This window comes from Podarcis pityusensis, assembly GCF_964106645.2.
Source record: "Podarcis pityusensis genome assembly, chromosome: 5".
NCBI classification, from domain to species: Eukaryota; Metazoa; Chordata; class Lepidosauria; order Squamata; family Lacertidae; genus Podarcis; species Podarcis pityusensis.
The window spans coordinates 52,049,657-52,193,835 of NC_138032.1; the positions used below are offsets into that span (position 1 = coordinate 52,049,657).

The 144,179-nt window shown below is 44.0% G+C and overlaps 1 protein-coding gene and 1 long non-coding RNA gene across 5 annotated transcripts; one reads left to right on the plus strand and one right to left on the minus strand.

Moving 5' to 3' along the window:
* Nucleotides 1–16,403: 16,403 nt before the first annotated feature.
* Nucleotides 16,404–79,151, minus strand: LOC308477101. 4 transcript variants are annotated; one of them, XR_013986379.1, is made up of 4 exons: nucleotides 79,045–79,151; nucleotides 41,038–41,134; nucleotides 26,639–26,833; nucleotides 16,404–18,552 (listed from the first exon to the last, which is right to left on the minus strand). It is a non-coding gene; the product is annotated as an uncharacterized lncRNA (long non-coding RNA). The 4 variants fall into 4 exon arrangements; XR_013986380.1 differs by lacking the exon at nucleotides 16,404–18,552 and adding an exon at nucleotides 21,365–21,787; XR_013986381.1 differs by lacking the exon at nucleotides 16,404–18,552 and having other exon boundaries at nucleotides 26,566–26,833.
* A 77-nt stretch (nucleotides 79,152–79,228) lies between these two features.
* Nucleotides 79,229–90,462, plus strand: EMX2 (empty spiracles homeobox 2). Its single transcript, XM_081005332.1, has 3 exons — nucleotides 79,229–80,302; nucleotides 83,128–83,312; nucleotides 88,863–90,462. Exons 1-3 carry the CDS (start codon nucleotides 79,906–79,908, stop codon nucleotides 89,028–89,030), a joined length of 750 nt encoding a protein of 249 aa, XP_080861458.1. The 5' UTR covers nucleotides 79,229–79,905; the 3' UTR covers nucleotides 89,031–90,462.
* The last annotated feature ends 53,717 nt before the right edge of the window (nucleotides 90,463–144,179 follow it).

A 144,179-nucleotide genomic window follows, 5' to 3' on the forward strand; every position in this document is an offset into this window, starting at 1 on the left:
GTTTACCACAGTTTCCGGTGTTCCCAAGGAAACCAAACCTGCTCTAAAATGTCCCACCAGTTGAGGGAATGTGGAGTGCAAAAGAACATGTAAAATAGTATCAGGTTTTTATACTTCGCTAATCTAAAAGTATTAATATAAATCTATCTATAACTTGATTTCTCCTGTTGTGCAATGCTTTTGTTTTCTGGAGTTTGTTTATAAGGTTATCAATCCAAAAACAGTTAAAATCTGATTTTGTCACAGCACAGCTCTTGGGTTTTCAAAGGACCAATCCCCCCGAAAGCAATTTTCTTCAGCTTGCAATGCATTACGAATTCTGAACAACCACTGGTGTTGCCAAATTTGCGGGGGGCGGGGGCATGCAAGGTGTCCTTGGTGCCCCTGCATGGTATTTCCTCCCCTGCTGTTGCTGTGCATTATGTTGCTGTGGAAATTTCTCATCCCCTGCCATAACCTTTGAGTCAGACTCCCTGTTCTGCCAAGGACACTTGTTCTTTTGGATTCAGAGGCCTCCAAACATTGCCCATAAGGGAATGCAACCCTCAGGCTGAAAAACATTCCCCACCCCTAACATAATGCTCACATTATTTTCCCAGTTCTGGTCAGAACCATTTACAAAATGGGTGGCAGATAGCTAGTTGTCCAGGTTGCTGCTGCCGCCGCCGCCGAGATCTCAGTAAATCTCATCTGGAGCCATGCAGCTGGATTTTAAAGTGCATCCCCACCCCCATTTGCACTGAGAGATCTAAGCAACAGTTCTGCTAGGAGATCAACTGCAGGAGCAGTCCAGGTGGCTGCCCTCAGCTTCCTTTGGCCCCTCCCTGAGAGCATGGGTTGTGGGTTCTGTATTTGCGTTCAGAGACCCACCCTTGGGGATGTCATTCTTTATTAATGGAATCATCTGGCAACGCACGTCTGGGCAGGAGACAGTTGCACAATAAATACAAAATGCCTTTGCCCATCCTGGGTTGATTATGAGCAAAATAGTGACATAAAGATGAACGCTATTAAAGGAAATGCATTTCCCTCCAGGAGGAGGTGGGGAAACCCACCCTCCACTCTTAAAATAAATGTCTTATTGATTTTGATGATTTGCTCTGTCTTCAGGTTTCTAGTAAGCCTGGGAAAAGGCTCTAAGGCATTGCAAAGTGCCTCCATATTTAACCACATGATAATGCAGCTGCAGCACAAAGTTTCCTGTACGTATAGTGTCAATAACATTAATAACCACAAGCTAACAATTCCAACAGAAGTATATACTGCAATTGACTTTCCCCCCTCTTAGCGGTACACTGAAGTCATCAGGATACTTTTACACGGCCAAAACTGACTGTGCCAGAAATGACAAATTTGACATAAATATAATATGTCGTACAGATTCTATAAGTATGCAGCAAGCATTATATGATGAGTGTAGAAGGCTGCTGGGAAGGTGCTGAAGGTTGATATGCAGAAATTTGGACCAGTTGCTTCCACTGTCTTTTATCTAGTTGCCGTTGTGAGGGGGAAAACCTTTTCCAGATACGTTTTTATGCACCAACTGTTTGCCAGAGGATAGTAATTGCATACGACGCAAAGCTTCCATAGAGCAAACTGAACTATGAAAATTATTGCAAATGAGGCTGTTGCTCTGGGGCAGTTAGTTTGGCTGTTTCTTTGCTAATGATGCTGCACAGAGCAACACATAGTAATGGAACTACAGCAGCATCCTGCATGTAGTCCCACCTGCAACCCCACCCTTATGCTGCAAAGTCACTTGCAACTTGCAATCCCATAGTTAGTATAGGCAAACGCCTTCAGGATGCTGTGTAGTGAAATACCCCTAGATTCATATTCATCTTGCCTATATGGTATGTTGCAAATGGCATGATGTCTTAGTGCAATGATTGTATTCTCTCAGTGCAGTGTTTTAGGGCTGCACTTACAGTCAACCTTGTAGCAGAAAGCTGAGTTATTGAATACCATATAAGAACATAAGAGCCCTGCCCTCTTGGATTAGGCCAAAGGCTGATTGGTTGACTGTCTGAGATTGTGGGGAGTGGTGGTGGTGGTGGTTGTTGTTGTTGTTTTGCAGATGACAGTGTGTACATGATTACACACATTTATTCTCCTTACAGATATACTGTCTCCTTGTAGGAGAAATATCATGTATAAAATGAAGCAGTCCAGAGCCCACAATTCAGTCAGGTAAGAATTTGTAGATTAATGACTAATTCTGCAAAACTAAATGGTCAGAGTGTTCTGCTGAGCCTGTGATAAATCCTTCTTCCATTCTTGGAATTCTAAGCATGCAGAAGCTGAAAGAACACTGGCCTAGGGTAAATAATGCCTCAGCAAAATAATACACACACACAAAAAAAAATCCCAGGGTCAACTGTTCACCTTGTGCAAACTGACATTTAGTTAGAATATGGACAGAATGGAGTCACTCTGCTACTCCAAACAACCCTCCATTTTAAGGTGTGCCCAGGTTTCTTTTACCATAGGCATGTTACAATTTATAGCGAGCCAATATAAATGCTAGTATTTTTGTTGTGGTAAGTTACAACCAAGTCCTATGCACATCTACTTGAAAGTAGGGTCTGTTGAGTTCAGTGCGACCTACTCCTAGGTAAATGTATGTAGGATCGCATCCTAAGAGAATAAACAATTGCAACTTTTTTTGTAGCAAATCTCACTTGTTTCAAAAAGATGTTCACTTCTTATCCAGGAAGCGGGGTGTGTGTGTGTGTGGATTTTTAGCTGAAGAAAAGGAAGTAGCCTTCCCCTCAACTTAGTCCTCCTTTCACAGTTTTAAGCTCCCGTGGCTAATTTTCCTTTAAGACAAAAACAAAAAAACAAGACCTGTTGAAATGAAAAGTCACAGAACTGCAGTGTAGCTTGGCCCCTAACCAAAATGTTAATTCACACTTTCTTTAGAAATTGAAAAGGCTCAGTTGTCCTAATACTATTCCAGTTAAAGGCAGCAGGAGACAGTGAAGACTTGCTGATTAGATCAATTAGGTATCAGCACTACTAATCATTTCCCTTATTTGCCTATGGGCTAGCAGTGAGTGACATCTGAGCTACACACAATTAATTAACGTGGCTCTGCAGCACAGAAGGTTTTGCAGATTTATTCAGCACGCCGGCTGTCTTTAAAAGCTGGCATAGACTTCTTTGGTTGTCTCTCCTTTACCCTTTCTAGAGGCGCTCTGCAGGCAGGCTGCTTGGTAAAATTGCAGAACATAAAAGACACAACCTCAAAACATGTCCACTGAGGGTAAATTCCCAACTTTTAAAAAAAAACAGACCAAAAAAAAAACACCCTCAGGGAAACTATTTATTATTATAGAGAAAGTTTCTTGAGAAGCCGGCAGTAGATATGCTTGTAAGAATCAGATTATCTGGATCCATTTCAATCTGGACTCAGGCCCAGTTTTGGCACTGACAAAGTCTTGGCTACCCTGGTTTATTGATTTTTTCAGGAGTAAGATAGAGGGAGTACAATCCTGTTGATTTGCCTTGATCACCTGAGGGTTTTGATACTATCAGCCATGGTATCTTCCTGGATCAGCTCTGTGGGTTCGGCGTCAGAGGTGGGATGATATGGTGGCTCTGTGCCAATCCGCAGGATCATTTCCAGATAGCAGCATTGAGGAACTTCTGCTCAGCTGCATGGCTTGAAAGGTGTGGGGTTCTGTAAAGCTGCATGTTGTTCCCCTCACTCCTTAACATCTGATGATGCTGGAAGGGGTCATCCACAGATGACATGCAGCTCTGTTTCTCCTTGTCATCAGAATTAGGTGAGAACCATTATCTGAAGGCAGTAATGGGCTGGATGCAGGTCAATAAATTGAGGTTGAATCTGGACAAGGTGGAGGTGCTTTTGGCTGGTAACTTTCAGGTCCAGCAACTGAGTATATGGATGGAGTTATACTCCCCTTGAAAGAACCGGTGAATAGTCTGGGAATACACCATGATTCAGCTTTCTCCATCAAAGTCCAAGTGATGTCAGGGGTCCAGCTCTGTCTGGTCCACAGCTATTGCCATTATTGGATAGAAACATCAGCTATGGTAACCCACATTTTGGTGACCTCATGTTACTGTAATGTACTCTGTGTGGTGCTCTCCTTAGAGACAGTTTGGAAACTGCAGCTAGTGGAGAATGTGGCTGCCAGAGCGTTAGACTAGTTCAACTAGTTGGAATCACATCATGTTGAATCTGAACTGCTTACCTGTATGCTACTGTGCACTGTGCAATGGGCTTTTGTTGGGTGAGGCATACTATGCTGAGACATGGAGCAGGTTGTCTGTGTTGTGGCTCCCCAATTATGGAACACACTCCCCTTGGGGATTTGACTGGCATCTATGTTTTTCACCTTTCTATACCCATGTTATAGCCCATAATAAAGTTACTGAGATTTAGGTACTTTCACCTCCAGTGCGGTCAGTTCTTAGAGATTGCCTTGCTCCTAGCTACGCCAAGCCAGTCATGGCTGTTATCAGGATAGGGCCCAGTGGCGGCACCAGATAAAAAATCGGGGGGGGGGGGGCACAGAAGGAGCAAAATATGTTTCTAGGTGGGAGGACTGTGTCCTATATGATAAGATCTGTGAAAGAAAAATAACAGTATATTTCACACTAGAACTGCCATCTTAGAAAATGTTTTCTCCCTGAAAAAGTTATATATTGGTTAATGTAGGTAATAATTTTTATATAGCATGTATTAACCAAATTCAAATTACAGTAAGGAAAAGGCAAGTTAGAGTCACTTCACAAACATATGGGAATACCTGTATTCACAGGTGAATGTGTGTGTTAATAATCTAAAATCCAAATTGCCCCATTGAAGTTAATGGAAGTTGCATCTTCATAATAGCCAGGATACAGTGACCCTGTTCATGCATGTGCAAGGGCTTCTGTGTAGTCAGGAGGGTTTCTCCTATTACGTCTCTGTTTCCCCCACCCTCGCTGCCCTGCACACACACAATAGGTGCTTCTTTTGCTGTAAGAAAGGATGTTGGTAATCATGGAACTTTGAAGTGTCAGGCATAGCCCTATTGGCTTTAGCCCAAACGTAGCAGAGTTTTCCTGCACAGCGAGGAAGCTAGTTGCGGCGGTAATGACTAGTCAGCTAGACTCAGAATAACTATTTACAGGATTTATTAAAAGGAAAAAATAAAACCAGCGGAGTTTCTGCATACAAATCAAAGCAAAATAAATCCTTTCTTTCTCTCTCTCTCTCATAACCATACACAGCACTTCTACTCCTAACACACCTCACACCAAACTGTGCTAGCAATCCTAGATAACAGAGTTGAGTGCTGGTCGTTAACCAATCAGAGTAAGTAGTTTCTAGGTCAAGCAGACCTGGGCTTTCTGCCAAGAGTAAATTGACACTGCCTTGAGTTAATTGTGTGAAGCCAGAATCTGTAAGTTTCCCATGAGAATCAATTAACAGAAACTGAACACCCCCTCACAGATTCTGCTGGACAATTAACATCAAAAAACACCTATGTAGGAGATTATTTTTCCAGCAAACCTAAACCCTTGCACATTTGCTTGTTCTTTATCTTTGCCAATGGTTTAGTTAATACATCTGCTACATTTTCTTCACTTGATACATAAGTACATGTGATTATATTGTCTTGTACACAGCAACGTACATTTTGGTATTTTACAGAGATATGTTTGGAACGTGATTTGAAACCCTCTGTTTTACTTAAGGTTATACAAGCTTGATTATCAATGTAAACTTGTACTGGTTCTCCACAATTTACATTTAAATCTGTTAACAAATGCTTGAAATAAATCACCTCGTTACACAATTCACTCAATGCGGCGTACTCTGATTCCGTTGATGACACACTTACAACGTCTTGCTTGCGTGACCGCCAGCTGATTAAAGCTCCACCGACCATTATGACTAGTCCTGTGACAGATTTTCTATCTGGCAAATTTCCCCAGTCACTATCACAGTAGCAACTTAACATTTCGTCCTCGGAAGAATTTAATTGTAACATATAGCCAATTGTCTGTTTGAGGTATCTCAGAACTTGTTTTACCCCTTTCCAGGCATTTAGTGTGGGTTTTGAGACCAATCTACTTAATATGCCTACTGCATAGCTAATATCAGGTCTGGACCACTGTGCTAGATACAATAAACTTCCAATTACAGAATGATATACATCAGGATGTTCAAATTCAGGACTCTCATCTATATGAAGTGTTTTTATGAAACCTGGATCCATAGGCACCGCTGCCCCTTTGCAATCCTGCATCCTGTATGTAGTCAGTAGTTGTTTAACTTTGTTCTGCTGACTAATTAGGCAGCTGCCATCTTGGGCCCAGCACACTTCCAACCCTAGATATGTCCTAACCGGGCCTAAGTCTTTCACTTTGAACTTACTGGACAATTGCTTGGCAAACCTTTTAGTTTGTTTATCTGTTTTACAGGCATACAATACATCATCTACATAAATCAGACAAAACTCTTGATCACTGCCTGTACCACGTACATAAACACAATTGTCAGCTGTACTCTGCTTGAAACCAAATGACACTAAGGCCTCATGGAAACATTTGTTCCAAGATCTTGCAGCCTGTTTGAGACCATATAGAGCTTTGTTTAATTTTAACACTCTATTGGAACCTGTCTCATAACCAGGCGGTTCGGCTAGATACAGGTCTTCTGATATTGATGCATGTAAATATGCAGTCTGGATATCAAAATGGTTTAACAGGAGTTTTCTCTTTGCTCCAAGCGTTAGAATCAGCCTTACACTGTCCCCCTTAGCAGTAGGGGAAAAAGTTTCGTCATAATCTTTTCCAGGCCTCTGAGAATATCCTTGAGCCACTAAACGAGCTTTGTATTTGTACTTTCCTGTCACCAGAGGTTTAAGTTTGTACACCCACCTGCAGCCTACAATCTTTGCCCCCTCAGGCGCTGCTACTGGTGTAAAAACCTTGTGCTCATTCAGAGAGGACATCTCTTCCTCCATTGCCTGTTTCCAGAGCTCTGCCTCCTCTTTTGGTAACTTTAACACCTCCTGAAAACTCTTGGGCTCTGCAATTACACTAAACACATTTGCAGTATCTGGAGAAAAACGCACTGGAGGCACTCCTTTGTTTTGTCTTTTAGATCTTCTGGGAGAAAATTTTTCTTCTGACCCACTTTCCTCCTCAGAACTACGACCTCTCTTTTGTTGCTTAGCAACTGGTCTCTGGCTAACTCCACTTTCTTGAGAGCTCTTATCTGAACTTTCCTCCCCCTCAGACTCTGATTCTCTATGTTTACCTTCAGAGTCATGAAGCTCCTGGGAAGGTTCAAACCAAACCTCAGTATTGGCATGTAGTCTCTCCCAGCCACTATGTTCACAAAAACTGGCATTCCTGGAGATCACAATGCCATTTGTCCCTTCAGCAAAGCGGAAACCTTTTCCCAGCTCCTGGTAACCCACAAACACTAACTGTTTGGTCTTAGGATCACCCTTTTTCCTCATTTGTTTCGGAATTAACACCCAGGCTTTTGATCCAAACACATGCAAATGGTCAATTTTAGGTTTTTTCTGAAACAATTTAAAGTACGGGGTTGTACCTATTGTTTGATGAAAGAGCCTATTTTGGAGATAACACGCGGTGAGCATGCTCTCCCCCCAATAAGACATGGGCAAATCAGCATCATCAAGCATGGCAAACATCATATCTTGTAAAGATCTGTTTTTTCGCTCTGCAACGCCATTCTCCTCTGGGGAAAAAACGTTCGTTTTTCTATGCCCAATGCCACGCTTTTGTAACCAATCTCTAAAGGCATTTGACATAAATTCGCCACCTCTGTCTGTCTGAATCCTTCTGAGTTTAATGGACAGAAATCTTTCCACAGATGCCACCCAGCCCTTAAACTTAGTGAATACGTCACCCTTATTTTTCATGGGAAAAACCCAAGAGTAACGCGTGGCGTCATCCACAATTGTTAGTGAAAAGCGCGCTCCACCCCTGCTTACAGCAAATGGACCAATTACGTCCATGTGAACCAGCTGTAGCGGTGACTCACTAACTCTGTCACTTCTGGGGTAAGAGACTCTGTGGGTTTTAACCTTTTTACAAACATTACAATCAAGGTACTTGTTACAACTCTTTAAATTACCCCCATCAGCCAATTCAGACATTTTTAGTACACTCTTCCAGCAAGCATGCCCCATTTTCCTATGCAATAAGTGCACACAGTTGTCATGTATAGCTTTGTTATTCACTGCAGGCTGAGATTTACTGACTACTGCTGCAACTTGAGATCCTGCTTTAAGCCAAAACAAGCCTCCCTCTGACTTAGCAGTGCCTAAAATCTCACCAGCCTTCTTAATAATGCAACTGTCTCCTTCAAAATACACTTTAAACCCAGCTTTTAGCAAACAATCTACAGACATCAGATTGCTCCTTAATGAAGGCACACAAAGTACATTTTGCAGGCATTCACGAAGACAAGGAACAAAAACTGCACCCCCCGAAATCACTTCGGAAGTACTTCTGTCTGCTAGAGCCACCTGGCTGCGCTGTGCTGAGTTCTTGGAAACAAACAATTCATCTGAATTTACGATGTGCCGAGACGCTCCCGAATCGACCACCCAGACAGCTTGTTTCTCATCAGCAATCTTGACCTCGGCGGTCACCAGCTGAGCCGACTGTTTTTGTTTGAAGAATTTCTTTTTACGCTGCTGCTGCTGCTGATCTCGTCTCTGCTCCTGCACCGGCAACTGAGACTTGACCAACTCCGGACATTGTTGTTTTAGATGCGCTGAAGACCCACATCGGAAACAACGCCTAACAGCAAACGCTGACTCCTCACCAGTACGCTGCTTTTGCTTCACCTCTGGCACGGCATGAGAACTCCTTCCAAACCGTCCACCTGTAGAAGCCTCTGCAGCCAACGACCTTTCTTGCCTCTTCTGCCATTCTTCAATCAAACGCCCAGTAACGTAACTGACTGATAAATCACGCTCCTGTATGCCTTCTAGAGACAAAACTAAATTATCCCAGCTTTCCGGGAGAGAACTCAAAATAATAGCCACCTTCTCCTGCTGGTCTAACGCACAGTCTCTTTCCTGTAGCGCAGCGAACTTTAACTGTAAACTGTGTAGGTGTTCCTGCATTGTAACCCCAGGCTGTAACATTGCCTTGTACAATGCCTTGCGAATGAACAGCTTGGAAACCGCTGTCTCACGCACATGGAGTTCTTTAAGTGCTTGCCACACACCTCTAGCTGTCTTGATTCCCCTCACATACGGCAACTGGGAATCTTCCAGCCCCAAGACAATTGTGGCCCTTGCTCTTTGGTCTTTATCGAGGTCTTCATCATCAGGCTTCGCAGGAAACTTACTCACCACTTGCCAGAGACGATCCCTCTGCAGCACTGCCTGCATGCGTTCCGACCACAGCAAGTAATTGGAGTCATTCAGACGCTCAAAAACCATCTGAACTGGTTGTGAGGCCATCTTGAGAGCGATGTCCCTGGAACCCGGAACCAGCTACTCACAACCACCGAGAGAGAAAACAGGAACCACAGCACCCAGCACTCACACGCTGCAGCTGTTGTCCTTGTGTCCACTGCGTCACCAGCTCACCACAGTCAGGAACCAGCCAGTGTCCATCTGCTGCACCAACAGGAACAACAACTTCTGGAACTACTGGAACCAACACCGTTGATGCTGACACCACCACAACTCAGGCTGGCAGCACAATGGCCATAACCTCATGGAACTTTGAAGTGTCAGGCATAGCCCTATTGGCTTTAGCCCAAACATAGCAGAGTTTTCCTGCACAGCGAGGAAGCTAGTTGCGGCGGTAATGACTAGTCAGCTAGACTCAGAATAACTATTTACAGGATTTATTAAAAGGAAAAATAAAACCAGCAGAGTTTCTGCATACAAAACAAAGCAAAATAAATCCTTTCTTTCTCTCTCTCTCTCTCTACCATACACAGCACTTCTAACTCCTAACACACCTAACACCAAACTGTGCTAGCATTCCCAGATAACAGAGTTGAGTGCTGGTCGTTAACCAATCAGAGTAAGTAGTTTCTAGGCCAAGCAGACCTTGGCTTTCTGCCAAGAGTAAATTGACACTGCCTTGAGTTAATTGTGTGAAGCCAGAATCTGTAAGTTTCCCATGAGAATCAATTAACAGAAACTGAACAGGTAAAGCTGGCTCAAATTTCTGGGAGCATTGTTGAATGATGCTGGGGTGTGTGGGGTGGGGTGTGTGTGTGTGTGTGTGTGTGTGTGTGTGTGTGTAAGTGTGGCTGTCAGAGAGGCCTTAAAAGGTCTACTAGGTCAGGCATGGGGAACATTTGGCCCTCTGGATGTTGTTGAACTACAACTCCCATCAACCCAGGCAAACATGGCTGGTGGTCAGGGATAATGGGAGTTGTAGTTCAGCAGCATTTGGTAGGCCACATCTGTGCTAGGCTGCATGATTCTTTGGACGTCAATCAGTTTACATAGAATTTTTCTGTAATGATTTCAAGGGAGAGACTGTAGCTCAGTAGCAGAGCTTCTTTTTCAAGATGGGGAACCTGTGCTGTTCAGATGTTGCTGGACTCCATCTCTCACCATTCTTGCCCATTGAACACACTGGCTGGGAATGATGGGAGTTGGAGTCCAACAACATCAGAAGAGCATCTTGTATTGGAAGGACCAGGTCGCAAGTAATATGAAAGATCCTTGCCAGGGTAGACATGGCTTCCTATGATATCTCCCTGAATATAAGAACGTTGAAATATTTTTAACCCCTCAGTTGACAGTTAGATTCCTTTAATGATAAACTCCTTGGCCATCTGGGAATAAGGGTGTAAGAAGATGGACGATACTGCTTTTATTATTGTGAGTTCGATTGTGGATATTTTACCTTCTAGACCAGCCTTTTCTTCTTTCTTTATTTCAGATGAGTGCAATGTTTTGCCATGTACGGTTACAGAACTTCACTTTCAAGGATTCTGCTCATGTTGAGAGTTTGTCCTTGCGATTCGGGTGAAAGTGACTCTCTTGCATGTATGTTTTTGAATTGCAGTTTTTAGAAGGTGAAGGCAAACTTGTGCTGTTTCCCTTAAAATAACGATACTTCCAGGCAGATCAGATAGATTGCTGCATGCTTTTTATTTTGAAGGGGCTAGTGTCAGTAGCTTTGTTCTAAATGCAGTCATTCAGCAATGCTCCCAGAAATCTGAACCAGGCAGCTTTAACCACATCCTTTATTACAGCAAAAGACGCAGGGTGTGGGTACAGGGCAGAGGGCTGGAGAGGAAATATAAGGAGCTCCAGACCTTTTCTATGTTTCCCATTTTCTATGTTTCCCAGTATAACTAATCAATCAATCTTGATTGGTTAGAGCAGGACGCTGAGTTAATGGTACAAACCATTAGCTACTGCACTAGCTCCATAGAAGGAAAATGAAGACTAGGCAGATCCAGGATTGGAGAAGTAAGCAAAAGAGGAGGATTGGCTTCATCAAAAATCATGTGGCCCAGCCAAAGCACCCTATGCCCCTGCTGACTTGCTTAACAAGTTCAGCGGGTGACTGGCTGTCAGCTTTCTCATCCTTAGTCTCAACTTTGCCCTTGAAGAACTCTGCAGGGAGGGGGAGGGGGGCAAAACTAGAATCAGTGGGCTTTGGCTGTCATTGTTTCTGGCTCCACCTACTGTTGGCCTCCCTGCCTTCCACCCTACCGGTATCAAAGGGCACCAGCTACAACTTTGGGAAACCTTGCAATAGGCAGGGATCTAGGAGAAGGCTCTGCCAATTAGCCTTGGATGTGGCCTGAGGTGTTAATTCGAAGGGTGGACTCATATTTTAATTATCTTTTTGTTTTTTTTGTTTTTATGAAGTTTTCTATTTTATTGTCTATATTTTTATACACCACCATCTGATATTGTATAAACTGGTAGTAAATATTTTATTAAATGAATGAATCAAAATAAATGTACGGTAGAGTCCAGGTACCTTCTTTGTACACTCATAGCCCAATTTCAGAAATCTAATTATGATCATTGTAAAGTTTGGGGAAATTTGTATTTGTGCTCAGATGTAAGTGTTCCAGTTCTTGCATGATAATTTATGGTATTGACTAGAAATGAACATCGGTCCTTTTAAAGGAAGGTATCCTTCTTTGGTAGGCTTGGAACGTTTTAAAAAATTGCTTTTTCAAGGAGCTAGGAAACACAGAAGACCTCCCCTCTATCCATCTCCTCTCCCCCTGGATATGCATGAAAAAACAGCATTGGCCAAAGTTCCCACCAGTTATAAGGGTGGTGGTTGTTTTTGTACACATGGCAGGCATACAAGATACAGGAAAGTCTCTTGTCCTTTAATGTGCATAAAATCTACCCAAAATCAGGTTCTGCTTTTCAGAAGCGTGGTGCTGTGCACTGGTATTAAGAAGGCAGGCAGGTTGTCAGGCAGCAGAAGATCCAACCCCCACAGCAGATTGCCAGGAACGGATAAGGCAAGGAAAAGTTCTTACCAACTGCTTTTCATTCAATAGTCACAGAGAGAGGCTTGGGAATGCAGCCTCTTGGATTAATGAAGTTGCCCCGAGTGAGTCTCCACCCCACTTCTCTCCCTTCATGCATCATCGCTACAGGTGCTGAGAAGTACGCTCTGCCTTTGAGCTCTTTGCTCTCCTACTTTCAATGCTTGCTGGGTTCTGGGAAAGGTGGGTGGTGCTGGTCTGGAATGCTTTCTAAGGACACTGTATCCATCAGCTGTTGCCCTCCTGGTGCTTCCTCTTCCTCTTCTCCCATTATTTCCTAGCTTTCCCCCTCATCTTCCTCTGAGCTGTGACCTCCCTCAAACCCCTGTTGTAATTCTGAACTGTCTTCTTCTTCTCTGGAAGGGTCAGGCTGGGGAGGCAGTCTCCACCATGCCTCCTCTGCCCAGTCCCTGACACAGGTGGGGGCTGGCTGAGGTTGGCGGGGCAGTTCTCTGTTTGCCCTAATAGAACCAGCCTCCACTGGACTGTCTGGCATGGCATACAAAAACCATGTACTTGGGTGTGGTGTGTGTAAGCAACAGTCTATCCAGGTGAGGCTCACTGCCTGTTACATGCAACTGTAAGAATATCTTATTTCAAGAAATAAACTGGATTTGGAGCCCAGTAACTGGGGGAGGGGGAGAGGAGGAGGTTAACTCTTTCCTTGCCTCCACTTGGAGTTAGCTTCAAGTTGTTTTTCCATGTAGGGTTCAAAATATGTGTTTGCGAGAGCAGCCTTTGAACAGATGGTGCTTCCTTGCCCCTAAGCAAAGTGTTGCAATCTGTACAAAGGTTAGGCTTCTTTTGTCAACAGTCTTTGCTGAGAATGAGACACAACAGTGGTGAGGGGGGAAAGTATACAAATTCATATTTCTTAGCTGTGGTCTGAGACAGTGATAGAGATGGGGTTTTTTTTTTATTCAGAGCAGCTGTATTTTTTTTTTATCTGAGGAATTTGATCCCTATAGAATTCTAACTCTCATGGCCACTTAGTTAAATTACTTCAGAGTAGCCTAATTAATACTAGTGGCATGGCTCCTGAGTAAGTTACTTTCCCTGCAGGCCCGCCAAATTATACCATGGCTACCTGCTATTAGAGTGGAGCAAAAAGAGATCTCCAGGCTGTTTTCCTATCTCTTCATTTAGCTAGAGTCAGCTGAGGTGAGTGCTGCAGATCAAGTACAATCACATTCCATGATTCTTATCGGAGCTCTAAACAAGTGAACACTCTGACCTTGAGGGAAGAAAATCTCTATGCACATATTTAGCTTCATTCGGGAGTTGCAGTTACTTAAACCCTGTGCTAACACATGTTGCTGAAGTCCTGTGTGTCTCTGTGCACGAGGAAGGACAAAATAGAAAAAAATGGAGGAAGGGGGCACAAGGGTTATTTATTCTCATGCCTCCTCAAGATTTTCTCTGTATATTGCAAAGGGGCAGTTTCTGGGTGCTTCCAGGTGGGGCTTAATTTGAAAACAGGCCATAGATAGCACAAAATGTGTCATTAGGTTGTTTTTAGTGATTGGATTCCTTCCAGAAAAAGTAAATCTGGATTAAATGGGAGGGTTGTGGATTGGCATTTTGATGCCAATCACACACAGGTGGGCATGCATGATGATGGCCAATCCTGCAATAAACAGCCATCCGTAATCACCATTACTATGGATTATTTATTTTACTTATTGTATTTATATCCCACCTTTTTCTCCAGGGAACTGAGGGCGGCGTACATGGTTCTTCCTGTCCTCATTTAATTAACCCAATAACCCTGTGAGGTAGGTTAGGTCAAAGGGCAGTGACTGGTCCAAGGTCACCCAGTCAGCTTTAGGGCCAAGAGGGATTTGAACCCTGGTCTCCCAGGTCCTTGGCCGATACACTAACCACTGCACCAAACTGGCTCTCAGCTCTCTAGTTTTTTAAAGGTTCCCAGTACAAGTGGCCAAAGCTGCGCTTGTGTAGTGCCTTAATGAGTACTATTGATTTATTTCCATGTGCCCAATTTCAACAGAAGTGTTGTTTTCCGTGAAGTATTTTGTGTTGCATATCCGTTTTCACAGCTGAAAAATACAGGCGCCCTTGTGTACTTATTAACAACTCTCTATAACTCATGCCCATTGCTGAAAGCTTTTCTCTGTCTCCTGCCTTCTGTATTAATTTAGCCTGGTCTGACTTCATAAACAGTTTGTTTCTTCTCTTAGGCTTTGGTTCTACACACTCTTACTTGGGAGCAAGTTCCATTGGACTCAATAGGGCTTACTTCTCAGTAGACATGCCTAGGTTTCCATTGCAACAATACTGCAGTCCCCTGCACATGTGCCCAGAAATGAGTCCCACACTGAACACAACGGAGTTTCCTCCCAGGTAAACATGCATAGAATTGGCCGGAATGTTTGTTCTGAATGTTTCATAGAATAAATGCTTTATTATGCCATGCAAGAGTGTAGTGTTACAGCCCCCGTTTAACTAGTCATGGCTGCAGTTCACACTTACTTTAGAGAAGAGTAAGGGCAAAAACAGATTTGACGTTAAATGTGTGAATGCAGTTTTCAATGCCAATAATATCATGTAGATGCAAACACACACAAACACACACATGCACCCTGGCATGCACGATGCTGATCAATACCACAATAAACACTCATCCCAGTTTTTATTTTCTTAAATAATAGCAATTGGAGTGGGAAATCAGGGGCACTGGACTTAGGGAACATGGATTTGCCCCTTTCCTACTCCTGCAATTCTGATGAACCAACTGTTTGACCATTTCCCACAGGCATCTGGTTGGCCACTGTGAGATGAGGATGCTGGACTAGACAGGCCACTGGCCTGATCCAGCAGGCTTTTATGTTACCCCCCCCCCAAGCTGCTTTCATCTCTAGGAGGCATCCATGGAAGTTTTCCTCCTGGGCTTAACAGCAGCTGTGGGGAGGAGGTGGTGATTTTCACTGGGAGTGGGAATGGACCTGATGCTGTTAACACCTGAGCTGTTATTTAGGGTGGGTGGGGTGGGGAGACAGGACAAAAATGCATCCACACATTTAATGTCCCCTCTAGTTAGGCACATAGCTTCAGGGTGCTTCTAGATGGCAGTTTATTGGTGCTGCTCATACACATGTTTGTCACGGCATTCACATGATAGCACCAGCATCCCAATGGTAGTCTGTACTTTCTGTCTTCTTGCATTCAATCTGGGTTTCTGCTTAATGCAGAAACATAACCTGTGATGCATCCACAGTCACTACTGGTGTGGCAGCTCCTTTGTTTGGTGGAAGACTGGTCACGTGTGGGGGGTGACATTTCTTTCGCCACCCCCTGCTTCCGTTTGCTCCTCATCTGAGCACAAGCTAGCCAATTTGTTTCTGGAGGTGCATGCAGTACAAGTGTGTCTGTTTGCACTGAAAGCGGCATGCTGAAGGCAGATTCAAAATATAAATGACCTCATATGGAGAGGATTACCTTGGAGACTGCAATCACAGAACAGACATAATTTATCATCCTGGTGGAAGTCTTGCACAAGTCATCTTGCCCAAGACTAGGGATGGGGGAGACGCTTGATTCAGGTCTCGTTTGAAGCCAAATCCATCAAATTCGAACTTTCCAAAACAATATGCAAAACAAAACACAGCTATACTTTGAAATTTGCACCTAACAAAATTTTGCTAAAGCAAACAATGTCTTCAAAACTGCATATATTGGGGGGAAATGTTCAGAGTTTTATCTACAGTTTTATTATGTGCACCACTTGGACAGCTCTTTAATTAGGTGGTTTATAAGTCTAAATAAACAAACAAATGAATGAATGAATGAATGAGTAAATAATATACTATTAATTCTGTTTATGTGGTTCTTGTATTCTTTTTACTTTGATTGCAAATCATGTTAGGATTTTATTTTAGTGGGAAACCTAAGCTAGCCTCTATTTAAAACAAAAATTAAAAAACCTATAGCTTCCTTTTGCACAATTAGTTCTAGGAGATTACATTTCCTTTCTATTGCTCATTATTGTAATAATGACAGTTCGATACAATTATTTCATGGTTTCAATTCAAACTCGTTATACAAATGGTACAAAAATATACAACAAAGATGCACCTATAGAAAAGGTTTTTATAAAGCTGATCCTTAGAGGAAATAGCCATTTTATACTTGTTGCCACAAGGTGGCAGTATTGGTCCACGTCGTGCAAGTTAGAAATCTATGAACGAGGAAAAATAAAACATCAAAAAGTTTTCTTACTAATGTTATGTTTCTTTTAAGGTATCTGCAGCGTTTGTCCCAAGCCCTGCCCCACCATCTGTCTCTTACTCTATCTATTGAACCTTATTAACAAATATTTATGCCATGTATCTGTCTGTTTCCCATTTGGAATTATGTCACACAAGATTATATATAAGAACGAGCCTAACCTGTATCTTCAATAAAATGATATTGTTCACTGATTAAAATGAAAAACTGAGAAAATGATGAACTGGCACCTTGAATTAGACTGTGATTTATTTATTTTTTAAGGCAAAGGGAGGAACTCTTGTTGCATGTTGGACCTCTGTCAGTTCTCTGTAGGAATGGGGGGGGGGGGGCGGAGAATTTTGGTTCAGTTTGCATCTTAATGGAAACATAGTGTTATGAGTTTGCGGAGGGTAGGCTGTATGCCAAGACCCTTCTAATTCCTGAATCCAGCAAGTTTTAAAATCTAAGCAAGGATTCAAATTCCTAGAATAGCCAGACTAGCTTCCTGGTGAGGTAATGGCCCTCTAAGTATGGGCCATTAAGGTAACAAAGGAAGTGGCTCTGTGCCAGATGTCAAATGGGTGCTCCTCCCCCTCAACGGGCTGGTGGTTAGAGAGACAACGCCCAGAGCTGAGAGTTGACAGTTGAGTTAGAAGCTGGAAGCAAGGCAGCAGGCTGGGATCAGTAGGTGCCAGGTGGCACAACGCAGGCTCACAGTGACTGCTTTGCCTTACAATGTCAAACTGATTGCATTCTTTTGAGTGACATGTGTTGTTGCTCAGAACAGTTTACGCGCTTCAAGGCCACAATCCTGGACAGATTGCTGGAGGAGAGGGTTCTTAATGGCTATTGGTGGCTATTAGCCATGATGGTTATTCTCTGCTTCAACAGTTGGAGGCGTCAATGCTTTTGAATACCAGTTGCTAGAACCACCAGAGGAGAGAGGGCTCCTGTGCTCATACCCTGCTTGTGCGTTTCCCACAGGGACCTATTTGGCCACTGCGAGAACAGGATGCTGGACTAGATGGGCCACTGGCCTGATCCAGTAGACTCTTCTCATGTTCCTATGTAGGCCCCATTGCAAGTTCTGCTTTTAACTGTTGCTCTTTTTCACACCATTCCCCTGAACTGGCTGCTAGGAGATATTTGACATTCACTTAGATGTTATTCCGAACTCTTTGGTTGAGCTCAAAGCCTGGGTTTCAGAAACATCAAACGAGAACTGTAATGGGGTTTATGTTTGCTGAACGTTCTTCATCAGCACCGTACTCTAATGTATCTTTGCATCTCAGCACCCAGCAGATGAAAGAAAGCTGAAGAAACTTAGTCCTCCTCCCAGTAATGTTAACATGTCATCTATAAACAAACTCCCTCCAGCTCAAGGCTCCCTTACTGTGGCAACTTTTCATTACAGATCTCTCAATAACCCCGCCAACAAAATTATTCTGACTTTAAAGGCTGAGCAGGTTATCCCTTTTTCATGCAGGGGGGACCACAAACCATCTGACAGTTTAGCATTTGGGAAGACTTCAGCCCATAGAGATTCAATTAATTTTTCATATGCCCAGAAACAGATTCAAGATGTTCTCTCTCAACTTGGACCAAAAGATCCCGGCCCCTATCTAAGTTCTAGATCAGCAAGCAGCTGACTTCAAATGTGCCAAAGCTGTAATTGCCATCATGTGTGCTCGCTCACGCAGGCGAATTGGAATCCAGCAAAAATAAGTCCTGGCACTGATTCGGCAGGCGAACTTCACGTCCATGTCGTCCTGCTGCTGGAAAGCATCTTCGAACAAGCCCATGCCCCAATTACAATGCACCTTATAAAATAAACAAGGTTGGAACCTGTCAATTTAAGGGTAGCCTGCCTATGTATGGCAATCTTCAAACTGCAAGCATATGTAAAACGTAAGCTTTGCCCATGGCAGCTTTTTAGTTTTACAGTCATTTTTGGCCGTGATCCACAGGGCTGTGCACATGGGGACTTTTACACCCACAGAAGGGCCACTTCTTACCAAATTACCCCTAAAACTCAGGAGTCATTTCATTGGGAGCAGCCTTCAATGCGGGACTGAGAGAAACCTTGTGCGCACAGGTAGAAAATTGCTAGGCCAAAGGCTCCCAAGGCTTTTTGACACCTAAAGGTAAAGGGACCCCTGACCATTAGGTCCAGTCGTGGCCGACTCTGGGGTTGCGGTGCTCATCTCGCTTTATTGGCCGAGGGAGTCGGCGTACAGCAACCTCCTACCAAATGAAGATCTTTTTCATATATTTTGGTTTTGTCTTTCTATTAAGTTGTATGTATCAAATTCTGTAAAGTGCATAAATAAAAAGGAAAAAAGCATAAGGCAAAAAAGAAAAGAAAAGAAAATGTAATGAAGCCGATTTGCAAGCAAAAAAAAAAGTTTTTCTGGAACAAAGACTTTAGGATTAATTGAAAAAATATTGAAGCTCCCTGGGTGACCTTGGGCCAGTCACTTTTTTTCACCTTAGCCCTACCCCAATCAACAGGGTTGTTGTGATAGTAAAATGAGGGGAGAATCATATATGCTGCCTCGAGGTCCCTGGAAGAAAGGTGGGATGGACTTGTAATAAATACATTTAAAAAAAAACCCAGCTCATCCAAAAGTGGTCCTCTTTTGAGATTTTTTGTTGTTGTCACAGATCATGGTTTGGAATTGATTACTTATTTATTAACAACTGCAAAAAGAGAGAGAGAACAGGATTGCTTCATACTGGAACTCTAATAATACTAATACTAACAACAACAACAACAACAACAACAATAACAATAACAATAACGTTTCCTTTATTATTCCAGTACGTTTCCGAGCACAATTCAAAGTGTTGGTGCTGACCTTTAAAGCCCTAAATGGTCTCAGTCCAGTATACCTGAAGGAGCGTCTCCACCCCCATCGTTCTGCCAGGACACTGAGATCCAGTGCCAAGGGCCTTCTGGTGGTTCCCTCGCTGTGAGAAGTGAAATTACAGGGAACCAGACAGAGGGCCTTCTCAGTAGCGGCACCCGCCCTGTGGAATGCCCTCCCACCAGATGCCAAAGAGAAAAACAACTACCAGAATTTTAGAAGACATCTGAAGGCAGTCCTGTTTAGGGAAGCTTTTAATGTTTAACAGACTACTGTAGTTTAATACTTTGTTGGAAGCTGCCCAGGGTGGCTGGGGAGACCCAGCCAGATGGGCAGGGTATAAATAAAATAATAATAATAATAATAATAATAATAATAATAATAATAACTTTTATTTGTATCCCGCCCTCCCCGACTGAGACCGGGCTCAGGGCAGCTAACATCAAATATAAACATTGATATAAAATCAAACAATAATTAAATCACCTCTTAAAAACAAGTCAGGATAAAATTAAAATCTGAATTAGATGGCTTTCTGCAGGATTTGGCTTGGGACCAGTAAATGCTCATCAGGCCCAACTGTGTATGCTAATCTTACTCTCCAGTAAAGAAGAGACTGAGTGGAGATATGATGGCCATCTTCAAATATCTCAAGGGCTGTCACATGGACAATGGAGAAAGCTTGTTTTCTCCGGCTCTGGAGGGTAAGGACTGAACCAATGGCTTCAAGTTACAAGAGAGTAGATTCCGACTAAACACCAGGAAGAAGTTTCTGAAAGTAAGGAGCTGTTCAGCGATGGAACAGTCTCCCTCAGGAGGTTGTGAACTCTCCGTCCTCGGAGATTTTAAAGCAGAGGTTGGATAGCTGTCTGTTGTGGATGCTTTAGATGAGATTCCTGCATTGCAGGGGGTTGGACTAGATGACCCTTGAGTCCCATCCGACTCTATGATTTTATGAAAACATCTACCATTAATAGATATTTATAAACAATTTAGAACATGGCATATTTAACCTAATGTATGTATTAGAAAGAAGGATTGTTTTCTCTTTTGGAAAAATTATCTACAATTGTACTCTTTTATTTTGACTTCTTTTTAGTGGTCATAATATGAAAGTCTGTAGTTCTCTATCTAGAGGGAAAGGGTGGGGGGTCAATGTTCTCGGGCGGCTCAAACCTGCCTGTCTTCTTACTTACAGCCAATGATGTGCGGCTCTGCCTGTCATCGGCTCCTTGCCTTCCTCCCTACCTGTTCACTGATTGCCATTAGAACTGGTTCTCCCCCCCAAAAAACCCCCACACCTGCAATCAGGAGCAAAGTAAAGAGAGAAGGGGTATTTAACCCCCCCCCCCATGGCTCCCAATAAAACCTAATATTTGGGGCTTGGGGAAAAGGTACTCCCTGACTGGCTATAGAAGGCTAGACTTCTAGAAGGAAAGTTGCTATTCCACTTCCATCTTAAAGCCTCACAAGAATACTAGAGTGCTGTGAAATTGTCTACATCTGGAAGTACCTTCAGTTAGTAGGTGCACAGGGCAGAACCTTTTCTATTAAGGCACCCGAGCGAATGGATTTTCTAGTCCATAAGATCGGGTGAGCCCCATCACTAACGGTATGGTGATAACTTTTTAATAATAATTAATAATAATAATAATAATAATAAATAATTTATTTATACCCCGTCCATCTGGCTGGGTTTCCCCAGCCACTCTGGGCAGCTTCCAACAGAATATTAAAATACAAGAACCTATTAAACATTAAAAGCTTCCCTAAACAGGGAAGAAAGTTTTTTTCCACCACGCCTGAAGAGCCGCCCACAATACCACTTAGACCTCTTACATGCCTCTTACATAACAAAAAGCAGCTGCAAGGGGCCCAATCGATGACAACGGCATTAGCCTACATGCTGTTCTGCTGCCAAAAACTGCCTCTCTGGAGCTGCTATTTGGTGGCCAAAGGTACTCTGCGCAGTAATTGGCCTCAGTTGTGCTGCTATATCTAGCTTTGAAATAGCAGTCTGTGTGATATGCACATTGTTTCATTACTTTGTCTTCTCAATTGTCAGTTTTCATTCTGACAATTCTATTAGTTAATCAATTAAGAATTCTTTTTTTCATTTTTTTTTTACATCTACCTTTTGAAAACTGGTTCATCTCTTCATGCATTTGCAGGATAGCAGACCTTCATACTGAAAGATGGAAAAACTTACAGGTTAAGCAATGAAAGTGAGCTTCTTACTAGATGCACAACAGGCCATCTGTAACATTCTCTTTTTCATTCACTCCTTTGGTCCCCTGCTGATTAACTTTTTTTTTTTTTTGTCTTCTGCAAATTAAACCCATGCAGTCTTGCTGCCCTACTGGAGAGTAGTTTGACCATAGACTGGATGGAAATGTGGTCTGCTACTTAACGAGCAAAAATATGAAAATAAGCAAAATCCGCCAGCTCAGAAGAGGCCGCTCTAAATTTTACTTAATGTCTCTGCACTGTAAAAGTTAATGCAAACCAGTCTCGCTGATAAAATCTGGAACTATAATATTAAAGAGAAGGAATTTGGGGGGTTCTTGTGGTGGGAATAAAGAGTGGCATTTAAATTCTGGGGATTTCCCTCTTTGCTTATGAGCTTTTTGTGTTAGCAGCTACTGCAGAAGGAGGAGGAAAAATCCACATTTCAATGGAGCAGAAAACTGAAGACAAAACAGCATATTGAATTTGGATCAGAAAGGGAAAAGGCACAGAACAAAACCAGAAGGCAAGTGGGACCCACAGAGAGAAAGGCCAAAGCAGCAGGCTTTAGGTTAAACAAAAATCCTCCATGCTACTTGCAGTTGAATACAGAATGGGGGAGGAAGGCAAAAAGAAAAGTTCAAAGCCAGATATAGTAGCCAAGAAGGAAAATAAAATTCAAGGGAGGAAGGAGGGGAAATAGAAGCAAGCCTAATAGGTGTTTGGCTACATTAGCAGCTAAGGGTGATTAATGATGCTGTGTGTTATATCCACTTCCGGGGAACAGCTCCATTAAATTCAATGGAACTTACCGCTGAGCAGACATGTATGGGAGTGTGCCTAAACATGTCTAAGGTTGTGCTGGATTTGACCCATAAGATTTTCAAACAAGCTTTTTTAAATAATCGGTTCCTCCTTCTACAATTGCATATCCCCCTCCCCCTGTGGATTGACTAAAAGCCAACAGAGAAATACAAGCACATATCCAGTAGAAAGAGGCAAGAGAGAGAAGGGTTAGAGTTCTAGGGAACAGCTTTTGCTCACACCAAATCAGTTTAGCTTCAGCGATGTGTGTTCATGTCTTTCTTTGTTAATTTGCCCAATGATGTTGAAGGAAATGCATCCATCTTGCCCTAAATTAAAACCATAGTAAACTCTTTCCTATCCCAACCGCCTGCTGATTCGCTGAGGGTGAGATCATTGGAGATGGTTTAATCTGAAGAGGAAAATCCTCTTAGCTATTTTCCTAAAGACTTGCTGAGTGGGCTAAGTGTAGGCATTCATGCTGGAAGGGTTGGAGGGGAAGAGCCATGAGATTTTCCCAAGCAATAATTTGCCAGAGAACCACATTAAAAAACACAAAAAACCCCTTTTTTATATAATAGAGGAGATGCCTTTTAGGGCAGATCCCAGACATCCTAATAATTTCAATTAGCGTTACTGTAGCCAACAGGCTTCCATGCTACCAAATACCAATCCTAACTTTAAATTTGCTTTGACATGGCAACTTCCATATGTTGGGTGCATGGATCAGGAATACCACACAAGACTGAATCAACTCTTGCTGTAAATGTTCTACAGGTCCAAATAAGCAGGGGGAAGAGACACTTAGTCTGGTTTGCATTTTCATGTGAATCTAATTCCCAATTTCCTTACACAATACGTAAACCAAAGTACAGCTGTCCTTTGAAATTTGCACTTCTCCAGCCAAATCAATGCACAAAAGGGGAGATATTAGGGGAAAGTGTGCATTGAAATGCATGTATTAGTGAAAATGACATACATCTACATGGAGGTGTAATTTGCTTTGCTTTGCATTTTAATGCAAACCTACCGGATTCATACTTCCCCAAACAATGCTTGAACCAAAATGCAGCAGTCCTTTGGAAAACACACTTCTTTGAAATTCTGCGATGCAGATCGCCAACCAAAAACTGTACTAAAATGCACCTACCAATATTTGTTAAATCATTATACAAAAATGTATTATATTAGGGGTGCTGCTTGCAAAAATATGTATTTTTTAGGTAAAGTTGCATGCAAAAATGTTTATTTTAGGAAAACTGCACACTAAGATTCTGATGAATTTTCATGATGATTTTTTTTTTAAATTGCAAATTGATGCAGAAATATGGCAAACTGAACTTAAGACTGGATAGATTAGAAACTGAGACAAACTGAAATTGGCAGTGGAATCCCTTCTGTGGTTAAATTATCTGGTGCTCCCTTCGCCCAATGTGAATAGGGTTTCCATCTTGGCCCTTTCTCTAGTTTTTTCTTCAGCCTTGTGAGGAAGGTTAGGCTGAACGCTGGTGGTTGGCTCAAGATCACCCAAGAAGCTTCATGGCCAAATGGGTACTTGAACCAGTCTCACACTCTAACCCCTACACCACCCTGGCCCTGTGCAGAGCCAGGTTTTCCTAGACCTGAGCCTCCCTCCCTCACCTCCTTTCCTTATGCATTTCGCAGGGTGTGCTGTGGCTCCGAGTAGAATCCTGCTCTTTCTCTCACCCAAGAATGCAAGGTGCCTAATTACGCAGCCTCTGTTCCCTGTAATTCATGTTTCCCCAAGAGCCCATTTCTCATTTTGTGTTATATTCCCCCTTCTGTCTCGCACACTCTTTTATGATGATGTTGTGTAAGGTCTCATCAGATTATCTGCCTAATTTGAATTGGAAGGTTCCTGAGAGTAGCAGCCTTGTGTTTGGCCTAATGCATAATACTCCTCATGCTGTTAGAAGTGTCTCCGGGGACTGTATTAAATAGGAGTGGTATATCATTAAGAGAAAGCATCTGGTGGCTTATGACACCTGAGGTCTGCCCTGTCCTGGCATCAACAAAGTACAGTAGAGTATCATGAGCCAGTTTTGCCTCTTTAATATGTGGCCATTTCCACCCTAACTGTTCACAGCTTCATCCACTTACAGCAGTGGCCTTAAAAAGGAGGAAATGGGTGATACGCACAGTGTTCCACTTTGTATGCATCTGCACAAATATACTGCTTATTGATCACGGCGCTTGTGCTGATCGCTCCCACTTTCCAGGGATTATGCTGATAGGTTTTAAAACAGGGGTTGGGAACCTTTGGCCCAGAGGCCACATGAGGTCCTTCAGGGCTCTCCCCAGGCCACACACCCCCTAAACCACACCCCTCTCTCAAGTCACACCCCTCACCAGCCCTACTTTATTTCCTCCTTGAGTGTTTTCGCCTGTGTTGTTTCCATGGATAATGCCTCTGACTTGCCTGGATGGAGGATGGAGAGGGATGAGAGTGTGTGTAGAAATTAGCCTACTGTACAAAGCTACATATTGCATTTCTTGCTTTGTCCTGCCTCTCACCAGCATGTGGCCCCCGGAAGTATGCCCAGACCAGAATGTGACTGGAAAAGGTTCCCTACCACCCCTGCTTTAAGGCCAACACCAAATGAAGAAACCTATAGCTCCAGTAATGCTACCAAGACAAAGGCCACAATTTCTCTGGTGAGCATATCTTGTCCAATTAAAGCAATAAAGGTAAAGGGACCACTGACCATTAGGTCCAGTTGTGACCGACTCTGGGGTTGCGGCGCTCATCTCGCTTTATTGGCCGAGGGAGCCGGCGTACAGCTTCCGGGTTATGTGGCCAGCATGACTAAGCCGCTTCTGGCAAACCAGAGCAGCGCACAGAAACGCCGTTTACCTTCCCGCCGGAGCGGTACCTATTTATCTACTTGCACTTTGATGTGCTTTCAAACTGCTAGGTTGGCAGGAGCAGGGACCGAGCAACCGGAGCTCACCCCATCACAGGGATTCGAACTGCCGACCTTCTGATTGGCAAGTCCTAGGCTCTGTGGTTTAACCCACAGCGCCACCTGCATCCCAATTAAAGCAATAGTCCTATATATGTGCTTACCTGTGAATTAGTTGGATTGAACTCAGCAGGACTTACTTCTGAGTCGACGTGCAGAGGATTGTGCTGCTACTGTCTAAAACTCTACATGTTCTGCTTCCATGGTGCAAACTTTTCTTCAATGTCTGGAGTTTTATGACATGAAGCTTATAACCAAGCATCACTTCCAGAGGCAACGGATTAAAAATATAGCGAGTTGGTTGTCCTGCCACTCCAGCAGTAAACTCTGTTGACTATGTCAGTGAAGAGCCAGAATGGCTGGTTTTTGTTTTGTTGAGACGAAGGTAACAATAGAAACACAAGTGCTTCCTGCCATCTAAAAGAAGATGAAAGTCAGGAGTTTTGTGGTGGCCTAAGAGTGATTTAAATGTGCAGTGTGGAAGTTCCCAGTGGCGTAGCGTGGGGGGTGCAGGGGGGCCGGCCGCACCGGGCGCAACTTCTGGGGGTTAGAGTTAGGGGGCGCAAATCCACGGGTTAGGGGGCGCAAATTACTTGCCTTGCCCTGGGTGCTGACAACCCACGCTACGCCACTGGAAGTCGCCAAAGGCATCTGTACAATGGGGTAGAGAAGCCCAGCTTGAACTATTCTGAGACATATTTTAATTGTGAATGTGCTCATTTCTTTTAGAGTTTCTGTGGTGGTCCGATTCTGGTCCAAGACATACACTATCTGACTGCTCAGCACCTCTGAAAGTAAAGATTTAAAAGGGACCCTAATACAAGGAAAAGAAGTGCTTAGAAGAGCTCAGCGTCAGAAAACTCTATTTATGCTGGCCTGGCACCTAAAAAGAGAGATACATATAATCAAGGGGGATTTGTGAAAACAAGGTGCCTTGGGAGGATTGGGGGGGGGGGGGAAATGGACCCATTATTTATTTCATATTTCTACCCCTATTCTTTCTCAAAGTATCTCAAGCAGCTTACAGATGATTTCCAGGTGGTCTCCCACCCAGGCAGCTTGTGCAGCCAGTTCTGCTTCTCTTTGGTGGTGGAACTGCTCCACACGGCGTTCCTTGTCTTCCCATCATTCTCTGGCTATGAATCTGCTTGCAACTTCTTCTGCTCACACTAGATGGCAATATATGAACACAGAAGGATCGGCACATTGCTTGTGGGGGACTAGGAAACAAAAAAAGAAAGAAAGAGTCAATTTGGAATATGGAACACATTTGGAGTAGAATAAGCATACTTGGGTCTGACAGGATAAAAGGAGGATGAATAGATAGGCTGATAAAACATATGAAATTACCAAACTACACAGCAACAGCCATATGGGCAAATAAACTAAGTATGCTTTCACAGTGCTGATCACAACCATGGGGAAGAAGACTAAGGAAGCCATAAGCTTATTTCTTTTATTCCTCTAGAGTAAGAGGGCAGGCAGACTTCAGGCTTGTGGGATCTACTTTAAAAGAAAGAGCGAGTGTGTGAGAGATCGATCCTTGGGGTCTTCCGAGCAGGTCAGTTACAAAATGGCAGTGCGGGGTGGACCCAGATACAAAATGGTGGTTTGGAGGGTAAACTCTGTCACCGAACGGCATTGTGGGGTGGCAAAAGCCATATGTTGGGCTTGCCTCCCAGTCCAAATCTGCACACAAGCCATTATAGATCAAGGATTCCAGCATCAGCCCCGCTAAAATGTACTATGGCAGAACCAACCTCCTGCAAAGCTTATCTTAAGCTGCAGAGCCCAACCTTCTGCAGGTTTCCTCATAGGTAAAACCCAGCACAGCTACTTTTTCAGGCATTATCAGAACACCAGATTTGCTTTGCTCTGCTTGTAAATTTTAAACTTTAACTCGTTTTGTACAAAGGCAACCACTTGCAAAGCTTATTCTAAGCTGCAAGTTGGCATAGGACTGTAGCAGGCACAGACATTTTCTTTTCACCGGCCTTTAGCTGGGTTTAATGCCCAGCAGATAACACATTATTTTCATTCAGGCTCAGCCCTGGAACCTATGAATAGTGATCTCAGTGTGTGTGTGTGTTTTCCTGCAAAGGCTTCTGTGCCATTGTTGCAACTCAGAAAGAAATTTAGCTTTTCTCAGAATGCAGATGAAGTGAAGGAGGAAAGTCTCACCTGCTAAATTTCTGTCTGCCCTGCAGCTGCCAATGGTCCCCTTTCACTGGACGTTCCACTGATATCAGTGGGTTGTATCCCCAGAGTAGACTCACTGAAATTAATGGACAAGACAAACTATCAGTTGCTGATCCATTAGGGTGAATAGAACACTGCTTCACCCATCTTAGTCTTTCCTTCAGCCAGTGCCCCCTCCCTCTGTTGTTGTTGTTGTTGTTGTTGTTGTTGTTGTTGTTGTTGTTGTTGTTAACCAGCCCAGCGGGTGGGTCTGGCTATCAGCTTCCTCCCTCTTAATCCCTGTAGAACTCAAAAGGCTTTCTATGGCCTAGTTTGCACATGATCATAGGCTACTGAATTATGGTTTATTAAGCCATGGCTATTTTATTAATATTATTATTATTTTATGATGTTTACATCCCACCTTTTTCTCCAAGGTGCTCAAGACAGTGTACATCATTCTCCCTCTCCTCATTTAATCCCCACAACAACCCTGTGAGGTAGGTTAGATTGAGTCAGTGAGTCAAGGTCACTCAGTGAGCTTCATGGCTGAATGGAGATTGGCACCCTGGTCTTCCAGGTCATAGCCTGATGCTCTGACCGCTACACCACACTGCCTCTCACTGGCTTAGTGTCATGTGTGAACCCTGACACTCTTCCCCAAGGCAGTCAATTATGGTCGGCAGAGAATGACTGAGGAGAGATTTGGGTGTTTGAAATCTTGGCCATTTTTCCTGTGGTTATGTAGTCTTCTCGTGTACCGCTCTTAATGAAACAAAGATTCTATCACAGAAGAAGGACACAGAAAATTTTAAATGTTGTCAACATCCTAAGAGAGAGTATCACGTGTGCACTGTGAGGGATTTGGAGCCCCAGAATATGTGGTAGCATTGAGTTCATCCAGGTGAACCATTATCCTACCACTTATTTGATCACACATCAGGGCCAAACATATGGCCAAATCTTCCTTACCATTTGCCAGGGTGGTACAGAAAACCAACCTAATTCAGGGCAAGACAGCTCAAGCCAGGATAGTGGGGTCATTTGTGCAGGCTCCCTCCCCACCCTACCCCCTCCATCTGCTAGCAGACATTATTTCTCACAATTAATCGTGAAGAATCTTGACAAATAATTAATCCCTAATAGTGCCACAAGGCACAAGTCCTCATTTCCTTTATGTCCTGAGACTAGATTTTCAACTGGCAGATTGTTATCTTCACAAATTTGGCCAGATGCGTAAAGAAACTTATTATGAACTTATTAACTTTGAGAGAGCTGGGTCAGTTTACATTGGCTGAAAGCTGGGTTCCCTGCTTTCTGATAGACTTGATACTCCAACGATAATATTTTAGCTGTTGTATCTATGAAACCAGATGATCCCACAGATCCCAGGCATACTCTGTATGTATAAACAATAATAGACCGAGAGTTTTTTTGCCTTGTAAAAAATACATCATTTGTACATTTCAACTTAATGAGCAAAAAAAGAGTTGCCAAGGTGCAATTATACAAAATATATACTGTGCTGATTAGGAATTCTGGTTCTTTAATGTTCTAAAGAAGGCTTTGAGTTCATACTAAATCTTTCTCTCTCCCTCTCTAATGAGATATGGCTTATCTGACTCAGGGCACTGAAAAGATGCAATTAGCTTGGGGAAAACCACAGTTTCATTGGTAAGGAATGAATTTATGTTCCAAAAAGTGTTAAGATGAAGGCTGGATTCTGTTAAAGCTCCCCCAAGAGAGTTATCTTATGGAGATGATGAACCTTGCAGTGAGCAATGTTAATCATTTGAAGATTCCTCAAGCAGGACTCTGCAGTGTATGGGTATGGCTTGACACTACTCCCTAGTGCTGGGTTGAGAAACCTCTGGCTCTCCTGGTATTATTGGACAGCTATTTTTTAAAAATGTAAACATACACAAATGCACCTCCACACTTAAGATGCTATCAAGAACTGTCCTTTGTGATACCAGAATTGCTTCCCAGGTTAGATGACAAGGTGCCCCATGATATTCTTGTAAAGAAGCTGGTAAAATGTGGTCTTGACTATGCTACCACTCAGTGGATTTGTAACTGGCTGACGGACCGAACCCAAAGGGTGCTCATCAATGGTTCCTCTTCCTCCTGGAGAAGAGTGACTAGTGGGGTGCCACAGGGTTCTGTCTTGGGCCCGGGTCTTATTCAACATCTTTATCAACGACTTGGATGATGGACTCAAGGGCATCCTGATCAAATTTGCAGATGACACCAAACTGGGAGGGGTGGCTAACACCCCAGAGGACAGGATCACACTTCAAAATGACCTTGACAGATTAGAGAACTGGGCCAAAACAAACAAGATGAATTTTAACAGGGAGAAATGTAAAGTATTGCACTTGGGCAAAAAAAAATGAGAGGCACAAATACAAGATGGGTGACACCTGGCTTGAGAGCAGTACATGTGAAAAGGATCTAGGAGTCTTGGTTGACCACAAACTTGACATGAGCCAACAGTGTGACGCGGCAGCTAAAAAAGCCAATGCAATTCTGGGCTGCATCAATAGGAGTATAGCATCTAGATCAAGGGAAGTAATAGTGCCACTGTATTCTGCTCTGGTCAGACCTCACCTGGAGTACTGTGTCCAGTTCTGGGCGCCACAGTTCAAGAATGACACTGACAAACTGGAACGTGTCCAGAGGAGGGCAACCAAAATGGTCAAAGGCCTGGAAACGATGCCTTATGAGGAACGGCTAAGGGAGCTGGGCATGTTTAGCCTGGAGAAGAGGAGGTTAAGGGGTGATATGATAGCCATGTTCAAATATATAAAAGGATGTCACATAGAGGAGGGAGAAAGGTTGTTTTCTGCTGCTCCAGAGAAGCGGACACGGAGCAATGGATCCAAACTACAAGAAAGAAGATTCCACCTAAACATTAGGAAGAACTTCCTGACAGTAAGAGCTGTTCGACAGTGGAATTTGCTGCCAAGGAGTGTGGTGGAGTCTCCTTCTTTGGAGGTCTTTAAGCAGAGGCTTGACAACCATATGTCAGGAGTGCTCTGATGGTGTTTCCTGCTTGGCAGGGGGTTGGACTCGATGGCCCTTGTGGTCTCTTCCAACTCTATGATTCTATGATTCTATGATTCTATGATTCTATGGTTCTATGGTTCTATGATTCTATGATTCTACGATTCTAGATTGGTTTAGGTGAGATCAGGTGTGTCAACTTGGACCCGGGACCATGGGTGCCCAGGGCCGTGGTTGCCATGCATGGCCTTGGCACCAAAATTTGTGGGTACCCAGCCCCTTCATGGGGAATTTTGTGGGTCCCCCAGGGCCCCCGGGAGTTGGCACCTATGGGTGAGATTGATGGTTGGTGTGGTAGAAGCTTCTTCCTGAAAAGAAGCAGAATACATGCATTATGAGATGAGACTAACAACCCACTTTCTGGAATTTCATCAAATTGACTGTTCCAGCTGATGCGACTCTATATTTATTCTATGGAGCACATTCTGTGGTTTGATATGTAAGCTGTTGCATTCTGGCTGCCTCCTAGAGATCTTTTTGGGTTCACAGAGCTCTGCTGCTCTCTAATCAACCCAGATCCGCCTTAATGTTGTTGGTGACATGCTTGGCCTGCTTAGCAAGTGTTCGGATTGGTAGGTTCATCAGCTAACACTAATAAGCAGAAGAGTTGCTTGCTATGGTATGAAAAACTAGAGTTAATAATCAGGGAAGTAGGGCGGGGGGGGGGGGAATTGCAACAGAGCCATTAAATGGAAAGGAAACTATGGATTGAGTCAGTTTTTACAAACACCTAGTGTTCATGGAAAACACTGGCTGGACAGAACTATTTATTTAAGGCCCACCGCTAATGGCTTGATAATTTGGCAAGGAGAGTTCTTTTCTGCATATGACAAACCCCCTGACCTTTTTATGGATCACAGAGTGATTATAATGAAGGATTGTCTTCAAAAGAGATTGAGCAAATGAAACACATTATATATGATGGAGTTGAAGGCAATTATGAACATATCTTAAGAGAACAAACTTTAGTGACCTCTTTTCTCCCTTTCCCATCTTTAGCCCATATACATGTGATGGATAAACCTGACAACTTCAGTTTCTCTGTTTCTCATTTTTTCCAAACTAAAGTTCAGTTGTCTACATTTCTACATCAGTTTTCATACTTTTTTTTTTTTTAAAAAAAGAATGTCCTTGTGAAAATTAGCCAGCAGTTTCACATGCATTTCTCTTAATATACTAATTATTGTATTCACTTTTGCTTAACATACATGTTTTTGCAACCAATTTCAATAATGTATTTTTGCATGCTAACATATGCATTTTCACACACACTTTCCTCTGGTTCATGCATTTCTATACACGGTTTCTATACACATTTCTATATATACTCTATACTTCTATACACATTTCTAGATATGCTCTATTCTGGAGATCTGCATTGCAAAATTCAGAGCAGTGTGACTTTCCCCCCAAAGGATAACTGCGTTTCTGGAAAGTGTGAATTGGGTAGACAAACCAAACACAATTTCTGCTCCATGTAATCTCTCTCTCTCTCTCTCTCTCTCTCTCTCTCTCTCTCTCTCTCTCTCTGTGTGTGTGTGTGTGTATTCCCTTTTACCTGCCAAATTTGACTGGTCATCTGATTGGACACAAAAATCTTCTTCCCTTCTCTCTTCTTGCCAGGAAATCATGGACAATTCCCTTGTAGTAAAGAGATAGTGTTGCTATAAATTTTCTGCTTTCACAGCTCTGAAGTTCCAGGTGCCTTGACAATCTTCATAAAAGTTTATCCCTCCTCTTTATTTGCTTCTTGTACTTAATCTCCTTCACATGATAGGAACTGTAGCCCCAAAACAGCTGGAAACCCAAGTTTGGGATCTAGATGAAGCATGTAATCCTATTTCCATTTACTTGGGAGCAAGTTTCATTGAGATTAGTAAGACTTTTTTCCCATGTAGACATTGACGTTGGATTGAACTTATGTCACATTGAAATCAATATGAACCATTACGTCAAGGGGCTAAGTTTAGCCCCATTTATTTCAATGAGAACTCAGGCTGCAATCCTAACCCCACGTACCCAGGAGTAACTCCCAATGAATTCAATAGAATTCACTTCTGAATAGGAATGGGGGAGAAAATTGATCCACGAACTGGTGTATAAATGTGGAGAGCTGAATTTAAGATTGGAAAAAAGAGAAACTGCAATGAACAAATATGTCTATCCCTACTTCTGAGTAGACATGGTTAGGCTTGCACTGCCCATGCAACTAATTTAGTCCAGGCCCAACCAGTTGTTTCATGTCCTAAGTTAAAATCCTTGGTGTCTTACTCAAGATTGATTCTCCTTTGACCCTTCATTGGTGATGCATCTATTTGCAATGAACAAGTCTTTGCCTCCATCCCATTATACACACTACTGATCGTAGAAAGCACAATGACATTTTTCTTTTCCTACTCGGGGGCGGGGGGGGGGGGATTCTTGCTTTAAAGAAATGCCTCCAAAGAACATAGGAATGGATGTGAATCTGCTAAAGGAAATTGTTTTGGGGATGTAAAGGCTGGAGTGGACAGCATATTTTTACGGTCATTAGAAACAGTAATAAATATTCCAGATTGTATTCAAGAGAAATGCAGAGGGACAAGTTCTCAGAAGCCCAACAGGATGACATTTACAGCCAAAGCCACAGTTGGGGAGGGAAGGAGAGTTGCATGTGAAGACTCCCAAAACCACCCGCAAAATAAATACACAATAGTCAAAGAAGTTTAGTTTAAGGTTTTTGGCATTAATTTGGCCACAACTTTATTGAATTACAGCATGTGAGTGGTTGCCTAGGCATTGGTTCCTGACTACCTGACCCTGCACCGTGGCAGGACAGGATTGACAACTGGACTCCACTAGAGGTCAGTTAGGAAAAACATACTGGGGGAGCACTGAGTTGAGTGCAGGATCCAGTTCACCCCATATGCTCCCAGGGACTCTGGCGTGGCCCTAGCCCCTGAAAGGGGATTGGACAAAAACAAGTCGAGTGTCTGGATTCCTTTAACGGAATTCCCTAGCAGCAACAATAGAGGGGCAGGCACAGCCAACCACTTCCCCTCCGCAAAACATTGAACTAATGCCTAACCGCCAACCTTACAAAGTTGTGACGATTTACTACACAGTAGGCAAAAACCAAATGGCAACAGCCAATCAGCCAAATAGCAAAATTCCTACCAGGCCCCTGCTCCAAGACAGACAACCCCTAGATAGGCATAGCAAGGCCAAAGAACAGCTCTAAATATAGGGAGGAAGGGAGGGTGATCCGATGCACGTCGCAAGAAAGAGAAAGCTCCCAGTGACGTGCAGCAGCTTAAATAGCCCCTTGGTAGCCGATAGACGACCCAACAGGCCAAATTTCTGCCCCAGCAACCAAGGGACAACCAATGGGGTGTTGTGGCTATCCAAATGGTCCCACCAGACAACAGGGAGGCAGTTTAGGTGATCTCACCGCAACACGTGCTCTCCATGATGGAGGACACGATTTATCTGTACTATTCAGTTAGCTGGGGGTGGAACAATTGGGCCTTATTTGCCTGGCTTTGTATCCATCCCAGTTCCAACTCATTACTTTTACATCTCTTACAGGATGATAAAGATCTTCTCATAATATCCTGAATCTCGATCAGAGGTAGTATTTTCCCCCACCAAATAAAACCAGATAGATATTTCTTTCTTATGGCTTTGATCCACAGAGATACTCAGCAAACTTCGTAATCAAATGTCAGATCTGAAGCACCAGGGCTGCTATTTTCTTTCATGTTCTCTGACTATCATTTCTGTCACAATCATTATTGCCTGTTATTAAGTTTGCAGAATACACAGTGCTTTACATTGCAAGGGTGGCCCATCCTGCTTTTCCACCTGAGGCAAAATGAGGTGGCATCCCCCACTCCCTGCCCCCGCCAAAGCCTCACTTACCCAGATTGTGTGGTGGTGGCATCAGCTTTCCAGCAAGATCTCATGAGATTTCATGGAACTCTCGTGAGATCCTGCAGAGAAGGAAGTTACGTGCTCCTAGGGCCTAACTCTGGTCAGCAATTGTGTTGCAGCATTCTGCACTAACTACAGCTTCCGAGGAGAGTGCAAGGGATTGTACTGCAGTAACCTAGTTACTGCGGTACCTATTTATCTACTTGCACTTTGACGTGCTTTCGAACTGCTAGGTTGGCAGGAGCAGGGATCAAGCAACGGGAGCTCACCCCGTCGCGGGGATTCGAACCGCCAACCTTCTGATTGGCAAGCCCTAGGCTCTGTGGTTTAGACCACAGCACCACCCACATCCCTATACTTTCCATTTATTCCCTGATCAATTGAAACTGTAATACTATATACTCATTACTAGGAGTAATTCCTACTGAGCTCAGCTGAATTTACCACTGAGAAGACATACATAGGATTGCACTGTTGATATCTTTAAACATAGCTTTTTACCTATATTGATTTTCTGATTGTCCTACAATTATTCCCTGCCCCTTTACACAGTTTCTGACAGTGGACCCTGCTTGTACATTATACCACACGGGTTACTATTTGTAGCTTTTACTCTGGGAACTAAATGCAGTGTGACTATGTGGTGGGGCGGCGGGTAGAAAGAGGATCTTGGTTGGGTGATTTGCTTCTCCCTTCCTTCCTCTCCATAATTCATGTGCAAACTCAAGGGCATGGAAACATTGCCAATCATCAGAGTCTTAAGGAAAAGCCATAGAGAAGGCTTAACTAGCAGGCAAACCTTTTAAGGGAACAGGGCAAGATCTGATCTATCATCAACAGGAATTAATGTAGGAATAAGCTCCAATTCTTCAGCTCAGTAAACACTAGAACATTTAAAAAGTGGGACTAATTTCTATCATTAACTGTTAGAATTCCTTGCCATGTGAAAAGGTCCCAGCTGCTCCCTCCAATCAGCAGAAGCGGACCAAAGCAAACATCTCCCATTTGTCGGCTCTCCAGTTGTCACTTTCTGCTTTCCAGCTGGAAGGAAAAGAGGCCCTTAATGGTCATTTCATGCCTGCCAAACAATTCTTGGGATCGTAGTTAAGCTTTACTCAGAGTAGACTCATTGAAAGTAATGGACCTATGCTTATTAATTTTGATGGGTCCACTCTAAGTGGGATTAGCATTGGATACAGCCCTTGATCCAGTTTTTCGTTTCTTTCTTTTTTCTTTTTACCTTTACCCCTGGAAAGCATTTCACTTTTATATTATTTGCCCAATTTGGGGCCAAACCACACAGGAATTGCTCCATCTCCATGATCATAGAAATCACATATCTAGAAATCACAAATCAGGAGCCATAGATCAAGAAATCCGTAATGGCCTGCTGAGTTCATAGCTACCACCCACAATGTGGAAACATAGAAAATATTAGATTATTTACTATTTTCATCTGTGAAATAAGATGATGATACCTTTTAGGGACAAATCCTCCTGATAAATTAAAATTAATGCAACAAATACCAAAATAATATGCAAAACAGCACATATTAAAATGTAATGAGCCAACAATAAAATCACTGAAAGCACTGATGGAATAATAAAGAAATTCAGGATCCTAGAACTATGGTTTTCCTTCCTGCTAAGTTATACTCAGAGAAGACCTATCAAAATGAATGCACCTAAGTTAGTTGTGTAACTTACAATGCACCTAAGTTAGTCATTTCAATGGCTCAACCCCGAGAAGAACTAACACTAGATGGGATCCAGTTCTCTCAAACTAGAGAGACTTTTGAACTAGATCAAATATCCAGATTGCTAGGCTCTGTTTTCACAATCAGAATCTCAGGTTGAACTTTCAGGCTCTTGGAGTGCTTTCTCAAAGCCACTTCATATAAATTAGTTAACCTGTAACACACTTTAAACAACTTTATGACACTTTCTCACTCTCTCCCTCCCCTGTGCACACACGTGCGCGCACGTGTGCACACACACACAGAGATCCTCAATTCCATGATGATCTGTGTCTTTTAATCCTGATGAATTAACCGTCAAAGTCATCGTAATCACTATTGGCTGAATCACATCACATCATTACAATGATAATTCGGGGACAGGGGGAATAGGTTACACAGTGTATGGTTAGAAAATGCTTCAACAGACTGGAAGCTTGGCTGTAGAAAATTTAGGAGTAGAAAGGATAAGAAATGGAATATTTGGAATGAGTTGAATACTTAGCAGGAGACTCTGGCATGCTGACTCTTGGTGTGCATTTTTGTTCCATAGACTTTGATAGGTTGGCTTTGTGGAAAAGAGTTCTCCATTTGTACTGTGTCTTTTGGGAAACATTTTACTGTGTTAGCTGAAGTGGAATGTCTAGTATGTGCTTTTTGTCTAATAGCAGTGTAACATGCTGTAGTTTTTGATCAAAAGGGCGATTTTGTGGCCACTGCTGGTCAACGGGATTTCATAACAGTGTCCCTTGCACACATGCTCAGTACAATATGAACCTGTTGTGGAAGGTGGTTAAAGCGGGTGGGGGTTGAATGGAATATTGGATGGAGCTAGAATGACTCGAGCAGAGCAGGATGGTCGGAAATTAAAAGAGTAGCTGTGTAAGGAACAGAAGGAGTGATGGATTGATATAAAAGCACTGACAAACCAGGCCTCAGCCTTAAAGAGTTTATAGTTCAAGTAGGTCAAGTGTGAAAAGATACAGGAAGAAGAGATCACTGGAGATGAATAAACATAATTTGAGAGGCATGGGGTAGAAGAGGGGAAAATATCTGTGAGGTGCGCAACACCTGGATTTCTGATGGGCAACTTTTGAAGGAACAGGGGAGCCTTTAAGAGAAAAGCAGGAGGGAGATTTAGGGAGCAACAGTGTGATGGTAAGTGCTTTTATCTTCTGAATTCCTCTTTTCTTATTTCAACTTTGAAAGGGTTCGCCAGTTGACCTGAAAACTACCAGCTGGACCCACTCTGGTTCCCTTTAAAACCATACAATGTGCAGGATTCAGCTGGGGTGACGGTGGGGCATGGGAATCAATCCGAACCTTTGCTGATGTCACCCAAGGAACCAGCTGTTCCAGGCAAAAAAAGGCAGTGGCATCCAGTAGAAGTTAGCAACCCTGTTAAAGACACAGGAGCCGGATGAAGCAAAAAGCAGTTGTTGGCCTTTATTTCTAATCTTGTTTCACTTAACAACATAGGGTGCACTGGTGGGGCTGTATGGAGCAACAGACCTAGTAGCACACCTGCAGCCTTGCAATGCACAGCAGCCAGGGCAGAAGGTGGGGGAGGCAGATTGGTGTTTACAGCCTGAAATTGGCACAGCAACCAAGCTTGGATGGAGATTGATGAACAATAAACCTTTCAGTTTAATCTGTTGTGCTCAGGGCTTCCCATGTTTACTCAAGCTCTAAAATGTCAGGATATTACAGCTGTTAAGCACCACATCTTCAACAGATGTGTTATTTAGGTAATATGGATATGGAAGGGTATCTTATCTTCTGGATCGTTCCAGCTTCATCACTACCTTTGGAGCTGGATGGTTGTCAGTGGTTAACCGAATGGAATCACCCGTCTGGCTCAGATGGAAGAGCAAACCACAGTTTCCTTCTGTAAAAATAAGCTGCACTGGATTTCAGGCTTGTGCTCCCACTCCTCTCCTCCTTCTCTGCAGTTGTGAGATCAGAACTTAAAAACAACAACAATAAATAGCACCTTGTAGGCAAAGCCACTTACTGTTTTTGCTTACAAGAAATCTCAGTCTAGGGAGTCATAGTGTTTTCAGGAAGGCTGCCGAATGCAGACCAGTGGAAAACAAATTTCATCGGCAACAAAAACCCTTGTAGCCCTCAAATTAGAATTTCGTCGTTCATTGGATCATTTTTGCATGCAGTTTCCCCCCCTCATAAATTGATAAGAGGATGGGTGTGTGTGTAGGGAATGCAGAGTAACTTTTTTGGCACAGCACAAAATTGAGAGCAAACCAGAATCTAAGACCATAGTTTGATCCTGGCTCACTCTGATTATTCCACAGTTTAAACATATTATAGTTTCCAAGTGCAGGTGTCACAGGAAACTGTGGTTAGTTTGCAGTTTCTGCTTCCTATTTTAATCTCCCTCTTGTGGGAGGAGAAGAGTGCTAATCCCTACAGTTTGTTCACCTGAACCAGATGATAAGAGTGGAAGTTATTCTAGGGATTATTTTGTCTAATTTTGTGTGTTGCCAGAATTCCTTGGTGTTCATTATGCTTTCAGCATTTGAACAGAACCTGCTAAATTACATATTAAATCATTTATGCTTGGAAATGCGTTCCTAAAAGGACAGATATATGCAGCTTCAAATTTTTGAATAATCAAATTCCTCAGTCTGCAATCCTGCCTTGCATACTTACCTTGGAGCAAGCTCCATGGAACATAATTAGGCTTACTTCTGAGGAGAGATGTATAGGCTTGTGTATAGGCTGCTACAACCCTCTGCCGGTAATCCACTGTAAACATTACTCACCTAGCATAGTCTAGGTTATTTATTTTGTTGTCTGCCATGCTCAAGTGCAGAATGCAGTCAATGTAAATTTTTGAATGTGTTAATAATAGTAAGAAAGAGAGAGGGAGAGAGAAACTCTGCCACATAAATTGGATGCAGGAGGACAGCTGTAGACTGAACAGGAAGCGCTGGCCCAAGGCTAAATGAAACAGCTGTTGCCATTGTTCTGAATAGAAAGTGCCTTTGCAAATTCCACACAGCCCAGGATCAGAAAGCAGATGTTAGTAATTACAACACATGAAAAGAAGGGCACAGGATCAGGCAAGTGACGAAAAAGCAGCAGGACCAATAGATTTATAACTCACTGCTGCAGACCAGCAACTACCAAGGAGAGTGTAACAAGTGTCAGCATTTAGCTCTCCTTCTTCCTGTAAAGTTCACACTAGGGGTGTCATCACTCATTGTCTCCCCATGTTCAGCTTGCAAACAAATAACCAAATGAGCTGAGCACCGTAAGGTGAAGGTGAAAAAATTCTGTGATTTATCAAAACAAAACCTCCCTAATTCGACTGTGTTTAAACAAGGCTCCTTGGAACGCAGCAAGACCAGTACAAGATACTTTATAGTCAGTTAACTTTCATTTTTTGCTTTGTATTTATGTACATAAGCCTAGATTGGTGTTTTTTCTTCATAATGTTGAATTTATTCTGTGTTTGCTAAATTGTTGGTTTTTGTTGTTTTGAATTTACCGGCATGTCCCGTATATTTGCATTTTCAATGTTCTCTTTTGTAATGTTTTGAATGTTTGCTATAAGCCACACAGCTCATTGTGTAAAAGCAGCTTCTAGGCTTCCGGTCCTGCCTACCTTAATGGAGGCAGCCCCCGCGACAGTGGAAGATTGTCTGTGAACAAAAAACAAGCATGGCGGAGGGTAAATCATCCTTGCAAATTCCCCCCAGGGATGGGGGGGAATGGGCTTCACTCGCAGTTCATCTCGGTACCTGGCTCTCACGCCGGCATGGAATATGGGAGGCAGGAAGGTGTGGAGTGCAAAAGCACTTCACCTGGCGAAAACCCTCCTACACTGCCATTAAGAAACAGAATTTCTCCATTTAATTGGATCTTTAATTGGCTTTAAAGTACTCATGTGTGATGGGAAAGGGATGCAACAACATACTGTGCAATATACCAGCTACATAGATCAAAGGTTTGAATTGAAATAAGATTTTCTTTGGCGTGAAAGTCGGGTGGGGAGAGGGAAGCCCACGGTTTGTTTATTCTAAGCTGTTTTTATATATTTATGATTCAGCAACCCTCTCCAGAATATAAGATAAAAAGATATTTACAAGTGAGGAAGAGACATTGGAGTAATATTGATATTAACTAGCAAAAATGGAAACTGTGTGTGATCTAAAATAAAGAAAGGAGGGGAAGGGGAAGCTCAGGTATGACTATGTTGGAAAGACAGAGTAATTCCCCTCACCTCCGTTTAAAAACAACAGACAAGGAAAAAGAGACTGAGATTTGTGTGTGCTACTGACGGAATGTAATCTAAGATAAAGTTTAATTAAGCCATAAATCTCTACTTGGAAGGAAAAGAATTTGGAGGCTGTGATAAGAATGCTGCAGAGATTCTGGGAATTGGAAAGGAGTATTAAGTCTTCAGCTCATTTGAAAACTTCCCACCTTTTTCTAAGCAGAGGGGTAAATGGCAAAGATCTGCAGTATGTTTTACTAGTGAGACAGAATGGTTTCTAGCAGACGGTCACCTGTTCTGAGACACTGAAGCAAGGGTTGGAGAGATAAGACCTCTGAGAAACTTCAAGATTCAGTTCCTCCACAAGCCACGATGGGAGAAAACAACAGCTGGGAAGTGAAAGAGACAACACCATAAATGGACAGAAGGAATCTCCATAGACATAACAGTTTTCACATACAGGGCAGAATAAAGGTAATAGTTTGAGTTCCTCACTTGAAGCTTTATGCGTTCATATATTGTAACATCACGAATGGAAATCATTAATTATGTAGATTACAGTGGTGCCCCGCAAGACGAATGCCTCGCAAGACGGAAAACTCGCTAGACGAAAGGGTTTTCCGTTTTTTGAGCTGCTTCGCAAGACGAATTTCCCTATGGGCTTGCTTTGCAAGACGAAAAATGAAAACGTCTTGCAAGTTTGTTTCCTTTTTCTTAACACCGTTAATACAGTTGCGACTTGACTTCGAGGAGCAACTCATAGAACGCGGTGTGGTGGCCTTTTTTGAGGTTTTTGAAGACTTTGGTGATTTTTGAAGCTTTTCCAAAACTTCTTTTAAACTTTTAAAACTTTTTTGGGGGGTTTTGGATTTTGGGTTGGGGTGTTTGGAATTCAAGGACTTGGTGTTGGGGAGGGGTTTGCAAGAATCTGGAAGCTTGTGTGTTTTTTTTCCTGCATTTTTATGATTTTTCTGTGACCATTGGGCCACTCTGCTGTTTTTTTAAAAAAATTCTGGATTTGAATTTCTGTGTGGTGGGTGGCTGGGGGAACAGTTGAGGAGGGGGTTCTTCAGCAAGAAGCAAAGAGTGGAAGAGGAACCTTCTTTGAGTTGTCCCCCAGAGTCTTAGAAAATGTACTGTACACTTTGTTGATTTTTAAATGTTTTTCTGTCATGTTTAGAAACTTAATTTATTGTTCCTTCAATTTTTGAAATGCTCTTTACAGTATGTGTGACTTTAAAGAGCACTTAATAAACTCTTGTTGTACCAAATTTGGCTTTGTTTGGACTTTTTTTGACCATAGGAACGCATTAATTGGATTTCAATGCATTCCTATGGGATTTCGTGCTTCGCAAGACGAAAAATTCGCTAGACGAAAAAACTCGCGGAACGAATTAATTTCGTCTTGCGAGGCACCACTGTATTATTAAAACTGAAAAGTAACTGACATTAATTAAGATTATGGAATGTAGTGATAAAAGATTGGAAATGCACCCAAACCACCACGCAGGGAGCCACTTTAACTAAAATGTATTAATTGGAAGTTGATTGACATTTTGATAATTGTACAATTTGGAATTAATTGTTATCGTTACAATTTGGCTATTATTGGGGGTATATTGGAAAAATAGATAGATAGATAGATAGATAGATAGATAGATAGATAGATGATGATAGATAGATGATGATAGATAGATAGATAGATAGATAGATAGATAGATAGATAGATAGCTGATAGATAGATATCTCAGCATATAAGTGAAATCAATCAATCAGAAATAACATGAACACTATTTTGGGGTTCACTTCCCTTGCATAGTGACAATCATATGAGAGGGGGCAAGCCTGTTCCACCCAGCACATTGCATATTTAAGGAATCTCTTCCTCCTCCCAGAACTTCTACTCCAGTTTTTCAGCAATTAATCCCAGGATGCAGCTCCCGAGTATTTTTGGCAAATCTGATCAAAGATGACAAGGTAGGTTGAAATTTGACATAGTCAATGCTGTGGACATTCTGCAGCAGTGGTTAGGAGGAAGTCTGAGCGACGCATCTCCCTTACCCTTCCAACTTACTTCCAGCGACCAGGTGAATGTGCCGATCAGCTGAGATATGCGGTTATCGCCCCTTCTCTGCTAGTCAGATTAGTGGAGTCTTGCAGGGGGTGGGGTGGGGAGCAGAAAAAAAATTGTCTGGGCCTAAATCAAGCCCCTTGGACCAAACAGTGGACCAGTAAGGTGTCAGCATTGCTGCTACAACACCAATGTCAAATATGGCTGCTACGGCTGATAGATTTTTATACCTTTTTCTTTAAAAACAGGGACTGTTTCCTGCACTTTTGGTTTGGGGGTAAATCATACAAACAGCAGTGTAAGAAGCTTCCATCCAGATATATAGCTTAAATTTCAGCCGTGACCCCTCTCAGAATAAGTAGGAAAGAAGGAAGAAGATGTGATGTTGTGAGCCTGATGTTGATTTTGATAAAGAGTTTTTAGCTTAACATCCTTTGGACATCTTCTCCATTATTTAAAACCACGCACACATTTAATCAGAAAAAAGAACACATACCCCCACAGCCCATAGCAAGGAGCACAGACTGTAAGAAAGGTTAGTCAAAAGGTAAGCCATGTGTTTGCCATCTTTGCTCCTGATATGGAAACCATATGCTTAAATACACCAGCAACCATACTTAATATAACACTTTTTTTTATTAAACCTGGTTTTATAAAAAGCTATCCACCATTCTCTCCGTTAGTGACTTCCAGATAGGTCACATATTCCTCACTGCAACTATCATTACATATTTAGAGCAAATTAGACTGCCCGATAGACTGGTTCTGATTATTACTGCATAGGAGCAAGGGGGCATCTTATTTTTCTCCCCTGCCCCTGATAAATTAAAGGAACTGTAATGGGCAATTTCTGTAACCTGCAAAAAGGCAGGCCCATCTGTGACTCATTTAGCACTTAAAAAAAAAAGATTTATTTTATTAATTCGGGCAGAATTTAGAGAGAATATAGATGCTCCCCCGCTCCTTTTTAGTTCTCCTGCTCACGACTGAGAGAAGAAAAGGAAAAACCCAACCTTGCACAGACATTTCAGGAATGAAAAACTGCCAGCATGTTGTTATTATAAGAGCAAAGTTTGCTGCCTTGGTGGTGAGATAGTGGATGGTTGCCTGGCCAACTGGAAGAACTCTGCTCAGGAATGGCTTTAATATCCTATAGGCCCTCTGCCACCATAAAGCACTATACAGAAATGAAGCACTGCAAAGAAAAACGGGCTGGAAGAACTGGCTGCTCAGCCTACCTTGGTAAAGCATCAAAGAGACAATTTGCAAAAGCCCATTATTATTATTTTCAAATTAAGTTCTTTGGAATTATTCCCATGGTATGATTTCAAAATCAGCGACAAGTCATGGAAAAATCTGCCTTCCTGCCATTGGTAAACTGCAAAGTATATACGCTACATCAGTCTTCCCCAACCTGGTGCCCTCCAGATGTTTTGTACTTTGGTTTCCATCAGCCCCAGCCATTTAGTTCAACACATCTGGAAGACACCAGGCTGGGGGAGGGCTGCTCAAGATAATGCAGGTATGTTAACCTTTCATGCCTACATGATTTGCTCTTTTCCTGAATGAGCAAGATGGTTACACTGCGATAAGATTCCTTCTTCCACCATTTTCCCTTGCATGTTGATGGAACCTTTCTCCATGGTTAGTCCATTTTGGATTAATCAACTTGAATTTGTCTTGCAATCATTAGCACAGTGTCACCACCCCACCACTTATATCAAGCATTGGAAATCTGTGGCTCTCGACATGTCAGACTACATCTCCCAACATCCTTGGCCATTGGCCATGTGGACTGAGGATTTTTTATGTTGGAGTGCCACAGATTCTCCATCCCTGTCTTAAATACTCACTTGAAAAAGTGGGAAGTGCTTGCTATTATAATGCTCTTTCATAAATGTTCTATATATTTCTGGACCCAAGAGCCGGCAAATGCTAGTGCTAGTAACTGAAGAAACAGAAGTTTCATAAGCTGGAAAAATAGGGAGTTTGTGAGCCATCATTTGAGCAACAGAGCTACCCACACCCTATTGGCCAGATCGCTTAAAGGAGGAAGCCTTATGTGCCCCTCATCCAGAAGTTTTAAATGGGGAATTTTCTGGGCTAAATATTAGAAACTTGATTTTTTAAATTGCTCATACACAAAAGGAAGCCTAGATTCTTAGGATTTTTCTGAACCTGATGACCACAAGGGTAAAAGTAAAAGGTAAGTAAAGGACCCCTGGATGCTTAAGTCCCGTCAAAGGTGACTATGGGGTGCAGTACTCATCTCGCTTCAGGATGAGGGAGCTGGCGTTTGTCCACAGACAGCTTTCCAGGTCATGTAGCCAGCATGACTAAGCTGTTTCTTGTGCAACGGAACACCGTGATGAGTGCCAGAATGCATGGAAACACTGTTTACCTTCCTGCCACAGTGGTACCTATTTATCTACTTGCACTGGTATTCTTTCGAACTGCTAAGTTGGCAGAAGGTGGGATAGAGCAACAGGAGCTCACCCGTTGCGTGGATTCGAACTCCTGAACTTCTGATCAGCAAGCCCAAGAAGCTCAGTGGTTTAGACCACAGCGTATCCTGACTCCTTGGTAATATGAAGGGTACAAGCAAGGGAGATAGCAGATTAACTGAGAACATGTCTGGTTCGTTCAGACCACATAGCAAGTCTGACTTGAAGCCTTTGATGGTGAAGTGAGGTGGAGTGGTGGTCAGGCCTACCAGTGTTTAAACAGGATCTTATCATAGGTCATATCTGCATCATATATTTAAAACACATGACCTCCTAAAAAAAACCAAAAAAACCCAACAGCTCCTGGGATATATAGTTTAAAGGTGATGGGAATTGTAGCTCTTTGAAGGGTAAACTACGGTTCCCAGTGATCTTTGTGGTTTAATTGCATTGTGTGGATATTATCCTAGATAGCAAAAATAATTAGGGTGGCACATAGCCTGAATTTCTGAAAGCCACCACTTCTGAGAACCCTGTATGGGCGCAGGAAGGCTGGAACTCTCTTCCTGAATGTGTATGGGGAATGGTCTGTATGCCTGGCATGGCAACCCATTGAAGGCCATGCCAGCAATTCTATTAAGGCCTATACAGGTCCTTCTGGTCAACATGCCATTCCTTCCATCAGCCTCTGATCTGTGTGTGGTACACAGGCTGGATCTCTGCTTGATGGCCCCCAGGCTCAGGATAGGCCTGGGTCCTGACACACAGTGTGTTTCCTTATGGAACGGTATGAGGGGAATGGAGGCAACACCCCCTTTACCCCCGCCATTGCTTAAGAAGAGCTTTCCGTGCAGTAGTGTGTGGAGTTAGCCCCAAACTCCAGTCTCTTTATCTTTCCTGACAAGCAGGAAGAATGAAGAAGATCAAAAGCAAATGAAAATCGATAGGATTAAGGTACTGAAATTCTTCTGTTTTGCCACAGGCTGTCACTCTAACTCCACGTCCTTTGCAGCTGGGCAAGATTTCTCTTTAGAGGAAACCAGATGAGAGAGGAAAGGCAGCCAGACAAAGTAGTTCAGAAGTTTGCTCCTCCTTTTTTTGTTGCCTGTTTCTGAAATATAATCTCCCTGAAGATTTGTTTGGCAGTCGAAAGTGTCCCCCCCCCACTCTCTTCAGAAGAAGAGTAAGGAACATTCATCTTGATAACACACATGCTGAGCTATAGGGAAGTAGCTTGGTTGTCGGGTTGAGTATGGCCAAAAAAAATTAGAAGCAAATCTAACGACAGCTTTAATGTTGCTGGGCTTTGCATGTGCGGGCCATTTGTGCACCTGCACAAGTTTGGGGAGAGGGAGGGGAGTCTATTTGCACATTGAGAGTTGCTGAGTCCAGCTGGGCAAAAGCCAAACTCCACAGTGGACAAAGGATGAGGGTGCCTCAATCGAATCTTTCAGATGTTTCCATTGACACCAGCCAGAGATAAAAGCCCAGTACAAACACTCCCCCAGGCTTCAAGCATCTTTGCATAGTCTGTTGATGCCTACGCTCTTCTCCCATGCAGATAATGTCTGTTAAGTTCTTGCCTGTGCGGCAAAAACCTTTGCGTGTTGCAAGGAGTGGAGTCTCCAACCTCTCCTGCCATGTGGAGGTACACCGCATGTGATTCCCACGGCTGTAAATATGTGGTTCACATGGTGGTTCTCTTTCAATAAAGCAGGGAGGTGGTCAGATTGGACACAACGCTATGTTCACATTGGAGAGCGGTACACAGAGCCCTCTCCCATGTGAAAATCCTGGCTGCTACCCGAGTGAGCATTTGAAGCAGCATAACCAACATTTTTGTGCTAGCGAGAGGCTATGGCACGGGTGGGATGGTTGGTCTTCTGCCAGCCTTTGTATAGTCAATGGGGATTGTTTTCTTGCTGTCCTTCCATTTCGAAAGCAGGCCAAGGCATACAGAGGGGGGAAGGAGGTGTGAATGGGAAGGCAAGAGATGAAAAGTGCCTTGTCAAAGGTCAGGGGGACAGATTCAGTGTCCTTGAAAGTGCGCATGCAGATGTCTTGGTCACTGCTGGACAAAGCTGGATTTTCAAAGGCCCAATGGTTGTGGGTCAGACAAACTTAAACTATGATAATCATAAGTATACTTAGTACAAAGTGAAAGCTATACATTCCCCCTATTCTGTTTTTAGGGTTGTCTACTGGTCCACCTGGTAAAGCTGTGGGCCACAGTCTAAGGCAAATAATCTCCAGGTTTTGTGGAGGGACCATCTATATAGAAGAGCTTGTGTCTTGAATATTGAATGCCCCAGGTTCAATCCCTTGCATCTCCAGGTAGGGATGAGAAAGGTTCCTGTCTAGCACCATGGAGAGAAATACCACTCAGTGTAGACCAGGAATGGGGAAACCTGCCACCCTCCAGACGTTGTTGGATTCCAGGCCCCAGCCATCATGGCCAATATTTTTTTTAAAAAAAAAACTATCCTGGAATGTGGCAAACAATTTATAATCTCCTAGAAAGGCACCCTCTGCCCTGCAGAAGCCCACCACCATTTTTATGTACACATACATGCTACTCCTAAATTTATTTGCACCTCCTAAAAAACTCCCAAAAGACTAGCAGGCAATCCTCCTGTAGCAAGGCTGTCTTACGCGATGCATGGGGAGATGTTATTGTGAAATGCCTGGATCAGACTTAGCACTGGGAATAAAATCTGAATTTTAAAAAATCAAAAAAATCTGGAGAGGAGTCTTCATCCAAGCCACATGGTCAGAAACTTATTAAGCTGCCTTTAAGTCTCTCCTCAAAACTCACCTTTTTCTGGGAAGCCTTTGGATCCACTCCCTAATCCCTATTGTAACCAAGCCAAAGTACATCTAATGGAAGTCATCTTCTTGTCTATTCATGACTTCATTCCTCCCTTCCTCTGCTGTTTTCCCATGTCTGTTTGGACTGTAAGCCCCCTGGGGCAGGGAGTTGTCATACCTGTGCTTTGCAAAGTGCAATGTACACAGATCAAGCATGGTGAGCATTTATGAAATGCAGCCTTTGAAGCTCTCCTGAGGCCACAACCCTCCCTTGGCCCTGCTTTCTATCCTACTTCATTTGTCTGGCTGGAATCATGGAATTGTAGAGTAGGAATGTGTCCTTGTCCTCTGCTAATGCCTCTTGCTTGCATGCATGGAGGAAGTGGCAAACTGTACACAGCTGAATTTTGCATTTGTTGCTCCACCCACTTTTGCTTCTGGCCCCTTCCATGCCAGGTGGCCCTAGAGGGTTTCCCAGGAGGGAATGTGGCCCTCTTGCTGAAAATGCTCCCCATTTGTGACATAGATGGTGCTACATAAATAACAGCAATATGATAAAGAGGATGCTGTCAAAACATCCTATCTGTATTTTAATTATTGTTTAATTGGTTACTCATCATTTCCAACAAATCCAAACACTTGTGTGAAAGAAAAGTAGAGGGCAAGGCAAATTTGTCTGCTTTATAAGACACTGTAAATACAGTTTGCAAGGGACACCAATGGGAAGATTTTTAGCAAACGAAATAAACTCACTTGTGTTCTGCAGCAAAAGGCCCATTTAGGTTTTCTTTCCAGATCACCTTAGGGGAGGAAATACATTCACATGGTATGGGAAATGTTTGTTGTTTCTAACCAGCTTCATCTCAACCAATCCACCTCCACAAGCTCCAGTGTTCCCACAGATGTTTCTTGCTGGTCAAGAGGAAGCCACCCTAATTATGATCACAGCATTCTGTCTTTGTAAAAAATAATTACGAATATGAAGTGTGAAATTAATTTGCGTGAAAATGCTCCCGTGTGCCATGCAAAGCAGAATATTTCTTCAAGCAAACCGACTCATGAGCGGGAGGATTAAAAAGGAAAGGAAGAAGGAATAGAAATTCTTGAATTATTAGAATTATTGTGGTGTTGTGAAAGAAAGACTCGGCTTGCGTCCATCCAAAATGCTGGCTAGGAGCAGGCGCAATTATCATTATCTACTGTGGATGCCCGCCAGATGCTGTTGACTCCAACTCCCATCATACCTGCTCATCAGCCATGTTGGCTGAGGGTGATGGCAGCTGGAGTACATCAATACCTGGAGTGCACTACTTTGGTTAATCCTAATCTACCGCAGTGAAAGAAGCTCTGTGTATACGCCTAGCAGAACAGAATGCTCATTACTGAGGTATCAACTGATACAGGACAGAACCAAATGCTGGTTCCCTGCTCTGAGTATCAGTTTGTGTGCTCAGTGTTTCCCAGATCAGAAGCAGCATCTGTTCTTGTGCTGTTTCTGGACCTCAGAGGTGTATCCCAGAACCCCTGTATTGCCACAAAGTAGTCTGAAGAGTGCTTTGTTCTAGTGATGACCAAAGAAGTGCACAAAAAAAGAATGTCCATGCCAGAATCATTTTGAAGAGTTAAGGGGGGTAGGTTGTGTACTCTCAGTTTACGCTAAAGTTGGGACACTGGGCTGAATGCAACAAACTTGTTCCACTAGCAGAAACCATTGCAAGGACTCTCACTAGTGTAATGGGGGGCATGCCTCCCCCAAATATGCCATGGAGGGTCAGAAGAACCCCCAGAACAGTACAGGTGGGAGGGTGATAGGAAAATGTTCTGTTGGGCAATCAGACATGCTTGCGCTGAGGGAACCATCTCCTTAGTTCCACACTGAATTCCACCCTCTGGAAGGCACTTGCAAGAGTCATCCATAGTTCCACCAGAATTGAGCCCCAGTGCAGAAATTCATAATCTGTTGTGGTATTGCAATATTCTTTCCTCCAGGTTTCACCCATGAGGGCCATCTCCTACCTTCCCCTCATGTTGAGAGACAACAAGGGCCACTGCCCTTTTATGAGAAAAGAGCTATAGCTGAGTGGCAGAGCATGTGTTTTCCGTACCTAAGTTTCAGTTTTAAATCCCTGGCATCACTAGTAAGGGATCTTAGGTAGCACACCTGGAGAAGAAATCTGCCTAAGACTTTGAAGAACTCTTACCCATTGGGTACAATAATGGGCTAGAGTTGGGTAGCCAATGCAGTGCCCTCCCGTTGTTGCCAGATCACAGTTCTGAATATCAGCCATGCTGGTTGAAGCTGATGGGAGTTGTAGTCAAACAACATCTGGATAACATGACATATGTGCTCATACGGTACATCTTTGGTTCACTTCAGCTGCAATCCTAGAATGGGGAGAGGAATGCAGGTGGGTCATTCATGTCTAACAACCTGCTGGGCTCTTGCCAGCAGGGTGGAAGTGAGGGTGGAGGAGTGCTTTGTGCTCTTCCATCCTTTTTTCCTGATGGGTTGGTTTGGAAACAACGAAAGGGAAATAAATGAGATTGTCTTCTGCCAGCTCCAGGGTGTATGGGTGTTGGGAAACTGGGAAGTTATTGGATCTGTCAGATCTAAGCTTGCCCTGATCCTCCACAGTATTGCCAACACCCCCCTAACATGCCACCTTCTTGACTCTACTGACTTCAGAGCTTCAACATTGGTAGGGCCAGGGCTCTGGAAGTTGCTGTGGTGGCGGTAAGAGTTTATCTTACTTGATATCTCAATCTAACCTTGGAGAGGGAAAGCTAATGCATGCCATGGCCCCTTAGATGGCTTTCCAGGAACCATAAAATAGGATCAGTTCCCAAGCAAGAAGCAGTGTTCAAGATCTACATGCATGATAGATTCCCTTTCCTTGCAATACACACCCCTTGCTGACTTCTGTCATCAAGCATCAAGGTTTTAATGTATTTTTAATCTCTGTTGGAAGCCTCCCAGAGTGGCTGGGGAAACCCAGCCAGATGGGCAGAGCACAAATAATAAATTATTATTATTATTATTAGGTTATATTTGCTGCTGAGACGTTTAGTTTGCTGGCTGACACTGTAGCTGAATCCCTTTGGGAGACTTTGCAGATTCTTCCCTCATTCCACAAACAGATTGATATCTGAATCATGCAGTTCAAAAAATTGCCAAAACCATTTAATTTAACCTGCTGCAGATTCCAGGGCTGGTTGGCAGGTGTCATTTAGAAAACTTTTCATGCATTGTGACAATCATTGACCACCTACCTGCTCATCCTTGCTTTATTTGACTTGTACATTTTGTAACTTCTGTCTGTGCTTTGTAAACAATAGTATTATATTTCCGGCTGATTTTATTGTAAGGAGCGGCTCATAAAACAGTTTATTTGACTTGTTTAAATGAGATATCAAAGGGCTTCCCAGTTACACATATTGTGATGGAGAAGTATAAATGATCACATGCAGATAGTAGAATTCTGATGTGCTCAAAAGGGTGAATCTCCATGCATTGTTACACTCCCTTGCCAATTTGGATGATCTTTCTTTTGTTTTAAATTTTATTTTATTGAAGTAGGAGTACATACATTGCAAGATGAAAAAAAGCCAAGAACAAAATACAAAGGTGGATTCAAGAGCATATATAAAGCCATAATCCCATAAAACATGAAGCAGATTACAGCTACTATCATAAGGCAAGAAGAGCTGCCTTTCCAAGAGGAAAACTGAGATGAAGGAGGATGAATTCTTGCCTCCCACCTTTGTTGGTGAAAAACAGGGATGAGGAACCTTTTGCCCTGCTGGCGTTGTTGGACTACAATTTCCATCATCCTTGACCATTAGCTATGCTCTCTGGGGTGATGGGAGTTGGAATCCAACAACATCTGTAGGGCCACAGATATAACAACCTCTATGGGAAAGATTAACAGAACCCACATTTCAGAGATGGAATCTTGCCCTCCATACCTCTTGCCAGTTCACTCTGACACATTAACTTTTTAGACAATGCCAGAAACAACATCCTTGTGGATCAATTCTTGGGTTGACTGTACAGATTAACATGGTGAACAGTGTGTGATATTATCTCAGAAACTGGTTCCCAGAATGTCTTAACAAGTCCACCATGTGCATTTCAGAGACCGTCCTCCTTAGTGTCTCCTCAAGCACAAGGAAGACACTCATTGGCTAATGTGATGAAGGCAGATGGTGGTAAGGTGCCATCTATGTATGAAGTTGACTTGAGCAAGTCTTTGGCCCGTATGAATAACCTGTGGAACTCTGAAACAGGGATCCCAATGACCTTTTCACACATAGTTTTATTTTAAATCATCTATTGGAACGAAACCTTTAGTTTTGGGAGCTGAGGCAACAAGTACATTTTCAAACACTGTCAGATATCTTTTCTTAAAGAATGCCTTTTAATGAAAATCCATAAGATGCATCGGTTGGCCCAGGAAATGATCAAGACTAGCAGAAGACTAATGCTGCAGCCCTAGACAAAACAAGTGATCAAGCATTGCACACAACATTGCACAGCAATAGTGAGACCAGACAGTGGGAAAACCTTTTTCCTCTATTTTCATAGTATCTCTCCAGCACAGACCAATTTGGGGTTATTTTATTCTATAGCTATTTAAAGCCAAATCCCACATTTTGAAAGATTCATTCATAAACATCTGTGTGGCACGAAGCCAGCAGAGCTCCTTCATCTGCCTAGGCTCACTGAAACATCCCGCTTGGAATGGTTCTCTTTCCCCCACCCCCTTGCGTATTGCTAGCCAGAACAAATGTGATCATCTTTTAAACCATTCTTGTGCTTTCATGTGGTGTTTTGGCATATTGGTGCCTGAAGTGTCCTTAATTGTTGCTGTAATAACAACATGGGCATCCTTTGGCTTGAAATGGCATTCTCTAGCTTACGCGCCTACAATTCCCATTACTAGCAGGATAACTGAAATTCTTCAGCAATCCCATATTTGCAGCAATTTATTCTAAATCATGTTACTCAAGGGAGAAGTGTGCACAAGACTTTAGAATAATTATTATCTTGCTGGAAATGTGCAAAATTTAATTCCAAAATGGTTCTTAAAATGAAATCCTCAATGAAATATATAGTGTTGACATCCTGGACCATTATAGTTATTATTTTTCAGAACATTCTGAGTCTTTAATCTTGAGGGAATTATTTGGCATATCTCTTCTCTGATGTCCCTGTTCAAGTAGCCAAGAATCTCGCTCTGTTTGATATATAGTGAGTCTTTAAATCTTGTCTTGGATAGGGTTCCAACATTCTAGACTGGTGAATATCAGGAGACAATGGGGATCAATGTAATTGCGATTTCCATCAAAACCCTGTGGGTTTCAATGCAATTTAGCGGTCGAAGCAGTTCTTGGCTCCTGATGTTGGGGAATGCACATGACCTTTCCTCCCTGTGATTTTCTCATCAGTAGAAACTTTAGTAAATAGGAGAATTTGCTTTTACTACACCAACTTAGGAATCTCTTTACATTTTAAATGATGTGTGTTTGTGTGCATTTAAGTGTGAGTGAATGTGGGGACAGGACCTTTTCTGTAGTGGCCCCACAGTTGTGGAACAAACTCCCAGCCCTGAGAGATACAATCAGCCCCCTCCTTGCTGTCATTTAAGCATGCTCTAAAAACATATTTATTCATGACTGCTTTTAGTGACATTGTGTAAGGGGGTAGGGGGCTCTATTTTTGTTGAGATGTCAGACATGGGTTAGAATAAATGAAATGTTGTTTGATCTTTGATATGAGTTTGGGTTGTTTTTATTTGTTTTAAGATACCATGGGAAGATGACATATTTTAAATGTTGGCATGTTAAATAAAACTAAATAAGAGGATTCAGGGCCCTTTTTTCTAGAAAAAGATGCTGGAACTTGTTGACCTTTTTTTAGGGGGAACACCCCCCCCCCAAGTTGTTGAGTGAGTTCCAGCTGGAAAAAAAAAGTCGTGATTGGATTTTGGATTCTTATTCACATGCCAATCTCCCAGCAGTGAGAAGCTTCAGAGGTGCCACCACATACCTTGAATTGGTTTTCTCATAATGAAGATAGCAGAAGATGGTGGTGTCTTTGAGATATGTGACTTTAAAGGTAAAGGTAAAGGTACCCCTGCCCGTACGGGCCAGTCTTGACAGACTCTAGGGTTGTGCGCTCATCTCACTCTAGAGGCTGGGAGCCAGCGCTGTCCGCAGACACCTCCGGGTCACGTGGCCAGCGTGACAAGCTGCATCTGCCGAGCCAGCGCAGCACACAGAACGCCGTTTACCTTCCCGCTATAAAGCGGTCCCTATTTATCTACTTGCACTTAAGGGTGCTTTCGAACTGCTAGGTGGGCAGGAGCTGGGACCGAACGACGGGAGCTCACCCTGCCGCGGGGATTCGAACCGCCGACCATGCGATCGGCAAGTCCTAGGCGCTGACTTTATTTACACATAAAAACAGGCTGAGCATAAAATGGAAGAGCTCACAGTATCAACATGCCAACAGCTCTTCATCCCATACTAGAGCACCCAAAGCATAGATTTGGACACAGCACAGAGAGCAGGTCAAGCTGCTGTGCCTTCTGGTTCCAAACAAGACTGGTCTAAGTTTATTGTTCTCTTACATTTACTGATGCCATCGCCTCCAGCCAAACAAAGAGGAGCCTGCCCCTTTTAGCTACTTCTGAAAGTATCTCCATCTCGTAGTTCCGTGGAAACCAATCACCAATCTCTTCATTCATGCAAAAGGATAACTTAACAGAGTTAGCTAGAGTCATCAACTTAACAAAGGGACTAGTCTGACCACTTTAGCAGCCTCATTTTCTGTAGAATCTTCTGTAGAATCTTATATAAAACCACAGGCTTGGACCAACCCCACCATCCTATGACAATATGCATGCTTTGGCCTTGCCGGTTCCTGGTATGCATACTCTCACTGCTTTCCCGCAAAGGAAGCAGACCACCAGGGAAAAAATATTCCCCACCTATGCTTCAGAATGTTGTGACAATCATCTCTGAATGGTACCACGTGGTATAACCTCAGTTTTATTTACCCATCTTGCTCAACTCCTTAATATATATTGCCAAGGATGCAGCTTATTCGTCCACTCCTGACTCTCTTTATTTAACATACTGGCCTGGATTTGAGAATGTTCCCTTGCCATATAAATTAGCTTCCATTGAGTCATTAATGTGTTTTTCTGTGTATCTATCTCACATGATCACATACTATATTTTTAGCAGGATCCCAGGCTCAGGAAGCTTTCAGGATCATCCAAGCTTAACAAAAGAGGCAGCTGTTCACTATTTATTTTTATTGTCTTTGTTCGATGTATGTCCACATACCCCTTACATTACATACCATCCATCCTCTGTAGTTAATCAGGCAGGGATCTTCAGTAACTATAATTCATTCATCCTGACTGTGTTGTGCTGCTTCTTTCATCAGACACATGTGAGCGCAAAATTAGATCCTGCACTGGACTGTCACCCAAACTTTATTGTTTTTAAACTTCAGTCAGTCCTCCATTTTACCAACATAATGTTTATGTGGAATAATTATTTAGCCTAGAAGCACAGAAGACAACTAGCACTAGCACTGCATGTTGTTCAGACTCAGTTCCCGGACTGCCAAGTCTCTTCTCTTTCACAGACTTATGCAGATTCCTTTATGAGATCACCTCCAGGCAAGAATGGGAACAGTAGAGAAAGACATGTCCCAGGGGCAGACTTTGGTCTTTCACATTTCAACTGCGGCCCAAGCAAGGCCAAAATTTGGTACACACCCCCAACTTTTCACCTTCCCTTCTGCTGAATCCACTACGTCAGAGATTCCTGAAAAAGTTACCTGAAGTTATCATCCCAAATCATATCACAGGTCAGACAAATGGCTACAACCTTGAAAGATTTTGATACGATACGATAATCTTTATTGTCATTGTCCCATACAGAACAACAAAATTGAAAAAAATCTACACCAGACATTCAAAAACCCACAAGCCTGCTATCCCAGCTATCCCAGACCGGTCAGCCCCTAAAAACTCTGATACCCCATAATTGAATACAATATATCCACATAAAGACTACCTTACACTGCTTTTAAAACCAAAATCACATTTGGATAGAAACTGTTTCTCAGGTGGCTAGTCCTAGTCTTTATAACCCTGTACCTTCTTCCAGAAGGCAGAAGCTGAAAGAGATAATTTCCAGGGTGCGCACTATCCTGCACTATCTCTGCAGCTTTCCTATGGCACCTGGAATGAATGGAATTACCATAATCAAATAGAGAAGAGAGGAAAGAAATGCTTTCTCCACCCTGTTTTATTTACTGTCCTTTGTTCTTTACAACTCATACAGGCTGTGTGCATACCATACATTTAAAGCACCTCCCTCCCCTGAATCCTGGGATCTGTAGTTTGCTTCTCATAGAGCTACACACTCAGCACCCTTAACCAACTTGAGAGGAAAAATGTGGCTGAAATATATGGTGTGTACTCAGCCACAGTGGTGATACAGTGCTAGGGATGTGGATGGCGCTGTGGTCTAAACCACTGAGTCTCTTGGGCTTGCCACTCAAAAGGTCAGCGGTTCGAATCCCCATGATGGGATGAGTTCCCGTTGCTCTGTCCCAGCTCCAGCCAACCTAGCAGTTCGAAAGCATGCCAATGCAAGTAGATACGTAAGTACTCCTGCGGCGGGAAGGCAAATGGCGTTTCCATGCGTTCTGGTTTGCATCACAGTGTTCCATTGCACCAGAAGCGGTTTAGTCATGCTGGCCACATGACCTGGAAAGCTGTCTGTGGACAAACGCCAGCTCCCTTGGCCTGAAAGCGAGATGAGCACCACAACCCCATAGTTGCCTTTGACTGGACCTAACTGTCCAGGGGTCCTTTAACTTTACCTTTTAGTGAAATTTGTTCATCCAAAGATTTGGCCTTCAGACTATGAAAGCAAGGGGGGTAGGATTATCATATTAATTCTAACAGGCCTTGAATTATATCTACTTTCTAACTCGGGACTCTAATAAAGTGTAAGCAATCACTGTTGCCATTTTGGAAAGAATAATAACTATGGTGAAAGCCTATATTAAGCTGCTTCGTTTAAGTACCGGTATATGATGTATGCATTATAGGCAACGTAGATGAGATGTGTATACACATTCCAGAGCCTTCAATACTTACTCATGCAATGATTTATCACTTACCATGTGCTATAATGTTGCATAAGATATAGAACATAGGTTGGTTTTTTTTGGTGGGGAGGCAATAAAAATGTTGTCAGCACATGCTAAATGTATACAATTTTCAATTTTAGTTTTTCTGGGAATTGGGATAAAAAGCCAGTATAGTTATTCTATTACATGCAATCTCAGAAGGAGTAGATTAGCAACACAATCCAGTTTATAGCACCATTTGACATGAAACTCTCGCTAGCTGGCCACAAGAATTTAAAGACATTCAAGACAAAGATTTTGGGGAGATTAAAGAGATTTTGGACTACCATGAACACATTAGGACAAATTCCACCCTAACCATGTTATTCTGGGCAAGAGACTACCGCTTGGCTTCTTTGTGTCATGTGTAAAATGGGAACACTGACCGAACTCATAGAGCTGTTGTGAAGAAAATGAGTAAAAAATTGCCCCAACACACTTTGGGCATTAAATGTGCCAAGTTTATGTCTGCTATTAAATATCTAAAAGCCTTTGGTTGGAATTCAGTGTGGCACTATTACAAATGTTTTGGCTGCACAAGTATATCAGTTTGCCAGACAGAACAATCCCCCTTAGCCTCCCCAATGAATTTTGGGTAGCGCAAGGGGAGGAGAGTAGAGAAAGCCCCATTGTGCTAGTGCAAGCCCTTGCATAGGGCTTCCACTGATGGAGTTCATTAGATGAATCCCATCTTTTATGACTATCATAACTGGATAGCTCAGTTTGTTAGCGCATGGTGCTGATAACACCAAGGTTGCAGGTTCGATCCCAGCTGCAGATTCCTGCAGTGGATTGGACTACATGATCCTCAAGGTCCCTTCCAACTCTACGATTCTATGTTCATTAACTCCACATGTATGACCAGTTTCTTTCTTTACGTCAGATAAAAACAGTAAAAACAGTAAAACAAGTAAAATAACAAGTAAAAACAGTAAATGTCAGTGATAACAACAAACGTATGTGCAAATGATATTTCATCATGCTTGCTGTAGTGAAGTCTTTCGTACTAATTCGGTAAATTGTTAGGAAGGCAAGGGATAGTCACACAAAAAACCAAACTGCTAACTAAACAAACATAAGAATGTTTGCAGTTCAGCTTCTGTTAGAGAAGGGGAAATCAAATAGGAAAATAAATATGGCCTTATCACTGCTAGTCTTTGGTTTATGAAGTGGATGATGTCTGTGGATCACTGCTAGTCGTCGTCATCATCATCAAAAACATACTGAAGACATATTTATATAAGTCTTTGTTTGGCTAAATTGTTGCGACTGAATTTTCATATATTTCAGAATCTTGTAAGCTACCTTATGAAGGCAGTGTGCCCTGAAAAGTGGGTTTGAAGTCTTTTAAATAAATAATAAGAGATGGAGCCAATTTTACTATGAATCCACCATGCCTCCAAATACCAGCTTCTGGAGTAAAACAGTGGGAGAGGGCTATTGCCCTCACATCCTGCCTGAGGGCTTCCCATATGCAACTGGTTGGTTGCTGGGAGAAACAGGTTGCTGGACTAGATAGGTTTTTGGTATGATCCAGTTCTTCTTATGACCACTCATGAGTATTGGCTGGTTCAGCAAAATATACTCCTGAACTATGGACAATACCGGTAATCTGTAGAACAGCTTGGTCCCTGAGAATGCTGAATTGGGCTGTCCTGGAACATTCCACTATTCTGATGTAACAGCAGATATATTCCGAACCTAAATTAATTTTTACTTCTTGGATGCCCAGGAGCAGCTCTGAGTTCAAGCACATGATGCTCTTAAAAGTCGTAAATTACAGACTAGAAATGAAGTGTGTTAAAGTGTACTTAGGCATTGCAGAAAGTGATTCATAAACCAACATGAAATGCTTTTAATGAGAAAGGGATTACAATGTGGTCCAGATTTACAAAGCAGGGCATTAGATTGCAGCGTATAACATGGTTACGGATTACTCAAGGCACAATTCACTGAGCTTAACTTCTGCACAAACTTTCATTCACTTCGTCATTAATTACACTGTAATAAACTATTTTAACACCTGCACTTGACATCTGTGCAACCAATATTGTTGTTGGATTTTTTTACTTCATGGGCACATTAGACTCTGGGGAGGCTCGTACAGAAGATCATTTTGTGAGAAACGAAAGCATAACTGAACCCATTTGATTATACAAGAAGGGAGACAGATCCTAGGCTGCACTGCTGTTGCATGGAACTAAGCACAATTTGAGGGGTTGCTTGTTTAGATAGCCTTTTAGATAGCTCACCATCACCAACAATATTGCTGTGTATAATGTGATTGTGTGATTAGCACAGGCACCATTTGGATAGTGACTAAGGTGTCATTCATGACACGATACACCATCCCCACTACAAGTCCTTGTGATTCTAAACTATCATTCACAGCTACTTCTACAGGAATCTTCCTTTGACTGTGGGGGCATATGCCTTGATTTCTCTTATCTTATTTTCTTCTTCTTTTTTTTAAGGGTGGGAGGACTTTTCATGGCATCAATAACCTGCACATAACCCATTACTGTTGGCCTTAATTTTCTTTTCATGGATTCCAGTCTTCAAGAGGCTGCTAATCCTTCATTATGTTACCCAGGGAATTGCATCTACAAAGCTCACCTGTTGACTGAGCCTTATGAAGTCAATGCAGCTATACACTTGTCTAGAGCCTGAGGGTTTTGCTGGACTGGGATGCATGTGAATTGACCAGCATTCCCCCCCCCCCCAATACCAGTGGCACATTTTACAGTCAACTGAGTGCCAAACAGTTTTGAGAGGCAATTGGCATTTGTAGTTGTGGTCTGGCAGAATCGCAACCAGCCAATAGGGTGTGTTTTCTATTCGACTAGCTTGCCAGGAAAGAGAAAATTGAATATTTAGAAAGGGTTCCAAAACCAATTTCATACAAGGAGAATTCTGCAAGCTTAAAATAGTAACAATGATAGTGCTGGTCAGTGAACTTAAGCTTCGGTCTCAATCAGTGCCAACCAAGCCTAGGCTCACTAGGTGGTCTTGGGCAGACCACTTCTTCTCAGCCACAAGAGCACATGAATGTGTTATCACTTGACTCTGAGTGAGTCTCACTCTTGGTTCAGTTTCTATACCAAACTTGTAGCTGCTCAACAAGATTTAAGTGAGGAGAAAACAACGACCACAACCAATTAATAATACTGGATAATTCCATACTCAGTTTATTGTGGTCTAGTGCACTGCTCATTCATGAAAGGTTTTGTTTTGTTTTGTTTTGTTTTCTACAGCATCCACATACCTTCCTCAACAAAATGCCATCCTATCCTCCATCCCCCAATTTAATCTGAATCTACCTTTTGTGGATTTTTTTTGTTTTTCACTTATGGGATTTTCTGCAAAAACTGACTCTGAATTAAATGGGGAAATATGGGTTGACAGTTTGATGAGGATGACATGGTGTGGTAAGCACACAACGCCCGTATGCAAGAGCAGCACACTAGTCCACAATAAACTGCTGTGTAGAAGCACCGATGGCTTTAAATTTTTAGAAAGCCTCAACCATCTGCTGTAAAATTTGGACATTGTCTCTTGTGTCTTCATCCACACTGCTGGGTTCAGGAGTGCAAACTTGAATAAAATATGGGGGGGGGGCAGGTAAGTCCCGCCCTGCATAATTGATCACATGACGTGGTGCGCGCACACCATTTCAATCCCAATGTCCACCAAGTTTGCGGAGGGACTCCTAAAATATGTTATTGGTGGGACGAAGGGACCTTGTTGGCAACAAACCACATAAAAGGCAAAGATGGGAGCCTGAAGGCAGGCTGAGCCCTCCATAGTACAGTACCCCCATTGCAATGAAGATACACACAATTCCTTGGAACTTTTATTTCTCCTTGAGTTAGTTAGGTATAAACAGAAGGAGTACAACAGATTCGCACTACCTCAACCATCCATTGATTGGGAATATAGGGAACTGCCATATACTTGGTCCATCTGGCTCAACATGGTCTACTCTGACTGGCAGCCACTCTTCAGGGCTTCAGACAAGGGACTCTCCCAGCTATATCTGGAGATGCTGGAGATGGAACTTGGAATATTCTGCATGCAAAGAAATGATCTACCACCAAGCTACAATCCTTCCATGTAGATTCCCTAGTCTGTTTAGAAATTGTAAAAAATAAATGAGCTAAACTGTAAACATAATAAATTAAGTAAAAGATCAATTCTCAGACACAAGTTGTCATTCATGTGTAGATGCAATGATGATGACAGTGATGATGCCAAATTTCAGAATGGGAGGAGGGTCAAAAACAGCCTCATCCTAGTAATGACGTATTGAGCTGATTTATGCTCTAAATTGGGCCAATTCTGTGCTCTTTCCCCTTTCCCCCTAAAGGTGCCATCCAGCAGCAGCTAGACGGGAGGCAACAAAGAAAGCTGCTTCTCAGGCACTCTCACCCACATGCAAAACTCCTGGGTACCTGGGGATTGTGGATGAGCCAGAAGCCTTGGCCAAGTAAAACATGCAGTGAACTTTGCACAGGGGACATCCTGCTAGTGAGGCTTTAGGGCCAAGATCCAAGAAGCAGCCCTCTCCTTTGCACACAACCCTGACTGCAACTGGAAGGTAGGCTTTCAGGAAAAGGAAGGAGCAGAGGGGCTCACAACAAGGTGGGGGAGCCCCCCCCCGGTTTCATCAAGGAAAGAGGAGTGGTAGGGGACATTCTTGCTGTTGGTTTCCCTCCCTTGGATTCTTCATGACTGGGGCCTTGCTGAACTTTCAAATAATTTTCTGAAACAGCTCAGAAAGGAAGAGATTGGGCCTTGTTTTGCTTATCTCTGTGGCAGGCCCCCTTACCTTCATTTAATTGCCTCTTTTTTGTACCATGCCTATTTGACTGTGAAGGGACGCAGGTGGCGCTATGGGTTGAACCACAGAGCCTAGGACTTGCTGATCAGAAGGTCGGCAGTTCAAATCCCCATGACGGGGTGAGCTCCTGTTGCTCGGTCTCTGCTCCTGCCAACCTAGCAGTTCGAAAGCATGTCGAAGTGCAAGTAGATAAATAGATACCACTCCAGTGGGAAGGTAAATGGCATTTCCGTGCGCTGCTCTGGTTCGCCAGAAGCGGCTTAGTCATGCTGGCCACATGATCCGGAAGCTGTACGCCAGCTCCCTCAGCCAATAAAGCAAGATGAGCGCCGCAGCCCGCCCCAGAGTCGTCTGTGACTGGACCTAATGGTCAGGGGTCCCTTTACCTTTACCTATTTGACTGTGATATGTATAATGCTTACAGAGGTTAGTATGAAGATGGTGGCTTTGTAGAATAAAATTAAGAAATAAATATTTGGGCCTGGATATGAAAATCAGCTTGCTATGTCAGATAGAGGAAACCCCTTTGCTTACACACCAAAATAAATAAACTCCATTGTATCAAACAAAAAGGAGGCATTAAGGGTTTCGTCAACTTATCAATTATATCATTAAAATCAGTCAGTTGCAGTTTAACATTTTCCGTGCAGAGAACACTTAGATCAGGCAACCAATCTTGGGACATTGTTGACCATGGATCATCCTTTATCCTTTTTAGTGCAGAAAATTATCTTTTACCAGTACAGTTTGTAACCATTAAACACAGGCACAATTTGAAAATTGTTTACACATTTGGAAAAGCTGTCTGAATTTTCTCCTGGAATATTATTTGATCAGCGGCGTAGCTGGCCGCTTGGGTACCCAGGGTTGTTCTTCAGTCTGCTTAGACTGTTCGCGGTAGTATGCTTGATTTTCTTCTGTTTGGAAACAAATGTTCTGTACAGTATCTGGGGGATTCTGTAGGGCTGCTTCTGCCTGCTGTACAAAGCCATATGACATCAAAATTAAATATTATAGTGATTCACAGTCATATAAAAAGAATCCTCACTTGTTCTCAAAATGCACACTGTAATGATACACAGTGATCTGAACACTTATATTGCTTCACAGCTGACTTTACCATTTGATTCGTACTAAGTGGTAAGTAAGCATTTGTATAACTGTTATACAGTCATAGACTCATGCGCCACATGTTTAATGTTACTAAGCAACTGGGCCTAGATAGTAAAAGCTGACTTTAAAAAAAAATGGCAAGAGGCCAAGGTCATCCTAGGACCTAGATGGGTGCCCTAGGCTGTAGCCCACTCATCCTGTATGTATATCTGGCACTACTTGGGCCCCACATACCTGAAGGATGAAGCTGGGTGTTCACTGGTACTGTGCTTTGTAGCACATGCTGTCATTCTGTAAGCAAAGTTTATTTGAAAAGGAGGGGAGGGTCAGGAGGTACAGTGCCTTGCACAAAAGGCCAAACCACCCCCTAACCAGACCCCTAGTCCATGGACTGGGCGAAAGGCAGGGAGTCCAACAGTAGGTGGCACCAGAGACAATGACAGGTGGCACCTATTCATTCTAGTTTTGAACCCACCCTTCTCCCTCTTGAGTTTTACAAGGGCAACACTGAGAAGGAAGAAGCTGACAGTTCCTGGGCTGGCTGCAAGAATGAAGGCAGGCAGGTGGGAGCTGGCTGCGAGCATACTAATGTTGGTGGAGCACTGCTGCATTCACCCTCATGGACCAGTTTCCACTGCCCTGGTGTGCCCCCCTCTTACTCCTGGCAGAACTGCTGTTGTTCTCCACTCCCCCCCCCCCCATTTCATTCTGTGCTACAGTTCCCAAGAGCCACTGCAAAACCACACCACCCTCATGCAGGACAGTTTAGAACTCTTGGGGGTAGGGATTTCCCAACAATGTTCACAATTGGTTGCTAAATTATAATTCAATATGATGAGAGTTCAACCATCACTACGCAGATGCCGGCATCGGAAATGTGTTGCACTCATAGCTTTTTATGGAGGCTTCTGTGAATGGCTTTTGTGAGTAGCAAAAACAGATTTGCATCACCTGTTTATTGCAGACATGTTCCATTTAGGCTGATTGAGAAATAATTCCTTTAAGTGGTCATGCAAAGCAGGCTTGGCTAGCTGGGGAACCCTAGCACATGTGCAGTCAATCAGAGCTCCTTGCAGCTTAATAATTGCTACTGCTATTTGCTTTGCTCTCTGTATGGTAATGAGTTTCAAAACACATTTTTTAAAAAAGTCTGAACAAGTTTCAGCAAGCACTTAGACCATCCTTTTCTTGCAAAAGAAAAAAAAAAAGCATTGTAGTGGCAAACAGATGTTAGTTTGTTGATGCAATTATCCGCAGATCACTTTTCTACAGTTATTGTCCACTTTCCTACAGTTTGTTTAGAAAGAGGAGTGGGGGAGAGAGAAAGGTTGAGCATAGCAAAGGTCTTTGTGCTCTGCAAAGATTTGGTTATTTAGCCTCTGTGATTCTGAGAGACACTAAAACTTCACTAGAAATGTTACAACATTCTCTTACAGAAGACCCTTCCATGCAGCAATTAATGTGAAACCTACATGTGGATTATGACATGCCACAATCATCTCACATGTGGGATCTCATACTGCTTTCCAGCACAAATGCATGGCCTAGCCTTCCTCAGATGTACCATTTGAAATGCTAGCGGTAGTAGGAGGATACCTACATGTTCAGAGGCTTTTCACTCACGTGTGTACCCTACAGTTTTTTTCCAGGTGGCCAGTTAGGTAGAGCTAGATAATTTTAGGCTCTGAATTTAATCACCTTTCAAGGCCTCCCTCTTTAGATGGTAAGGTGTATGACTTTACTTCCTTCAAAGTGGGAACCCTGTTTTGTTAGGGGCTTTCCTGCTCATTCTGCTGAGCCGGGTTGTGGACCCAAAGTCTCCTCTTGGTGGCACCACTGCTGACGGTCCTATCTACATCTTCCCTAATAATTCCATGATTTCAATGAAGCGGTTCCCATGAGCCAGAGATAGCAAAATACAGAATTCTACTGAGCGCTGCTGACCCCTTGCCACCATCAGCTTAGTTGCAACCTAAGAAAGTACGTCCCAGATGAACTTTGAGAAACTGGAGTAATCCTTGAGAAATGGATTCCGATGACTGACCTTTTTGTGATGTGTGTGGGAATTGTTATTTTTGTGTCTGTATGGTTTGTGTACATAATACTGTTGCCATATGATATCATATCCTCACTTATCATTGCATCTATCAAATCTCTGCATAAATCCCCCCTCTGTTTTTAAATTATCTATTGGTTAGATCATTTTGGAATGGCTAAATATGTGTGTGTTGAACATTCTCTCCCAACTTCCCTCTTTGGCTCCCCCTCCCTCTTTCACCCACCCCCAGGAATTTTCTTGGAAGTAAACCCCACTTCTTGTAATGGAGTGTGCACACCTCAGTGGTTTAGCCTTGAGGTGTTACCTATTGTGCAACAGGCTGTTTTATCATACACTGTATCTTCACAAAGATCTTCTTTCGTTTGCATATCCTATTGAACATCTAACCATCTGTGCTGGCTTTAAGATCAATGCCCCACCCCACCCTGCATTCTATAGGAAAAACCTGTCGTTAAAACTTGACCAATTAAATCTCTACAGAACATATTTTTCCTTTCAGGTCTGTTGTCCGCTGTTCTTGCCTGATGTGAAGCCAATATTTCACGTTAATGGTTGTGAGATCATTCTCATTGCTCTCCATGGAAAAGGCTGGTGATTCCCCCCCCCCCCCCCCCAATTTTATTTTGGTCTGGCTAGGGCTGAGAAAGGGATGAAAATGAACTCCCTGCCATGCTACAAGCAATAATGACCTCTGTAAGAATTTCAGATCTGTAATCTGACTACATTTTATGTAACGATAAGGGGGCAAATATAACTCCAAAGTCTTCCGCTGTTGAGTTAACTTAAGTTACTTGAAGGGGAGTGTAACAATGTGTATTTGGGCAACGACTGCTTCTCTTATCATTCCCAGAAATCACAGCATCAGCTCACAGTGGCTCTATGTCCCAGCCATTCGTTTCAAGTTATCTTTTATTTTAAAAGTTTACACACCCCAAAAAGGGGCCCGGAAAGAAATTAGAGTCAGACTTGAATATTTTTATTATCTTTATTAAAATATTTTATTTTCAATTTACTTTTTTCCAAAATGATTTTTAAAATGTGTTTCTAAAATTCTTAACCCACTGAATAAGTCCAACGCACAGTTTAAACGCACTGCATCTTTTCTCCCAATCCTTTCCAAAAGGATAATGATGTGCATCTTTGTAGCTAGAAAGGAGTTTTTGTAATCTTAGGCCAGGGATATCCGATATACACAAACTCACACAGGCTCACAATGTATACCACCCCTTCGCCCAACTGCAAAACTAACCATTTTGAACAAACTTGAAATCGCTCCACTCTCACACACACAACCAAGAAACGCAGTCTGGAGCAGCTGACCAATGAGCCATTGATACCACAGATGGCCGCTCTAAGTTCGCCGTCGCAACGTCGCCTGCTTTCTATTGAGTCTGGTCAGCGAGGCAACCTGCGAAGGGATCGCGGGAGGCGGAGGGCGGTCCACTGCACTCCTGTTTTCCTGTCTGTGGAATGCAACAAGGGAGCAATGTTTCTCCTAGCTTTCAAGGACAGGGGAGTGGATTGAGGACGAGAACTTCCAGCTTGTACCCTGTGAAGCCGAAACATAGCATTCTCCCAGATCTTTACGCACACTTATGCGCAAGCAAATCCCAGCTGGAGCGTGGGGGCAGCCTGCCTATATTTCTCTCCCGCTCCCTTCCTCGGACGTAGGACATCCAGGTTGGCATCCAGTGAGACGGAAGCCTTTCTGTTTGGGGAGGACAGGAGCCCTTTCAAAAGGACGTTTGCTCCGGAGAGGGTCCCATTGCGCTCCAAGGCTTGCTTAGACAGAAAGTACTAGAAGTCAGTTTTAAAACGGTCGGACGTTCTGTCCGAGGAACCTGGCATTTTATCCCGGCTGCGGTGCCAAATACCCTAAACCCCGTTTGTCACTTAAAGAGGTGTCGGTCGGTTGGTTTGCTTGTGTCATTACAAGCAAGGATTTCATCGGAGCCTGTTTTACGAGTGGCTTGTTTCAGGTGCCTTTGGGCAGAGGCATCTTGCAGACAAGAAGAACCAGGCGCCCCGTCGAAAACCAGCCGCAGCGCAGCTTCAGAAACGTGGCTTCGCACAACAGAAAATCCTCCCGCAGCCCCACCGCCTGCTCGCCCCCAATGCTTAAGCTAAAAATGTCTCTGATTCCGTTTCGGAGTCGAGCCAACAAAACAGGTTGCCCTGTGTGACGTTAAATTAAACAACAACCCACGAACCTCCGAGTGCGTAAACTGTCACGAACAAGGCAGTCTGATACACGAGACCCAGTCCGCGCCGTCTATCTTCTCTCGGGTCCGCTGGTTTGGACTTCCCTCGAGTTCTTTTGGTGCCATGTGGGGCCACACAATTTAGGATACCTTTTCAGCTGGATGAAGGAATCCCGCAACCCTTGTGTTCAAATACCAGTTCAATGTCCTCTTATCTAAGCTAGCTCCCGTAGGCTCTCTGGCGTGCATAGGTGTGCAAGACTGGGTGTGTCCACGGGGGAGATAATCGTAGATAAGCTTAGGAGTTCAGACGTTAGGTGCCCGAAGGAATATGAGAAGGTAGGACTTTTATGCTCAAGAAGTTACGATGCTGCGCACATACTGAGCTTGATCCACATTCCAGCGGACAGGGTTAAGCTGATCTTAAGGTCCAACTCAGTCAATGGAACTAGAAGCGTCCAGTCCTAAGCGCACATGGACTCAAGTCCCACGGGCAAATCCTCAAGCGCACAGCTTCTGTACCTTGACTGGAATGAATGTTTATGTAAGACAGGTTTGTTTTAAAAGCCACAACGGGAAGAGGAGAAAAAATGGGAAGGGATTCCCGATACAATTACTCCGGTGCAAAAGCTCTTTGGAGTCAGCAAAAGTGACTGCAAATCTTTAGCAAAGTCGTCGCAGCTTCGGCTGCGCTAGATCCTAAGTCCTCTTACTTGGAGGATTAGCTCCGACGGATTTGCTTACTCTAGAGTCTAAGTAAACGTAACTCAGGGCGTGCCAGGCATTCAAAAAGGGTTACAAAAAAGGAGAATCGTAGCTACGGATCAAAACGGATTAGGCCTAAGGGAACTTTTTGTTCAGTTTTAAAATGTTCCCAACTTCCTTTTCACGCTTCCATGAAAGCTTTACTTTCCTTCTATATCTGTCAAATACTTCACCCCAAACAAACCTATTTCTGTCATTAAAAACTAACAGAATACGGAAACTTATTTTTGTGACCCATCTCATAGATGTCCGCTCTTCAGAATGTTACCTGGCGAATTTAAGATAGTGGGCATTAAGCCGATGAGCTAAATGGACGTGGGAAAACCTGAAGGTTTACTTCTACATAGCTGCATAAAACCTGCTTTTCAAACATATACTGCAACATTATTAAAAATCCACAATAATAAATAGGCTTTAAGGTTTAGATGCCAGACTGGCACCCTGGTTCTGCCCCACTCCACCCTTTTAAAACTTACTAAGAATTTCACTCAAAGAACTTCTCCCTAAAAGGGCTTAGGGAAGAAGTGTGAAGTTAAGGCAGAGACTGGGAACCGCCCGGCCCATTCCTTTTGGGTTGAATTTACTCCCAAAGGCACACAGCTAAGGACCCAATTCTAAAGCCCTGAGCATGCCCTCTTGCACTCCAGAGACAGGAGCCGTTTTCTCATGAGTAACCCTATTCAAAAGAGAAGGAGCAGCTCAAGAGGCTGGGGAATTGTGGATTGCAACTTGGACCTGTTTGTACAACTGCAGATCCCTAACCAAGAAGCCTCCCTTCATTATTGGGCTCCCTCTTTTCAAAAATCCCAATATTGGAGATCTCTTGGGAAAGGAGACAAGGCTCCCAGTTCACCTGCGACCTCATTCTAGCTTGTTCAGAAGACCTTTTTGCGTTGGTCTAAACGTCACATTCGTATTAGGCCCAGCCAAACTCCGCGCACAGAAGGAGAAACGCCAAGTTCTATCTCAGCGCGTCAAGTCTCGGGCGCGAGCGTGGGATTGCCGAGCGTTGCTGTTTGGGAAATGCACAGTTGGGCGAGGGAGGGAGGGAATCAGCAAAGGTTTGTGTGTGTGTGTGTGTGTGAGTCTCAATTCCGCATACTTATGTTCCTAGTCATAAGATGCCACTGCAAGCAAATTACGCTCTTGAAGCCCTTGAAAAAAGCATGATTTAAAACGAAATAAGTATTAATTAGTATCCTAAATGACACTTTAATGTGCTAATATTGAATCTGTGCTTTAGAAGCGGGGCTGACTTATTATTTGAATGTGTTCTGTCTCCTCGGTTAAATTCCTTCTGTCTGTCTCCTCTGTAATTCACGCTCCAGACTGCTGGAAATGGAGAGAGAGAGGGAGAGAGAGAGAGGGAGAGAGAGAGGGAGAGAGAGAGAGGCTGCAACGGAAAAATGAAAGCGGGAGGGAAAGGAGAAGGTGGGTGGAGAACCAAGCTCATCCAGGAAGGCCTAAAGCTCGTCAAAGCCCAGAAGAAGCTGCGATCCGCAAACCGCTTCAACAATTGGGAGTCAAGCCGAATTCGCTCCAGGCCTGGGTGACGCCACTGAGCCGACTCAAGGTGTCTCTTTCTGCCTCCCAGGTGGGAACTGAGGAGGAGAGCAACAAAAAAAGAATAAACTACAAAACTCACCTTGGCCGGTCAGTTTCTTGAATGGGGAAATAAACAAAAAGTATTGGAAACCGACCAGCGGAAAGAAGCCTGGCCGGCCTATCTGGTTGTGGATCAGTGGTGGCAGGAAGCGGCGCTGCCGGGAGCGCATCCGGGAGCGCAGGACTAAATGGGTGTCATTGGATTGTGGATAAACTTCTCCACACACGCATACACGAAATTTCCCGGATGTTTCTTCACTCCAGGGGTCGAAGTATTTCTCGTGCTTTCGTTTGTAGCAACGAAAGTATCCAACGAGTCACAACTGACTTCAAGTACGAGCTCTCCATTTTAGCATGAGCTTGACTTGCGGGCCCCTCGCAGGACCCCGTGGAAACCGACAGAGGCGTTTGCCACTGACTTCAAGCGGGACACATGCGTTGTGTGAAATCCTTGCCCGCGATAAATGGGTGCGCTACCTGGCCACCACTGGTCTAGAGGCTTCAGAGCACTTTGCAGTCCTGTGAACTCAGGAACTATTACAATAATCATATCTCTATCTCTGTCCACACCTACATACACATCCCTAATAACCGGCTATTACGCTTCATGCATCTGGCGATGTGGCCTGTACTATAAGAACGCTGGCTAACCTTTAAGGTCCTACAAGACCCTTCGGGTTGTATCCAGCTAAACTTCGCTTGGAGCAGACCCACTGAAAATAATGCACCCAAGTTAGTCGTGCCCCTTAATTCCAATGGGTCTACTCTGAGTATGACTATAGTTGGAGTCCCACCTTTAGTTGACGTTGCGCAGAGAATTGTTGTAAGGCAGACCAAGAAGACACAGTAATATTTTTCCTCATACAGTATTACAGGAGAGAAAACGAGGAGGACAGTGAGTGAATGAATTTTAGCACGGCAAAGGCACTGGCAGAAGGAATACATTGTGTGAATTAGATAAATGTAATACACATCAACATCTTGTGCACCATCTATTCGAGGACCTATGAAGTTTGAGGCTTCTGGGCAATCGATCAGGGCTTTCCCCCTATTCTTCTCTAAAGGAATCTGGAGAGAAACGGCCGATATTTAGGGCAGTAGATAACCCGCGGGTTAGCCCCCCCGGTATATAGACTCGAAGCCGAGGGGCAACGCGAAAAATGGCATGGATCCTTCGGAAAAACGGAAGTCTTCGACAATGGAAGCTGCGGTACTATCGTTCATCTGATGTGCGAGCCTTTAAATTGACTTGGGGTTTGCGTTGATTCTAATCATTCTGGATTTCACCACTGCTGGTACATCCCCCTCCCCCCCAAGCAGGAGGACTAGAAACTTGTAAATACGGATTTAATCTGAAGTTTCCAAATTCTTAATCCACGCAATCTACGCTTTTAAAGGTTCGAGCCAGACTCTGCTAGAAACCACAAGAAAGTTCCCTAATGATTTTAATTATTATAGCGAATGCCCATTTTAAAGATGCTAAGAGACGGAGGTGGTGGAATAATCACAGCTTAGTGGTGGAGGTTATTGCAGCACCGAAGGTACTGTGCCACGATCCTTGGAATGGTCTTGCTTGGGAATTTCCATGGACGTTATCTGCCTTCTTCCTCGCGCTAGGAAGGACTAGCTTCTCGCGAGGCGGAGTTTGCCTGGGCCAGTTAGCCTGGCGAGGCTCCTGATCCTTGTCGACGCGACGTGGTCCGCCGAAGGCAAAGCGAGAAGGGGCAGCTGGAGAGAGCGGTGGGATTTGGAGAGAGCAAGCGAAGAGGTCGCTGGATCGGGCTTAAGAGTTCCGCATCCGGACATCAGGCATGCATGAGGAAGTGGGGAGGGGGCTCCAGCGACGGGTCACAAGTCCAGCAGTTTGGAAAATTTTCGTGGAAGTCCCTGTCCAAACGGAGATCAAGGGAGCTCTTCCAGGGGGAACTGACTGGCGCACTGCCTGGGGCAACGTGTCCAGGTTGCTGTCGCGCGTAAGAGGCAGCGCAGGACTTCGCGAGCGATCTGGTCCCAGCCAGCGCGGAGCGGGTCAGCGCTTCATAGCCCTTAGTTTATTCTAGTCTAGTGGGTCTTGGGGTGTGTGTGTGAGAGAGAGGTTTATCGCCTCAAATCCCTAGGCTAGGAATCAGGCACGTCCCGAGTACAGTACAGATCAGGTGGAAAGGAAAAGTCGCTTCCTCTCCTTACCTCAGGGTTTTGCCAGATGCAAAGAATGGGTGTTTGATTCCCACATCCAAAGGAGAAAATTGGGAAGATGTTCGCCTGAAAATACAGACTTCAACGGAAGTGATTTGCAAACGAGGGGTCCAAAATCCATTTTCAAATGCACGCAAAGGTCCAAGAAAACGAGCGGGGTGGATTTTGTTGCTGCTGCAGCAGCAAACTGGTGTTTTAATAGAGCCCGGATAAAAACATTTCTGGAATGTAAGAAAAATGTGGAGAGGGGGCGGGGTGGAGCTATATTCCTCTAGTCTGATTTTTTAAAAAATAAAATTGTGGAGAAATCTATATATTCGGCACCTATAATTCGGAAATGCAATAGACAGCAGCACCAAATATGATTTTCGCTAACCAGCATTTTGGCAACTAGCACAGGAAAGATGCGACGTTTCGCTCTGTTTTTTGAGGAGTGCGTTTGCCATCCCAATTCCAAATATACTTTGATTTTTTTTTTTTTGAAATGAAAACGACAGAGAGTCTCGTAGAACCTCTATGGTGGCGTAAGCTTTCCTGACCCACTGCCCACTTTATCAGGTGCAAATTAGTCCCCATTCCATTGCAAATTAGTCACAAGTGCTCTTTAGGATGGGGTACTAAAGCGCATAATAAGATACAGTAGTTGAGCCAGGTGTGTGTGTCTTTAAAGACACTTCCCGTGTAAAAATAAGTTTATAATTTTCTTATGCGTATGATTTTTAAAAATAGCAAAATTATTATATCACGCCTTGGATATAATAACATCTCGAAAGTGTAAAACACCATGCATTTATAGCAGTGTTAATGATGAACGGGTAAATTACAAGAAACGTGTATGTGTGTGTAGAAAAAGATCTCTTCTTCTGCGATAGAAGATCTCTGTGTTCGAGTTTTCCAGACGTCATCCACTAGGCGGCGCTACATGCACATATATTATGTTAAGGGATGTAAGAAGTATTGGTTAGAGAATACTTTTTTCAAAAACGTCTTTGCTGAACACTAGACTCTTAAAAATAAAACATTTGGTAATGAGCACACATTGTGGAAATAGCTTAAAGCCCAAGTTAATTTGCAAAAGCATCTGAATTAGGAAAGGCATAGAAATTATTTTTAAAATTATTCTTAATGTAATAATTTGTTTTATAAAAAATTGGCATTTTCTCTGGCCTGTTAGAACTTGTTTATATTAATATTTAGGCCACGCTCTTTCAAAATAATGAGAACAAACAATTTCCATACAAAATTAGAGAGAGACGTTTCGTGGAAAGTTGCATCTATCCTTAACATGATTTGAACCACATTTTGCTTCTCTCTGAGTAAATGATACCATGAAAAAGAAGAAAGAGAGGGAGAGAACTCGAATTCGGAAAATAGTTTTAAACACATAAAATGTGCTGGGCAGAGTGCCGCCAAATTATGCTCGATGGCTGGAGCTCCAATCCGATTAAGGGTTTCAAAATTGCTAATTAAATCCTTAAAAGTTTCCGGCTTGGCTCGCTCGATTTTCTATTATCATTTAATTTCTGCTTCATATCAGTAATCTGATGCGATATGTAAAATAAGGCCGTTAATGCGAATTAATCAAGACCCTCACATCTTTTCTTTTCTTTTCAACCCTTCATCCTGCACATATATGCCCGAGATCTGGTATATATTTTGATACTGTTTGACTGGTGCTGTTGCTGCTGGATTAAGCAAGACCAAGAGGGTTCAGCCACGCCAGGGCTGCAACCCTGTACACACGCAATTACTTGGAGGTAAATTCCACTCTAACTGGAGGCGGCCTCTTCCAACGAAATGCTCTCTGAACAGGAATCCAACAGTTCATAAACAGAATAGGCAGGAAGATTTGTATCTGACAGAATTTGGTCCACTACAGCCAAAAGGAACAACGATTTCAGTCCAGTATTGGGATCCAGGAATACAACTCCAAAACATCCGGGAATGACCGCCGTCCCACCTACATTTGTTTACTAGTCTGTTCCTCCTGTTTCTCTGCTTTTTGTTTTAATGTTCTTCATTCACAGTTGGGCTACAGGGGGATCAGTCTCTGGTGGTTCGCTCAGATGATTATATTTGGACATCACGAACCACTTTATGACTCACGGAGTTTCATGGGAACCCATCTGACGCGTAAACGCTATCACTCCGGTTTAAGCGCCCACTGAGACATTACAGAGCCTGGGTCCTATCCTGCAGCCTGTACCAAAACTGGACCTCCGATAGTCCAAAATTAGCACAGGGCAGACCTTTCAATCTCTCTGCTGAGCAACCCAAACACGTCCCCAGATGGTCTGCAAGTCGGAAGAATCTCCCCCAGGCTGGCAAGTTGCTATCGCTTTCCCCCTGCTCTGCTGGCTGTTATTGGGAGAGTCGGTGTGTGGGATGTATCTCCCTTTCTAAACTGGTGTGTGTGCAATATATTCGGGGGTGGGCTGAAAAGGGATTTCCCTGTTCCAATAGACCATCCAGACTTTTAATTCTGACTCTGTTAGCATTAATTTTGAACATTAATTGCCCAGTTACCCAATTCTAATTCTCGACGCCGTGTGGTTCTTAGGGGATAGGAAGAGATTTGTGAATGTTAACTTGGATCTGAAAGAGAGAGGAGCAACTTGGGAAGTTTGCAGAGAGATGGGCAACTAGCAGATCGATTATCGCTCTCACGCACAACCCCCCCAATCCCGCGCATCTTCCCCCAGCAATCCCAGAGAGAAGGGCAGTACCAGGAGAAATAAGCCGTTACCCCATCCTAAAGAGGCTCAATGAAAAATGGGGTGGGGACGCTCCATTCTGTTCAAGGAGGCAGGGGGATCCTTCTGGGGATCTGGACCCGAGAGGATCCCAGGCTTCTTGGATTCCTCTGTGCCTGTTGAGGTTTGGGAACAGAGGAAGGTGGGGAATTGCAATTCGCTTTGGCTGGAGGTCTCGCTCTCACCTCGGACAGCTAATCCACCTGCGCGCTGCGCAAAGGAGTTTGCGAGCCTCGGGAGGGGGCCGCCTGGCCTGACCCGCTGCCCACGAGCCTGGTGTCCGGCTTCCAGCCGCTCGCCTCTTTTATCCCGCCGGCCCGGCCCGACCTCGGCTCCCGTCTGATCTGCCTGCGCCAGCCGAGGAACGGCAGAAGGGCAAGGCCCGGGCCATCGCAATCGCTCCGGCTTATGGCGCTAAAGACGCTTTTAAAAGGGGGCTCGCAGCACGCCTAAATCTATTTGCGGAGATTTAGGAGCTGCCTTGTGCATTTAAGCCACGTAATTATCCCTCCAGTTCCCAGCCAACCAGAACCACCACCACCACCCCACCTCAGCCGCCACCCCGGCCCTGCTCAGCATTTTATTGTGGGCGCAATCCTGATCCATTCCAGTCAAGGGCGCCTGGGCCTGGGCAGCGTCTGAGCGACCTCGACGGCTCTGGGTTATTTCGTCAGGCTGGTCGAATTATTATTATTATTAGGCTAAAAAGAAGTGGACAACTGTGCGATGAGAAGAAAGATCACTGGGGTTGTGAGGCAAAGGTGGAAAGACTCAGATCTGGAGCTAAAAGGGATCTCATCTTGGAGGGGGTCCCAGAAGTCTCAGAAAAGACGGGGCGGTAGCCAGAAACGCCAACACTAGGGCAAAGGTTGGGCTTTGGGAAATAATTTCTAACCCCACAGGCAGCAGGGTCAAGTGAGCGCCCTATTTCCCCCTCGCCTTCTCTGGCTCAACTTCCCCCGCTGCTCGTTGTTGTCACAAATAATCCAACCCTCTCGCAAAAGATCCTCTTTCCTTTCTGGAATCCAGAGTTCAGATTCTGCATGGTAATTTTTTGCCGGTGCCTCCAGCAAAGGGCGCGCCAGGCACCGGCCTAGGAGAGAGATGTCGGGTTGCGATTATTAACTTCCACAGAGAAATGTCCTGGCAAGAGTTTCCTAAGGCGGCGAGCGACGCGTTTTCTAAAACCTAATTCTGCCCGAGAAAAACTCGCGCGGTGAAGCGGGATGGTGAGGGCACCGTCCGGCCGCCGCGTTGTCGGGAAACAGCGAGGGGAGATGGTGGGCTTCCCTCCCCACGTCCGAGTTCGGTCTCCGTTTTCCACTCCCCGTTGGTTTAAAAACGGGAGGTGGGGTGAGCTGGATCGAGACTTCCTGCTCCGGATCTTGTTAGAGGACGCGATACCCCTTTTACATAGAATCCCGCGGCAAAGCCAGCTCAGAGGGTATCTATAAAGAGCCACGATTCGGGGACTTTTCAGCCGCGCGCCAGGCGACCTAGGAGGCTTTGGAAAGACCAAAGGCTTCCACTCAGACCGGCCATTCATTCACAACAGGGATCTCTCTATACCTGCGCAGAGAAGCAACTTTTAAGGAACTCGTTTGAAGGCATCTCTCGTGTTCAAAACAGGCAGGCTGAAATCTCCTGGCTGGAGCTATTTAAATAGTCAGGTTTCTTTCTATGGGCAATGCTTGTTTTGGGAGGGTTCTTTTTTCTGTTTTTAAGCTGGTTGCCTTTCTTCCTTTAGCCCCGGGCTAGATTTTCCTCGCCACTACTATACGATCCCTTTTGAACGTTTCAGACAATAGCAGGACTAAGGTTCTAACTTGGCACCTGGGTCATCCGAAGTATATTTATCTGGCATTCCTGGCCCCGCCATCCCGTTGATGGCATTAAAACACACACACACATCCGGGTAAATCATGGTGAGATCTGGGGCCTGCCAATCTCTTTGCATTTGTAAATTCCCCTTATTTCAGCGAAACGCCCTTTCATACTAGTGCACTGAGGATCGCAGATGGGCGCCCTTACCCAAAGGATTTAAGAAACACACAATTCCCCACCCCCTTCCCAATAACCTACACCGAAATTAATGAGCTCATTCCCACTTCCGTGATGTCAGAATGTAACTATGGTGAAATACTTGCTGCGGCTCCCACCAAAGTCACTTGAGTTTCAGTCCAGACATACACGCAGGGATGACCTGAGTTGTGGATTGGGCTATATGACATTTTAACGTTGTCCAATTTTCTCTTGAGATTGCCTGTAACCCCAACACCCATCTCACACACACACTCCCCCCGCTTTGCTGGACTTTTAAAATTCACTTTCCATAACATTTGGGCGTGAAGGAAGGAGTCGAAATTGGTCGCTTTACGACGAGAGCTAATCCTTTAAAAGACGAGCGGGATTTTTTTTTAATTGAAAAAAAAAACTTCAAATGGGTCGGTGGGTGAAGGCAAGGCAAGGCGGCTTTGAAAAGAGTTGTCCATTGTCTTTACGCTGCCCGTTTAGATTTTTTAAAAAACCAATTAAAGGCACAATAAATAAATGACCACTTTATAGTTTAGTAGCCAGAATGTTGTAATGTATTGCAGGATGATGATGATAACCCCAAAACATCAAACGCAGGGAATAAAGGCAGATTAAAGAAAACACACACACACACACTCTTGTCTTCTTGGTTGCATACAGCTGCCAGCGTTCCTAATCTGTCCACACACTTCCACCCACATGGGCTGCAGAGAGAAATAGGTGGGATTTTTGCATAATTAATAGGGCCTAATAATAATTTTAGCCATATGCAAGCTCCATCTACGAGTTTATATTTATACCCAATTTATTTCTAGCTTGTGTGGCATCTGGTCGTAAGCATAAAAGCAACGCACTTTGTACTGTCTCAAGTATGTGTGCGTGCGTGTGCGTGTGTGTGTGTGAAAGAGAGAGAGAAATTGTACACAAAATAGGGGGAAAGTATATGAATTCACCCCCTGAGTTCTTAGTAACTCCAACTGAAGGAGAGAGTCTTCATCTAATTGCTCTAGTGACACAAAGTCTGGGTTTTTTGTTCTTGGTTTTTGTTGCTACCTGGACAATGTGATTCCTACAAGTTACAACGGAAAAGGCAGGATATATTTCGACTTATATTTAAATGAATGTGATAATCAGGGTTTTTTAAAATAAATTTTAAATTTTAAATTTTAAATTTTAAAAAAGTATTCCATCAAATAGCTTTTACTAATAATATTAAAGGGATGCTGGAGAAACCATGAAAGGGAAAACTTAAAAGCTTTTGGAAACAAGCTTTCCCCTTCCGATTTCCATGTAGACTCCACTGTGCATCCTCTGCACCTTTCGAAATAAATCACACCGCAGCGTAATAGATTTAAAATACGCCAGATTTTTTTTAAATCATTAATTGAGAACGTGAAAAATACCTGCTGGTACTTCACTTTAGAAGAGTGTAATTGGTAAAAATAGGAGGTTGATGAATAGATAATAGATCCTTAACTACCAATAAACAGTAAGCAGCAGCCAGCAGTACTAGGATGTGATCATAATTATTCGACCGCAGCAGCCAATGGGAGCGGGAGGACTCGGCCCTAAAAATCGTCCCCAAACGCCGCGGTAATCTCGAAAATGCGGACAAGGCCGGATTCGCCGCCCGTCCCTCTGCCGGAGTCCCAGCTTTGTCTGCAACACCTACCCTCCTCCCTCGTCATCATGCTGCCCTGGAGATCAGCAGAAGGCGGCGAGCCACACCCCCGCTCCCCCCCACCCCCGCCAAAAAGGTGTTTGGGGTTTTGCGTTTGTCTGGGCGCAGAAAACTCCTGGAGGTTTCCTGGGCGAAAACAGCTCCAGTAAGTCGACGGCTTCCTGCTCTGTAGGGCGGTTCTGAGGAAAGGGGGAAGCGAGCCACCCCATGGCTGAAGATCAGCTCGGGGCACCCAAACAGAACCGACAGAGAGGGCGGACTCGAAAGGCGCTGGCAGAAGAAGAGGAGAGCAGGCGGTAGACATCTGCCACCACTTCCAGCACCGAGAGAAAATCCTCGCCACAATTCTTCAGTTGGGCTGTTTGGGGAAAGCCAGATTTCCTCGCCAGCTCCGGCGAGCGAGCTCGGTGTTGAACCCCAAGGAAGAGTCGTCGTCTTCTTCCTCTTCCTCCTCCTCCTCCGCTCCCTCCCCCCGCCCGTCAAAGTTGTGAAACCTTCCACGCTCCTACCTGCATCCTGGAGGGATTTCGACTCCGCTCACACGGGTGGGACCTCTGGCAGGCTGCGTCTGCTACGTCTGCTGCGTCTCTCTCTCTCACTTTCCCCCTCTCTCTTCTCTCTCGTGACTTTCACCCCCCCCCCTTTCCTTCCCGTTCTCGCCCGGCACAGAGCGGTGGAGTCCATTCCAGTCCGGGCCCGGATCCATCCCTCCAGGATCGCGCCGGCCACAAGTTCGCCTCTCCCCTCTGACGCACTTTAAAGAGTCTCCCCCTTCCACCTCCGGGCGAGTAATAGCGACCAATCATCAAGCCATTTACCAGGCTTCAGAGGAAGCTGTTTATGTGATCCTCGGCACTAATTAGGCTCATGAACTAACAAATCGTTTGCACCACTTTGGGCAAAGGGACCCGATCGCAAGCTCGCTCGCTCTCTCGCTCGCGCTCTCGCCTCGTTCTCGCTGGATTGCCGCTGGACCTCGCCGGGGCCGCCTTGGGCGCTGCACAAAAAAGGACAAGACGGAGGTGCGGGAGGGAAGGGAGGAGGAGGCGGAGGAGGAGAAGGGGGCAAAAAGAAGAAAGGCAGAACTTCGCCCAGCAACTTTTTCTCTTCCCCACTTCGCTTTCCCGTCGGGCGGATGAAGTGAGCGCAGAGCTTTGCAGAGCGCTCGCCTCTCCATGTGGCCGCACGGCTTTCTTGCTGCTGCCGCTGCCACCGCGGGCGGCTGCCCGGCTGCCAGACTCTGGATCTAGGCGGGCCCGGCGCCCCGATCGTCTCTGCCGGACCTCGACGCCTCCGAGGAGGAGCCGCGGGCGCAGCGGAGGGCGCGCCCGCCGCCCGGAGGCCCCGGTGCCGGGCGCTTGGCCGCCAGGATGTTTCAACCGGCGCCGAAGCGCTGCTTCACCATCGAGTCTCTGGTGGCCAAAGACAGCCCTGCGTTGCCCGCCTCCCGCGCCGAGGATCCCATCCGGCCGGCGGCGCTGAGCTATGCCAACGCAAGCCCCATGAACCCTTTCCTCAACGGCTTCCACTCGGGCGGCCGCGGCGTCTACTCCAACCCGGACTTGGTCTTCGCAGAGGCCGTCTCGCACCCGCCCAATCCGGCCGCCGTCCCGGTGCACCCGGTGCCTCCGCCTCACGCCCTGGCCGCGCATCCGCTGCCGGCCTCGCACTCCCCGCACCCGCTCTTTGCGTCGCAGCAAAGGGACCCCTCTACTTTCTACCCCTGGCTAATACACCGATATAGATATCTGGGCCATCGGTTCCAAGGTAAGGGCCGGACGGAGGGGGTTGCCTCCCTCTCCACCCCACCCCCCTCAGCTGCTGGATTTCCTATTGCACATATTGGAGGGAGGGGAAGGGGTCGGGAAGACCCGGAAAAGTGCAGAAATCTCTCCGACCAAGGCAGAGAAAACGGGAAAGGAAACGTCTCTTTTTCCAAAGGCCGTTTGTTTAGGCGACGCAACGAAAAGAGAGTTGAGGATGGGCGTGGAGGGGTGTCTGTGTGGGGCTGGGGGAGGGGGCAGAAATTCTGAACCTCTCTTAGTTCCGTTGCAAAGGCGACTATTTGCAGAGGAAGCGAATTCGAGTTTGTGCTCCTTTTTAGAATGTTGTTAACTTGAGCGATTGTCGCTGCAGAATAGGAAGGGTTGGGATCAAGGGGAAGACAGTGTAACCCTCCCTCAGTTTGGTCTAATGGATTCCCTCCGCAGTCTCCCTGATCCCCTTCAGGAGGATCGTTATGGAACGAGGGGCTTCAGGAATGAGTCGGTCTCAGCAGCCCTTTCCTTGAAACTTATTTAAAAAACCAGATCTTCCCTAAAGAGTGAGTTTAAGAGGACAACCCCCCTCCAGTGAATTAGCAACCGAAGGTCTTGCGAGAAAAATAAGAGCTGAAAGGCAGGTAGAGAGACAGTGGGGGCAAAGGGGGTTGATAATACTAAAGGCAGGAGTGGGCGGGGCAGAAGCGATTCTTTCTATGACTTTAAAATGATTTAAAGAAAAACCTCGCAGGTAAATTTATCCTTTTAACCTCCCAACCAAAGTCAATTTCAGCAGAGAAATGTGGAGTCAAGTCAAAGAGCTTTCTTTGAGAGGTTCCCAAGATAGCCCAAAACAAGGCTAAATTGCAGAGTTAATGATGGTTTGATTTTTTTAAAAGAAAAACGGGCTCCCCTTTTATTTCTTGGGAACAAAACCGATAGCCGTTCCAAGGCACTTCCGCAGCTGCCATCTCATTCACGCTCCAGTGAAACTTTACTGGGGAAGAACGCTCAGTTTGAAGTCAATGACTCCTAAATTCTCAGTGGTTTTTGTTTTTAAAAGGGATCGCGCTGGAATATTTCCCCAATATTTTTTTTTGCATCTCCCATAAGACCACCCCGACCATCTTCCAGAAAAAAAGAATAACGAAAACAAGGAAAGAGTTGGAAAAGGATTTCGTACAGAAACAACTTTCTTCCTTTCACTTTTCCAGGGTTTACACGCGCAAACTAACAAGAGAGAGAGCACAAACGGGCAGGGCTAGAATATTGCTTTCGTGTGCCCCCCCCCCCAATTCAGCAGAGAAAGAAAGAGAGAGAGCACAAGCCGTTTGTCTTCGGGAAGCCAAACGTTATAAAAACGAGTTTGAAGGGCGATAAGGAAGTGTGGCCCTCACTCAGTCAAAGGAGACCCTCCTACCTGCCTTTTAACTGTGGGGTATTTGTCCTGCTAAGACCTGGAGCTTCTGGAGACCCAGAAACCGCGTTTGTTTGTATCCTACTAGTCTTATTAACTTCCTTGCTAAGTTCCCCCCAAAATCAATTAATTTTAAAAGTGCAATAAGGAGTAACCAAAGGGGTTGGGAATCCATGCAAACACCTCTTTTGAAATGGAATGGTTTCCAAGATAGGGGACGGAGAGGGGGGAGGGAAGGGAGGGAGTCGATTAGGGTTATTAGTATTATCGTTATAACCTCTCGGTGGGAAATGAGGGGTTTCGTTCACCCAGTCATTTCCCCCGCTGTCGTGAGCAGCTTTCTGAAGGAGGCGCCATCGCAAAGGAGGGATTTGCCTGCCTTGTTATTGTGGCCCCGCGTCGGATGAAACGACCGAGGCGCAAAAATAGGTAGAGCGATTGTGGGGATGGCGGGTGTATCTGCAAAAAGCCTGGCGAGGAAACTATTCCAGCAATTGACAGATGACAAACGCGGCGGCTCTGTGGGCACTGGAAAGAGAGCCCCCGCCCTCCTCTTCTCCCATTTTCGGCCCCCATCCCCATTTAAAAGGATGAGTCTGGTTCTTTTTGCTTTGTCAGATGTTCGCCAAAGTAGCTCTTCCTGCTGGAAGTTTTCAAGGCTGTCGAGAGTGGCGACTTTATACCTGGTGCAGGTCTTCGAAAAGATGGTTCTTGTGCGGATTTTTATTTTATTTTTAAGTAACTACCTGCATGTAAAAGGCGGTGTCAGAATAGGATGGTAGGAAACTCCTTGAAGGAAGAGAGGGGGGTGCCATTTTTCGAAATTGGGGTTTCCTAGAAGATGGTTGCGAATTCTGCTCTTTAGCTCGCTGAATGTTGGCGAGATTAATTTCCTTGTGAAATAATTAGTTGCTTTCTTGTATTGAGGGGGCTCTTTCCCCCTTAATCGGAAGTCAGCTGTCCCCCTCCCCCTTGCACACCTAACCTTTCCCCCCACGCGTTCCTTCAAATACCCGGAGTTTTTGGTTTTTTTAAAGATATATGAAGCAGACCAATTGGCGTTTCCTCTCCGTCGCTTTCTTCCCTGGGAGACATTCTCTGAGTGAATGTTAGTTTCGTTCTGATCTTGCAGGGTCTGCACCTTTTGTCTCTCTCCCTCTCTCCTTCCCTCCCCCCCCCCAAAAAAAAAGTCAGTCTGCTGGGTGAGAATTTAAGCACATGTTAAGTAGGAAAATCACTTCCAAGCAAAGGTGCCAAAGACAGAAAGGTTTAAAATAATGGGAAGACTTTCCGCTTCAAGTTCCCCCCTCCCCTCCCCTCCCCCCTCCACCTTCGATTAGAGATGCAAAATGCTAATAAGTAGGCTTGCTTGGCTCATGAATGTCTTTTTTTTTTTTTTTTGTCTCGCGATCCAGGCAATGAAACCAGCCCGGAGAGTTTCCTCTTGCACAATGCACTAGCCAGGAAGCCCAAACGGATCCGCACCGCCTTTTCCCCTTCCCAGTTACTGAGACTGGAGCACGCTTTTGAGAAAAATCACTACGTCGTAGGGGCAGAGAGGAAGCAACTGGCGCACAGCCTCAGTCTCACGGAAACTCAGGTGAGGTGCAGGAGGAGCGTCTCTACCCGGCAGGCCGCTCCGGCGCGCGCTCAAAGACAAGGCCTGGGCCTCTGAACAAACCCCCACCGCCCTGGGTTGAGTTTGCAAGGGCTGCGGGGGGCGGGAGAAGCCAGGTTCACGTGTAAGAAGATAGAGGTGTAGGCTAACGTGGGAATTCTAAACTCTGTCCTTGTGTGTTGGCTGCCGCGAATCTTTCTTTCCTCCCCATCACAAAAGCATTCTGGATCTTTTTCCAAAGATTTGTTTTGTTTTGTTTCAGAAAGCTCGTGGAGTATCATTGGTATTGTTACTGTATTAGAAAAATGTATGTTATGTCAATTATTATTACTGTAGATCTAGAGGCTACCTGTTTAAGCCAAAGTAACAGGATATTTCGCCCCAGCGGCATGAACAAGATTTTTATCATCTTCTATCAAGGTAGTTCGGTTTAAATAGCTTCCGGATCATACCGTTGGGATTATCCAGGGTCAAATTTGAAGGTGGAGAAATAAATTGCATTTCTAAATTGAACTCCATTTAATTAAAGAAAATCAGGAGTTTTGAAATATTTAATGTGTGTTCATCGCTGAGAACTATCCAATCGATTTTTGGTTTGGTTTGGTTTTATAGTTTGTGAAACTGCGCAGTGCAAAGGGAACGTTTGCTTTGTTATTCGAGGAGCAGACTTGGTTTGGGAAATGGGTTCTGTTCGTTGTGTCTTTTTTCCTGAATGTAGGATTTAAACGATTTCAAACTATACAGAGAGACCTCAAGCGGAAAGTTGGGAGTTCTCTCCCCCCCCCCTTGTTTACTTCTGAAATTGAAAGTAGGTTCCTCCATACAGTTAACTCCGCTATGGTCGGTCCCTCCATATAGTTTAATCCATTCCCCCATTTACACCAAAGTAACAATAATTAAACCCTTTCTCAGTCCCAACCTGAATACATTTCGCTTCCATTTCGGCAGAAGTAGACTCTGAGCGAAAGTGTTTCGAATACTTTCTAGTGACGTTCTATTGACCCAGCCCGACGTTAAATACTACGCATTTTAAATGTGTGATAAATATATATCTACACACACTCACGTGTTCAATTTGATGAAGCGGGCTTGAATCCAGGAGAGCTTATGCCCCAACAACCGTGTTAGCCGCAAGGTTCTTTGCATGTTAACTGGACTCCCAAAAAAACCCCTGCATTTTGCATCAGAGCAACAAAACCGCTTTAAAAATCCCGTCTTTAACTGTGCTGCGGACCGGACGGTTTATTTCCCGGGGGCTGGCAATATTGGTCGTTGTCTCCCCCCCTTTTCTTTTTTGAAGCCCTTCCCTGCCAACGGCGTATGTCCCGCTGACCCTCCAGCAAATTGTGCCAGTGAAATAGAATGATAAGGTTTGGGGAGGGGGGGGGAGACCACATCAAAAAGCTGGTGCGGAGGGCGATCCGCCGATGGGAAGAATGGCGTTGTTTGACAGTCGCCCAGATGAAACTTGCGCTCATTTCTTGGAGAGTGTGCCAGGCAGAAAGATCAATTGTGTGAACCTTGCAGTGTGTGTGCGGGAGATCAGATCAAATTAATCTGTTCGACTGCCCAGCTGCCTTGCTGTATATATGTGTGTACGTTTCAAACCAGATGGTTGGTTTGGCTGCTCGGGTTTTTGTTTAGGATGCATGCCGTCGTTCTTCTTTTCTGTTTGTTTGTTTGCTTGAGGGGCTCCGTCTCTGGCCTCCCCCCCCCCCTTTCAAATATCTCGATTTTCAGAGGCTTTTGTTACTGCTCTCCTCCCTTAACAGAAGTTCGATGGCCTTTTCCAAACGCTTTTCTCTCTTTCCAAGACGCCGGGGCTATTTCGAAAGGAATGTTCTCTCCGGGGCTCTGCATTTCAAGGAAGCGAAGAGGGGGGAGCAAGGCAGAGAAGAAGGAAAAATAGGCGCAGCTTAGTTCAAAGTTCCCAGTAAACAGTAACGTTCTTTGGTCGGATTAAGTTGTAACACTTTCGGTCCCCCCCCCCCCATTCTCTCTCTCTCTCCCCCCCCCGTCCCCTTTTCCTGCCTTTCTTTGGGGGCGCCTTAAAGAGGGCCGGGCCTTTTGTTTTAAAGATGTCTCCCCTAACAAAACCCCCAGTAAATGGGTCGCCCCTTTGATGAGGTTCGCCGAACAAGGGCCTGGTCACAGCCTGATTTCCACTGGCAAAGGCCGTATTTAAGGTGGTCTTTGTCCCGCTTGATTCCGAAGCTGGTCGGGGTCTATTGTGGCGGTGTCAGGCCTCCAGCCCCCGACAAAACGAGCGCCCCTTTGGAGACCAGGCGTGGAGAAATGAACCGTCGTCCCCTTCAATTAGCAAACTGAAAAGCGAATTAAACTCGCCCTTGTATATCCCCCCGCTCAGCTATTTTAAATGGGAGGCTTTTTTTTTTTTAAGAATATGAAAATGCGGCCGAGATGTGGGGAGAGGGAAGGGTGGGGGGCGTCTGGCAGCGAAGGGCTTCTGAAGGGGCAGCGAAGCGGGTTAAAGGAGCTTATTAAAATGGTCCCGTTTTCGGATTTACGTCCTCCCCTCCCTTTACGGGCAGCGTCTTTATCAGGCATTTTCAGGCCGAATCAGAGCAGAAAGTGCTTTAAAAAAAAAAAAAAAAAAGCCGAACCGTGTTTACCTTTGGCAGCAACGAGGATCGTGTGTGTGTGTGTGTCCCCCTCTCTCTTTGGAGATAATTTCGGGATCAATAAGATCTGCAATTAAATGACTGACAGGGTCAGCTGGTTATGTTTAATTCAGATTTAGGCGAGCCAAAGCAAATTCGTAGGGGGCTTCCCTTCTCCCTTCTTCCCACCCCCTTCCCCGAGATACTTGAAGGACTTCCCCATATGGCTTGCAACCCGGGCCGCTGTCACCGAAGCATCACCGGGAAATATGTTCTTCTTGCCCCTTTGATGATGAGGCAGGCAGGCTCGGGGTACAAAAGACACGTCGATTTAGAGCAGGCAAAATTCGAACCTCCTACTTAATTAACGCAGCTCTTCAGCTTCCCCCTTTTATTATATTTAATTAAGGTTGAATAGTTCCCCCCTCCTCCACCTTTAAAACCTGAAGCCGGGTTCAGCTCCCTAGGAAAATCTATCCATACTGTAGGTTTTAAAGACCAGGCTGAAAGAAGAGTTTTACAGCTATGAGTTTATAAATACGGACGTTAGATTTATATAAAACCGGTTATGAGATAAGTGGTGGTGAAGATTTTAAAAATGCAACCATCTCGGTTTGGTTAATTGCTTGATTTCGAATGGCTGCCGATGCGATTAATATTTGAGGGCGGGGAAGGGGGAAATGCCCTTAGAACTCTCAATGTCCTTCTCAATCCCACCGTTTGTAATGCAAAGTGCAGTTGACACGAGTATCAAGAGAGAGCTGCCTGGAGAGGAAATATGTGAGCTTGAGAGGAGAGACCGGGACACGGCATTCACACACGCACCATTCGTAGGTGCACGGAATACACGTGTGAGAGCAAAGCGAGTCGGAGTACGTGCGGTGTTTCTAAAACACATCTGTAGCAGATAGTATGGGCGAATGGGTTCCCATCTGCACAAGTGTACATTGCAATGCATATATGTATAGGAACATCGTGCAGACCTGACTGCCACAGAGTGGCAAATCACACACACATACAGATACGGGAGGGGGGGACGGGACGCCACAAAATATTGTCCTTTCTGCTAGTAGGTCACATGCACAGCGTCTTTCTGAAGCCAGACAGACGGTGTAAATTTGAGGGCTGTATATAGGGACCTGCGTGTATATGGGAATGGGCAAGGACTGCCCAGTGAGGCGATCTCAATTTCTGCTCACAATGGAAGTCAGTCTGGCTGAATCCACGGGGCTCCTTTCCAAGCAAACTTATTTAGGATCGGAATGTAAGGCTATACAGTAAACAAGCGAACTTATTTGGCAGTAAAATCACTTTTTAAGGCTAGCGGACTTGTTTCCGAGTGCAGCCTTTGGGCCTACGGTTCACTGGGGTTATAAGGAAGATCAGACGTGCGCTGCCTATAAGTTGCAGATCCCCCCAGGCATTAGGATGGGTTCTAATGACTACTCTGGAGTAAGTAAGTGGAGGAGCATAGACTCGGTGTTCTCCTGAGTTGAGCGAAAATACATCCACGGCGGAGACGCCGGCAGGATCTTCTGGGGTTCCTGATCGCGTGTAAACCTCTGCACACGAGGGCTGCTTGCACCTGGGGAGGGAAAAGGGAGAGGCTCCTTGTCTGGGCCGTGCCCCGCCTTCGCGTCTCCATAGTTACACTTCCGGCTCTCAGCGCGACGGGGCCACCGCGTGCAAAAAGAGAGGATCGCCGTAGCTGTAGCCTCTGCTTCGGAGTAAAGGCTTGCAGCCAGATCTCCACTGTAGTCACTTGTTTACACTGAAATTCAAAATCCAATTCTCCCAGTGCGATCCACAGCGGAGCTGAAGCGAGATGCATCGGCACGATGATCCTAAACGATTTGTTGTTGTTTTCTTCCTGCGACATGAACCCTTATTGATTTCATATGGAATGTAATGCCACAAATGAGTTCAGAATCGGGGTGAAAAGCTGCAGTCCTAAGTTGAAATCAGTGGGGGCGCATTTCCAAGGGCTGCGCTCAAAGTGGGGGATTAGTCTTAAAACCCCAATTACTGCGGCTTAACTGAGTCCTAGGCGAGGCAGGAGGTGAGCTCCCGTGAAGTCAACGAGATTGCCTTTGATCCGGGCATTGTCTGTCTAAGCAACAGGAAGTCCCATTAATTTATATGGCGTTTACTTCCCAGTAAGCATGCAAAGCAGGCGAGAAACGCCACATCTCCTCCAGTCCCGCTATAGCCAGAGGATTCTCCGAATCTGAACAAAGCTGTGATTAGTCCACGCGATTGCTTAACAGCAAACTGAGCACAGCCCGGCCCCTTCCAAGCAAACAGCCATAGGATCTCACTGCGTGGCCACATAGCATTTCCAAGGAGAAGGTATCGAAGTCAGGGAGGGGAAATTAGGAAGCTTGGAGTGCCTGACCTAAATACTTTTTTTAAAAAAATCGATTTCAAACCCGACCTTGTGCCTAATTACTCAGAAGCTATTAGTTTCTTTTAGCGCTTTGCGTTTTATAATGAAGGTTTTTAACTGTTGTAAGCCGCCTTGAATTGGGGAGAAAAAAGACGGGATGCAAATACATTAAATAATTATCACAATAACCCCTACTTGAGTTGACGCGCACAGGGTCGTTGTTGCCGGGTTAGTGGGTGCTGCTAGGGCGAGAATGTCCCACTGCTCCACTGCTGCTATGCTGTGTTCATTTCACCCGAGACAGACATGTCTACCTGGTGTAAACCATCAGGAGACCTGTTTCCGAAGCGAGGCTTATTCTCTTTCTGCAGTGGACCGGGTAAAGGTGCAGAAACCGCCCAGTGTGTGTGTGTGTGTGTGTGTGTGTGTGTGTGTAAGTGAGTGAGTGAGTGAGAGACCCTTAGGCCCCGCACATCCGCCGCCAGGGAGCTGACAGCCCTGCCTGTGTTGTTTCCCTTTCTGCAGGTAAAAGTTTGGTTTCAGAACCGAAGAACAAAGTTCAAGCGGCAGAAGTTGGAAGAGGAAGGCTCGGACTCCCAACAAAAGAAAAAGGGGACTCATCATATTAACCGGTGGAGGATCGCCACCAAACAAGCCAGCCCGGAGGAGATCGACGTCACGTCGGACGATTAAATCATCTCCCACTTTAAAAAACACACACAATAATAGTAATAATAAAAAGACGACGACGACGAAGCGGCGGCGGCGGCAAAACTCCCGGCTGGCACTTAACAGACTTTCCCACGAACAACTCAAGTGTTAAAGGCTCGCGACAACCGCAGGAAAGTGAGTGGCGCGGCCAGGGCGAGGGACAGCAAACAGGCTGGATCCCACCAGGCGATTCTCGTTTTTCTGTTTTTCTGTTTTTGTTTGTTTTTGTTTCTGTTTTAGAGAAGGGGCAGTTTGAGAGGGGGCGAGAGCCGGCCGGCCAGTTTAAGCCAGCCCAGAAGTCAGTCCATCAAGGGTGGGGGCCTTGGCTGGTCCTGCATTGGTACAATTTTGTTTTAAGCGCAAAAAAGAGAAGGGAGGGGAATCTGTCAATCAAAGCCAAACCACCAAGACGAGGTGATTGACCAATATTCCGTTTCTCGCCATTCGAACTCAGATCGCTCCAAATTTTTGAAAGGGATCGCATACACACGCAACCGTACCGGGACACTTTGCAGTTGACGAGGGATTTTGTTCTTATTGATGATTCTGAGTGTCTCCCAGGCTTTTAGGAGAGAGGATCCCATACCCAGCCAAAATCGACACACCTGTTTCAGAGAAACTTGAACTGCATGCTTTCTTTTTAAAAATTTTAAAAACCTCGAGGGAGGGGGAAGAAGAAGGAGGGGGGTAGGGCCTTTTTTTTTTTTAATGGTCCCTAAAGTCAGACATGAACTGCGCTCCCCCCCTCCCCTCCCCTCCTCAGAGACAGGTTCTGTGTGCTTTTTAAATTTATTTTACGAGAAACTGTGCAGTCTGTAAACCTTTTTATGATAACTTCTGGCGTCAACGTGGTTGTGAAAACTCAATGAAGTAGCGGTAACAAATTCTAATTTTTTATTTTATTTTTTTAATTTTGTTTTTGCTTCCCCTCCCCCCAATGGATATAACCTTTGAAGAAGAAAAAAGGGGATGGGTTGTTGAGGGTGGAGGGGTGGGGAAGGGAACTTTTGCTGCAAAAGAGACAATAATAAAAAGAGAGATTTAAAGAAACTAGTCCCCACATTCTAAAACTTCGATTCCTCCTTTAATCCCCCTTCTCCTTGGATAGGGGTTTGTACTCAAACTCCCGCAGGACTTCAGACGGAGCAAGGGATCTTGCAGATCCCTCTGTAGAAATCATTTCGACCCAGGCCCGTTTTCATTGGGGACAAATTTCAAGCACTGATGTTGATGATCCAAGATTATAGAGCTACTAAAAATGACAAATGTTTCCTCAATGTCTTCTTTACCAGAATGTAAATATTTTTGTGTTTTTTGTGTTTAATTTGTTAGAATTCTAACACACTATATACTTCCAAGAAGTATCTCAATGTCAATATTTTGTCAATAAAGATTTATCAATATGGCCTAACAACTTTAAGCACAGTTTTTCCCTTCGGAAAGGTTAAGTCCCTGCCACTTATCTCTTCTCTGCTGGCCCATAGACCCGATGACCTTGATTTGATGCTAGCAACAGGCAGCCACCCCTCAGGAGACGTTTAAATAACAGGGAAGCCCAATAGAGATCTCCTCATCCTGACCATCAAACGCATTCCTCCCCCAAACCGTTCCCAGAGCAAACGGAGGACTTTTTCTACAGTATGTCAGAACCGGCCCAACTAAATTTCTAAGTGTGCATCTAAAAATGTATTATGGATTTCACGAAAACGTGTGGGTGTGAATTCGTGTGCCATGCACGCGCAGGCACCAGAAAGTCAGAATTAACTGCCTGCCCTGACTGTGCCACCTAGGCGGTGGCAAACTCGGGTTTGTTTGTGTTTATGTGTGTGTGTGTGTGTGTGTGTGTGTGTGTGTGAGAGAGAGAGAGAGAGAGAGAGAGAGAGAGAGAGAAAGGGCCCCTTGATTGTACTCCTATCAAATCACAGTAATCGGAAGTAATCTTTCCTGGAAATAAATGGGCTCTCCTTCGTGGGCGCGTTTGCATAGCTGCTGTTTTAGTTCCGGTAGAAATCCAAATACTCTCTAACACTGGCTTGTTGATCGCTCTGCTGGCGAATCCAGGTACCTATTAGTCAAGGACAGCTTTGTTAAATCGGAGGCTCCACTTGAATCAACGCGAATTTACTTCCGTACATACTTCCGAGTATAGAGCTCATTTGGTCATTTTTCTTTCTTTAAAACCTGGCATCGCGGTTCCGTTCCTTCTTTTTAACCGGGCCTCCAACACACGCAAGTAAACTCCTTTCAATTCCACCCGAACTTCCTGAAGCTTTACACTCACTTAACTTGAGAATGAGTCCCCGGTCTGACTCAGTGGGGCTTACTGTTGAGTAGACGCGGATAGGATTGCGCTGCTTCTGGCATGTTTTTAGGATAAGCGTAGCACGACGCTTTAGAAGCAAGTCTAAAACGAGGCGTTTCACAGCTGTAGCAGGCTGGCAAGTATTCCTTGGGAGCAGGAGAAGCTGGTTGGATTTTTATTTGTTTCCTTGTCGTATTAATGTTTATACTTTCCGAGAGAGAGCGAGGTGGGGACATAGGAAGGGGAAGGGAGGGTTGCCAATTTGAAAAAGAAAAGGGTAAAAAGTTTCCCCTAATCCTTGAGGAAGCTAGCTGGCTTTCTGGGGGTGCCCCAGGTTGTTGGTTTTCCCCCTCCCCCCCAACAAAAAAATTAATTCATGCTTCATTTGCTCCTTAGCCTGATAGGCTGCATTAATCAGTTTTCTTTCCATTGACAGCGCAAACCTCGTCTGCAGTGTTCCAGCTACAAAGACTTTTTTGTCGAAGTGCAAATCAGTTTAGGCAATTATCATACCAGGAATATGAAGGGGAAAGAGGAGCCATTGCCCAGTGGTCTCCTTTAATCTCTTAATCCGTGGATCCAGGGGGGCTAGTTGGACATAATTTAGGACAATCTGACTACCCTTTACACTGTGATAAGGCGAAGTTACAATGCGTCGCGAAAATACCAGCTTTGTTCAGCATCCTGCCTTGAAAGTTCAGATTAGGCATTCCGCGCACGTGCTTGTCCAGTATATGGCGCTATGGAAATTCGGTTTAAAAGGTCCGGGTCGGGTTCTTTTCTTTTTTAGGCCTTTAAAAAACAATGATGGTGATTAATCATAATAATTATAATGACCGTTCTTTGTTTCTCCTTTCGATCCTAATGGGTGACTTTCCACCCAGAGAGCAGTGAGAAAGAGAAGGTGCCCTGGGAGAAATTCCCTCTTCTGTCCCTTCAACCCCGCCGTTTCCCATTCACATCTAGGAGCCAAACTCCTAAGGTAGACTTCTCTTCTCTTTCTCCTCCTTCATCTCTCATTCTTTCCCCTCCCCCAGCCTTTCTTCTTCTCCTCCTCCTCTCTCTGTCTCTCCCTTTTAAAACGCCTCTTCCAATAAAATCGGGCCCCGGGAGTTTGATTTCTTTAGCACCTTAAAAAAAAAAATTCCCTGCTATATAATAAACAATTGTTTCATTTCATTTCATTTCATTTTTTTTTAAAAAAACCTCTCCACACATTACCCATCTTCCTAGGCTTTAGTCCTCGAAATGGTTTCCTATCTTGATTTTTGTTTTAATTTTTTTTTGGAACAGCTTATTTTTTCCCCTCTGCGAGATTCAGGAGCTTCTCGCTTCGGATAAATAAATAAATAAATAAATTTCCCCTCTTTCTTCCCTTAAACCGCAAAAAAGGGGGAGAGAGAGGAGATTGAAGGAAAGGGGAGAAGAAGAAAAAATATATATTAAGCGTCCTATGTAGCGTAACAGCAATAAAATCTTCAGAGAATGCTATTAGCTTTGGGGGGGGGGAGGGAAACCCCTAAAAGCTTTATTACAAACCAAGCTTTGAAAATAGGGGGGATTAGGAGTCTGAAAGAGTCCCACAATGGCTAGAAGAAAAGGTTTCATGCTAATGAGGTTAATGCCCTTTGTATCTGAGGACTCCACAACTTCATTACTCGCTATCTCAGGCTCCACCGAGCGGCTCAGAACACTGCAGCCCACTCCAGCTTCCCCCTTCCCTGCCTAAAGAAGGATTTGATAGCAGCTCTGTTCAAACTAGATAATTATATCTTTTCAAGTCGGAATTAAGATAAAGAAAGTGAAGCAAAAGGCGGCTCGCCTTGATCCACTGCAAACAATTTGGGCGCACTTTTCTCTCTCTCTCTCCCTCCCTCTCCCTCTCTCTCTCCACCCCCCCTCCGCCCCCGTTTCCATAAGAAGCAGGACGCTCGGAATTATTAAGTCCTCATTTGCTTTATTAATTCATCTCTTTTAAAGTGCGCCCGGATTACGCAGGCCGCGCTGCGGCTGCTGCTCCCGGCGCTGGCGTCCGAAGGCGGGGAAGGGACCAACTTTGCGCCCCCCTCCGCAAAAAAAATGCGACCCGATGGGCCGGACCCGGGGGGGGGGCGCGCAAAGCGAGGTCGGGGACGTGACAGTGGCGGAGGTGGAAAGCGGGAAGCGGAGGCGGAGGCTAGGGGAGGCGGTGCGGGGAGGAGGAGGAGGACCGCGACGGGGCTGACCGGGTGCTTTCCCAAAGTAGGTGCTGGAACGGCTTCGGTCGCCTTCACTCATGGTGTCTAGAAAATGCTTTTCGCCCTGGCTCTGCCGTCTCTCGCCCTCTCTTTTTTAGCCCGCTCCAATACTTGGCTGACTAATAAATCCTTTCAATAAGACTTACTCCCAAGGAAGCGCACCTGGCTTTTGTTCCTCTCCGTGACGCACACAGACCTACAAAGGGCGATCCAATGCCCAGTCCAGTTCCAGACGGTTTATACACCCCTTGAGCCAAATGGGGCTTCATTTCCACTAAGCTCACCTCATAGGAGCCAACTCCTAGGGGCCGTGGGGGATTCAGCCCCCACAAGGAAATATTTGTGGTGGCTGGGCCCCTACAAAGTTGATGGGCATTCCCATTCAAATAGTGTTTGTGCACTGCGTCATGTGATCGATTATGCATGGCCTGGTTTACCTGCCCCCCCCCAATTATTTTATTCCAGTTGACACTTCTGGCTCACCTTGTTTTTTCGCCTCTCTCCCATTCCATGCCTCCTCTATTTCCTTACGTCTCCTTTCTCGTCCCACTGATTTTCCTTTAAAAAAAAAAAAAAGTTGAAATGAGTGCGCATGCGTGGTTCTCTTCTGAATGGGGTGGTGGTGCGTGCTTGTGGTACTGTGAGGCTAATTCTCGTCTTACTTCGGATCACCAAGCCACGGTCCCGAATGTGTGTTCTTAAAAACCTGTGTCTTGCGCCGCCGCCGGGTCCGCGCGCCCCCTTTTCAGTCTGCAGGGCAGGTTCAGAGCAGGGCGCCCCGGTCGCAGCTGGAGGCCTTGGTTGCATTTGGGGGCGCGCCTTTGATCTGGTTCGGTTTCGTTCTGGGGCGCAAACGTGCACCAGTCAACTTCCGACCCAGAAGAGGTTGCTCCTGGGACGTCAGACCTAGACTCGGAGGTGGGGCGAGGTTCACCCAGAATTCCACCCCGCCACCTCCACACGCGCTTCTTAGGAAGTCTGGAGTGCTTTAAACAGGCTTCGGGAGAGGTCAGCCAGGAAGCAAACCTCAGTCTCGGAAGACATGTCTAACTGGGGTGAAAAGGAGCCTGAGCAGGTTGTCACTCCAGTTAGACTTGTCTTTTGAGACTGAAGTTCTCCCCAAGTTCTGGCCTAGTTTCCCCAGAGGTGGTAAACCTGTGTACCTTGCGCCTAAATGCTTTTCCAGATAAAGCTAACGCTCCCTGCACGTAGACAACTAGCATGTCAATGAGAAAGCTAGATCAGAACCCTCCGCTTCCCGGCTTGCTTCCCCTAGTCTTCGCGTTAATTCCAGTGGACTGACTTCTAGCAGGGCAAGCGAATACATATTTCTGCAGAAGTCACTCCCAATTTGCAGGGCTTTTTATTATGCATGTTTAGGATTGCGGCTTGATATTAAGTATGTTTAGGATTGCAGCCTAATGGACGGGCGCATGGAGAGAATTATGGAGCGTTTCCCACTTCGATTATTTTCCAACTCGGGTTGGAAGGCTATTGCGAGGCCCCAGTGGCGGGTTTTCTGCAGGGGTCTGTGCGCATGCGCAGATATACACCAACTCCTGCACTGACCATCTCGGATACTGCCTTGATATTTTTCGATCCTCTGGGTACGGAGGCCCCTCCCATCAGTAGCTTTTGCCGTTCTCGCTCTGATCCTAAACCCAGTGGCGCAAACCTTTGCTTACCTGGGAGTAAGACTCGTGGATCTGAGGAAGTATAGAATCGTAGAGTTAGAAGCGGGAATCTTTTCGTCCAACATGGGACTCGAATTCACGAACCCTGAGATTAAAAGTTCCCTGCTCTGACCGCGTCCCCTTGCTTGAGCTTGGAGACGGTCCTGCGATATTGAGGCTTGAGATGGCAACTCTACAACCAAGGCAGAGCCCGGTTTTGTGGCAAAGAATGTGAATGCTTGTGATTATAATAAAAGTAAACTCCAGAAATGAGCGGCAGAGGTTAGGATCGCGATCCCAGACTGATTCCGTTTCATTTGGGTATGCCTTGCTGTGAGGTGAGCACGCCAGAGTGGGATCCGACCGGAAAACCGTATGTGCTTGGAAGTTCAGCTGCCTGCAGACCGACGCATACGCGGGTCTCTGGGACGAAGCCTCACCCAATTCAAAGAGACTTATTCCCTAGTACACATGCCTAGGCTCAGGCGACTGGGGTAGCTCTGTCGGTAGAGCAGGAGACTCTCTCAGGACCGTGAGTTATGTTATGGATGCTTTAGCTGAGATTCCTGCATTGCAGGAGGGTGGACTAGAAGAGCCTTGGATCCCTTCCAAAACCACAATTCTATGATGCTGTGATGACCCTGGAGTCCCTTCCAACAATTCTATGCCTGCACCTAATGGGTACACTCCCAGGAACACGTGTTAAGGTGCCGCCGGTATGGAAACACCTTTGTTCCCTAGTCTTTTGTGGTTTGGGCTCTGGAGAGCCCCTGATGATTTAAGCTTTACTCTGTCGGCCCCAGATTCGTTTGTGTGTGGGGGGGGGGAAGGGGGGGACGACTCCGGATTCTAAAGTGGGGCTTCCTTTCATTTCAGTTCCCCTTCCGCCTGCTTTCTCGGAAGTAAACGAGATGTCCCGTAGCGTGTGCAGAGAGGCTGGGCCGACATCTCCCGAGCGCTCAGTTTCTCTGAGCGCGCTGGCCGGTCACCTCTGGATAATGAATGATCTTCGCCCCCAGCCCCAAAGGCGAACCGCTTAGGCGTGAGGTTAGGAAATGAGACGGGAAGCTCGGCTCGCCTCTTCCCGCGCCCATCCCATTGATCCAGCCCCGCCGCTCTCCCCTCTTTCCCCTCCAGTGTTTCATAACTACTTAGAGCTCATCATATATCAATTGATTTACTTCTCCAAATAGCCCCCGCTGCGCCGTGGAAGTCGGAGTTTAGAGGACCTGGTGACCCCGAGCAATAACCTCGCTCCTTGCCGGAGCTTGTCCTGCTAGGACGCTCTCAGCCATTAAAGCGCAGCGCGGAGGGAAGAGAAGCAGCACTTGAAAGCGAAAGGTCTGATTAATCGGAGGCAATGGGCTTTTAATTGGCCTTTTGTGATTAGCGCTTGAGCCAGGGAAGCGAGATGTCAAACAGCACAGAGCGGATCCCAGGACCCCCTCCAGCTTTGGCCAATATACTAATTCTCCCTTTTAGATTGGCTGGGACTCCAGAGCTTCTTAAACTCGCTGTTAAGTCTCTTACCGCCACCTGAGGAATGACAGCAAAGTTCTTGAACATCCCTGGCGTTTACCTTCAGGTAAACGTGTAAAGGATCTGGGATGTCAATCATTTGCTTATGCCCAATATCTTTGGCGTAAGTGGCTTGAGGAGTGAAGTTTGACACCCTTCAGTCTGAAACAGGAAATTGAACAACGTGCAGCCCTCTTCTATGTACCTTTTACTCAGAGGTAAGTCTCCCTATGATGGGCTTTCCAAGTGGGCCATCTCTCCAAGCTCACTTTCCACGGAATGAAGTTCCACTTACACCAGTGGGGTCCTGCTTCCAAGTAAAAGCTGTTCAAGGAAGCGATAAATGTTCCTAGAAGCTCGATCTGCAAATCACTTAAGCCGATTTCATAAACTGATTGTCACAGCGTGCGCTAATCAAAGGCGCTTGCTTCCTCCTGAGACTTAAACCGGATTCGTACCGTGTTCGCTGGTACGAATGTGGGCTTACAAGGACATAAGTGGGTTAGAAGGATCGGGCAAGCCCCCTTGAAATTAATGGGAGGAAAAGCTGTCGGACTTACTTTGATTTCTGTTGAATAAATCTACCTAGGATCAGAGCATACTTGACAACAAGTTTCCCTGAAAACGACGGGGGGGAGGGGAGGGAGGTTCCCATGTGCTTCGAATCCAAGAATGCACGGAAGTCTTCTGGGAAAGGAATAGGAGCGAAATCAAGGAGCGATGCGTGTAAATAGGTGGGTTTAGGGTCGCCATAGGCCCAGGACGCAACTCTTGGCTTACCTGGGTGCTGTCTGGTACCCTGGAAAATTCTAACCTGAAGTGCAGAGGGGAGAGTGTCAAAGAGGCGGCTGTCATTTGACGCCTCACCTGAATTTAATACGCCGGCAGGTGCCTGGCTGACCCGTGAGCTCACAAAAGCCTTTTCTTTTCCAAATCAACACGGCTCGGACGAGTCTCTGGTCTGGGAGAGGCTCTCGCCACATCAGCACCTGACGCGCATCTGAGCATTGTTTGGGGAGAAATCCACGGACTTCTGCCGCCTTTTTTGGGCATCGTCTGTTTGCGGAGCAGCAGCCTTATTTGAGTGCTGGGACTTGGGCTGTTCTTTAAAGTGCTTTAAAGGCATATTTTTAAAGGAAGGGTTAAAACAGGGTGGGGAAACCGGGCAGGTCCTCATCTTGATATTGTAACTGCAGGATTTTCTCTTCTAACCCGCAAGCAGGCGATCCCCTGAAACCAACGAAACTTCTCCATTAAAAGTTTAGGAATCTCCACTCATCCAGCTGTTTCTCAGTCACAGCAGCCAATCTTTCCATATATAGATAGATAATTTCTTCATTGACACCTTCCCCTTCTTTGGCTGTATGGTTACAATTAATTTTCATTCACTCACTCACTCTGGCCAGTCACTTTCCCTCTGTTCTCATCCCACTCATGCACGCTCCAGCTCGATCAGAGACAGGGTTTCCCAGGCGTCGATTCCTCCTCCATCTTTGCCCCCCCCCCATCCCTAGCGGTTGAAGGAGAATCCGCCACCTAACCAACTCCCCCATCACTTGGGCTGCTCCCTTTCGCCTCTTCCCCTCCGCAACCTTTCTCTCGCGCCGGTGTTGATCAACATTCCGAGTGCAGAGGGGTCTTATCCTTGATGTCCACTGCAACGTATTTGTTGGAGCAGTTTCAGTCGCTGTCAGGATCCCCCGAAGGGCCTTTTTTTTTTTTTTTTTTGAGGGGGTGACCCGCCCCAGCCCCAGGCCTTCCAGCCTTGCCTTCCCTTCCCTGTCTGCGGAAAACCAGCTAATATTTATAGCTCAGCTCTCCATTGCACTTGGCTGGACCTGACGTCAGGAAAAAGGAAACAAACTCTCTCTCTCTCTCTCTCTCTCTCTCTCTCTCTCTCTCTCTCTCTCACACACACACACACTTGATCCGGCCTGCTTCTGAAACTGATCTTGAAATGAGAGAACAGACTCTACACAATTCCCATGGCCTTGACATAAGGTACAGCGATAAATATACACCACTAATGAGCAATTACCATATAATCACCTTCCAATTAGTTCGCATAATGATGAATTAAACATTCTAGCCGGCTGGATTAGGTTTCTTACTTTGTATATTATTTACGAAGGCTAGCTTCTGCCTAGCACCAAATATCAAATGAGATAGGGAATTTTCTGTTGGGGTTATTAGACATTCATATCATGTCCTCCTTTGGGGCTTTAAAGAGGGGGGAAAATGTTATTCGCTGGTTTGTTACCACTAGCCTAGAAGGAAATTCTACCAGAAAGGTACCGGCCACCCCGTCGCTCTGCTTCTCCCATCTCTAATTTAGGAGAGAAAGTGAGAGTCTTCCTGACGGTCAGGCATAACCGTCCAGGAGCTTCTCATTTATGTTACTTGGCTCTCAGAAAGAGAATTTTGCACGTGGTCGGTGCGCTTTAAGGCTCAAACATCTTCCAGGTTTCTCAGTCCGGCCCGCCCGTCCCACCCTGAACTGTTATTTATTTCCTTGCAAAAAGCCTTAATCAACATCAAAGGCTGGAGGTACCAGGCGCCCCCTCCCCGTCGGAATGTTGTGCGTATGTTTCTTTTCTTCTCCTTTCCACCAGGACAATGAAAGATCAGCGAAGCTTCTTTGAAATGGGGAGGCGGACTAAAAGGAGCCTCTCAACGTCCGCCGGCCGCTGAGGGGCGCCTTAAGGGCCATCCTACGGCCCAAAAGAGCGAGGGGGGTGGGAGCCTGGGGGTGTGGGACTTTGAGCAACTGCCGATCCACTAGCTTGCAAAGTTTGGGGGGAAAGTGGGGATTCCAGACTGGTTCTTTTCTCTCTTTGGGTCGTTTGTGAATGCCTTTCTTTTTCCGAGGTCTGCTTTCATCGTCGTCGATGCAGCGGAGCGAAGGAGAAAGGTTTTGGAAATTCAACTTGAAGTCGTGGTGGGAGAGAAGGGAAAGTGGCCACGTCTTGGCTGTTTTTAGTTCTGCGGAACTTGCCTACCCCACATTTTTTAAGCCAGCAACATTCAATTCAGATCAATCGTTCATTGACACGGGGATCTGGGAACGCAAAAGAGCCGTTCTAGGTTTTTTGGGGGGACTGACCCACAGCAAATGCTTTGAGAGGCTGACCCAAGCTGCCACTTATGGGGCGTGTGAGCAGGCTGCCTCTGCTCATTCCCGGTGGACCCAATGGGCTCGATCCAGCCACAATGAAACAGGTCGGGATCCATTCGATTATACCCGGAGAGAATAGTGGCGCAATCCTATAATGCTTCGTGAGAAGTTAAGCCGCTCTGAGTTCAGTGGGGTTTATTCCCAGGTAAGTGAGCGGAGGATTACAGCCTAAACTTGCCTTTCATTCCCCACCCCCCACCCCATGGCATTTCACTTAGGCTGCACCGTATCCCATGAAATTTTCTATCCGCAAAATATTTTGTTGTAGGGTTCCTGGGCCAGGACCCATGTAAATAAGGCGGGAGAAGAGAAATGTTTCGCTCCTAACTCTTGAAGTTCTTGCCGTTTGTTGGTTTTCATTGATGACCTTTAATGTGCTTTAAATTAGTCATTGGCCTGTAAAGGAAGCCCGTGTCACTCGCCCCACCCCTGAACCAAAGGTTTTCAATTCCTGGTTATCAAATGAGCGCAGGCACAGACCTGGCGCTCGAAAACCTCATTCAGTCGCGATTCTCACATCCTTTCGACGCGTTTCTCCACGTAGATCTCAAACTTCCTAGCAAATCGGTGTATGCTCCTCAAACCACATGGTGGGGGAGGGGAGGGGTTTTTCTAACATACCAGAACCTTGAATGCATTTACTCTGGAGTAGTTGCCCTTAGGGTCAAGCCTTGTTTACTATAGGGAAAATGTGCAAAGGATGACAACAAGTTTAAAAGAAGGCTGATTTGAAGGCGACGAGGTTGCATTGAAGAAACTTATTCTTGAAAAGATTTCCATGCCGAGAGATCGTAATCTGCTCTGATCTTAATTATGGAAGAAATATTCAGGAGCAATTCGCACCAAAAGACAGGAAGAAGTTGCGTTGGAAAGTTCTGCCAAGCATACGGGGTGGGAAACAAGAGACCAGAATAAGGTCCCATATAACGGAGATAATTGCATAGGAGCAAGGAAAGACGTTGAAAGGAAAACGGGGGGAAATCTTAACATTTTTTTCTCCAACACGGTCTCCTCCCCTCTCACTTTTGTACTTTTGCTCTAAATAGTCTACCTCCCCCTAGTTCACGTGAATGCTGGGGAATGTAGAGATGAAAGACTTTTTTTTTATTTGGGGCCTTTTAAAAAGAAGATGGTAGAGGAGAGGAAAGACCCCCTCCCCCAAGCATCAGTAAAGTAATACCTTTATTATTTATTATTTATTATTAGGCCTTGCAAAATAGCAAGCAAGCTTTCCGGTTCTTCACTGTTGTTCAGTATGGATAATAAGAAAAAAAGAGGGGGGTTTGGCGGAGGGGACAAAAGAGAAAATCCTAGATATGACTACAGTTGAGGGGGAGCTGCAGGAGATCCGTCATAGTAACTGGTCCAAGTCCGGCAGCCTCCTCAAATACTGCAGCGGCAAGTTCGGTGGGTTTTAATGGGGCTTACACCCAAGTAAGCAGGCCTGATACTATAGAAGTGCCGCCCACCTCCCTTAGATTCCTGTGTGTGGCCGTGGGAACGACTTTTCCGCGCGTAAATGTGCTCTGGAGAAGAAGCCCTAAGCGCACTTTATCGGAAGAAAACCCCGTGGAAATGAACTAAAGACGCAGAGCCGGATCCTATGCACGCTTCCACGGAAGTAGGTTCCGCTTCACTCAACACGACTTCCTCACGAGTGAGTCCTGGTGGCGGGTAGTCGGGTTTTCAGACTCGCTTTCAGGTAAAGATCCGGTTGCGCACCTGGCTTGAGCGCAGGAGGAGGTGGGTTTGGAGAGGTGAAGCCGTGTCCCGGAAGGGGAGAGCTGTCCGTGGGCCCGTTGCCTGCGCTTGCTTGGCTCACCAAGAGAAGGCGGCAGGGCATTTCCAGACGGTCTTGGGAATCTGGATCTCATTCATCTAGCTCGCTCATTATTTGAGCAAACTTTTCAGGGGTGGGGGCTCTGTTTAGAAAGCAAAACCACAGGGCTTGACTTTCTTCCTCGAGAATGAGGGGAAAGAGGGAAAGGAGAGCGTTCTGCTTATTATTCTAGCATTTGATCGCAGTAGGTACTAGAGCCAGAGAAGACACAGCAGTCTCGAGGACTCCAAAGAGAGAGAGATTCCCAGATAAAACTCCCCGGCGAGTTCCATTCATAATCTCGCTAATCGCTGTTATTTTACTTGGCAGGTTGGTGTTCCTTACTCTTGCGGGCGAAATTCAACCCAAACCGTAAACCTCTCTCAGAAAGGTTGTTTTGGTCGTATCCAGTGGGAGGGAAAAACAAAACTCCGTTGGATTTTTTTTTTTTAAACCATTTAAGCTTTGGGATCCTGCTTTCTCCGCCCCCTCTTGCAGCCCAATCTTATGCACGTTTACGTGGAAGTAAGTCCCACTGCGTTTAGTGTGTTGTGCTTTTTCCTAAATTAAGTGCGCGCAGAAGAATGGTGTGTTGTGGTGGGGAGGAGGGAGAAGAAGTTAGATTTGTGCCTCTATTATTTTTTTTAAAACCTGAACTCTCCACCCCTTCCTCGCCCGCCGAGAGCCACAATATTTACCCTTGCTGATGAACGTCAAGAGGCCCCAAACCAGCTGCTGGTTCCAAACGTCTGGAAGAAACACTCTGTTATGGTATGGGAAAAACAGAATCCGAAGATGTACTGCAGAGAATAAAGTGCTGGAGGTCTTAAGGTCGGTGGGGTTCGAGTGAAGTGGGAGTCCACAACCAAATGTATAGTCCCATCCAACTGTATGTTTACTGACTCCGAAAGTTCACTGTGTTCAGTGTAGCAGGAGGTTGCAGTCTCAGCCACAGTTTCTTGGAAATAAGCCCCATTGAACACAATAGAGGTTATTTCTACATGGATTGAGATTTTTCCAACCCTAAATTATAGTCCTACTGAACCTGCATCCCAACAGGCTTGCAAATTAAAAAATAAATAAAAATATTCTTGTTTTTACTCAGTGGATTTCAGTGAGGGTTAATTCTATGGAAGCCCAAGCAGACTTACTTGTGAGTAAGCCACAAAAGTTTACTGAATTTAGTAGGACTTGTTAATAAAGATTGTGCTTTAAGGGTGTTCAGAATGACAACCTGAATGCAGCAGTTGAACTCTGTGAGACTCACACTCTGGGGTTTCTGAGCACAATTCAAAGTGTTGGTGCTGTCCCTTAAAGCCCTAAACGGCCTCGGCCCAGTATACCTGAAGGAGCGTCTCCACTTCCATCGTTCTGCCCGGACACTGAGGTCCAGCGCCAATGGCCTTCTGGTGGCTCCCTCACTGCGAGAAGCCAAGTTACAGGGAACCAGGCAGAGGGCCTTTTCGGTAGTGGCGCCCACCCTGTGGAACACCCTCCCATTGGATGTCAAGGAAATAAACAACTACCTTACATTTAGAAGACACCTGAAGGCAGCCCTGTTTAGGGAAGCTTTTAATGTGTGACATTTTATTGTATTTTTAATCTTTGTTGGAAACTTCCCAGAGTGGCTGGGGAAGCCCAGCCAGATGGGTGGGGTACAAATAATAAATTATTATTATTATTTATTATAGAATTGCCTTCTTGGTGTATTAAGCACTTGATGTGTTAAGCACATTTACAAGTTTCTCCTGGGATTGCACTCTGACTCCAGCCAACCCCTCCATTGGAATTTGCATAAATTGAATGACAGTATTCCTTCTTTTATGCCTCTGGGGGCAAAGTAACTTTAGGCTGCAATCCTATATACTGGGAATAATTTCCTTTGAGTTTTGCTTTGGAGTAGAAATGCATAGGATTGTACTGTTAAAGTCTCTGGCTCACATCATTGGGAGTTTCAATATGATGCTATTCTGTTGATTGTGGGGTGCAAATGGTCCACCTCCTTCGATTTTAGGGAAGTGGGCTGGACTTAACAACTGCAGATTAGATAGCCTGTTGTTGCCCACAAAGCCACTGCAGTTTAAATGTGGATGGAGCTGACCTGTTCCTGAAGTGCCTGGGAGCAACATCAGGCAGGTGAGTGTGTGCAGTACCAAGCAAGAGGCATGCTCCTATCCAGTTCCATACATGGAGGTTGTCTTGGGACATATCCAGAAGACCTTTGTATTATGAGGACTTAGGAGTGGTGCTAGACAACTTCCCCATTGGATGCAGTCAGTGGGGCCCAGGCCCAGGCCTGGAATTGCCACTTGCCTGTAGTTAGACCATTGCAGTTTCATAGATTAGAGCTCTGTAAGAATTAACCACAGTTTACTGGAATCAGCACTTACTATAGAAAGCCGGCTGACTGATGGAGTGGGAGATATGAGGCCATGCATCTCCACCTGAGATCTACGTCACTGACTCAGCACCATGTAAAGTAACATGGGGATATCTAGGACATCACAACTCTTTGGAGTCGGCTTCTTGCCACATGTAAACATTGACAGGTCATGGGGATGTGACCCCAAACACAGATGATCAAGTGTCACCAGCATTTCCGGAGAGTATATAAGGTTGAAGCCTACCTGGGCCACTGGGAGTCTCAATGCAGACCTTGCTGTCAACACTGGGTGCTGCACCAACTGCCTGTGAGGCATTTGACTCATTGTTTTTCCCCCAAAGGGAAAGGATTCTTCACCAGCAGAGGAGACCATAAGATGATCTGTCTGTTTGCTCTTGCTTTGCTCTTTACTCTCCTCATCTTGTAAATAAAACCTGTTAAAGAGAAACATTGGTGGTCTTCATTGACTATCTGAGTCCTAAAGAACCGCTGCCTTTGACAAACAGGTAGCAGCAGAATGCAGGCATGTGAGGGGAGGGAGGAAGAGACCAAGACACCCCACCACTTCTTGGTGCTTGGTCCCTGTTCCTTTGATTTGGAGATGTTTTGGGTGGGTGGGGGCTCTCCCAGTCCTTCCTCACCCTCCAAATTCCTCTCCTACATGGATCCTAATGACCTTGGGGCCATTTTGAGTATAGCATGGCTATTTAGGAGGCATCTCCTTTAAGTCAAGGGAGCAACAACATTCGATACTGCTGACCTTCTGACTGGGAAAATATATGGTCCAGTCCTTGATTTATTAGAAGTCAGCATTATTTGACACTCTGGTGATGGTAGAGAGCATTGTGTCCTCCTCAGGACTATCACAGAGGCTTGGAAAGAAGCCCCATAGAAACAAAGCCCAACCTTTAAGCCTCCCAGTCTCATTGACCCTTTGCTGGAAGTAAGTTCTGCCCATTCATTCTTAAATGCATAAAGATGCTTAGGAATTTCCCATAAAACAGGAAAAAATTGCTGTCTTCAGTGCTATGGGAAAATCCAAAAGTTGTTCAGAGTTAGGATATTGAAAAGACAAAGGCTGTCCACACATCATACATTTAAATCACATACCACACCCAAGAATCATGGGAACTGTAGTTTACCCATCCCAGCACTCAGTTTTCACAGTTCTTTGGGGTAGGGGGATGTGCATTAAATGTATGATGTGAAGTGCTATTGGAGGTGGATGAGGAATAACCTGAAGAAAAATAGGGGAGGATTTGGGCCTCTCACCTGTATGATCAGTTAGTCCACAACTATTTCCACTTGCTGATTCCCAGCTCCCACTCCAAGAGGCAGCTAGGACTGCTGAAGTCTTCAATCCAATCCACACATTCAAAAAATGCTGTTACTGAAAATCCACTGAAATCCACCATGAATCACTCATAATCTGGAGCACATGGTTTGTGGGAGAAGGTGGTTAAAAAGCAACAGCTGTGTAGGTGCTGGTGAGCGATACTCACTTGTATTCAGCTGACCTAGATTGTAAACGTGCCCAATGCAGATAGTATTACCTGTGTTCTGTACAAAGCTGGCATTCTATACACTGTAATTACCATTTCTAGAAAACTGCCACTGCTACTACTACTAAGTTAACACTGGAGTAATTTCTGCTGGGCTAGGATTAAGATCCAGGTGGAAAGGAATGACTCTAATGAAGATGCAGCAGAAATTATCTTCTTGCAGGGCTTTGTGTGTGCTTGGGCTTTGCAAAGCAGAGGCAAACTTGGGAGACTTCTGGGACAATGGCTACCCATTTGGTCAATGGCTTAGATATATGGATCATAAGTGACAAGCTCAGTGGTGATCAAAGCTTGTTTGGAAGGTCTCTCTCTCTTTCTGCTTAGGAGCTTCAGGGTCGCCTTGCTCAAAGGTATCAACAATCTCCCAACCACAGAACCTGACCTTGGAAGTTCCAAATCATCACTGACCTTCTTTCACTTAGCTAACTTTGCCTGATTCAGACACCCTTTTTACCTGGGAGTAAGCCTCACTGAGTTCATTAGGACTTGGTTAGAATGACTCTGTTAGTTTTTAAGGTTATATGTTGGTCTTATTGAGAAGAATGTGACTGGTGGAAGCGGGAACAAGCAATTTTATTTATTTATTTTTTAAAATATTATATTTTCCGTTTTTCCATTTTACAGCATTCAACAATGGATATAAATATACTCAAATCAAATATTTTCTGCAACTTCCCTCCCTCCCTTTCTATGGTTTCTTATTTTTCTATCATTTTCTTACTGCATATCCAAATTTATCCTTTTTCCAAATTTATCAAGTATAATTTCTTTAAATTTCATACTGTTCGTTTTTATATCAATCCTGCTAACGTTTTTAATTGTTTACAATTCATTTTCATATATTGAATAAATTTTCCCCATTCTGTTACAAAAAGTCTATCATCTTGTTCTCTTAATCTTCTGGTAAGTCTCCCCATCTCTGTGTATTCCATCAGTTTTAATTGCCTATTGTTTCTATTTGGGGCCAGTTCCTGGCATATATCATTCAGGCAGTTGTGGTTGCATACATAGTTTTTTTCTGGTCTTTCAGCACCTCTTCTCTGAGTATACCTAGAAGAAAAGCTTCTGGGGTTTTTTTTTAAACAAAGGTTATTTTGGCCTTTTTTCCCAATTCATTATGGATCATTTCCCAGGAAGCTTTTGCAATCTTACAGGACCACCACATCTCTTTACATTTCCAGCAAATATTGGATTCAAACTTATACATTTTAGCCAGCTTACTTGGAGTTAAGTACCATCTATATCTCATCTTCATATAATTGTCTTTTAATGCATAGCACGCTGTAGATTTTTAATCTCCATTCCAGAATCTTTCCCACCCTGTCATAGCAATATTATGACCTATATCCATTGTGCAATGTATCATTGATGATTCGACCATTTAATCCTTTGTTTGCCATTCTAATAATAATTTATACATTTTAGACATTACCTTTTGATTATTCTTTAGCAGGTCTTTTTCTAATTGAGAGGTTTGAGTTGTAAAACCATTTTTCTTATCAATCTTGAATATCTCATTTAGTTGGTGATATTGTAGCCAACTTGTTAATATTCCACTTATTTCTTCAAACTTCTTTAGTTTAACCTCCCCTTTCCCCCTATTAACAACTTCCTGTATGTTACCCAGTCCTCTTCCGTGTTCTTTTCCCCCTACCGCTATCGCTTCTACTGGTGAGAGCCATGGAACAAGCCATTTTAAACCAACTCAGTCAAGCCACCAGCTGAGTTTACAGTGATACAGCATGTCGGCTCAGAAGTAAGTCCCACTGAATTCAAGCGGTATGCTTTCAATATACTTTTTTAGGCCTTTGTCCTTAACTTTCCTTTCTGTTGCTGAGTTAGCTTCCCTTTAAAATCAGGGTCACACATGGTCTCCTTTCCCCTCTAGCCACTGTCTCTTAAGGATGTATATTCAGGAGTAAATCATTTTTGAGTGTAATGACTTGTAGGTATGTTGAGGATTGCAGCTGTAGGTTCTTCCGAATTAGGGATGTGTAACTATGTCAGTTTTGGTTTCTCTCAGTTTCTAATTTTTCAACTTTCTACATTTCTACATCAAAATTGCAATTAAACAAATCTTATGAAAGCTCATCATCATTTGAGTGCAAATTTATCCTAATGTGAACATTTTGGCATGCAGGTTTGCACTCATAGATACATTTGTTTTGCAAAGCTTTTCCCCCTAATATAATGTATATATATATTTTTGTATACTTCACTCATATATGTGTTAAGTTCACATTTTACTTTAGTTATATGCAATTTTGTACACATTACTTGGTTGGAGAGCTGCATTGCAAAATTCAGAGATGTGTGAATTTCAAAGGACAGCTGTGGTTTGATTTGCATCTTGTTTCGGAAAGGGTGTATTAGGTACCGTAAATTTGCCTTTAAGCACGAACTGAATCAAATTTCTACCCATCCCTACCTTGAATTGGCAATCCCATCCCTAATCTGGCTAATCAGAATTTCAAACCAATGGAATGATGTTGGAAAGCGAGGGGGTCCATTGTGGTGGTGGTGGGCTGCAGGACCAAGACAGCATATACAGCTTATTTTCTGCAAAAGGACACTTCCATATCTCCCACCCACCCAAATGATGTTCTGTTGATCACCTTTAGAGGCAATGGAATTATTGGAAGGTGGGAAATAGCTATTTTCCAATGCAGTTTTTAATGGAAAATGCTGCACCTTCCACAAAACAAAATCAAGGCAAATCTAATTCCACAGGAGCCCAAGAAATGCCAGAGCAAAGAAAGGCAGCATTATAGAAGTGTTGGGTGGCTATTTGGACAGAGCGCCAGAAAACTATGCTGTGCATATGTGCTTGTACATGTCTGTGTCAATGCCTGTGTGTCTGTCTACTGAAGCTTCCTTTCCTTCCTCCCCCCTTACAGCCATTCCTGCTCCAGTTTGGTAAATGACTGTAATTATATGTTTCTATGGAGGGGGAAAAACCCCCAACAACACAAAAAGCGGCGTCAAATAATTTAAAGCAGTTCAAGTGGAAGGTCTGTCAATTCTTTAAGTAAATGATCCTGTGTTTATTCAGATGTTTCTCCCCATAATTGTTGTCTGGAGGGAAAAGCTCACAGGCTAAACCCCAGTCAGTCTCCGAGGCTTAGGAGGAGACGTTGATTTGGGACTGATTTATTGAAACAGGGTGAAGATGAGGGAGGGGAGGTGTCTTTCATTTCAGCTGGGCTTCGGCAATACATGGGGCCTTTGCCAAAATAAGAGGTGGGGCGGGGAGGAAGGAGGAGAGCAGCTCTGCAGCTCCATAGAACCAGCTCCAAACGGACTGCCACTGATTCATTGTTTGAACAGGTTGAAAGTCTGATAATGAGGTTTTGATGAATCCTGAACAAATAGTCTTCCTTCAAACCTGATTATACTATGCAGAGAAAGGGGATGGTGCGGGGAAGGAATGGAGAAGGGAAAGGCGTGGGACTCAGTTGGAAGAGGCTACTGCAGAGCTGTTGAGCCCTTGCACCCGAACAACAGCAACATATGGCTGTAAGCATAACATGCATGTAGCTCTGATGCACCTGTTCATCAATCAGGCGTTTTATTGGATTGTTATCACCTAGCATGTGAAGGGGGAAAAATGCAGGTTGGATGATACAAGGGAGGGAGGTGGTATTTTTTGCACAACACATAAACCCCTTCTGCCATTTTATGCCACAGGATGTGGAGACAGTCACTAGCTTATTTGACTTGAAAAGGGCATTGGAACATTTGAGGGATGCTACTTGCTATGTTGGATCAATGGAAGCTCTTGGTGAACCTCCCACCTGACAGGGCAGGGCTTTTAGTGGACTACATTGCACCAAGCAATGACAATGTAAAGGTAAAGGTAAAGGTAAAGGTAAAGGTAAAGGTAAAGGTAAAGGTAAAGGTAAAGGTAAAGGGACCCCTGACCATTAGGTCCAGTCGTGACCGACTCTGGGGTTGCGGCGCTCATCTCACTTTATTGGCTGAGGGAGCCAGCGTACAGCTTCCGGGTCATGTGGCCAGCATGACTAAGCCGCTTCTGGCGAACCAGAGCAGCGCACGGAAACGCCGTTTACCTTCCCGCCAGAGCAGTACCTATTTATCTACTTGCACTTCATGCTTTCAAACTGCTAGGTTGGCAGGAGCAGGGACTGAGCAACAGGAGCTCACCCCGTCATGGGGATTCAAACCACAAGAACTGACTGTTTGTTAGCCTGAGTTGCCAGCATGCAATAGCCAGCTTGTTAACTTGAACAGAAATTCCATTTTTGTGTTGGGAAGTGACACCCCTCCTGATCAGTCAGCTCCATTTATCAAGCTTTAAACTTGGAGCTGTACATGAGTTCGAGTTGAGGCAACCTCTGCACTTTTCTGCTGTGTCACTCTCTAGAAGTGTGCAGTCTGTGCCCCCTCTGTTGTTTCTGGATCACTGCCTTATCTTACATGACCCACAACATACGCTACTACTGCTTAGCCGAGCAGCAAAAAGAAGCCAGGGAAAGGCTCCAGATAATGATATTATTATTATTATTATTATTATTATTATTATTATTATTATTACCATCCCACTATTTCTCCAAAGGCACCTTTTCCCTGCAGTCCAGCCCCACTCAGTCATGATCAGCTGTTCCCACGTCAGCTGAGCAACACAAGATGGATTGCAGGGAGAGGAAAAATTCCTGCTGGACCTTAACAACAACATTGGGTCAGTCAGTAGGGGGAAAAGGGCTATGAGCGAAAGAGTGTGAAGAGACGAGACAAGATGAGAGTTCCTTTGGAGTAAAGGTGGGATGTAAATTTAATAAATAATAACATACATGCCCAGTGATAGAAAAACAAGACCATCTTACTCTTTCATTTGCTATGTGGGTAGCTTGCTTTGAGAAATGCTCATGGTCATTGCTTTTATATTTTCCCTCCAAGGGTCTTTCTCTTTCTTTCTTTCTTTCTTTCTTTCTTTCTTTCTTTCTTTCTTTCTCTCTGCTTCTCAGCAGGCTTCTTTGAATTAAAGGCCAAATTCATGAACAAATTGCACATATGGGTTTCATTGTTTCCATACTTGCTGCATGCAGTTGTATAACTGTATTGTGCTCATTAGGATAGAAAGGGAGGAGTCAGAACAATTCTGAGAAGAACAGCTCGGGATTTCCTCCCAGGAATATGAATGAGAAATCATAGCAGCAATTGCTAGAAATCACCACCTTCAATAATGCAAACAGAAAAGGCCAGAGATGTACAGAAATCAGAGCCTTGCAATTGCAAATTATCAGGCCTCTTTAGAAGAAGCCTTGAAAGTGAGGGTGATCAAGGCAGCATGATGCACTAACACTAAAGTCTGAGTAATGGGTCTACCACTGTGGTGGACTATATCACTTGTTTTCCCTTCTTGACCTCTCACTTTTTCATTTTTGCAGCCTTGAGGAACAGGTGTGTCTCTCCAAAGAAGGCACCTGTGCCTGTTAAAAGTGACATTCAAACCTTTATTTTCTGAAGTCGTATGAAGCTGCCACCTTGGTGAAGCTAAGCAGGTCTGGAACTGGACAGTGCTTGGTTGGGATACCTCCTGGGAACCTTGGATTCCACAATGGAAGAAAGGAGAGATATAAATGCAAGAAAATAAAATTTGATGAAAATTAACTTGATTTCAATTTTTTGGTGCTTGATTAGCTTAGGGAGTGCAGTCTTGCAACATTTCATCGTATTTCATTCTGGTCCTGCTATGTATGGTGCGAATTGCATGTGGCACCAAAGTCCTGTGCCAATCTTGTTCCATCTCAGACCCCTTCTGTATCCAGAGCCTTCACTGGGCATTGGCCACATTTCCATACCCCATGTTAGCCTTCAGGACTGGACAGAAACTTGTTTCCCTAGAAACGAAAGCAAAGATTCTCAAAAGAAATTGTCCTTCCTTTCCTTTCCTTCCCCACTTTCTGCCATTCTACGGCATATGGATAGGGAACTTGTGACCCTCCAGATGTTGTACTACAAACTCATCTTCCCTGCCCATTGACCATGCTGTCTAGGACTGATGGCAGACGGAGTCTAACAACATCTGCAGGGCCAAAGGTTTCCCATCCCTGCCACAGAGTGATAATGGAATTATAAACTACACAGAGATCTTGTTGAAGAAGCAGAGGTGCAGATTAAAGAACGTGGGGTGGGTAACAAAATGGATATCTAATGAGCTGCATTTAGAAGTTCTGTCCTCCTGACTCATTGGTTTCTGAGCCTTGAGCAGTTATTTCCTGAAGGCATTCAGTCTTTTCTCAGCAGCCTGGAAGGCTAGAAACTTGCAATGAAATAATTAAAAGGTACAGGAAGGTTCTTAGGCTCCCGAGTGATTTACACTGCACTGCTGTGTTCTGTACCATGTGGTTCAGTAGGCTTCTAAATGTACACCACTGCATAAATTTCAAATGCTGACAAATCCATCCTTCCATCTATTTTATGTAGGTTTGAACTTAAAGGACAGGGCTTCACCCAGTTGAAGTCAATAGTATGAGATCTTATAAGGATATATTGTTATAGAGCACTGATACACAGTTGGCAAGAGAGTTCTAGTTCTATTATAACTTTGGACCTGGATTCTTAATAGGAGAAGGTGGGAAACACATGTACTTGGTCTCTCTCCTTTTTGTTCACCAAGCATCAGCCTGGTTAGTCCCCATCCCTTCTCCTTGTTTAAATTCTTGTGATTATGATTCTGAGTCCAGAATTTGGACATCAGTTATCACCTGCTTTCCTTGCTTATTGGTGCTCACACCTGGCATGATCCTGCTTGGATTTAGGGACAATTCACATAATTGTGGCATGATGGTGGTCAGATGATTGAGCTACAATTAGCTTGATGTTTTTGGTGTGAAGATCACGCTTATTAATTTTTTTAAAAAGAGATGGGTGACCCCATGGCAATTAGAAGAAGGCACAATTTGCAAGCCTTTGTGAATGAAAGCTCAGGTGAAAGTTTTCCTTAGTTGTTTTTTTTTTCATATTTAAGTTTCTACTTGACTCTTGTTCTCCAACAGAGGTGCTCAAAGTAGCTTGCAGAATCCAGCACTGATAAAAAAAAAAACCCTTATCATTAAAATAAGAGAATACTAAACTGAAAGCTGCCTAAAAAGAACACTCAAACCATGGTCATGTCATTAGTGCATGTGTATTAATTGGGGACACCTTGGCAAGATGGTGTGCTTAATGCATTGCTCCTTCTTCCAGGTGTATCCTGAGGCCACATGTCTCTTGTTTACAAACTGATGGCATTACAAACTGGAACTGCAGGCAGAGACAGTGGCTGTGAGGGAAGAGACACCAGAAGCAGTGTCAAATACATCTGCTCCATCATAACCGCTGTCTTGGATAGATTAACATATCTGGTTCCTCTGTCAAAATTGGGTGTTTCTGGTTTGGATCCAAACTTTTAAATGAATTGATTTAGGAAAGAGTAACAAAAGGGTTGGGACATGGGTGGCGCTGTGGGTAAAACCACAGTGCCTAGGACTTGCTGATCGCATGGTCGGCGGTTCGAATCCCCGCGGCGGAGTGAGCTCCTGTCTTTCGGTCCCAGCTCCTGCCCACCTAGCAGTTCGAAAGCACTCAAGTGAAAGTAGATAAATAGGTACCGCTTTATAGCGGGAAGGTAAACGGCGTTTCCGTGTGCTGCGCTGGTGCTGGCTCGCCAGAGCAGCTTCGTCACGCTGGCCACATGACCCGGAAGTGTCTCCGGACAGCGCTGGCCCCCGGCCTCTTAAGTGAGATGGGCGTACAACCCTAGAGTCGGACACGACTGGCCCGTACGGGCAGGGGTACCTTTACCTTTACCTTTACCTAACAAAAGGGTTAAAGTAAAACCATTCAAAGCAGGTGCCAATGGCAGACAGTGCCATTTCTTTGAGTGACCAAACAGTTAAGTATGTGCACAACATCTGAGCATGTTCCTTGATGGCGGATAATGCCACCTGAAGACAGCTGCTTGGTCATGTCAGCTGTGCAGACACAAAGAAAGAGTCCTTTATTGGTAATGAATCTTGTTTTTAATTATGAACATATTACCATTTTGAGACCTATTGGAATCAGAGCTTGATTTACATACAAGAATTTAGAAAAAGGCTTGATTTGTATTGCAGAACAGGTAATTACATGTCTTGGTAGCATCACCACAATTTCCCTATGTGTCGCTGATGCTTGTCTAGAGGAGCTGGCTCAGTCCCTTGTAGAAAACGTTTGACTTGTGGGCTGAGCCCAACAGGTACTCAGCAGCATTCTTGACACCTGTCAGAAGCAGGTAGTGTTATTCCTTTTGCTTTGTCATCACCATGTCAATGTGATTGTGTGAATTGTCCCTTCTGGATGGCCCTGGACCTACATGAGCTTTCAATGTTTCTAGAATCTATTAATAGCCCACCACCATAAGCATTGCCATAATCTTTTGGTAAGTCACCTCAGATCCCAGAACCCCTGGAACAGCAAAGCAGTGTATTGAGCAAATAGAAATGTTTGATACAGTCATACCTTGGAAGTTGAACGGAATCTGTTCCGGAAGTCTGTTCAACTTCCAAAGAGTTTGAAAACCAAATCACGGCTTTTGATTGGCTACAGGAAGCTCCTGCAGCCAATCAGACACTGTGGTTCCAAACCCGTCAGACATTTGGGTTCCAAAAGAACGTTCGCAAACCAGAACACTCACTTCTGGGTTTGCGGCGTTCAGGAGCCAAAACATCCAAGTTCCAGGGTGTTTGGGATCCAAGGTACGACTGTATATAGATTTGTGGGAAGAATGGTTCAGTTTGCCAGGGTACTCAGTTTAATTAACATACAATTTTTTTGTGGGGAAGGGCAATTTTTTTACCACACTGCTTTCATCCTTAAAGCCACATGTTGTGAGAAAGTTGTGCAATTCCCTTCAACTATTCATTTGGAAATATGTTGGTTGACTTCCACCACCTCTAGGTTATCACCATTATGATGCTTGAGTCTTGCACCCAGCCTTCAGAAACACTACAAAGAAATTGATATGAAGATGAATTCAAACAGTGGATAATCAGGAATAGTACCCTCCCCATGTGATAATTCTTGAGTGGGTTGTGCAAGCAAAGATTCTAGGACAGCCGGTAAGGTGCAGCAAATTACAACCTCTAATGCAGATCAGCATTGCAAATGTGCAGATGTTTGGGGGTCAAGTTACACAACAGGGCAGTGCAGATGAACAACACAACACACACTGTGCGAGCCCCGCGATTGCTGCCAGATAGAATGCTTGGCATTGATCACAATGCTGGCTCCTTTGTGCATCTAAATTACACCGACACAAACTCCCCAAGAGTTAATGTGTAACTCACACTGCTTTACATATCACCTATGCATCTGACCTTTTTGTTGGTTATGTATCTGAATTAAAAGCCCTCTACCACCTGAGCATTCAGGAGAGAATGAGATTCTGAAAAAGGAGAGCCTGGAACTGTTTTTGCTCCTAATGGAAAGGTTATAGGGCCCGGGGCAACAATAGGGGTTTGTAAGGGATTGTGTTCCTCTTGAGTCTGTGAGCAAGAATGGACTGCAGTCTGCCTTCAGGCGAGTCTATCAACAATTCAATGTGCTGTGTGTAGTACTGGATCACAATACTTTTAAAAACATATTTCTAGCATTCCTGAATTCCTCTGGGTTTCTCAGAAACTTCTCAGGGATTCTCACTGTTTTACTGAACTAGCATGACAGGAACATGCATAAGATCCCTTTAGCAGCAGAAAGACATGCTATAAATGGTTCCAGCCATTGTGGCGCAGTGATTAGGCTGTCAGGACCTGGAAGACCAGGGTTCAAATCCTCACTCAAGCATGAGGCTCACTGGGTGACCTGGGCCAGTCACAGACTCTCAGCCTAACCTACCTCAAAAGGTTGTTGTGAGTGGAGAGAGGGAGAATCATGTACATCACCTTGAGCACCTTGGAGGAAAAGTGGGATATAAACGAAACAGCAATGACCTCATCACTGACATTAGAATCCAGTGCTTCATGAGGAAACTTCTGCTCATGCAATGGGACTTCATAATCTTTCCCACTGCAGTCCTCCATGTGCCCTCAAAGTGTGCTCTGGAGGGTTGGAGAAACCCTATGGAGCACACTTTGGGGGTTCTTGGGGGCTGCAGGAGTGACAAGAGGTAGATGAAGTCCTGTTGCACAAGCAGAAGACCACTGATGTTCACTAGGGCCATGGAACTATTCTGGCTGAATTCCAGATCCCAAACTGAGTCAGGCTGATATCGGGGTGACCAAAAATGCAGCCAGGGTGGTTTAAGGCAGCCCCAGATGACCCCGGGTAGGATTGGGTCCCCCTGGAATGGTTGGATAGCGAGGAGGGTGGTGATGAAGGAGACATGGGTGGCTTGCCTGAACTGTCTTCCCTTCTACCAAGCATGTGTTTAATTAGGGTTTAAAATAAGTTTACCAGGTTTCCCCCCCAAAGAATCCAGGGGCACTTTTTTTTGAAAAGAGAAAAAGATTATTTAAAAAGTGTTGTTGTTTTTTTAAATAAGAAGTAATATCTTCTCTTCTGTGGTCTCCTCTGTCGTACGGCCTTCCTCTGGGCCCTGGCCTGCTCTCTTGGAGTGCTAGCCACCATAGAGTAGGCTATGGTCAGGCCTGGGCTCGACCACATGTCCTTGCCCTCCCGGTGTTCTCCTACCTTTCTCCCTCAGTGGCGGCAGCAGCACGGCAAGGCCAGTTCTCCCCTCTTTTTTCTCCTCCCTCTTTCTCTTCCTTATCCTCCCTGCATTGGCTCCTGGGTTTTCCTGGCCCCAGAGTGCCGCTGGGCAGTCTGCTGGGTGCTCTCACTCCCGGCTTGATTTGGGTCTGGGGGGGGCCCCCAGGAGTCCCCCCAGCTGATGTGCCGGGAGTCCCCGGTTCCCCCTTGGCAGTGGCGGTGGCAGCGGCAGTCTCAGCAGCCCGGAGCCAGCCTGGTAGCACGGTTGGCTCTGGCTGGCTTCAGGAGCTGCTTGCTGCCATGGTGCCCGCCATTTTGCTGGAAATCTCCATATGATGCATCTTGTGCCGTTGAACCAATCACGCAGCATTCATTCCTTACTAATAAATCTACAACACTTAAAATATAAATCTGGGGGCGTTAAATGAAATCCGGGGACATTCCGGGAACGGATTTTGTCCGGGTACAGATTTGTAAATCTGGGGACTGTCCCCGGGAAACGGGGACGTCTGGTAACCATAGTAAAAATGTAATTAAATGTGCATGGGTGGGGGGAGAGGAGGAGATGCAGGAAGACTGCCTACGTCTTTTCTACCCACCCTCCCCTTGACAGCATGTTTAATCACAGTTAAACCCCAATTAAACACTGTGTGAGGTTCTATGATTTGATTTGGGGTCCAGGTGTGGGGCAGGTGGGCCCCAGATCATTCCAGGCTTATTTGGGGACACCCCAAAGTACTGATTGAGCCCTGAGTCAGATGGAGGTGGCAGCACCCACAGCCCCAGTAGCTAGCCTTATTTTACTGAGATCACTTATTCCCTACCCTACCATGGCCACAGTAATCTTTTCTGCGCCTTTCTCACGCTAGTATTGTATTATCATTCATTCTAGATTTTCAAAATTTAGTTATGAAGCAGACATAGAACTGTGGAGGGAGAAAGTAATAGAAGGATAAGGGAGAAAGACAGATGCATAATTTCATGTTTCCATTGTGCCTTGGTTGTCTTTTTTTCCTCCGGTTTCATTATCCTAAGAACATTGTTCTTGTTTGTTTGAAGTCACACCCAAATTGTAGGGATCGGCTCAAAGTATTTTATTTTGCTTTGCTATGAAATGCATAAACATTATATTAATAGGGCCCAGAAGGCAAAGAATGGCAGACTTGTGTCTGAGAAGAACACGTTTATTCCAATATGAAGCCCAGATTAAAATTTCTTCATATGCTCATGTGAAAAATATTTTTAAAAAACCTTGTCAAAACATTGAGTCATCATCTTTATGATGTTGTTGTTTATGGCTGTGTGGAATATAGAGCCAGCTTTTCCTACTGTGGAATCTAGCCAGATTTAAGAGTAAATGCCTCCAAGATTTTCTACTAGGAAAACTCTACCCCCAAGTGCCTTTGACTGACATACAAATTTACAAAACAAAAGCCTTGCCTTTACAACTGGGATGCAAATCAGATTTTCTAAATTAAACACCTTGGGCTTTGAGATATGGACTTTTATATACAGTGGTACCTCGGGTTACAGATGCTTCAGGTTACAGACGCTTCAGGTTACAGACTCTGCTAACTCAGAAATAGTACCTTGGGTTAAGAACTTTGCTTCAGGATGAGAACAGAAATCGTGTGGCAGCAGCAGGAGGCCCCATTAGCTAAAGTGGTACCTCAGGTTAAGAGCAGTTTCAGGTTAAGAACAGACCTCCAGAATGAATTAAGTTCTTAACCTGAGGTACTACTGTACTGATTTTTGGAATATAGCAGCCATTAACTTCCCTCTGAGAGCTGACTGGGACTGCAATCCTATACTAACTTTCCTAGGAATAAGTCCTACTGAACTTGATGGGGCTTGCTCCTGAGTAGTCATGAACAGAACTGCATGGCAAGGCTACAATCCTATTCACACTTACCATTTAATTTGGTGGGGCTTACCTTTGAGTAGACATATATAGGATTGCACCATAAAAATAAACTAAAATCCCATCCCAGCACTCAGTCTATCTAAAGTAAACTATTATCACATATATGAGGAAAACACCTGCAAACTGAGAGGCTAAAACTGTTTCATTCAAAGTAATTGTTAACTGCTGAGATTCATATCAGTGTTTTCCCTCAAATACATTTGAGGGGGAAAAACACATTAAAGAACTCTGAAAACATCACCCTCCAAATATACATAGAACTTGAAAGTAACTGAGAGTCAAATGGCATAGATTTTGCCCCACAGAAGAGAAGTTCCCCTTTTGCTGTGGAACCTTGGGAATTGCAGTTTTGCAAGGGAGTGTGGAGAAGCTTGAGATCTCTAATAGTAACTGCTTACCAAACTTCAATACCCAATATTCTTTGGAGGAAGCCATGACTGTTATTATGAGTATGGAAATGCTATAAATCAGAAATGTAGATAGGCCATAACACACCAACCTTTCCAAGGAGAGGATAGCCTATAGTCAAGATTCTCTATTACATTCGTCTACTTTTTTCAAAATTCTTATTATTTTTTAAAGTTATATCGCATCCTCACTCCAAAAAGGGCCCAAGGGTGGCAAACAACAAATTACAAAGCATCATAAAAACCAAGGCATGTTGGAAGAGGAAGGTATTCGGTAGGTGCCAAAACAAAACAAAAAACAAAACAAAACAAAACACAAAACAAAACAAAACAAAACAAAACAAAATAAAACAAAACAGCAGAGACAGTGCTTGTCTAATGTTTAAAGAAAAGATAACGTGTTGGTGAGAGGAGAGACATTGGATCATCCCTGGCGGAGGACCTTGGACCCATCCACTGCTGATTTGCAAAGAGCCCAGAGGAGACAAGAACAAAGTGCTACATTGTTTCAACATATTTCCCCCAAAGCACTGTGATTGGAGACCCCTACTAAAATCATTCTTCCTGATTAGAAGCTAGACTTGTCAGTCACAAAAGAGCCCCACCTCCAATTCTCATGTTACCTTTTATATGGCAGAGGTTTCACTTTTGACAATTGCACTCCCTGTATTTTTTTTTTAAATCTGAATTTCTGAAGCACCTCAAATCGCTTTGGAGGCTCTTGCTTTTGTTCAGGTGTGTCAGACAGATCTTGCTTCAGACAACCCTAAATCTTTCTGAAGGAGCCTCCTATGGTTCACGATTCACCTGAAATAAATGCATGTCCTTACTTTATGACCCAGTCAGAGAGCGACAAATATTTGACAGTCATGTGGGCACTATCCCTATGATGAACTACTTTTCACTTTCATCATAACTGAAAGCAGAATGTGGGAAACTCTACAGCTTTATGCATTTTTATTGTGATACAAATTTGGAGCTGAACCAAACAACCAGCCCAGCCCCCACTTATAATTTGACACAATTCAAAGCCAAGACAGTGCATTTTTAGTTTGATACTGCAATTGCACAACTGAATTCTCAGTGTCTAAATTATAGAGGAAACAGGTAAACTGATCTTCCTAGCATCTCCACCCCTTCACCCTCCAGTGGCAGGAAACCTCATCCACAGCTTACTGCACTACTAGCAAAATAAACGGAAATGCTTGTGCTAATGCTTTTCACACTGTGCACCCTGGCATTGCTTTAGAGTTTTCTTTTCTTTTAGCCCACCCAATGTCAAAGGCTCCAGATGGGCAACAGTGCACAGAAAATATGACTAGGTTCCAAATAGCTGCTTAGGCTGATATAAGAGACTTGGACTGTGGAAGGTTTTTTTTACTCCCCCCCCCCCCATAAATAATAGACCACCATGCCATGTCAGAAACTCTCTTCCCTCAGTTTGAAATGCGGTTTGTCATGTGGCATGAAAGCTGTGGATTTTCATGAACAAATATAAAGCCCCCTGCAGCTCAGAGAACAAGTCTCACAGGGTTCAGGATGAGGTCCACACAGTGCTCGATGCCCTCAGACTCCTCTGAGTCAGTGGAGAATCACAGTTCTGACCTGTGTAGAAAAGGTTCCTGAGCTACCTCAGCTGGTTGAGCATCTGCTTTGTATGCAGAATGTCCCAGGTTCAAACCCTGGCATCTGCAGGTAATGCTAGGAAAGAACCCTAAAATCACGGAAGGCCACTGCTAGGGGACTGTACTGAGCTAGGCAGACCCATGGTCTCACTCAGGCAACTACCTATGTTCCTATGACTCTTGATTGCCTGCTATCAGGGTTGTTCACATATGGCAATTTGCTTTGAAAAAAAATGTGTGGAAATGAGACACATGCCCTTTTGGGGGCAATGGAAAAGTGTGCTTGGTGGCAAATTCCCAGCAAATGTTTATATTGTAAAAGAGGTATTAAAACTCAAGTTTTACAGGCAAAACAGAAGCTATTGCACTACAGTGGTGTTTTGAGATCAAAATACAGGAAGCCTGAAATTTACCTGCATTTACAGCTTGTGCACATTCCGCTTTATGTATGTGGCAAAAAAGAAAAAAAGGAGTGGGGTTCAGGGAAAAATGAGTTTGGCAATCCCACCCACCATGTGTTTTGACTATATATATATTTGGTTTTAGGTGTGATCCGCAAAACATACCCCACATGTAAGTTGTGGACTTACTGTAACCCTTTGACAAGAGTTAGGTTTAGAGATCATTATTTGCTCAGGGCTCCAGTGAGAACTGGGCAAGAAAGGCTTGAACTTGCTTTGTTATTGAAACCAGAAATTCTATCTACTTTGGCACAGTAGCCTGTGTACACATGGATAGGCATTTTTTCCCATGTAAAACTGTTTTTATTTATCATATTTGTATGCAACCTTTCTTTTAAATTGTTCAGGAAGGCATAGATGGAGCTTACTTATACCATGTCAGACTATTTATCTGTCTAGTCTAGTATTGCTTACTTGGACTGGCAGTGGCTCCCTGATGTGTCTGATAGCCTTTCCTACTACTTGCTTCCTCACAGTTAACACCAAGGACTTTAAGCATGCATAGCAGGTGTTCTACTACTAAGGTACAGTATAGTGCTTCCTGGAATGGTTGGAATCAAGAAAGCTGCCTTATACCTGCTCTCACTATTTGTCTATGTAACACTATCATCTGCTCAGAGTAGCAGCTTTTCATGTTTCAGGTAGACGTCTTGCACATCACCTGGTGTCTGATAATTTTCATTGGAGAGGTCAGGGAACTGAACCTGGGACATTCTGCATACAAAGCATGTTTTCCATCACTGATCTGTGATCTGAGAGTCAGTGGCACACCCAAGGTTTCCTAGACTTCCCTGAGCAAGGTTGAAAGGCTACTACTACACCACATCTTTCTCTTTGTACATAGGTAAAAATGCCACGTGTAAGAACACTGTACACCTGGCATAAAGTGGCTCTGCAGCTGAACTACAACTGACCAACTCAACATTTATTTCCATTAAAAAAACAGTAATTTAACAGTAAACTCCAGTTCTGCTAGCTAATGACCATTATATTGAATGTCAGACCCAGAATCTTATCCTCTCATGGTTAGGATGTAAGTTTAAAACTCCTGTGCTTATTATGTCATTTCAAAGGTGGTTAATTTAAATAAACTTTTCATTATCTGTTGATTTATGGCAGCTAAATGAATGCAATAAAGCTTCTCAGATCCTTTTCATGTGTGTTATTGACAAAAACACTCACCAAAAGAAATGTGAAAATCTGTCTTTGTAAACTTTAATCCTTGGCTTTGGCATGTGTTTTGAATTTAGCAACTCAACTGAAATGAACGTAACTACAGAAACTCAAAAAGTCAAATGTGTATATTTCATTACACAAAAATATTCATTTCATCACTCAGTGGTAATCATCCATGATTTATATGACCTGATTTCTGGGGTCTGACTTTATGTTCTTTCAGAGTTCAAGAAGATGTGGACGAGGGTGTCTGTATGAGAAAGCAAGCCAGAAATGGCAACATTTCTGATTTAGGTCATTCTTTCTGCAAAGAAATCCTTTGAAAGCAACCAGATGCAGTGTAAATTAGAGATGCTGTGAAAAATATTTGATTTTTTTCCATTAAATAATGCTTTCCGGCATGCCAAGATATCCACCAGATGAGCACAAATCAAATATTTTCTCTAACATCTGACATACACACAAAAAGAGTGTGGATTTTTTTTAAAAAAAAGATATAAGAAAATTTCCATTTGCTATTTCTACATTCAGAACTTTGTCTATCTCAAAACTACTCACAGTTTATCACAAACATTTTAAGCAGTGCTTGAAACCCTCCCCCCTTTCAATTGTTTTTTAAATGTTTGTGTATTGATTGAAATTGCCCCCCTCTCTCACTTGCCCTCAGTGACTTCATCACAAAGCCAAATCTGATTGGCTATGGAGACAAATCTGGAAGTAGCATTATCCCATTTACTACATTATCCCTGAATGGGTGGAATCATCAATAGGATTAATCCAGAAATAAGGGGGGGGGGCGGCGATGACACGACACAGTGATTATATAGAAACAACTGAGCTAAACAGAGGTGGAAAAATGTGAGCATCTACAAAATCTAAGTATTTGAGGTGGCTGGGGAATAAAAGGTACTTTTGCTATTTTTATTCCAAAAAACAACCTATTCAAATAATGTTTCTATATTGTATAAATATAAAATGATTTAGGTGTGAAACTATCATTTTCCAATCCAGGAAAACAGTGTGTTATATAAATAACAGTTTTCACCTTGATTCTTAAGAAAAAAATTGGATGTAGCTCACTCTGATATTCTGTGAGATTTGTTTATACACAAACACTCTGATTCATAAAACCTTGGGTATCAGATGTATATATTCAGCCAGCATTTCTTTCTGATTCCCATATCAGTAAACAACCCAAATCTCATTTTCAGCGCCTGATCAGATTTTTTTTTTAACCTTGCACTCAGTTTAAAAAAAATGTTTGGTGATTCATATGAAACAAGAAGTACCAACTGCAGCAAGAACAGAAGAAAATATTCATCTGCACATTTACTTTATCTTTCTCATGCATTACGTTCTGGCAACCCAAAAGCCTAATCTACAGTAGGAAAGGTTTGTGCACATCTGCACGATTGCCTCCATCCTTGACAGCAATGCTTCACCATTTAGTTGCTAAACCATTTAGCCATTTTTGAACACGACTTTTTATTTTCCTTTCCAGAGGAATCAGTTTGTATTTAAAGAGCTGAAGGAAGTGTTTTGAATGCAAACCACTTTCTCAGCAGAAGGGAAAATGCACCACTTTGAGGATCATTTTTCTCTCTGCTGGGACTTCAGGGGTGTTCCTGTAATTGTCAATCAGTTTAATCAATGGTTATAGGGAGCTTCTTTGAAGGTGCAGTCCCAGTGCCAATCAGCTGATTGGTGCTGAAAGCAAGTCTCCAAAGGAGGTTGTTTTAACCATTGATCTGCTGGCTAGGAGTTACAGAAACCTCATTTGGACACTGACAGATGTCAATCACCTGATACCATTATGATGCCAGCTGTTTGACAGGTGGGCAGTCCTACTTACATGTCAAAGTTGACCCATGTGGGAGAGTGCCCCCCTCTTGATTTAGCTAATCTGTCTTCCTATTTTAACATGTATCTCTGCCCCCAAAATTTATTTACAACTGTAACAGAAAAAGGAAGAGAAACAAAAATGAACAATAGTAGTAATGAGCAAATCCATTGCCAGCTGACATTGACAATAGTAAAATTCAGTAGGAAGTCCAAGTGTCCAAACAGGTGTCTAAATGAAATGGACGATTATAAGCCATATGTTCACACTCATTACCTGTGGATGATAGATGGTGGATTGATGTCTTTCTAGTGTTGCAGTATAAACTTCTTACACACCACAAGGATTCAGAATCTGGGTTTGTTGTCCATGTGTTAGTCCCAGGAGCACAGAATATAATTTAAGAGCGTGTGAACATCTGCAAATATCATTGATTTCTCCAAGACCATGTTGATATAAGCAATGATTTCTGACCAAAAAGAAAACAACACCGGGTTTGCCTACATCATATGCCCCTAAGAGGCATTTTATTTTAATTTGTTCAGTTTAATAGTTCCGTGTTTTGTATAAACCTGTGTTCTTAGTGATGTGCAGGCTGTTTCTCCGCTGCAGCAATCCTATCTTCCATTCTGTGCTTGTGGAGTGTGTGGAACAAACTGCATATCATGTCTTGCCAGGGGTGTGTGTATCCCATTTCGCTGCTGGAAGCAAGATGGAAAGTGCTGTTTTGCCCTGCTGCAGCCAGCACTCCCACCACCACCTCCCTGCCCCTGCTGCCCCTGCTGCATCAGCTGCCTGTGGAAAAGCAGCACCGTCATCAGCACCAATTTGGGGTAAGTTCGTGCTGAATTGGGGTGAGATCTTGCTCCAAAAGGACACAACCTTGCTAAAAATCAGTGCAGAGGCAGTGGGGCAGGCGGAGCACCCATGGGTATGCTTCCTGTGGGGTTTCTGCTGCCTGAAGCAGTGGCATCACCCTGCCTAATGACTGGGCCGGCTCAGTCAGGTCTAGTTCTGTAATGATGACAGTGGTACCTCAGGTTACAGATGCTTCAGGTTACAGACTCCACTAACCCAGAAATAGTACCTTGGGTTAAGAACTTTGCTTCAGGATGAGAACAGAAATCGCGCAGTGGCGGCAGCGGGAGGCCCCATTAGCTAAAGTGGTGCTTCAGGTTAAGAACAGTTTCAGGTTAAGAACAGACCTCCAGGATGAATTAAGTTCTTAACCAGAGGTACCACTGTATTTCTAAACATTTAAAATGTCAGGGATCCATGAGCAAAGGACTTGGATGAGGATGGATGGGCATGGGAAGGGGCTGTGCTCAAAACTGTTTGCTCAAAACTGCACCCCAGCGTCTTGGCTTTCCTATCCAGAGGGAATAGGATGCAGGTCCTTCAGTATTTTTTTCTCTGCAGACAAAAGCAATTATAACGGGGAAATATTCAGTGGGTGACTGGTCAGTGAGGAGAGAGTTAAGCAGCCCCTTTCTGCCCTTGGTGCCTTCACTCAGCCAAAAGCCACCTGAAACTTATTTGCATTAAAACACACAGAGAGACAAAAGATTCACTATGGAACAATGTAACATGCAGTTGGGATCCGAGAGCTTAATGCTTGCTCCCATGCTCTGTTTCCATATACACACTACGGCTGTGTGTAAACGAGCCCTCAGAAACGTGAACCTGATTTAACCTAACTTTCCAATCTTAGTCAAAGTGTTACTTTACACAGTTTTCAAGTCAAATCCAAACAAAAGCTTTGCACGTGGATTTAGACTTATAAATCACAGGAACGGTACTAGTGTGAAATATATATTACATGCAGGAAAACTATGTGAAAAGAACATTATTAAAGGTTGTTTCTCAAAAGTTAATTTATGGTTTAATTTATGGCTCTTGGGGAGCTCTAATTCTGACTCGTCGTGACTCCATCTAGGGCAGCAAATGAGGCAGACCACTTATATGAAAAAGAACATACATTTTATTTGTTATAAATAAATAAATATACATGAATAAAGGGCTGTCGTAAGGCTGCACCAAAGTATATAAACCTGTAAATTTCCAGGTGATCCCTGACTTTAAAACCTAAGGCAGCAATCTTACAAACATTTGCCTAGGAAGTTAGCCACACTGAATTTTGCAGGGCTTCCTTCTGAGTAGATATGCACAGGATTGTATCCATAGCAGGTGGATAGTAATATTAATAACAACTGGAACAGCAGCAACTACGGTGCATGAATGCATGTGTTGTTCAAGGTTTTGGTCTGAAGAGAAAATAAGAAAAGCAAATTCTGATTTATGTAATTAGCATAATCACTAAGTTTTGAAAAATCATTTGAGGGGCTTCAGGTCTGACTAAATACAGTCTGGCTATGCTTGATGCTGGACTGGGCTGCTCATGAACTTGTACCATTTCAGACTGCAGAGAGGGGGGTGTCATATAACGGAATATTCCCTCCTATTAAGATAAACACACAAAACCTCCTAGCATAGAAAACTGGATGGTGCAGAGAAGTGGCACTAAGTTGAACCGCCCCCCCGCTACCTTTTTTTTTGTAGGGACATTTTCTGTCATGCTTTTCCTCTACCTTCAATCTGAAGCAGAACTTGACGTTTGTCTGTGCAGAGCCAACTCCCCAATGAGAAGCAATATAAGTTCATTTTCCAAAGCAGAGCCCAGGCTTATTTATTTATTTATTTGATCCAAGCTACATGAAATAACATATTCCCTCATATGAGCCCGTTTGGGTTTTGAGATCTTCAGACCAGGCTTTTCTTTTGGTCTTGCCACTCTTACAGGCACGCTTAGGGTGGACACAGGAAAGGGCCTTCTTGGTGGCTGCTCCCAGACTTTGGAATTCTCTCCCTCGATGAGCCAGACTGGCTCCCTCCTTGTTGTCCTTCTGCCAGCAGGTGAATACCTTCTTGCTTTTGGGAATTGGCTGCTTTTAGTGAAAGGGCTGGTGCTGTGCTGTTTTTATTGTAATTACTTCTGTGTTTTAAACAGATTTTATATAGTTTTAACTCTATAAATGTTTATTTGTTTTTAATGATAGTTTTCGCCGTATGTTTTCAGTGATTCTTCTTTTTATCTGTAAGCTGCCTTGAGTCCCATTGGGGGAAAAGGTTGGCTATAGCTTAACAACAACAACAACAGGGTTCATAGCCCCACCCTTCACCCTAAGATCAGCGGGCTTTTTTCTAAAAAAATGTTTAGAGGTACTCTCATTTTCCTTGTTGTTGTTTAGTCGTTTAGTCGTGTCTGACTCTTCGTGACCCCATGGACCAGAGCACGCCAGGCACTTCTGTCTTCCACTGCCTCCCGCAGTGTGGTCAAACTCATATTGAAATACTGCCCCTCATGAAGCCAGACTTAGATTCACAAAATGTTTAGGGGTATGTGTACCTCTGCGTCCCCCCAGAAAAAAGCACTGGTTAGAGGCAAAGGTGAGCAGAAGAATGGATATGACTTTTACCTTTGAACAGCACGGTATATTCCAGCCACACAAAAGCCACAGGCTTCTAAACACATACACACACACTCCCCCCTTCTCCATCCAGATAAGTAAGAAGCACGGACCCTCCAAGTGTCCCTATTTTCCAGGGACATCCTTGATTTAGAGAAGCCATCCCAGTTTCTGATTTGATCCCGGAATGTCCCTCTTTTCCTTAGGATGTCCCTATTTTTATTGGACATATGTTGAAGGGTATGGAGCTATCTGACCCCCGAGCCATCTGAAGGCAATCCTGTAAAGGGAAGTTATTTTTTTTAATGTTTAATGCTCTATTATGTTTTTATATACGGTATGTTGGAAGCTACCCAGAGTGGCTGGGGCAACCCAATAAGATGTGTGGGGTATAAAAAGTGAAATTATCATCATGGAATGGGACGTCCAGTGCCAGATTTACATATAAGCTAATCAAGCTATAGCTTAGGACCCCACTCTCTTGGGGGTCCCCAAAAAATTTAAAGGAAAAAAACCCACTGGATGTATATTTCCAAAATATAAGATAAAAAACAAAATAAAATTGCTTTGATAAAATACATATATTGTTATGTGTAAATGGCTTTAGATACCTATTAGGTCCATAAATTATCATATAGCATATATCCAACACAAAAAACAGTGGCAATTTGTTGTTGACAAAGGACAGCTGGCCATATCAAGGGCCCCATTCCCTTCAGTAGCTTAGGGCCTCATCAAACCTAAATCCAGCCCTGGGGACGTCCCTATTTTCACCAGAGAAATGTTGGAGGGCATGGAAGTATCGCCACAGACACATTCTAGACAGGAAAGGGCTCTCAAGGAAGGCATGGAGCTGGGCCTGTGGGGCGTGTGGCCAGGGAGAGGAGGTGTGGCCTGGGGGGGCCTTGAAGGCTAGATAGAGAGGTATCAGGGCCACTTTTGGCCCTCACATTTAAGGTTCCTCAGCCCTGCTTTTGAATGTGAGCAAGTATCCTCCTGGAACCTGAACAAGAACTTGGAAGCAACAAACCCAAGCTATGGATATCTGTGCCAATTCCATCTCTCCTCTACCAAATTTCAATCAAAGTGTGTTAGAAAATCCTGTTCCTCTGCTTTTTTATAAGAGGAAAACTGCTTTCAAAAGTTATGAGAGGGAAGAGAGATGCCACACACACATTAATCTCTCTTAGGGATTTACATGTAGCTGTGAAACATCGGGTATGTTTCTTACACATTTCTTTTACTGTTCTGTGTCCTCTGGAAAGACCCAGGATAATTTCAAATCTGCTTCTTAAAGGGATATTTGGAGAAACTCATTTCATTCTTAAGTACCATTGACTTTGTACTGAGAGAGCAAATGGACTCCATCAGTGTGAGGCTCTCACTGGCGGGTAGCATGACTTTTGCTCTTACTTGACTCCCATAAAGAGTTGTGCACTTGCATCCATGCCTGGAGGGTCCTTGCTGTGCATGGAAGACCCTAGAATACCATCCTTGACTTAAAAGACACAGGTGCAGAACTGGCCCCCCATATTACACCTTATATTTGATATTTTTCCACACTGTTTTCGTTTTATGAACACTTCGGCTACTAGCAACTGGAAAGGGAAGAAATCTCATTCAGTTTGTATCTGTCAAATCTGCCCTTTCAAATTGCGAATTGAAACACAGCTGTCTTTTGAAATTGACGTTTATCAGAATTTCATGATGCAGTTCTCATACGAATCAATGTTTTACAACAACGCACTAGGGGAAATTGCTTGCAAAAGTGTGGACATGAGTAAAAGAAAAAGTATTAAAATGTGCCTGTTAGGAGAAATTCACACTAATATGGTGGAGAATTTTCATGAAGATATTTTTAAAAAGAAATTGCAAATAGCACAGAAATTTGGAGAATGTTTGGAAAAATGTGAATGGATCAAAATGGACCGATCCTGCCATCCTTAATGGCATCCCTGCTAAAAAATCAGCCTGTGGCTTTTGAAGTGAGCTAGTTTGATGCTTTCTTTCGCTTCTGGCATGTGCCCAGCAGTTGTATCCAATCAGCCATGTTCTGACAAAGACATGTTTTCCTTTTACCAGAACCACTTGATGTAAAACAGCAAAGCCCCGGGTTTTCCCCCTTTGCAATGCTAGTACAAGACCTGTAGTACTTACGTAATCATTAGTTTAACAAAGGCCATATTTCAACCACAAGGTGTTTCAGGGCAACAACTTTCCCTAGTTGGAATGACACAGGTATTTATTGCAGGAAATCCCTTGCAAGAAATATCTGCCTATTACAGACAGCAATAAAGTCAACTTTTTGCCTTCAGCGTAATTCTTCCTAGGGCTGATCTGCAAATGTCTAAAGAACAGAAACATTAAAATACCTGCTGAATGGCAAGAGTTTTCCACAATAGCAGTGATGCTGACAATAACATATAGTTAAGCAGATTTGGACAAGAGATTTATAGACGATAGTTCAGGATATACAATATAAAAATATGGCTCCTAGGTCATTAATGGACTTCTGTGCCAATGGGAAAATAATTCTGTGACACATCTTATGTGATTTATTTCCCTTTGGCTTTTTTTTTTTTTGCAACAAGGCCTTGTATAACATAAATTTAGGTTTCTTTGTTTTGACTCAAGCAGAGTGAACTTATACACCTACTTTTATGTATATATCCCATTCTTTGGGTATATAATGAGGATGGCACAGGAATCTGTAGAGAATATTTTCTCCTTGAAGAAAATCCGAAACCTTTACCTGTACAGAGATCTGTGTTTTGGAGATCACTGGAATCCTCATTTCACATTTCTTACAGTCATCATTCAGAATAATAAAAACAATGCATTTTTGGAACTGTCAACTGCACATTCTCTGCACGCAGGAAGTTCCAAGCAGCGATGGGAAAACTGACTTCATCATAGTTTGGAATTTGCCCACTGAGTTAGGAATCCAGCTGTCTCAACTTGGAGAAAAAGTCTCTGTCACTATAAGATTTTGAAGTCTCTTTGAATGTTGGGAAAGTGACATGTGTAATGCAGTACTCCTTTCAGCTCTGTGCGTCACGACATCTTGCATAATATACAGGTATGACTGTTAGTTAGGTCATTTCCCCTGGTGTTCAGTCAGGTTATATGAACCAACCTAGACTCTGCAGTCATCACCTGAGAAGCTTCTTTGTGTGCCCCCTCCCAGGGAGGTTCAGAGGGTGGCAACATGAGAACGGGCCTTTTCAGTGGTGACTCCCTGCTTGTGGCATGCCCTAGTTTTAGGCACCAGGCAAATACTTTTCCTTTCCCACAGACCTTTTGGCCTTTTATTTGAAGGATTTTGTGGCCTCTTTTAGCCTTTATCTGAACTGTGTTTTTAGGTTTTTATTGTTTTTAACCACTTTGAGTTACCTTTGTGAGAAAAGTGATTAAGAAATACAATGAATAATAATCATAATCATAATATGATCACAGAAGAGCCTGCAGCAATATCCCCGTCAGTTACAAAACAGCCACCAAGTCTGACTTGGCTGATCTATCACACAACAGCTGACTATGGTGGTGCAAGCCTTTCTTCCATTGTTATAAAAAGTTATCTAAGTGGAGCATCACACACCTTGCTCTGCCGTTTGCCATTCTACTAATTCATGATAGACAAACACCCTTGGAGGTCACTGTCTGCAGCACTAGTTGTCTGAAACCCCCTGGCATAACCTTTCCGAAACAGGAAAATATTTTCAGACAAGGTAGCTTATGTAGACATACAGGGGTTGAAGTTCTGTATTTTTTCAGAAGACTGCAGCATTCATCTTAAGCTAAAAGGCCATTAGAAGCAGAGCAGTTTTGAAAATAGAGGTAGTTTTTAAAAGGTAATCATGATTTTCTTTTTTTCCAGTATCTCTATTTTACCACCTCATTTTCAGGTTGATCTTCAATAAGCTGTAGTCAAAAGAGTCTCCTCTCAGGCAAAGGCTAGGAAAATAAAAGCACAAGAACTAATGCGAGCAAAGGGATTATGGCGACCAATTAGAATATGAGGATTTGCCCATTCATAGCAATAGCTATTGAGAAATAACCACGGTCATTATTCATATCCTTTGACTCTGATTGGTTAAATAATGGTTGATTGCCAGACTAAAGGGATGTTCTTGTATCGTGCAGTCATTAAACACACACACACACATTAAAAAAAACCACTTCAAAGTGCTTATGGAAATGAAGCAACTGCCACAAGAGTGCAGGGAAATTGCTAAACAAGGTAGAGAGGGGAGGCTGTGTATATGTGCCAGTAACTGTGCAGTACTGTGCCAACCTTCTAAAACAATGGCAACAGACAACCTACACCATATTGTGCTCCTGGTAGGTTTGCTTTTGAAACACTGGGGAACGCTTGTGATTATTTGGGGACGAGGAAGAGAACCTAGACACTCACACAGAAATATTGTCTTTACTGCTTAGGAGTTTGTCTACGAAGCCAAGAAGCGACTGCTTTATGATTGTGAGTGATGATACAAAAGATACATTAAACCATTAAACCAGTTTCAGTATTGCTATTTATTCACTGATATGGTTCAAGATGGGAGTACAGCAACATAGGTCGCAGCCCTGAGGTGCTTACAGTTGAAATGAATTATGCAGACCTTTCTTGTCTCCCGCCTCCCTTCTGTGAATGTGTGCATGCATTTCAATATGTGAAGTAACTAACATTAATTTCAAAGGAGGGTCCTTTCTTCTCCTGTATTTCAACCTTGGGAGTCTTTGATGTTTCAAAGAATCTCCTTGCCGAACACAATCTCATTCCCACAGATGCCTAACTCATCAGCACCTTTATAATTATCTCAGGAGAATGGCAGAAAGTCATTACTCAGAACAGAGAAAAATGCAATAATTACACCACACACTCAGTGACATATTTGTGCGCTACCATTCAATAATATCTTTAGATGGCAGGCAAATAAACAGATGGATGCAAAGCAGAAGATCAGGAGCCATCTATTAGCATGACTGTCTGCATTAAAAACAAGCTGACGGCTCTGGGTTGCATGCACACACATATGAATTTTGCCTAAGGCTGCAACCCCAGGTCTACTCAAAAATCACATTTAATTCAACAGGGCTTACTCTCAGGTAACTGAGGTTAGGATTGCAGCCCAGAACCATCAGTGAGCACTCAGAGTGGGGGGAGAAATCTGATTCAGTTCTCATTTAGAGGTGAACCTACTTAATTTGCACATTCTGAATTTTTTTTTGCTATTGTTGGCAACCATCTATCAGAAACAATACACAAACCAAAAAACAGCCAGCCTTCAAAACTCACACTTTTCTGAATTTTGCAATGCAGTTCTCCAACCAAGTAATGTGTACCGAAATGCACGTATTAGGGTAAAATGTGCATATAAACAGGGGCAGACCCTGGTAATATGGCGCCTTGTGTGAGGCCAAAATTTGGCGCCCCCTGGCTCTCGTGGTGTCTTCCCAAAGCTTCCCATAGATATTTCAGTCACCATGTACATTTCCTGATTATGTCCCACAATGCACCTTTCATCCCACTGGGATCACCAAAGAATGGCAGGTAGCTAAACACTTTGCCCTGCCCCCATGCTTGGAGGACTAGACTGTGAATACCACGAACTTATAGCATTCTCCTGGCAAGTACTACGAAGGAGAAGCATTTGGTGCAAGGATTTGTAGCAGTGCTGGTTGGGAATATCCCAATGAGAACCGAAATGGTGATAACGATCTACAGATGGTTCAATTGCTCTGTGGCATCATAGCATCAAGAGCACCCAAGAAAATACTATTATTTTCTGTTGTTCTTATCAAATCCTTTATTCTGAGATTTTGATTTCTTGGAGGTTTCATGTATAGATTACAGTTCACCAGTGCCATTAGCATACCTGCTAGGAGCTTATTTCTCTCATCTCCTTGCCCATTTGTAGATCTTGGCTCAGAACTGTTTTCTGCAGAGTCCAGGGAAGGGAACTGGTCATTTTGTGTGAGGGTTTTTTTTATTATAAAATAATAATAATAATGAGACAGAAGTTTGGCATTTGGCCGTATTCAGAGGAATTTCCACCTGAACAAACTGCCCTCTGATACACTAGAATACTGACATATTCAAGGCAAATAGCCAGATTTTTACTCCCTCCCCCTCTCTCTCTCCTTTTATTTTGGCAAGCTGAACAAGAAATTGGATTCTTTCTTTGGTAGTCACACAGACTGTAGCTTGTGCCTACTGACCCACAAAGTTGCATATGGAACAGCTACAGATGTGGCAGCGATTCCTGCAAGCTTGCTAAGAGTAAAAATATCTACAGTTAGCTGTGCTGAAAGAGAAAGGTCACAGAACCTGGATAATTGCATGAAAAGGAAGTCTCCTTTGAAACCAATGAACTTAAGAAGAGAACAGCTGGTTTGCACCAACAGCCCACCTAGTCCAACATCTCGTTTCCCACAAGAGCTAACCAGATGCCTCTGAGAAGCCCACAAGGGGGATATCAAGGCAATAGTCCACTGTTGTTCTCCAGCAACTTGTATCTCTGAACCTAGAGGTTTCATATAGCCACCATGGCTAGTTTTATAATCTAATATCATGGAATCGGCTGGCTACCAAATAGTGGGCATATTTACCCCATTTCAGAGCCCTTTGTGGAATCTTATATGCACATGATGCTCTTGCACATGCCAGCTGCCCTATTCATTTCAACAAAGGGAAGAGATCAGTTATTATTATTATTATTATTAATTTCATTTAAAAAAAATCTCAAAGCAGTTTACAACAAATTCAAACATCAAATAAAACAATCCAGAGTAAAACATGACTGAAGAAAGTCATGTATGTGTTTATATCAATAATTTTTATTTAAAAAGAAAGTCAATACAGAGTATACATTCAAATCAATGTAATTGTAAATGCTGATTCATGGGCGAGAGCTACTCTCTCCAAATAAATAAATAAATAAATAAATAAATAAATAAATAAATAATAAACTTTCGTATATAATTTTATTATGTTTTCTGTTTTACAGTCTAAGATACTCATTTTATATCCTTAAGATGTCAATGACTCCTCTTCTTCTCTTTCCATGGTTCATTTTACATATAAATCCCTGCATATTTTACAAAAACTATACTATTCTGTATAGTTATTGCATCCCTCAAAATGTATTTACACTGTTGAATGTATCTTAATGCTGCCAGCATTTTCAGCTGTACACAATTATTTCCCATATATTCAATAAACATTTTCCAATCTTCTTTAAACGTATGTTCTTCTCGTTCTCTTATTCTATATGTTAAGTCTGCGAGTTGTGCATATTCTGTCAACTTAAGTTGCCATTCTTCTTTAGTTGGGACCTCCCTTGTTTTCCATTTTTGGGCTAACAAACACGGGCCGCAGTAGTAGCATACATAAATAACCTTTTGTGACACCTGGGAATTTCAGTCTAAGTTATCCCCAACAGAAAGGACTCTGTTTTTTGGGGGGGAAATTACTTTTAAACATTTTCCAATTCACTATGGATCATTTCCCAATACTCTTTTAACCCTTTTGCAAGTCCAACACATATGAAAGAACGTTGCCTCTATCTCTTTGCATCTCTAGGGCTTATCTGATTCAATAATAATAAACTTTTGGAGAAGGGTAATGCTCCATGTGCCCTCTAGGGTTCCAGCATTTATATAAAAAAAGAGAGAAATACAATTATATCACCACTGGATTAGGGTTTTGGTGTAGCAGCTGCACCTAATACTGCAGCAGCAGAAGAGTTCCTGGAAGTCGGGTTCTCCTCCCAGAGAGCACGTGTTGCAGTGAGGTCACCACAACTGACTCTCTGTTGCTGGGGTGGGTAAGTTTGGATTGCCACAGCTACCCGATTGGTCCCTCGGAAGCATGGGACCTGTTCCGGCCAATGGGGCTGCAGAAATTGCTTCTGAGGGATAGATATATACCGCTGCACGTTGCGTTGAGATTCTTCTGTTTCGCTTCGTCCACCGGATCACCTGCCCACCCTCCCTATATTTAGGGTCTGTGTTGACCTTGCTATACCATCGTGGGTCGTCTGCTTTTGGGGCAGGGGCCTGGTAGGAATTTTTCCCACTTGGCTGATTGGCTGGTGCCTTTTGGGTTTTGGCTACCGTGCAGCAAATCGTCACAACTTTGTAAGGTTTCGGTCAGGCATTGGTTAATGTGTTTGGAGGGGACAAGGCATGGCTGTGACCTGTCCCTCCAATGGTTGCTGCGTAGGTATTCTCTTAAAGGAATCCAGGGGCTCGCCATGCATTTGTCCGACCCCTGAAAGGGGGATAGGGCCATGCAAGAGCCCCTGGGAGCATTCTGGGTGTGATCTTAGGGATCTGTACCCATCCCAATTGATCTCCCAGGGTGCTTACCTTGACTGACCTCTGCAACTGGCAGTTGTCAGTTCTGTTCCTGTCCTGGATAGTCTGGGACAGGTTCAGATAGTCTGAACCAATGCCTAAGCAAACCAATCATAGCCTGTAATCAATAAAGTTGAGGCCAAAATTATGCCAAACCTCAAACTAAAATTTGAGTCATGTGTGAATTTATTTCTAGGCAGTTTTGGTGATCTTAACATGCAATCCCCTTCATGGATCACTGCCTTGCCGTGGCGAAGGGGCTTGAAAAACTCAGAGAAGCTATGAATTATGCCGAGCAGGGCACCCAAGATGAAGAGGTCATAGTGGAGAGTTTTGACCAAACGTGATCCACCTGGAGGAGGAACTGGCAAGCCACTCCAGTATCCCTGCCAATAAAAGTCCATGGACAAAGACAACAGGCATATAAAAGTTATGACGCTGGAAGATGAGCCCCTCAGGTCGGAAGGCGTCCAACATGCTACTGGGGAAGAGTGGAGGACAAGTACAAGTAGATCCAGAGCTGATGAAGCGGCTGGGCTAAAGCCAAAAGGACGCTCAGTTGCGGATATGCCTGGAAGCGAAAGGAAAGTCCAATGCTGTAAAGAAAAATATTGCATAGGAACCTGGAATGTAAGAACCATGAACCTGGGTAAGTTGGATGTGGTCAAAAATGAGATGGCAAGAATAAATATTGACATCCTGGGCATCAGTGAACTAAAATGGACGGGAATGGGCGAATTCAGTTCGGATGACCATCATATCTACTACTGTGGGCAAGAATCCCGTAAAAGAAATGGAGTGGCCCTCATAGTCATCAAAAGAGTGGCAAAAGCTGTACTGGGATGCAATCTCAAAAATGATAGAATGATCTCGATATGAATCCAAGGCAGACCTTTTAACATAACAGTAATCCAAGTTTATGCACCAACTACTGGTGCTGAAGAAACTGAAATTGACCAATTCTATGAAGACTTACAACACCTTATTGAAGTGACACCAAAGAAGGATGTTCTTCTCATTATAGGGGATTGGAATGCTAAAGTAGGGAATCAAGAGATAAAAGGAACAACTGGCAAGTTTGGCCTTGGAGAGCAAAACGAAGCAGGGCAAAGGCTAATAGAGTTCTGTCAAGAGAACAAGCTGGTCATCACAAACACGCTTTCCCAACAACACAAGAGACGACTCTACACATGGACATCACCAGATGGGCAGCATCAAAATCAGATTGATTATATTCTCTGCAGCCAAAGATGGAGAAGCTCTATACAGTCAGCAAAAACAAGACCTGGAGCTGACTGTGGCTCAGATCATCAGCTTCTTATAGCAAAATTCAAGCTTAAACTGAAGAAAGTAGGAAAAACCACTGGGCCGGTAAGATACAATCTAAATCAAATCCCTTATGAATACACAGTGGAAGTGAGGAACAGGTTTAAGGATTTAGATTTACTGGACAGAGTGCCTGAAGAACTATGGATGGAGGCTCGCAACATTATACAGGAGGCAGCAACGAAAACCATCCCAGTGAAAAGGAAATGCAAGAAAGCAAAGTGGCTGTCCAGTGAGGCCTTACAAATAGCGGGGGAAAGAAGGCAAGCAAAATGCGAGGGAGATAGAGAAAGATACAGGAAATTGAATGCAGATTTCCAAAAAATAGCAAGGAGAGACAAGAAGGCCTTCTTAAACGAGCAATGCAAAGAAATAGAGGAAAACAACAGAATGGGAAGAACCAGAGATCTGTTCAAGAAAATTGGAGATATGAAAGGAACATTTCATTCAAAGATTACCATAATAAAGGACAAAAGGGGTAAGGACCTAACAGAAGCAGAAGACATCAAGAAGAGGTGGCAAGAATACACAGAGGAATTATACCAGAAAGATATGGATGTCTCGTACACCCCAGGTAGTGTGGTTGCTGACCTTGAGCCAGACATCCTGGAGAGTGAAGTCAAATGGGCCTTAGAAAGCACTGCAAATAACAAGGCCAGTGGAAGTGATGGTATTCCAGCTGAACTATTTAAAATTTTAAAAGATGATGCTGTTAAGGTGCTACACTCAATATGCCAGCAAGTTTGGAAAACTCAGCAGTGGCCAGAGGACTGGAGAAGATCAGTCTACATCCCAATCCCAAAGAAGGGCAGTGCTAAAGAATGCTCCAATTACCGCGCAATTGCACTCATTTCACATGCTAGCAAGGTTATGCTTAAAATTCTACAAGGAAGGCTCAAGCAGTATGTGGACCGAGAACTCCCAGAAGTGCAAGCTGGATTTAGAAGAGGCAGAGGAACCAGAGACCAAATTGCAAACATGCGCTGGATTATGGAGAAAGCTAGAGAGTTCCAGAAAGACATCTACTTCTGCTTCATTGACTAGGCCTTTGACTGTGTCGACCACAGCAAACTATGGCAAGTTCTTAAAGAAATGGGAGTGCCTGATCACCTCATCTGTCTCCTGAGAAATCTCTATGTGGGACAAGAAGCTACAGTTAGAACTGGATATGGAACAACTGATTGGTTCAAAATTGGGAAAGGAGTACGACAAGGCTGTATTTTGCCTCCCTGTTTATTTAACTTATATGCAGAATTCATCATGTGAAAGGCTGGGCTGGATGAATCCCTAGCCGGAATTAAGATTGCTGGAAGAAATATCAACAACCTCATATATGCAGATGACACAACCTTGATGGCAGAAAGTGAGGAGGAATTAAAGAACCTTTTATTGAGGGTGAAAGAGGAGAGCGCAAAATATGGTCTGAAGCTCAACATCAAAAAAACGAAGATCATGGCCACTGGTCCCATCACCTCCTGGCAAATAGAAGGGGAAGAAATGGAGGCAGTGAGAGATTTTACTTTCTTGGGCTCCATGATCACTGCAGATGGTGACAGCAGCCACAAAATTAAGAGACGCCTGCTTCTTGGGAGGAAAGCAATGACAAACCTAGACAGCATCTTAAAAAGTAGAGACATCACCTTGCCAACAAAGGTCCGTATAGTAAAAGCTATGGTTTTCCCAGTAGTGATGTATGGAAGTGAGAGCTGGACCATAAAGAAGGCTGATCGCCGAAGAATTGATGCTTTTGAATTATGGTGCTGGAGGAGACTCTTGAGAGTCCCATGGACTGCAAGAAGATCAAACCTATCCATTCTTAAGGAAATCAGCCCTGAGTGCTCACTGGAAGGACAGATCGTGAAGCTGAGGCTCCAATACTTTGGCCACCTCATGAGAAGAGAAGACTCCCTGGAACAGATCCTGATGTTGGGAAAGATGGAGGGCACAAGGAGAAGGGGACGGCAGAGGACGAGATGGTTGGATAGTGTCTTCGAAGCTACAAACATGAGTCTGACCAAACTGCATGAGGCAGTGGAAGACAGAAGTGCCTGGCGTGCTCTGGTCCATGGGGTCACGAAGAGTCGGACATGACTAAACGACTAAACAACAACAACACGCAATGCTATCACTTTATATGCTGAAACCTGCATTACAGAGAGGGAGTTGTAGTATAGCAGTATATGGGATATAGCTCTTTTAGAACATCTAACTCAGGGGTCAGCCACCTTTTTCAGCCGTGGGCTGGTCCACCGTCCCTCAGACCATGTGGTGGGCCGGACTATATTTTTGGGGGAAAGTGAATGAATTCTTATGCCCCACAAATAACCCAGAGATGCATTTTAAATAGGACACATTCTATTCATGTAAAATCACGCTGATTCCTGGACCATCTGCGGGCCGGATTGAGAAAGCGATTGGGCCGCATCCAGCCCATGGGTCTTAGGTTGCCTACCCCTGATCTAACTTAACCACCATGAAGTTATTCAAGGGGACTCTCAACTCAATTAGTTTGATTAAAAAAGAGTACTCCTTTTTATGTTTATTAATGATGAGGGCAGGTTTAGATGTCCTCCAGCGATTCAGTCATCTTCATGGCAGGGTTATATCAACATACAGCAATATAGTTTGGGCTTTTAGATGTATAGCAGATGTAATATCTTAAATAATTCTGATGTATTCCATTGTATCAAAATTGTCCATGATTTTTGTCTTTTGTTCCTGTTGAAGAGTTTACAAAATAATATTTTTTTCTTGGGGAAAAAAGAGAGATGGAGCCTCCCTACCACCCCAGTTATCACTAGAGATAATATTAATTGGTACCCCTGTTGGCAGCTCCTGTTAGCTAGGGAGAAAGAGGATTTTAATGGGAATTGAGAATGAATGATTCCCTCCTGGCTTGAAGTAATCTCTCTGGAGCTGCTTTGCAACATCATGGGGTGGAGTACTGAGGAGGAAAGGTAAGGCGCTTGATCTGGCATTGCGGTTGTTCAGCAAAGCACTGAGTCCAAAACATGAAACGCCACACAACAATAATAAAAGAGACACAATGAGCAGCCATGGGGGAGGCACTTCAAGCAGCAAATGAAGCTGGAGTCCTTGACTTCAGGCACTCAAAACATCTCAACCCTGAAAAACATCCAGTATTTGGGTAAATAATGTTTGATGCGAAGAGCGATTTCTTAATTCAAAACCACACTGCTGGTTTTGGAAAAGCCTTGCCATCATTTTACAAAACTGCTTCCCATTAACTAAATCAATGTTAATTTTGTACCCGAAATTACGAGCTTGATACTGATTCAGCAGTTTGTGGTCATTTGGCATCTTGCCACATGGCAAGGCGAACAAAAATAGGCTTGGATTCCAAACTGGAAACGGCTCAAGCATCCTGTTAAGAATCAAGCAGATTGTTCTTCAGAGGGTAATCTTACTCCTCTCTGTCTGCCTGCCAGTCAAGTGAATCTCAAGTACACTTTGTATTTATAGCAAACATTGAAAACATATTTTAAGGGATAATATGATGAATTAATATGCACGTGGGACATGCAAACCTGCAAAGTGGCTCTTTCAGCACAGCTTTATGGAGCTCTCAGTGCTCAACATGATCTGGCTGCTGCAGAGGCTATTGTCTTCAATTATGAAGAAGCATCAATGTTCTTATGGCCATTCATAATAGGCTGAATGACATTTGAACTGCTGTCAGGGGAAATAAACTCTAGAAAGCCATTCACAGATTTACTTTCTAGAAAGCCAGGTGGTTTCAAGCTTAGTAAAGGGTTGGCCTATCTAACTTCTTCCACAGAATTCATCCAACCTGCATATCCTGTGGCATACCCCACAAGTGTCCCAGATAAACGAGGACATCCTGCTTTTTCTCGTGAGAAGATGGCAGCCATTTTGGGCATCTTGATTTCACACGATTTTACACTGTGATTCCCCCCTGAAAAAGTGCCTTTTGGGGGCTGCAATCTCACATGATGCCCCAAAACGTATGTTTTTGGCCACCATACCTGAAAAAGTGATTTTTTTTTGGCGGGGGGGGGGGGGGAGAAAATTGCAGTGCGAAATCATGCAAGATTATAGCATCCAAAATGGCCACTGTCCTCTTGTGAGAAAAAACAGGTAGATCGTGTCCCAGAAGATGGCATCCCAGTTTTTGTTTTCAATGTGTTGGAGGGTATGCTGTGGTCCCTGGGAAGCCAGAGAAACAGGGGATCTCCTTCTCCAAGGGCAAAGAGAGCGAGAGAGAGAGAGAGAGAGAGAGAGAGAGAGAGAGAGAGAGAGAAGAAAGAAAGAAAGAAAGAAAGAAAGATCTGCCCTCTGTGAGGGTTAACTGATGTTAGATTCTCCCTACCTGCTGTTATAAAGTGCCTTTGGTTTCCCACCCCTCCCTACCTTAGGACCACATCTTAAATCTTAATATAACCAGTCCTTGATATGATAATATTTATGGCTGTTTATTTAAGTATCCAAAAATTGGTAAAATGTGGACATCCTTTATTTTGCAAATGGAACTTTTTGCTGCATATGTTTGACAGTATGATGTTATATGTTTAAATGTTCTCTCTCTGTGCGTGTTTCTCTCTTGGACAAACAGTTCTGCTTCTTGTTCGTGTGCCCTCAGAGCAATAAAAATGGAGCTCTTGCAGTTTGCTGTGTTTATCCTTGGCAATCTTATCTCAGGCCTTATTATACTTTGAGGTGGCAAAGATTGCACAACTGTGATCTTATTGCCTCATTTTATTTTATTTTATTTACACGGGGGAGGTGTTTCCGAGAAATCGCTCTCATGTGAAAATCTCTGGTTTGACACAAACACCTGCTCACCTAAACATGAGGTGGTAAAATCACTGTGTAGTGCAGAGACTTTACCATCTTCGGAATAAACATCATGAGTCAGTCCATATTCTGACTCTTGCACTCAGTCCACAGACTTAACAGCAAAACTGAAGAAACATGAAAGAATTAAAGGACCAGGTGATGATTTAATGCTGGGGCCAGAGAGGAAGACAGATAGAGAGTGAGACAGTGAGTGGGCGATGTTGCAACCAATCAGCTGCAGGCCTCTGATCATATTTACCAATTGGGAACTAGCAAGTGTGAGTGGATGATGTCATAGTATATTACAGCAGGCCTAGCCAAGTGATTGAGTAATACATCAGGAAGATAGCTGTGTCCTTAGAGCATCAGGCTGGTCCCTGTTTCCCATTATAGTAGCTTACAGGAATTTAGAAAGAAAAATAGGAAATGACATATTTTTTACGTGCTTTATTCTATGTCTCATTAGAGGGTTAGCCACTTACATATTAGCTATCTGTCTCTGTATCTGCTTAATGTCCGAAACAATTTATTTTAAGATCTACTTTAAAAGCAAGACATTCCCTAATTGTCTCGCTATAATATATGTAAAATATTTCACTACTGGGGCTCATTAGCAAAAGCATAGATGCTGTTTAGTAATCCATAAGGTGATACTGGTTAATGAACATTGCAAATGATCCCACTAGCTACTTTAAGATTAATAACAGATATGTCTCCTGCAACAAACAAGTCTCCCATCCCCGGAGAGAACTGGAGAAAGTGGATCATAATTAGGATGAGGGCATACCAGGCATTTATAGTTGTAGTTTTTACCAATGAAACTATCCTGCTTTTGTTCTACAGCTGCTCTGATTTGGAAGGCACAGAATGCATCTCTGCCTATACTCGTGTTGCTATGTGCTAGCACCATTCTTTCTGAAAATAGGGCATCAAATTAAAAATACCAAAACTAGGATGGGGCATACTTGTCTCCAATTTGAATGTTATCCTGGTTCTTTTTGCCAATTAAATATTTTTCTCCAGGTACATCCATGTGGGAACATGTATGCCGATGGTGCTCCATGTGTGCACATTTTCTTGTCTTGCTGCCCTGGGAATCGTCCTTTGGCTGTTGTATCACATGTGTGAACCTTGCCACACCACCTATGGAGTCTACTCATCTTAAATTTAGCAAAATCCCTGTGGGACAGCTTCATGGTTTGTGATGGGGTGGCTGAAGCAGCTTGGTTTCTTAGATCCATCAGTTGAATTACTGCCTGCCATTATTTGAGGAGGGAAAACAGCTGTGTGTGTGTGTGTGTGTGTGTGTGCATGCATTCAGGTAGCTACCCCACAGGGTAATTCTTCAGAACATGTAAAAGCTACTTCTACAGCCTCTCTCCTACCATTTTCTTCAGCTGGATGTGTGTGTGTGTGTGTATGCATTTAACACGACATGAAAAAGGTGGTCAGTGAGCCCTGAAGGGCCCCTGCAGATCCAGGTCCTCACCCTGTCCTCACCATCATGCCAATGCTGTCACCGGCCCCATCACTGCAACTGTAGCCTCACCTGTGGCTGCCCCCATGACATCACAACAGCCTCAAGGGTGCAGCAGTCACAAGGACAATGGTGCTGGGTGGTGCAGGAAGCCCTAGCTGGATTGGGGGGGGGGGCAGATCTGCTACCTGAGGCAAATGGCTTCAAGTCGCCTCATGCGTGGTTGCCACAGCATGCAGTACTGGTGCAAGACAATAGCAGAGATCCATTCATCTGAAACCAGCAGAACATGCACACTTGATGCCAGCAGCAGAACAAGCAAATCACTAACCCTTCAAAGATGAGCATTGGCAGGAGGCTGCAGCTCAGTAGATGAGCTTGTATTTTAAGTTGATGAGGTCCCAGGTTAAGTTCCTAACATCTCTGGTGAAAGGCTCTGGGGAAGCATACAAGCTTTGGAGAGCAGCTGCTTGATTATGCTTGACAGTCCTGAGTTAGAGGGATTGTTGATCTGATTTAGCAGCTCCTTACATGGTGTCGTGATTGTGTGTGACCATGACAGGAAGGTGAAAATGGTGTTAAGTGGCAACTAATACATTTTAGGTGCTCTTGAGTTTGTACTATCAGACTCTCACCAGGGAGTTTGGGTTGATTCCTTTTCTGCCCAGCAGGCTGACACACATCTTGGGCAAACTTTCTCTCTTGCTGGATCCCTGATTGCACCTCTCAACAGGTGACCGTTTTGCTTACGGCTTGTAGTTCTGCTCATCCTGGCGGGCTCCATATCCTTTTTGAGAATAAAACTTCCTTGTTGTGCCCATTCAAAATGGGTTATTTCTGGTAGTAGAGCTCAGGTCATCCAACTCTGGGAAATGAAGACAAAGAAACATC

Excerpts from the sequence above, each read along its gene's own strand:
- EMX2 (XM_081005332.1), top strand. The coding sequence starts at position 79,906 with ATGTTTCAACCGGCGCCGAAGCGCTGCTTCACCATCGAGTCTCTGGTG. Across the intron at positions 80,303-83,127 it reads TCTGGGCCATCGGTTCCAAG|GCAATGAAACCAGCCCGGAG; the intron begins GTAAGGGCCGGA and ends CTCGCGATCCAG. Across the intron at positions 83,313-88,862 it reads TCAGTCTCACGGAAACTCAG|GTAAAAGTTTGGTTTCAGAA; the intron begins GTGAGGTGCAGG and ends CCCTTTCTGCAG.